This window comes from Bufo gargarizans, chromosome 1 (genome assembly GCF_014858855.1).
Source record: "Bufo gargarizans isolate SCDJY-AF-19 chromosome 1, ASM1485885v1, whole genome shotgun sequence".
Lineage (NCBI taxonomy): Eukaryota > Metazoa > Chordata > Amphibia > Anura > Bufonidae > Bufo > Bufo gargarizans.
Genome location: NC_058080.1, coordinates 677,243,130 through 677,346,976, shown reverse-complemented (window position 1 = coordinate 677,346,976; position 103,847 = coordinate 677,243,130). Strand labels below are relative to the sequence as shown.

At 43.0% G+C, this 103,847-nt stretch overlaps 2 protein-coding genes across 2 annotated transcripts; one reads left to right on the top strand and one right to left on the bottom strand.

Annotated features, from left to right (window-relative positions):
• Window positions 1-24,862: 24,862 nt before the first annotated feature.
• Window positions 24,863-86,133, bottom strand: CENPK (centromere protein K). Its single transcript, XM_044276155.1, has 11 exons — window positions 86,006-86,133; window positions 79,970-79,996; window positions 70,336-70,464; window positions 66,337-66,393; window positions 63,723-63,795; window positions 50,916-50,962; window positions 43,358-43,440; window positions 37,605-37,703; window positions 34,519-34,654; window positions 33,861-33,914; window positions 24,863-25,184 (listed from the first exon to the last, which is right to left on the bottom strand). Exons 1-11 carry the CDS (start codon window positions 86,027-86,029, stop codon window positions 25,026-25,028), a joined length of 888 nt encoding a protein of 295 aa, XP_044132090.1. The 5' UTR covers window positions 86,030-86,133; the 3' UTR covers window positions 24,863-25,025.
• Window positions 86,134-86,135: 2 nt separating this feature from the next.
• On the top strand, window positions 86,136-103,288 carry PPWD1 (peptidylprolyl isomerase domain and WD repeat containing 1). The gene is made up of 11 exons (XM_044276154.1): window positions 86,136-86,373; window positions 86,730-86,832; window positions 88,299-88,399; window positions 90,125-90,245; window positions 93,756-94,203; window positions 98,190-98,380; window positions 98,842-99,031; window positions 99,466-99,647; window positions 99,857-99,938; window positions 101,158-101,340; window positions 103,039-103,288. The coding sequence occupies exons 1-11, from the start codon at window positions 86,169-86,171 to the stop codon at window positions 103,180-103,182; spliced, it is 1,950 nt and encodes a 649-aa protein (XP_044132089.1). The 5' UTR covers window positions 86,136-86,168; the 3' UTR covers window positions 103,183-103,288.
• The last annotated feature ends 559 nt before the right edge of the window (window positions 103,289-103,847 follow it).

Sequence of the window (103,847 nt, the reverse complement as noted above, 5' to 3'; positions counted from 1 at the left end):
CCTGTTTTCCACATACAGCATTCAGGTTCCAACACGCAAAGCTGAGGACACCACCACTTTCACATTCAGCAGTGTTCCATGATGTGCCGAATTGGACTCTTACTTTAGAAATATGCTCAGTAGCTGGATAACCCGTGAAGGAGTCTCCAGATCAAGATCATCAGAGGACTCTCTCCACTGGATGAAGAAATCCAGAAGAACACCAAAAATACCACCAAGATGTATTCAACATACTTAAATGTGGACTTCATCCACTCACTGATGCATTATTTTCTAGAAACATTTAGCAGTGTCTTCTTCCTCTCCCTCAATTTTCTACTTCAGCTAAATCTCCACTTGGTTACACAATTTATTATGTGCCGGCGCCGCCATTCTAGGTTGTAATGTATAACTTTGCATTTATGTATCTGCAAAATCCCTGTTAACAGGCCTATTAGGTGTAATTTATACATCCCACCACTAGATGGGGATAAAGTTCAGGTCCTATATATATATATATATATATATATATATATACACACACACACACACCTAGGTCAGGCCTAGTGGGAGAGATGAGAGGAGATGATGATCAGGATAGCTAGGAAAATGTAGTTCAGAAGAGAGCAGATCTGAGGTAGTCAGATCAAATTAGTGGGAGGAAAGATAGAGTGAAGACTTCGCAACACAGATTATTGAGTGGAGCCAACTTCGCTAGTAGGTGATACTCAGGAGTGAGGCGCAGAAGAGCGTTTTCCCTCTGTGACCGGACTATAGACTTGCATCCCTGACCAGTAGGAGAAGAGTTTGCCTCCCTGGAAAAGAAACAAGCATTCCTAGGAATTCATCAGTGATAAGAGCCATTATCGAGGGCCACAGACACCTTTGCATGGTGGAGGATTTATAGCTTCAGGCAACCTCACCAGAAGTTCCACTGACGTTGAAGTAACCCACTGCTCCAAACCCAAGAAACCTAAACAGCCTAAAACAGTGAATTTGCAGAATTAAGTCTGTACCATCTAGAGACTGCATAATTGTACTGCTGCAACCAAAAGACATCCAAAGTAAAAGTATTGAGTTGCATCTTACCACCGTCTACCTCATTATTATTACCTATGGTTGTACCACTATTAACGGTACTGGCGTCTCGACAAAAACCATCAAGGGACTCAGCCGCAACAAGCACCCTAAGCACCCCTAACATCAAGGGCACCTCAACCCCCATCTTGGCTGATGCTTCCCTACACAGAGCGTGCCCCGGAGGATTTCGTGCTGTCCACCTCAACACTGTGCTGCCAGCCCAGGGAGGCTATCTGCTAACCGTGAGTAAACTGATGAACTGTGTGTTATATTATTTGTCCCCTCATCGGTCCACCGTGCACCTCACATGTGGCCCCTGCGACTGGCTGGCTGCAGTAGTACCTACACAGGTTTTTTAGTTCATGTATTCATGTATGTTTTGTTTTTTAAGTGGCTATGGATATTCCCCCAGGATGCGGATTCAACCGTGACCTTGATCCTCTCATGGCCTCTGTAAGAACGACCACCTTCAACGTTCGGGGGTCTAAACACCCCCCCCCCCTCCAGAAAAAAAAGATCACAAGTACACACCCTCCTCAAGAAAGATAAGTGTGACATTTGTTTCTTACAATAGACTCACTTCAAGAGGGATAAGTTACATAGGCTACCCCAAATTAACTATACTCAATGGTTTAACTGCACGTATCAGAAAGCTTCTAGGGATGTCAGAATTGCTATCAGTAAGCACATCCCCTTCACTCATACATTACCCCAACAAGACCCAGAGGGGAGATTTCTCTTTGTTAAAGGGGAGATAGGACAAGTCATGGTATTGTCACCACCAGACATCTGAGAAGCTCTGACAGACATTTTTCAGAACCTCCTCCTTGATGTTCCTTTTGTTTTGCTTTCAGTTTCTCATCTCGTTAGCCTCTCTCAGCTGTCATGTAGGTGCACTGATTGCATCCCTTTAAATCCCTTCCCATACTGCATCACTTTGCGGTTTATACAACTTCCTGGAGTGTATGCATGCTGGATGCTACTACTGAGTCTTCTACAGATAAGATTTGTTCATTCATTTGTATTTTCCTGTTTGCTGGATCCCAGGTGACCCTGACTCCCTCCGTATCAAGTGTAGGGAGCCGGTGGTCATGTCCCCTCACTATTAGGGTGTTCAGGTGTTATACAGTCGAGGTACGAGGATATGCAATCATCTACCATTGAGATTTTTGCATAGGCTGAGCAGTTAGGGAGAGAGCCAGGTCTGTTGCAGGGCTATCCCTTTGGTCCCTTAGTTTTGGATCCAGTCAGTCGGATCTTCATTTTGGTCGTCTTCTAGTTTTCTGTACACATTCCGTGACATTATAAACCGCCAAAACCGTCTTAAGCATGAATCCGGTTTCAACCTTGATTGACCGCATGCAGGGTCTTTTTACTGGAGGTAGAAGATCTCCGGAAAACTGTCTCTCAGTTTGAGGTGACCGTTTCTGCTTGCGTTCATGGAATTTGTTCTGAGACTAAAATCTTGCTTCCGGATACGTTCTCCGGGGGTAGTGAGAATTTTGTTAGTTTTAGAGAGGCTTGCAAACTCCATTTTCGCCTACTTCCCCATTCCTCTGGTGATGAGGAGCGGAGGGTGGGGATCATCATCTCGCTGCTCAGGGATAACGCTCAGTCTTGGGCCTTTTTGCTGCCGGTGGGGGCACGGCCCCTCCGTTCAGTGGATGATTTTTTTTTAGCCCTGGGTCAGATATATGATGATCCGGATCGTATTGCTCTGGCTAGTCTAGACTACGTCTTTTATGTTAGGGTAAACAATCCGCAGAGATATACTGCTCAGAATTTCGGAGATGGGCAGCTGATACTGGTTGGAATGATGCTGCACTCCGAAGTCAATTTTGCCATGGTCTTTCATTTGCCTTTTATGAGAGACCTACCTCCTTGGACTCTGCCATGTCTCGGGCCGTTCGTATTGACAGGCGTCTTAGAGAGAGAGGAGAGATAACTCCTTCCTGTCATACTCAGTCCAAGGACAGTGCGGCGGTCTCATTCAGTGCACAGGGGTCTCAGTCGCTCTCAATCCCTTCTGAGCAGGGGCCCATGCAGCTGGGTTTGCTTGCCTCTGACAATAGAGGATTCCGCTCTCATAGGAAGGTTTGTTTCTGTTGTGGAGGTATAAATCATTTGGCAAATGTTTGTCCCTCTAGGAGATTCAGGCAGTTTTTTGAGAGTAATAAAGAAACAAAAAGAAAATAATCCTCTAAAAACGTTCCATCTGTTACTATTGGCAAGGTTGATGCGGAAATTGAAGGTTTTCCGTTTACTTGTAGTTCCTGTTTTGTCCTACCTGCCAGGGTGGCGCTAGAGAGCAAGAACATTTTTTGTGAGATTTTTGTAGATAGTGGTGCAGCTGTCAATCTCATTGATAGTCAATTTGCTATAACTCATGGTTTCCAGGTATGCACTTTGGGAAAGGATATACCTGTTTTTGCTATTGATTCCGTTCCACTTTCTCAGAAATCGTTAAAGGGCATAGTTCACAATATCCGTTTGATTGTGAGTGATACTCATGTTGAGGATGTGTCATGTTTCATCCTAAGCGGGTTGCCTACTCCTCTAGTGTTGGGGCTACCCTAGCTCACTAAACATAACCCCACCATTGATTGGCAAGCGAGGAAAATAAATGGTTGGAGTGACTTTTGCAGAGAGAATTGCCTCACGACATCTGTTTCTGAGGTTTCTACTAAGACTGTACCACCTTTTCTCTCTGAATTTTCGGATGTGTTTTCTGAGAGTGGTGTTCAGGACTTGTCCCCTCACAGGGAGTACGATTGCCCTATTAATCTCACCCCAGGCGCCAAGCTGCCTAAATCTCGTTTATACAATCTCTCCCTAACTGGTGGTCTCTGCTCTTTATCCTGAATTGGAGGCAGAGGTGCAGGTAGCCCAGTCAGAGGCTCCTGATCTTTGTCCTCCTGGGAGGTTGTTTGTGCCTCTCGCTTTAAGACACAAGATTTTTAAGGAGCACCACGATACTGTCCTTGCTAGGCACCCGGGGACAAGAGCCACAGTGGAGCTCATCGCTCGGAGATTCTGGTGGCCGGTGCTTCGTAAGTCGGTTGAGGGTTTTGTGGCAGCCTGCGAGACCTGCGCTCGTGCCAAAGTCCCTCATTCACGGCCATCAGGTCCTCTCCTTCCGTTACCCATTCCTTCCCGTCCTTGGACACATCTGTCCATGGACTTCATTACGGACCTGCCTCGTTCCTCGGGGAAGACTGTGATTCTGGTGGTGGTGGACCGTTTTAGCAAAATGGTGCATTTCATTCCTTTTCCTGGCTTGCCCAATGCTAAGACGCTGGCGCAGGCATTTTTGGATCACATTGTCAAATTGCATGGTATTCCTTCAGACATAGTCTCTTATAGGGGCACACAGTTTGTTTCCAGATTCTGGAAGGCTTTCTGTTCTCGCTTGGGGGTTCGGTTGTCATTCTCTTCTGCTTTCCACCCGCAGTCGAATGGCCAGACAGAGCGTGTCAATCAGAATCTGGAGACATATCTGCGCTGTTTTGTGGCGGAGAATCAGGAGGATTGGTGTTCTTTTTTGTCCCTTGCTGAGTTTGCTTTAAATAACCGTCGTCAGGAGTCCTCTGATAAGTCACAATTTTTTGGTGCATATGGGTTTCATCCGCAGTTTGGGACATTCTCTGGAGAGGGGTCTTCTGGTTTACCTGATGAGGACAGATTCTCCTCGTCTTTGTCATCTATTTGGCAAAAGATTCAGGATAATCTAAAGAGAGTGAGTGAGAGATAAGCGTGTGGCGGATAAGAGACGTGTGCCTGGTCCACGTCGGACTTGAATGTTGGTGATCTGGTGTGGTTGTCTACTAAGAATATCAAATTGAAGGCTCCCTCCTGGAAGTTGGGTCCTAAGTTTATTGGGCCTTACAAAATCTTGTCCGTCATCAATCCTGTTGTCTACCATCTTGATCTTCCTCAGACTTGGAAGATCTATAATGTTTTTCATAAGTCCTTATTAAAACCTTATGTCCAACCCATTGTACCCTCGTCTTTGCCTCCTCCTCTGATTGTGGTTGATGGTAATCTTGAATTTCAGGTCTCTAGGATTGTGGATTCTCGTGTTGTCCGCAGTTCTCTCCAGTACCTCGTTCATTGGGAGGGTTATGGTCCTGAGGAGAGGATGTGGGTCCCAGTGACGGACATTAAGGCCACTCGTCTCATCAGGGCTTTCCATAGGTCCCATCCTGAGAAGGTGGGCTCTGAGTGTCCGGAGTCCACTCGTAGAAGGAGGGGTACTGTCACCACCAGACATCTGAGAAGCTCTGACAGACATTTTTCAGAACCTCCTCCTTGAGGTTCCTTTTGTTTTGCTTTCAGTTTCTCATCTCGTTAGCCTCTCTCAGCTGTCATGTAGGTGCACTGATTGCATCCCTTTAAATCCCTTCCCATACTGCATCACTTTGCGGTTTATACAACTTCCTGGAGTGTATGCATGCTGGATGCTACTACTGAGTCTTCTACAGATAAGTTTTGTTCATTCATTTGTATTTTCCTGTTTGCTGGATCCCAGGTGACCCTGACTCCCTCCGTATCAAGTGTAGGGAGCCGGTGGTCGTGTCCCCTCACTATTATAGGGTGTTCAGGTGTTATACAGTCGAGGTATGAGGATATGCGATCATTTACCATTGAGATTTTTGCATAGGCTGAGCAGTTAGGGAGAGAGCCAGGTCTGTTGCAGGGCTATCCCTTTGGTTCCTTAGTTTTGGATCCAGTCAGTCGGATCTTCATTTTGTGTCTTCTAGTTTTCTGTACACCTTCCGTGACAGGTATCTTTAGCGAGTTTATATGCCCCAAATTCCCACTAACACAAATGGATAAAATCCACTCTCTCTAAATTTAATGATTTCTCTGAATGAATAAAAATTATAGATGGAGATCTAAATATAGCGTTACACCCGGCCCTGGACACCTCCACAGGCACCTCATCACAATCACTAAAATCACTAGGTAACATACAAAAAACCCTGCGGGACAACAGGCTAATTGACTCTTGGAGGACCCTAAACACTGAAGACAAGGACTACAAGTATTACTTGGCAGTACACCATTCCTATCAAAGAATAGACTTCATCTTGATTTCAAATCACACATAGGCATACTACATAAATCTCACATAGGCCCAATAACGGTCTCTGACCATGCCCCAGTAACTGCCACACTCTCTCGCTCTCTCTCTGACACGCAAAAGAATGGCAATGGCGTCTAAACAAAACTTTGCTGGACAAAAATCTGTCAGACATCCCAAGAAAATTATCCCAGTATTTTCTAGACAACAACCCAGCGGATACTTCCCAGACCATAGTCTGGCAAGCACACAAAGCCTATATAAGAGGCGTATTTATAGCCTTAGGAGCGAAACTTAAAAAAGAAAGGCAAAAGAAGCTAAATTACCTCCTTAGACAGATCTCAGTCATAGAAACCACCCAGAAAAAAATCCGTTCTCGTCTCAGCTCCGTCCGAACTCCTTTCTTTAAGAAGACGGCTCAGAGAGCTTTTAAACATCAAATGCGCCAAAAATTACCAATATACTATGTTCAAACAATATATGCATGGTGACAAGGGGAATAAATGAATGACACATTTAATCAAGAAGAGAAAGGATGCCCAACATATAGCAGCCATGAAAATGAGCTCTGGCTCGCTAGCCTGGTCCACAAAAATGATGGCGGATGAGTTCTGCTCTTACTATACTAACCTATATAATCTAGACGCTGACCAGCACTCCTCTTCCACAGAGTCACATGATCTCAAACAAATAGACCTCATAGATGCCTTTCTAAATAAACTCTCTCTCCTACAAATATTACTTGTACCTTGCTACAAGCACCCATATCTGTAGAAGAGGTATCCAGGGTCATTAAGTCCATGCCTTTAGGTAAAGCACCTGGACCAATAGGCCTTCCAGCTGGGTACTACAAGAAACTGCTCCCAGTGTTAATTCCGCAACTCACTAATTGGTGTCAAGCTTTAGCCAAAGGAGAAACTCTCCCTAGACAAATTCTGGAGGCAACCGTCTCTATTATTCACAAAGAGTGTAAAGACCCCACGGAATGCAGCAATTACAGACCGATTTCACTACTTAATTTAGACCTCAAAGTCTGAGCCAAGTTACTGGCTTTCCGCCTTAATTCCATCATCCCCAAAATAATTCACCCAGATCAAGCGGGGTTTGTGGTGGGCAGGGAAGGCAATCACCAATCTTGTAGGCTTATCAATGCTGTCACTTGGGCCAAAACAAAAGGAATACCTCTGGTCCTCCTTGGAACTGACACCGAAAAGGCATTTGATAGAGTTGATTGGTGATCTATGAAGCGAACACTGTCCAGATTTGGCCTCCCAGATGCAGTCATACAAGCTATCATGTCTTTGTACTATCGGCCTAGCGGTAGAGTGAGGGTGAACGGCATCCTGTCCGAACCTTTTAACATCACAAACAGGACGCTCCAGGGCTGCCCCTTATCCCCTACTCTATTCATACTAGTGATGGAAACATTACAAGTATTTAGATAAAACCGCCACATCAAGGGATTGACCATTAATAGGACAGAACACAAATGCTCTGCCTTTGCAGACTATCTCCTGCTGCTCACCACAAATCCTGCACAAGCCTTCCCGCATATCTTAGATCTATTCTCCACATTTAGCACGTTATCTAAATTCAAGATCAACTATTCTAAGTCAGAAGCCATGGGCATATTGTTACCTCCCAGAACAACTAACTCCCTCAAGATTGCTTACCCATTTAAATGGAACTCAAATTCCCTACCTTATCTGGGAATCTCCCTCACGTCAGACAAAAACTGTACAGTGCTAATTACACCCCACTATTTATTCATATTTGAGACATACCCTGGGTAAGGTTTATCAAATAGTTTATTTACAGATGCCTATACAGGCGTTGAACCTATCTTGTCCCAGGTGAAAATGTAATACTTCACTTTTATTATTATTTGGGTTAAAATACGTGCTTTATACCTTTATTTAATTTTACTTGATGAACCAAATAATAGAAAAAGATTAAAAATACAGTAAACACTCCACTGCGTGGTCAAATGATGCTCAGTGAGTCAGGAGGGAGAGCACATGCACTTTCTCACCCCTGTCACTTATAGGCAGTTGGCTGCCTTCATGTCGCTTGCAGTGACACCTTCATCTAGGCTAAGTTGTGGGAGCTGAACTCACTCTTCCCACTTCTAATACAGCACATGAATAATACCATATGTTAGCTGACCTCTGTCTATCCCTTTGGTGGTGCACACTGCGTACATAACATTCACGGTTTGAATACCGTATCACATTGCTAAACTACTCTAGCTTTAATAAGTAGGCCATTCGGACTACTGCTAACTAACTGACAGTGGAGTGGATCGCTGATTTAAAAGCTAAATCTGCCCCCCCCCCCCCCCCCCCAACATGTTTCATCAGATAACTGGCTTCTTCAGGGGATTTGGGCAGTGGAGTGTTTACTGTATTTTTAATCTTTTTCTATTATTTGGTTCATCAAGTAAAATTAAATAAAAGGTATAAAGCACGTATTTTAACCCAAATAATAATAAAAGTGAAGTATTACATTTTCATCTGGGACAAGATAGGTTCAACGCCTGTATAGGCATCTGTAAATAAACAATTACACCCCACTACTACAAAAAAATCAAAGACCAACTGCTCTCCTTAACTCTACCCTAGGTTTCATGGTTGGGTAGGAAAAACCTGCTCCAAACGTATGTAATGCCTAAACTACTGTACCTGTTACAGATGGTCCCCATCCCACTCTCAAACAGGTTCTTCAGACAGATCAGAACCATATTTATATCATTCCTATGGAAAAACAAACAAGAATTGCATATGACAGGCTGATTAAAAGCCGAAAACATGGAGGATTTGGTCTGCCTGACTTACCAACATATTACAAGGCTATTCAGCTAAAGAGATGGCTGCAACTCTGCACCCCGAACTATAAAACTATAAGCTCAAATATAGAGCTAGCCTTTATGTCTGACAGACAAACGACATCCCAACCGGCCTAGCGAGGGGACCCTTCTTAATCTTCAGCTCAATTCATACACAAACTCCCCTTTTGTCAGTCCCACCCAGATGCCTATCGGCAGATTATATCCCCTATATCCTGAACACAGCCACGCCCATGGCACCTCCCTTTTGGAAACTCCTTAAAGACGCGTCAATCCATTCGGCCCTGACAACGAAAGGATCCCAAGACTCGCCCATTTCAGCATGCTATCAAGCCACAGGGACAGGCAACTTCCTGGCTAAATCCGAACTTGAACGCACCTGCAAAGCATTAATCACTAAATTTACCCCAGCCCAAGATCCTACAAGGTTTGAAAGATTGGCACTGGGCCCAGCTACCCCCAAGCATCTTATCTCCACTCTCTATAAGACTTTAAATTCTCCATCAGAACAAAGTACTCCTGCTTATATTAGAGCTTGGGAGAGGGATTTGACAATTACTCTTTCAGCATCTGACGTAGCAAACATCCATAAGAAAATGCATGGCTTCTCTAGATGTGTAAAAGTCCAAGAGCATTCCTTTAAAACCATGACGCGTTGGTATAATGACCCCCAATAAACTTCATAGGATGGGACTGAGGAGTTCTAACCTATGTTGGAGATGTAAACAACACGAAGGGTCCCTGGGACACATAATGTGGTCTTGTCCCAACATCCGCCCCTTTTGGGACCAAATAGAACAAACAATTAATAAGATCTGTAAGTCCAGCATCCAGCTTGCACCATCATCAGTCCTATTGTGGCTGCCCTCCCCACCTGGAAACCGTCGATATCAGACCTACCAACAATATTGGTACAGACAGCAAGGCTACTGATTCCAATGTACTGGCTCCAAACAGAACCTCACCCCTTGGAGCAGTGGTTGTCTAAGGTTGACCAGATATGCCTGATTGAGGAATTGGCGAGCTGGGCAGATAGGTCATATTCTAAATATACCTCCTTGTGGCAACCTTGAAGACCAAGGCAACCAAAAACCATCATAAATGCAAATACACGCCAGATAACACTCCTGAACGTCATCTTGTTTCCGTCTTGCGACACCGGACATGAGGGGATCAAATGCAAAAAGGCCTCCATGCCAGAAACCGTTTGTTGTTCACTCTTTTTTCTATTTATCCTGGCAACCCTGGGAAATCCATCTTCATGCCACGAGTTTACCTAGTTGAGTGTTCCGATTGTTTAATCTCTGTACATTTTGCAGTGACGTGTTGCAGGGTCACTCGATACTCGCTGCCCCCCCCCACTCCCCTTTTCACCTCCCCATATCCCTCATTGTCTCCCCTCTCCTATTCCCCCCTCCCTCCCTCCCCAATTCCCACCTCTCCTCCCCAATTCCCACCTCTCCTCTTTCCCCCTCCTTTGTGAGGTTTAAAACTTTTGAGTTATTGAATGCTCATATCATTGTCGCTTATTTACCCTGTGAAAACTTTGTATTTTAATACAGTCTACTAAAAAACTCTTAATAAAAAGAGATTTGTTAAAAAAATAAAAAATAAAGTTATGGGAGTCAGAATATGGTGATGTCAAAAATAAAAATCTCAAAGTTTAAATTTGTTTTTACACTATTTACACATAAAAAAACTATACATATGGGGCATCATTGTAATCGTACTGATGCAGAGAATGAAGGGCATGGGTCAGTTTTGCCGTAAACAAAACGCCGTAGGAACAAAACCCGTAAAACGGTTAAGGGATTGCGTTTTTTTACCAATTCCACCCTATTTGGAATTTTTCACGCTTCCCACTACATTTTATTCCATAATTAATGGTGGCATTAGAAAGTATAACTTGGCCTGCAAGAAATAAGCCCTCATACAGCTATGTGACTGGAAATATAAAAAAGTTATGGCTCATGGAAAAGAGGGAAGAAAAATGAAAACGCAAAAAATGAAAAAATCTCTGGTAGCCAAAGGGTTAAAGGATGCTTTCAGCTGCCAAGCGCACATGTAACAGGTCAGCGAGTTTCATAGGTACAAATCTGCTGACAGATGCCCTTTAAGGTTTCTATCATCTCATCTTTTATGCATACAGCTCACACTCGTCATGCATTTATCATGTTGCTGTTCATCTATACATTTGCAGATTTGCAAATATGTATGGAAGCACTAAAGACCTACAGGAACACCTGGCGTTTTACACCTAGATTTTACAGTTTTCATATAGTCCTAGGAAAGATCTACAAAGACAACCTCATAGAAGAAATGTAGCTTTCTATGGACTACAGCTGATGCCAAATTTACAGCACATGCACGGAGAATGACGTGCCAGGAAGCAGCCAGGATCAGGTTACTTTTCACAGAATACATTTTGTTAAATACAGAAATATATATATATAATTTTATTTTTTTCATTGAAGAACAAAGATCTTTTGTGTCCATATGAATGATCATAATTATGAGACTTTGTACGTTTGTAAGATCCTTTGAAATATTCATTGTGTAACCTGGAAACAATTTGGGACGACTCATCGTATAAGTGCCTTTTGGAGGTACTCTATGCAATAAAATGATGTTTTTGTGCCATAATGACATGAATTTTACTCAAGGGATTTGGAACAAAAAAAATGTCTCTTCCTGGCTGAAAGAGGTTAAAGAGGAAAAAACGGGTTTCATAACGGAGGACCTTGCGCAGAAGAAAAAAATTATTAAATAAAAAATGTATCTACGTAGAGTGTTATACTGTACAGACATTGTGGGGTCATAGGGAGATCATAATGTAGCATCAGCACTGAAGCTGCTTGACACAACCGGCAGCCCAGCAACATCTATTTATCTCAGTGAATCCTACATCTCACTGTGTAGAAAAAGTTCTCCTTCTGAGTTGCAAAAAACATATTTTTCTTGGCTGAGTGAATGTATATGGTGTAACGGATCTCCTGGCACCCCGACCGGGTACCTCCGTCGATAAATGTTCCTAGTGCTTCCCGAGGACTCAAAGCACTCCACTTGACACTGTAAGCACTGCAGACCCCACGAACCGCCGAAGCTTGGTTGAGGTCTCGCCGTCTCCTTCCCACCCTGGACCTACGACAAGGCTCCAGTGGGTGAACCTCTCCTAAATCCAGAGAGCAGGAACAGCTCTTACAAGAGCTAGAAGTAATAGCCAGGGGAGTATACACGTATAGCAATCCCCACAGACATGAGACGAGGCTCTATGTTGAATGTAAAAACAGCAACCCTTTAATGGGTTATTTTTCAGCCTTTTATGAAGGTCTCCTAGCAAGGGACACTCCCCTTGGGGCCCTTGAAGAAGACTGTGATAGTTTATATTTTAGCCAATCACATGCATTTACAGAATTGAAACCTTCCTAGCAATTGTACACAGCCAATCACATGCAATTAACAAAATACAATGAGCATTGTCTTTGACGCAATTAACTAACACACTGGCATTGTCTGAGACGCAATTAACTAACACACTGGCATTGTCTGAGACGCAATCAACAAAATACAATTACCAATAACACAAAGGCTACAACCCACATAGAATCCTCCCCTCTGCCTGTGATAAAATCATGGTACCCCATGGTTAACATAATCATCACAGGCAGGAGAATACACAATGTCCTCTGTCCTGGAGACAACCGAGTTGTTATTCAATTATCTCTCAGGACAGAGGGCAATCGCAATACACACAGAGAGACAATGGAACAGACCTCACTACTCAACGTATACAATGTCCCACCCTTTACAATACACATAGACATTTAACATCCCATAATAGCACAAATTAGTTGTCAAAGTCTCTTGGACCTGGCTGTACTCATGGCTTTTCTGTCCAAAACAGTTCCACAGATTTAAGCTGTGCGGCCGGTCTGTCTTCTCCTTCAAAGTTAGTATGGGCCAAATTCCTGGGGCAAGAGGCTGGCAAACAGGCCCCTCCAAAACCCAGTGGCGAGGTTGGTTTCGCCACACAACTCCCCCTCCCAGGGAAGACTAACCAGATACCTGACCTCACGCCGGTCGGTACCTGAGTTAGTCTGGCAGTCCACCCACAACCAAATACTGGACCTGTTGAATTTTGGGGCCTGGCTCTGTTCTGTACGTCCCCAGCTGTTGAGTGGGCATCTGCTACTCCTTGCTTCATTGGTGTTCTCTAGCTTGGAGCTGTAGGTACTTCGTGGGCAGAGGCCGACTGCGCTCTGCCCAGATGCCAGCTCTTCCACTGGGGTAGCCAGTGGGGAGTCAGCCTCTGGACAAGAGGATAGGGGAGGGCAGAGGCCGACTGCGCTCTGCCCAGATGCCAGCTCTTCCGCTGGGGTAGCCTGTGAGGAGTTAACCTCTGGACAAGAGGATATGGGAGGGCAGAGGCCAACTGCGCTCTGCCCAGATGCCAGCTCTTTCGCTGGGATGGGGTCAGGGAATCCTGCCCCCAAGATCTTGTTGCGGATCAGCTGTGGAGAGGAGGGATCGCTTACCTCCTCCTCCTGGCATTCCTGCAGGGTTGGTGGGGGATCCGTACCGGCCGTCCAGCCTCCTGGTAGGCCTGGTGCAGAGACTGCAGTCCCATCTGCCCCATCGGAGTTAGGGGTCGGAGTTAGGGGTGCTGTCCCCCTGTGGTTGGGGAGAGAGACCGATTGTCTCCTCCCCCTTCAAGGTACACTACCGCTGGGGAGTGGAGACAATGCTCTCCTCTCCCTGCAAAACATACTGCCACTGGGGAGCAGGACCAACTGTCCCTACTCCCTGAAACTCCGGCTGCCGTTGGGGATCTGGGCCAACTGCCCAGCATCCCTGTAGGGCCGGTGGAGAGATCTCGGTCCCATCTCCACCTGCCATATGGGTTTCCCCCCAGGACCAGTCTATGAGGTCCCCTACCTCTGTAGCTGGTACTGAAGCAGGGGATACTTCAGTCAGGTCTTCCCAGCTGTAGGGTTGTAGGTCTGGGACGGCCACCCAGCTCTCTGGCAGTGTATCTTGGGACTGAATTGAGCTGAAGAAGTATTGGTAGTCCTGCTCCAGCTCCCACTCCTTTGCCACTAGAGATGCCAGGTCTTGTCTCACCTCTCTCGCTGTAGCCCAATCATGCATACTCTCCTTGTAGTCATAGATATTCCAGAACCGGGACTCTCCAGCATCTCCGAATTCCGAATCTGCGAAGGCCTCAAACAACAGGCCAGGGCCATCATAATCCTCACCCTCGGGTCTGTCGTGCTCAGCCATCCAGGGGGAGTGCCGAATCACATACCACCAGAGTGCTTGGTAGGCGTCGTCTAGCCAAAGCTCCTTCCATACCAGGCTCTCCAGTTCTGTCACCCCCTCATCCAGGAGCTGCTCTCCCAAGAGACCCATCCGCATCGCCACACGCTTCTGTAGCCGCCGCTCATAACTGGGGAGGCTCTCCCCTCCCCGCCGCTGGGCACTTTCCAGGGCATCATACCAGATTTCCTTTCTGTCTGCATCCCTGTAGTCCACGGCTGCCTCATCCTCCTCGTCATAGAACACTGTCCGAAGACTAGTTGATTCCATCCTGCTGTATCCAGGGGCGCTGTACGGATACTAGCGTTGCCCTCAATTTTGTAAATCCACGAACGGTGTCTCCGAGCTGCTTCTCCTCTTACTAGGACACCATCCCACTGCTTGCCACCAATGTAACGGATCTCCTGGCACCCCGACCGGGTACCTCCGTCGATAGATGCTCCTAGTGCTTCCCGAGGACTCCAAGCACTCCACTTGACACTGTAAGCGCTGCAGACACCACGAACCGCCGAAGCTTGGTTGAGGTCTCGTCGTCTCCTACCCATCCTGGACCTACGACAAGGCTCCAGGCTCCAGTGGGTGAACCTCTCCTGAATCCAGAGAGCAGGAACAGCTCTTACAAGAGCTAGAAGTAATAGCCAGGGGAGTATACACGTATAGCAATTCCCACACACATGAGACGAGGCTCTATGTTGAATATAAAAACAGCAACCCTTTAATGGGTTATTTTTCAGCCTTTTATGCAGGTCTCCTAGCAAGGGACACTCCCCTTGGGGCCCTTGTAGAAGACTGTGATAGTTTATATTATAGCCAATCACATGTATTTACAGAATTGAAACCTTCCCAGCAATTGTACACAAATCCCCCTTCCCTCCGTCTGTAACGCAATCAACAAAATACAATGAGCATTGTCTTTGACGCAATTAACTAACACACTGGCATTGTCTGAGACGCAATTAACTAACACACTGGCATTGTCTGAGACGCAATCAACAAAATACAATTACCAATAACACAAAGGCTACAACCCACATAGAATCCTCCCCTCTGCCTGTGATATAATCATGGTACACCATGGTTAACATAAGAATCACAGGCAGGAGAATACACAATGTCCTCTGTCCTGGAGACAACCGAGTTGTAATTCAATTATCTCTCAGGACAGAGGGCAATCGCCAATACACACAGAGAGACAATGGAACAGACCTCACTACTCAACGTATACAATGTCCCACCCTTTACAATACACATAGACATTTAACATCCCAACATAGCACGAATTAGTTGTCAAAGTCTCTTGGACCTGGCTGTACTCATGGCTTTTCTGTCCAAAACAGTTCTACAGATTTAAGCTGTGCAGCCGGTCTGTCTTCTCCTTCAAAGTTAGTATGGGCCATAATCCTGGGGCAAGAGGCTGGTTACCAGGCTTCTCCAAAACCCAGTGGCGAGGTTGGTTTCACCACATATGGCTTTTAAATTTTTATTTTATTTTATAAATGCCCTAACATGACACGTTCTCCCGATACATTATTCTACACTTCGAAATGTCCCTCTCTATGTGCTACAGAAGAAACCAGAAATTAAAGGCGGTTTTCAAGGATAAAATATTGATGATCTATACTCGGGATAGGTCATCAATATCTGACCCGTCGAGATCCAACACCCCTGCTGATTAGCTATGTAAAGAGGTTGTGATGCTTTGGTGAGTCACATGGCTTATGTGCAGCTCAGTCCCATTCAAGTGAATAGAGCTGAGCTGCAATACCAAGCGTAGCCGCTATACAATGTATAGCACTGTACTTGGTAAGCTGTGAGGAAGCCGCAGTGCTCACCAAAGCGCTGTCGTTTCTTCAAAAGCTCATTGGCGGCTTGCCGGGAGTCAGACTTCCACAGATCGGATATTGATTAACTATCTTGAAGATAAGCCATCAATATCGAATTGGGAAAAAACCTTTAGGCCACCTGCATGTTGCAGAATACGTGCATTTTTTCTGCACCAATTCCCATGCAGAAAAAACGCGGCGTAATACAGTTCTAGCAAAGTGTATGCGATAACACAAATCTCGTGTACACTTTGTGGATTGTTTCCGTGCAGAAATTAACCTGCTGTGTGGATTTCCTGATCTGCATTATGTCAATTATGTTTGTGGTTTTAGCTGCGTATTTCATCCTTCAATGGAACGGTAAGATCTGTGGCAAAACTGCATCTGATCCGCACCAAAAATCCTCCTCCTCATAGTTTACCAAGCACAGTGAACGCATATAAGAGCCTCACAAATTTCTTTGCAGACTTATGTGCGCTTGTGCAGCGTATATCATTTCTTATATAATTGCAGATTTTGGTGCGGATTAGATGCAGTTTTGCCGCGGATCTCATCCTTGCATAGAAGAGTGAAATCTGCAGCTAAAACCGCAAACATAATTGACAATGCTGCAGATTTGGAAATTCGCAATACAGGTCAATTTCTGCAAAGAAACAATCCGCAATGTGTACGTGAGATTTTTGTAATCTCATACAATTTGCTGGTACTGTACTACACTGCATGGAAAAAACAATGTATTCCTCAACGTGGGCAGGTGGCCTTAAAGGGAAAGTCAAATAAGCATTATTATTTATTTAAAAGCGCCATTAGTTCTATGGTGCTGTACATCAAGAGGGGGTTACACATACGTAATATAAAAATAGAAAAAAATAATTAACAGACTGGTACAGCACAGAGCTGTTAGTATACCATACATTATGCCACCCCACACCATACTCCCAGAAGGGATTATGAAGGCCTATACATTGCGTTGCCCACACTGGCTATCATTGCGTCCCTGAGAAAAGTGTGATGTGTTGAAGAGGATAGACCTCCATTCCGGCCTCCGTTACCATCTTTCTGAGCACCATGATAGCCTTGGATGGGCATCTGGCTCATAGCCAAATGTGGTGCAAATGCCTTCTGATGGTTTGCTTAGACACTGTTTGCTGCCTATTGGCTTGGGATTAGACATCCAATTCAATTTGGACATCATTGGCTTGGGTTGTGATGTCCAGTTTCACTTGCTGTACAGAATGGATCACTATGCGCCATTCTTCTAATCACACGATCCTTCCATGCAGAGGTTTGTCTTTGTGCATCTCTTGCTGTCATTCCAGCTTGTGGTTGTTCTCCTAACCATTAGGGCATGCAACGTTCTCAGTCTAGAAGCGTAGTGATCTTCTGGAATTATAAATCAAGATTCATGGAGTCTGTCCCTCTCAGTTTGGGTGATAACTGGCACATCGATGACAACAATAATCCCAGACAACTTGATCTGATTTTTAGGTTTCATGTAGCTAAAAGCTTTGTTTTCAATCTGGCTTTTATGCCCATGCCACATATTGGAGCTAGGTGCTTGAAAATTTGGTCATTTGCAGATCTTAGCAAGACCTGCTAAATCCTTAATTTGCATAACCCTATGGCTTTTCCTTCTTGGTGATGCAATTCCAATGTTGAAGAGTGTATTTAGAATCTTGAATGGACGGAGGAGAAAGTTATGGCTCCAAGAAGGCTGGGAGTAAAAAACTAAAATGCAAAAACATAAAATCGCCTGCATTGAAGGGATTAAAGATGCGATACCCTCTCTCCACATGCTTTCAGGACTGAGCTATATGAATAAGGGTTGTTCACATGTAGCAGACAGTTGTGAAATTCTAGTTTTACGGTACCAGCAAAGTGAATGAATTTTTAGCAATTCTCAACCGCACACTGTGGAGAAAAAAAATCTGCGGTGGAAATTGACCTGTAGTGCAAATTTAAATCTGCAGCACGCCAAATTATACTGTGTGTTTTGAATCTAATGCAAAGGGTGAAACCTGTGTGAAATTAGCAACCTTTCTGCAACAAAAGATGCACTTTTGGTGCATTTGTTCTACCATGATTTTCAGCAACAACTGCTAATTTCCGTCACATGTGAACATATCCTACACAACTCAAGTACAAATACATAATTTACCAGACTTATTACTTATGAGACATTCCCATATTATATGATTTTTTTTCATCATGAGGAAATTTATTAAGCATGTATTTCTATCATGTTATATCTCCATATGGATAGCACTGACACGGTGTAAGGCCAGGCAATGCTCCTCTGGAATTCCGGGAAGACTGTATGCAAATGAGCTTTTAGCAAGCTTTGCCTCTAATACCACCAGATGTAAGGCAGCTATCCTGTAAGTCAATGTTCGACCTTTTAAACAGGCCTTGAGACATGACTTTGATAATAAGTAAGCCAGCCACACCTGCCACTGGAAACACCCAGCAGTACCATTACAGTAGAATGCTGGCAATTTATTTGTAAACTTCTAGCAGGAATAATATAGGAATGGTACAACATTGAGTCATAAGAATAGATGCTCCAGAATTGTTATTACATGGGTAATGCAAGTAGTTACTAAACCAGACATAGTAACATAGTTTATAAGGCCGAAAAAAGACATCTGTCCATCCAGTTCGGCCTGTTATCCTGCAAGTTGATCCAGAGGAAGGCAAAAAAAACTTTAGGGGGAAAAAATTCCTTCCCGACTCCAATCAGGCAATCAGATAACTCCCTTGATCAACGATCTCTCTCTAGTAGCTATAGCCTGTAATATTATTATTACATTCCAGAAATACATCCGGGCCCCTCTTGAATTCCTTTATTGCACTCGCCATCACCACCTCCTCAGGCAGAGAGTTCCATAGTCTCACTGCTCTTACCGTAAAGAATCCTCTTCTATGTTTGTGTACAAACCTTCTTTCCTCCAGACGCAGAGGATGTCCCCTCGTCACAGTCACGGGGATAAATAGATGATGGGAGAGATCTCTGTACTGACCCCTGATATATTTATACATAGTTATTAGATCTCCCCTCAGTCGTCTTTTTTCTAAAGTGAATAACCCTAATTTTGATAATATTTCAGGGTACTGTAGTTGCCCCATTCCAGTTATTACTTTAGTTGCCCTCCTCTGGACCCTCTCCAGCTCTGCTGTCTGCCTTGTTCACAGGAGCCCAGAACTGTACACAGTACTCCATGTGTGGTCTAACTAGTGATTTGTAAAGTGATAGGACTATGTTCTCATCACAGGCATCTATGGCCCTTTTGATGCAACCCATTATCTTATTGGCCTTGGCAGCAGCTGCCTGATACTGTTTTTTACTGCTTAGTTTGCTGTTTATTAAAATTCCTAGATCCTTTTCCATGTCAGTGTTAACCAGTGTTTTACCATTTTGTATGTACGGGTGATTTGCATTATTCCTTACTATGTGCATAACTTTACATTTGTCAGTGTTAGGCTACTTTCACACCTGCGTTTAGGTGCGGATCCGTCTGGTACCTATAATGCAAACGCTTAGATACGTTCAGAACGGATCCTATTGCATTACCATGAACCAAAAAATATAATTTTTTTTTTTTTTTGTTCATGATAATGCAAACGGATCAGTTTTGACTTACATTGAAAGTCAATGGGGGACGGATCCGTTTGAAAATTGAGCCATATTGTGTCAACTTCAAACGGATCTGTCCCCATTGACTTACATTGTAAGTCTGGACGGATCCATTTGCCTCCGCGCGGCCTGGCGGACACCCGAACGCTGCAAGCAGCGTTCGGGTGTCCGCCTGCTGAGCGGAGCGGAGGACAAACGGTGCCAGACTGATGCATTCTGAGCGGATCCGCATCCACTCAGAATGCAATAGGGCTGGACGGAAGCGTTCGGGGCCGCTTGTGAGAGCCTTCAAACGGAACTCACAAGCGGAGCCACGAACGCTAGTGTGAAAATAGCCTTAAACCTTATCTGCCACTTCTCTGCCCAAGCCTCCAATCTATCTAGATCCCTCTGTAGCAGTATATTGTCCTCTTCAGTGTTAATTACTTTACACAGTTTAGTGTAATCTGCAAAAAATGATATTTTACTGTGCAAGCCTTCTACCAGATCATTAATAAATATATTGAAGAGAATAGGGCCCAATACTGACCCCCTGTGGTACTCCACTAGTGACAGTGACCCAATCTGAGTATGTACCATTAATAACCACCCTCTGTTTTCCATCACTGAGCCAGTTACTTACCCACTTACAGACGTTTTCTCCCAGTCCGAGCATTCTCATTTTATATACTAACCTTTTATGTGGTGCAGTGTCAAATGCTTTGGAGAAGTCCAGATGCACGACATCCATTGATTCACCGCTGTCAAGTGTAGAACTTACCTCCTCACAGAAAGTGATTAAATTAGTTTGACATGACCGATCCCTCATGAAGCCATGCTGATATGGCGTTATTTAATAGCTTTGCTTTCTCCTCTTCGCTCTCTGCAACTCCCCCCTCATTGCTCTGTAGAGAGCAGACACCTTCAGATTTATACTTTTTACCATTTATATAATTGAAGAACATTTTAGGGTTAGTTTTGCTCTCTTTGGCAATTTATCTCTCGGTCTCTAGTTTGGCGGCTTTTATTTGTTTTTTTACATATTCTATTTTTTTCCTTATAGTTTTTCAGTGCTTCCTCGCTACCCTCCTGTTTTAGTGATTTAAATGCTTTCTTTCTGTCATTTATTGCTTTCTTTACAGTTCTATTTATCTACATTGGTTTCTTCTTGTTCCTTAACCCTTTATTACTATAAAGGTATGTACCTCTCATAATTAGATTTTAGGATGCTTTCAAAAATATCCCATTTTGTGGTGGTATTTTTATTTTTGAAGACTTTCACCCAGTTAGTTAGGCCTATGGCCTTTCTTAGTTGGCAAAATTTAGCTTTTTTGAAGTTTGGTATTTTTGTTCCTCCCAGTATGGCCGTCCCTTTAGTCGGGTTCTGAACCAGTTGGGAAAGGTAATTGTCTTTGGTTATTGCCAAGAACCTGTTTCCTTTATGAGATATACAAGTTTCAGCTTCCCTATATCTGGGTAGTTGAAGTCCCCCATAATAACAACCTCATTATGATTTGCCACCTCGTCTATCTTGTTTAGTAGTAGATTTTTTGTGGACTCTGGTATATTAGGAGGTTTTTAATAAACTCCTATTAGTATTTTATTATTGGTTTTGCCTCCATGTAGTCTACCCACAGTGACGCCACATGTTCATGTCCCTCACTTATATCTTCTCAGACTGTGGGCTTTACATAAAGGCAGACCCCTCCCTCTCTCCGGTTTTGGCAATCCTTTCTAAACAGACTGTAACCCTGTACATTAACCGCCCAGTCATAGCTATCATCCAGCCATGTCTGTTATTCCCACTATGTCATAGCTATCATCCAGCCATGTCTCAGTTATTCCCACTATGTCATAGTTCTCCTCACACATCAGTAATTCCAGTTCCCCAGTTTTATTAGTCAGGCTTCTGGCATTAGTATACATACAAATAAGAGGTTTATGTATATTTTTTTTACCCTACACCTTTCCTTCTGAACTGTTTTAGTCACTCCTTCCATTCCTCCCCCAGTCCCACTACCTTGCCCCCAGTCTCTATCTTCCTATGCTATAACGTAATTACCCTCCCCCCAAGTCCCTAGTTTAAACACTCCTCCAACCTTCTAGCCATCTTTCCCCCCAACACAGCTGCCCCTTCCCTAATGAGGTGCAGCCCATCCCTACGATAGGGCCTGTAGCTGACAGAGAAATTGGCCCAGTTCTCCAGGAACCCAAAACCCTCCTTCCTACACCAGTTCTTGAGCCCTAATCTCCTGCTGCCTTTCTTGTGTGGCTCGTGGTACAGGCAGTATTTCGGAAAACACTACCTTTGAGGTCATTGCCCTAAGCTTTTGACCTAAATCCCTAAAATCATTTTGAAGGACTCTCCACGTTCCTCTAACTTTGTCATTGGTTCCGGTATGGACCATGACCGCTGGATCTTCTCCAGCCCCTCCCAGTAATCTGTCAACCCGATCCGCGATGTGTCAAACTCTAGCGCCAGGAAAACACACTGTTCGGCGATCACGGTCTTTGTGACAGATTGCCCTTTCTGTAGCCCTAATAAGAGAGTCTCCAACTACCAGCACCTGTCTGCCCTTCCCTCTTGCTTACTGGAGCTGACATTCCCCTGACTGGCAGAGGAAGTGTCTGGCTGCAGCAGTGTTGTCCCTGAACCAACATCCACCTTATCTGCCAACCGTGCAAACTTGTTGGGGTGTAACAGATCAGGGCTAGCCTCCCTGGCACTCTTCCCTCCACCCTGCTTTCTGTTACCCAGCTAGCTACCTCACATCCCTCAGACTCCTCGCTTTCACCCTCCCCCTCATCTACCCCATAGAGTGCTTGCTCAGTGAGAAGCAAACTCTTTCCCAAATTGTTAATGCCTCTCAGTGTTGAAACTCGCCTGTTTAGATACTCAATTTGCGATTCCAAACGGGTTATTTGCTCACATTTTGAACAATAATATACACCCTTGAACGGCTGTTCTAGGACTGCATACATCAGACAAGATGTGCACACGGAACACATACTAGATGGGGATTACACAACAAAAGCGAAAAATACAAGAGAATGCAGTAATAAGAAACTGATTTACTGCAGTTCACCACTGAAGTCCCTGGATCTGAAGTCACTTAACCTAAAGTCGCACACTTATACAAACACACACTTAAATCCAACATGCGGCGAGCAAACCTGCGTTATATGCCTGCTTATATAAATAAATGGAGCTCTCAAAACCAGCCTGTTTTGTTTCCTCTGGATTCAAAGGAGAGGACATGTCAGGAGAGGTGACACGTCCTCTTTGAGGCATGGGATCTCTACATGCAAGGCTGACCACTTACCTCCTGGCTACAGCCTTATCATATTGAGGACTATGGTTTTTCCATACTTAGAAACCTAACACATATTATTGGTTTGTTTATAATCATATATTGTGCTTGTGAATAAAGCAATAATATGTGTTAGATTTCTAAACATAGAAATTCACTCTTCTCATTATGGTAAGACTATAGTACATGATATGTGTATGTGATATGATATGTATATGCTAGAACACAACTCTGCCCTTAACATGCTGATGTTTAACCCTGTCAATCAAGGAGAGGGGGAGAGTGCAGAGTAAAGGGGGTTTTAAAAAAGCAGTGCTCCAAGGGATCAGCCCCATCCCCTGTTGCTCCAACTTGCTTATCTGCCTGGTTTAACAGGGTTGATCATGCTGACAGAACATCTTTAATGGTTCTGAAATTGGCAAGCATTCAGAATATAGGAACACCATTCTGCTGACATCCAGGGTATGAAAAATGTCCTCCAGTGGGGTTATCAGGTTATTGTGGAAAGAGGACAAGATGTCTCACAATCTGTAACATCTTTATGGAAAAATAAAAGGGATGAAGCTTGAAACCTATCTTGAATTATTATACAGTGCACTCGGAAAAAAGTCTTCAGACCCTGCCACTTTTTTCACATTTTGCTATGTGGTGGTCTTGTGCTAAAATCAAATATCAAGTTTTCTTCATCATTCTTCACTCAGTACTCCATAATGACAAAGTGGAATCAGAATGTTTGAAATATTTGACTTTTTATTAAAAAGGAAAAACTAAAATCCTCTACTTAAGTACTCAGTCCCTTTACTCGGTACTTAGTTGAAACACCTGTGTTGCCTTGTCTGTGTGCTTAGGGTTATTGTCTTGTTGGAAGGTGAACCTTTGGCCCAGTCTGAGGTCCAGAGCAGTCTGGATCAGGTTTTCATTAAGAACATCTCTGTACTTTGCTCCATAAACCTTTCCCTCAACCCTGACAAGTCTCTCTGTCGCATACTATGATACTGCCAGCATCATGCTTCACTGTAGGGATGGTTTGTGGGCAGGTGATGAGCAGTGCCTGGTTTCCTCAAAACATGATGCTTAGAACTGAGGCCAAAAAGTTCAATCTTGGTTTCATCAGACTAGAAAGTCTTGTTTCTCACCATCTGTGTCCTTTAGGTGCTTCTTTGCAAACTTTTATGTGTCTTTTACTGTGGAGATGCTTCTTTCTGCCCACTCTGCCATAAAGCCCACACTGATGGAGTTCTGCAGTCATGGTTGACCTTCTGGAAGTTTTTACCATTGGGTTCTTGGTCACCTCTCTTACTAGGCCCCTTCTCCCCCAATTACGTAGTTTGCTGGGGTAGACAGCTTTAGGCAGTGGCTTGGTTGTTCTAAACTTCTTCCACTCAAGAATTATGGCGGCTGTGCTCTTGGAAACTTCAGTGGAGCATAACTTTTTTGTACCCTTCTCCAGATCTGTGCCGCCACCCATCTGTCTCTGAGCTCAAATGCACCAGTATGCTGCACGATAAAATACTGTGCAATAAACCATAAACATTTTACAGCACTTCTGCAATGTGGTTTTTGGCTGCATGGCTTCTATAAGGGAAACAAGACCTGTTTCAATCATGGACAGAGAGTGCATGGACAAATCACCTCAGTCTTGTTTCCTTCGAAGGGGGTGCTGAATCTCGAGGCACATCATCAAGAGAGTCCCAAGTTGAATTTGTTGTAAACAACATTCACCGGTTCTGCACAGAGCGCAAAAATGAAATCATCACATCATGCTCTGGCCAGTCTCATACCTGTCTATTTCTTGTGAGATACAAGCCAAAATTTAAAAGGATGAGATTTATTTCAGAATTTAAAAAAATTGCGGTCGCAACTACAGGTTAAAATATTTCCGATAAAAAACATTTTCTACATAAAGTTGGTAGTAAAATATATAAATGAAGGCGCGCAGTGCATTTTTAAAAGAAAGTCTGTAAAATAATAATGTTCATTGGTGAAAAGCCTCCAGGCGTATTCGATTTGCATCTGCTGGATGTCTCAATGCAATTCCAAAGCGGAGCAACAACTCAATGTAAGGAGGCCAGTACTCGTCCTTAACTATAATATAGGGATCGTTGGGGGTGTTCGTGAGCTGGTTGATGAGAGTCTGAAATGTAAAAAGAGAGAAAAAAAAGCAATACGTTTTTTGCATTAAACAGTCCACATCTAGAAATATCCAGATGAAGGAGTTGATAAGTGGAAGAATAAAATGGAAAGAGAAGTGGATTTATTTGCGTTCTTAGGAAGGAAATATGTGCATGCTTGGTTTGGCCAAGCATGCTTGTGTTCTCAACGGGCAGAGGGGAATAAGCCGCTGCCAGACACTTCTGGCATCAGCTTAGTCTCCCATGAGAACAATGGATCAAGTATAATGAAATTCAACATGATGATTGTTCTGTCCCTACACACTCTCATTAACAAAAGATAGTTGGTTGGTCCCATCAAAATCGGCAGGTTCGAGCAACTTTGTTCTTAACTACTTCCCATCTGGGTAATTTGCCACCTTCCTGACCAGGCCTAATCAAATCTGACATATCTCACTTTATGTGGTAATAACTTTGGAACGCCTTTACTTATCCAAGTCATTCAGAGATTGTTTTCTCGTGACACATTGTACTTCATGCTAGTCATAAATTTGAGTCAATATATTTTACCTTTATGAAAAAATCCTAAATTTACCAAAAATTTTAAAAAATTCGCAATTTTCTAAATTTCAATTTCTCTGCTTTTAAAACAGAAAGTGATAACTCATAAAATATTTATTACTTAACATTCCCCATATGTCTACATTATGTTGGCATCATTTTGGAAATGTCATTTTATTTTTTTTAGGACGTTAGAAGGCTTAGAAGCAATTCTTAAAATTTTAAAGAAAATTGCCAAAACCCACTTTTTAAAAGGACCACTTCAGGTCTGAAGTCACTTTGAGGGGCCTACACAGTGAATACCCCCATAAATGACCCCATTGTAAAAACTACACCCCTCAAGTTACTTAAAACCGATTTTACAAACTTTGTTAACCCTTTAAGCGTTCCACAAGAATTAAAGGAAAATGGAGATGAAATTTATAAATTTAACTTTTTTGGCAGATTTTCCATTTTAATCCAATTTTTTCTTTAACACATCGATGGTTAACAGTCAAACAAAACTCAAAATTTATTCACCAGATTCTGCGGTTTACATAAACACCCCACATGTGGTCATAAACTGCTGTATAGGCACACGGCAGGGCGCAGAAGAAAAGGAACTTCACATGGTTTTTAGATGCCATGTCCCATTTGAAGCCCCCCTGATGCACCCTTACAGTAGAAACTCCCAAGAAGTGACCCCATTTTGGAAACTAGGGGATAAGATAAGGTGCCAGTTTTATTGGTACTATTTTTGGGTACATATGATTTTTTGATCATTCATTATAACACTTTATGGGGCAAGGTGACCAAAAAATTTGCTGTTTTAGCACAGTTTTTATTTATTTATTTTTACAGCGTTCGCCTGAGGGGTTCGGTCAGAGGACATTTTTATAGAGCAGATTGTTACGGACGTGGCGATACCCAATATGTATACTTTTTCTTATTTATTTAAGTTTTACACAATAATAGCATTTTTGAAACAAAAAAATTATGTTTTAATGTGTCCATGTTCTGAGAGCTATATTTTTTTTATTTTTTTGAGATTTTCTTATGTAGGGGCTAATTTTTTGCAAGATGAAGTGATGGTTTTACTGGTACCATTTTGTTGGACATACACCTTTTTGATCACTTGATGTTGCACTTTTTGTGATGTAAGGTGACAAAAATGGCTTTTTGTGACACAGCTTTTTTTTTATGGCGTTTATCGGACTGGGTCGAACATGTGATATATTTATAGAGCCGATCGTCACGGATGCGGCAATACCAAATATGTCTATTTTATTTTTTCTATTTTTTAATTTTTTTTTATTCCTTACATGGGTATTTTTTTTTTTACATGTGAAACCTTTTTTTAATTTTTTTTTTTTTAACACTTTATTTTTATTTTACACTTTTCGTCTCCCATAAGGTCATACAAGACCTCTGGGGGACATTTACTTAACTTTTTTCCTCACTGTTGATTTCTCCTGTAACTGGGGCTGACATAGTAGCCCCAGTTACAGGAGAAATGCACCCCCCAGAGAGGCTGTACAGCGCAATACAGCCTCAGTGCAGGGCTGATCGAGGTCTCTGAAAGACTTCACACAGCTCCTGCACTCTCCGATCCCGGCGGTCACATGACTGCCTGGCCGGAACAGAAGCGCATAGCTTCCTGCTCTGTATGCACAGCGCTCGGTGAGCGCTGTGTATACAGCGATCTAGAAGGCAGGGACACCTGGGCACTGTCCCTGCCTTCTCTAAGGGTTGCCCTGCTGTCACTGACAGCGGGCAACCTGATCAGCAGCTGCACGATTAGCGTGCAGCTGCGATGTCTGAATGGACGTTTTAAAACGTGCATTCAGACATAGAGATCCACCTCCCGGACGTTTATATGCAATGGGCGGACGGGAGGTGGTTAAAGGGGTTATTTGACTATTTTTAATGGATGATCTATCCACTGGATAGGCCAAGGAACACCAACCTTCGGCACTCCAGGTGCTGTGAAACTACAACTCCCAGCATGCAAACATGCTTGGCTTCTCTTTTAACGCCTATAGAAGTTAATGAAGCATTCTGGGAGTTGTAGTTTCTGAACAGCTGGAGTGCCGGAGGTTGCTGATCCCTGGGATAGGCCATCAGCTCTGATCGTTGGGGTCCGACACCTTGGACCCCCAACGATCAGCAGCTGGAGAAGGCCCAGCGCTCCTGTGAGTGCTGCAGCCTTCTCACTTCCTACTCTAGGCCAGTGATGTCACGTACATCAGTCACACGGCCTGGGTGCAGTTCAGCCCCATTGAAGTGAATGGTGCTGAGCTGTGATACCAAGCACATCCGCAATACAATCTACAATCTGCTAAGGGGCAAGAAAACCAGTGCCTTCTTAAACAGCTGATTGGTAGGGGTCCCAGGGGGCGGACCCCAAACGATCAGACACTGATGCCCTAAACAGAGTACAGGTCATCAGCTAGAAATAGTTGGATAACCCCTTTAACTCACTAATTAGGAGAGCCAAGGTTACACAGTAGCACCTGGGAAAGAATCTATATCATAATGGATTTTTAGCACGGCAAACAGTGTTTAACGCTCTCAGTCAGAACATCAATGTGACCAGAGACAGTTCCCATGTAGTGACTCAATTAGAACATCATACAATATTCTTCTTTGAGCATCTTTGTCTATGCCTATAGAGAACAAAAGAGCTTTCATACTGTTATCCTAATTCTACACCTACTATTATAATGATGTTTGCCCTTGCGATAACATCTTTCCCTCACAGCAGCAAACTGACCTATCATTTATGCCGACTGCTAGAGAAAGATAATAGTTTGCATTTAAAAGGATTTTCCAAAAATTTGATATTGATTGCCTATCCTCAGCATAGGTTATTATCAGATTGGTGGGGGATCCAACTGTCGCCACCCCCAACGATTAGCTGTTTGAAGAGGCCGCTGCGTTCACCAGAGCTCTGGTGAGCGCTGAGGTCTCTTTACAGTTTACCAATCACAGTGCTGTACATTCACTTGAATGGGACTGAGATGCGCGTAGGTCACATGACCGATATACGCTGGGTTGCACCAGGCATCGAGGTATCAATACTTTGATGCCCAGTTCCGTTCATTACTGACATTTTTTTCTATACTAAGCTGCGCTATTGTTCTCATCAGCGGCTGCATGTGGAGAAGGAAAGAGAGCGTCTCTCCCTTCCCACTGTGACATGGCTGGACACACGTTTGCAGCATGATGTAAGAGGCTTCAGGTTCTGTGTAATTCGAACTCCTGTAGCGCTCATCTGGTCCCGCATATTCAGTGCAGCTACTGTAGCACGAGAACAGCAGAACCTGCCTTGTGTCTATTTAATTGAAACTAGGATGACACAGGGCCACATGGATCCCAAAAAATACCAGTGCCTAGCTCCCAAACACCCCTCTCCATACCGGTAGTCGCTGGCAGGCAGGCAGCCATGATAAATAAGCTGATTTCACCAGCCCAAGTTAGTTAAGAGATTTTCAACCCCCGTCCAGCTGACAGGGCACTGAGACTAAATCAGTGCCTTGTGCAAGGCCTGCCATACCCAGGTTTATCAGTGCAGGCACTGGCCACAGTTCAACAGACAAGAAAGACATAGCTGGAGCACTAGAAATACATGGTTTTGGGTTTGTCCTAAAATAAATTCCAAAAGGAATTCTATGGGTAGTCCTCCTGGTCTTGTGGGACTACAACTCTCAAAATGCAGGGTCTATAAAGGCATGATGAACGCTGGCCTCATAGCCATGAACAGAAAGAGCTGGGATACCAGACTTGGCTTTGATAGTTGGGGTGGTGTGTCCCAGGTAGCGGCCATCATATGGAGAGGTTGTGGCCAAAGGCCCCTGATGCAAGCAGTTCGGCAATGAAATAAAGCGCTTTGTTAATCGTTGCAATTGACCTCCATCAAGCACCTTCTCACATAATGGGCAGCATGGAGTTAATGTAAGGGACATGATGAGGTTATTTACTATTAATATGAGGCACATAGAGGTCCAAATTGATAGAAAACGTGTTAATAGAAAGTAACCATCTTGTAACTCCACGCATTAACCCTATGTTGCCCACTGTGTCCATTACGTGAGGTACTTAATAGGGTTACTATTAATGTGAGGCATATGGTTTTATCAATTTGGACTTCCATGATGTGCTTTACATTAACCCCATCATGCACCACCTTGCACATTAACTGCATACACTGGTACATTTAAACAATAGGAGGGCTTTATATTTTTGCGCATTTTCCCCAACCCTTCCCACGTGGTATTGATTCAGTATCAAGTATTGCGATACCTTACTTAGTATCAAAAGTGAAGTTCAAATTCTGGTGACAGTAGACATCCGTCACTGGGCTAGGAAGAGGCCTAAGCACTTACAGAGCACCTCAGCCTCTTCAAATAGCTGATCGGCAGGCATAGGCCATCAATATCAAATGGAAAAAAAATCTAAGCAAAAATTCTACAATATTGCATTAAAAACCCCTTCTGTGTCCTTTTAGGGAAAATTGTCTCTAAAGCCAGGAAATCTAGTAGTAATGCACGATCTGGAATGCAAAGCTAAAAGTGACAGGGTAACTTTGCCGTTCTGAAAGGTTACCTGTGTATCAGCTGAAGATCTGAATTCTGGAAGCAATGAATACTTGATTCAGAATTACTGCATCATAAAGGTGCTCGGGGCATAAGAGGGTTCATTATAACACGGCTCTCATGTACTTTTATTAGTACACTTGTCACTCTTATCTGTCCATGTCACAGTGACCCAAAACATAGCGTCCATGAAGAAAATGATTCTGCATGATACACTTAAGATAAATGTCTGGCGTTTGTTTTTGTGTTCAACAGTAACTTTTTATTGGTTTAAGATATATTTTTAAGTTACATTCATTTCTTTTTATGTGGCTAATAGATATTAATAACCAAAACTTTTACAACAGATTATTTGGTTTTGTTGTTATTTTTAAATTTAATTTAAATTTGAATAATTAAGTTGTAAAATATTAATTAGTGAATTTTGGTTTTTATTTTTATATAAAGTAATTAATATATATATATATAATTTATATGAATATTAACCACAAATTATTATATAAGTCATTAACTATTCAGTTAGTATTTAGAAAGTGGCAATCAAAATGAGAGAACACATAATTTCCGTAATGTCAAGTTCATAGTGTAGTCCTATGTGAATATATCCTAACATGAGTAAAATAGCAGTATTTTGAGATTATTTCAGAAACTGTATTTATTCTAAAGCACAGAATAAAAATGTAAATGAGATAATTGAAAAAGAACACTGATCAAAATTAGAGAACACTTTCAGATACCTGCAAGTTATTGGTATTAATCTGGCAACTGGTGCTAATTTCCTTAATGATCTGACAAACCCTATTTAACTGGCAGCCTAACTTTCCAGTTTTCACTGACTTTGCCAAAATGGTGTGCCGTTCCAAAGTGACTGAAACCCTCCGTCAGCAGGTTGTCCAGATGAAGGTCAAAGGGGTGACCCTATCAGCCATTGCAAGAGAAGTTGGTCGTTCCAAGTCAGCTTTTTCTAGAATATTGCATCATTACAACATCACAAACTCATTCAAGTCCCCCAAGAAGGCTGGTTGTCCTCGAAAGACAAATGCAAGAGAGGACAAGATAATGCAGAGAATCTCTATGGGTAATCGTTTCAACACTGCAGCTGGAATTGCTCACCAGTTCAGCACTGAACAGGGTAAGGATCCGTCTCGTCATACAGGGTCTCGACATTTAAGAGCATTAGGACTGAAAGCCCACTCTGCAGTGACCAAACCTCTTATCATTAGCAGAAAGAATCAAAAGGCTAGACTCACCATTGCTGAGGAGCATGTTGTGTGGACAGAGGAGAAGTTGTCCAGAGTTCATTTTAGTGATGAAAGCACGTTTAATTTATTTGGGTCTGATGGGAAACATTATGTTCGTCAACAAACTGGGGAAAGACTGAACCCAAAGTGTGTAAAGAAGTCAGTGAAAGGTGGAGGAGGAGGTGTCAAGGTTTGGGGAATGTTTTCTGCAGAAGGAGTTGGACTTCTCATACAGCTACATGGCAGAGTGAATGCAAGTGTGTATCAGAACCTTCTTCAACAACACATGGTTCCTTCCTTGCGTTCATCACTCAATCAGCCAGTAATTCTCATTCAGGACAATGCCCCGTCACACAGCAAAACGGGTAAAGCAGTTCCTTGAAACTGAACACATTGAAACAATGAAATGGCCGGCCCAGAGTCCTGATCTAAACCCAATAGAAACCTCTGGAAAATCCTTGGTGACAAAGTTATGGTCAAGAAAATCACAACAGTCACAAAAATGTTGAAGAGACTGGAAGAAGAGTGGACCAAAATCCCACCAGAGCAGTGTGAGGGACTAGTGATGTCTTGTGGCCACAGATGTGCTGAAGTCATTCAAAGCAAGGGCCTGTGCACGTCTACTGATTGGTGACTGGTGTAACCTCCAGAAAATTTTGTTAGAATCTTTCTCTGTGCTACAGTCATTGCTGTTCTCTAATTATGATCATCAGGTTTTTTGAAAAATAAAAGGTTTTATGTTGGTACACTTTAGTTATTTTGAAAAACACTGTTCTAATGGCATGGTCTACCCCTTCAAATGATGATCAATGAAGATTACATTATTTCTGAAAAAAAATCACGTGTTCATAAATTGTTCTCCAATTTTGATCGCCAGTGTATACACACATAAAAATATATAATCATCTTTAATAATGAAGGGTTATTATACAGATATATAATTTAGATAAAATAATATGTGACTAAAAAACCAAAAAACGTCTGAAGTTCTATGTGACTATAATTCTCCGTCTGGAAGAAGAACATGTAACTAATGAAAACCCTTCTACTATACACAGTGCAATAAGGAACCATTCTCCACCTTCAGCACCTTAGTAATACATTTTTATTACAATTTGAATATGTGCTGTGGATAAGGAAACTACTATTATTGTATGGAACCCACCAAACGAGCACTGTGGATGGATCTGTTTTCCTACTATGTAGCTTTTCTTAAAGGGGTTTAGCGGGATTTTAATATTGATGACCTATCCCCAGGAAAGGTCATCAATATCAGATCAGCGGGTGTCTGACACTCGGTACCCCTGCCGATCAGCTGGTTGAAGGGAAGGCCGCACTCCATGCTAGCACAGCCTTTCCCTTCATTGTTCAGTGTCGATGGCGAGAAGGTGTAATTACAAGCCGTCCCATTCCCTTCAATGGGATGGCTCCTTCCTATTCAAGTGTATACTACAGAGTCATCCCATTGAAATTAATGGGACGGCTTGTAGGTTACACCTGCTCGTCAGTACGCTGTCCATTGTGTTTGCAAGGGAAGTCTGCGCTCACACGGAGCACGGCCTTCCCTTCAACCAGATGATCGGTGGAGGGCGCTGGGTGTCAGACCCCTGCCAATCTGATATTGATGACCTATCCTGAGGATACTAAAATCCCGGAAAAACCCCTTTAATTCTCTGAGTGCATAACTATGTACTGTTATAAATTTGGCTGTGGGTGTGAATTGAGTCCTGCAATGAATACATGATAAAATAATGCAGTCATACAACCGTGTAGTCACTCAGCATACCTTGGTCTTTAAATGGGTTTTCCAACACTTTTTATTCTTTGGATAGGTCATCAATATCTGATAGGTGGGAGTAAAAAACATAAGACCCCCACAGATCAGCACAAGGCACCAGCTCTTCTGTGAGCGCTGCGACCTTCTCGCTGCTTATTCTTGGCCATGTGTCGTCACATTCATTGGTTACATAGGCCTAGGCGCAGCTCAGCCCCACAGTTGCTATACAATGTATGACGCCGTGCTTGGAGAGCTGAGAGAAGGCAGTGGCGCTCAAGAGCACCAATGCCTTTGCAAACAGTGGATTGGCGGGAGTCCCGAGTGTCAGACCCCCACTGATCAGATACTGATGACCAGAGGATAGGACATCAGCTAAAAAAAAACACGTAGTGCAAATTTCTTGTAATATATGAGTAGCATCCTCCGTCAGTCCGTACGCCTAGAATGAAATCTATGACTTTTTCAGGACCAAAGGAATGATAAATCTCCCCCCATGTCTAATTGTAGTAGAAAGAAATGGTTACATAAGACACTACATGAATTTACCTCTAAAATAGCGTGTAGACGTATCCACTGCACCTCAGGCTCTGCAGAGATACCCTAAAAACGTTTCAAAGAGACAAAGCAAAGCATCAAAATATCATAATTCACTTATTCCTTCTAAGAAGATTGTATTTAGCAGCACACTGTAGGTTTTTTAAATGAATTTTCTTTTGCTTATCAGGAAATGGCATGAACAGCAATTCCTTGTCTGGTACGGTGTCCGTCACACACCTGAAGGTGGTAACAGATAAATGAACTTATGCACATATAAAACGTCATGATTTTCACAGGATAAGAACTTATGCACACAACTATATATGTTTTGCGGATCTGCAAAATACGAATGTGGTCAATGTGCCATCTGCATTTTTTTTTTTTTTGTGGACCCATTAACTTTAAATTCTATCTTTTGGTGAAATGGACATATGAATGCAGAAAATACACGGATGATCAGTATGTCCACATTCGTATGTCTGTACCACAATAGGATAGAGAATGTCCTATACTTGACTGCAAAATATGGACTACGGACCTATTGAAGTCAATGGGTCCGCAAAAAATACGGATGCAACACAGATGATATCCATATTTTGCGGACAGGAAAATACATATAGATGTGTGCATGAAGATGCTATGGAGCTGACCTTTTCCCCACCCATACCTTTTTCTTCTTGAGACTCCTTTCAAGCTCGTGAGGAACAGGAAAATGCTCTTCTAAGAAGTCTCCAAAAGCAGACAGCAGTTCTTCCCTGTAGGCTTTCACTTTCTGAAGTTTACTTTTGAGTTCCTGAAATGTTCTTAGAAAAAGACAAGAAAAATGTAGGATGATCTGCCATTCTTCCTAGCCTTCAATAAACATGAGAACAATGTGGACTTAGGTCTACATTACTGTACATATCACGTAAGTAGGGAACACTTACACCACATCTTCTGTCTGTCCTGTGTGGGGATTCGCTCTGGTAGTTAGGATAAGCGGGCGCAGCACAGAGGCAAATGACAAGTTCGTAATTCAAACTTCAGTGTTTATTCACACATGGTGCCAAAAACAAAATGTCACTTTTGCAGTGTTGGTGTTACTTCACACCCAATGGCAAGTTAATATAACAAAAAGTCACTTTGGTGGCAGTTCTGCCATAGAAAGTCCAAATACAGGCTTTAGATGGCCTGTTCCCCTGACACACGGGTCTCAGCTCTCCAGCCCAGCACAGGCCTCAGATCCCAGCACACAGACCTGGTTTCTGAGCCCAGCTGCCTATTTAAGGACAGCCATGTGCCAAAACCTGGATCGGCACTTAAAATCCGGTCCAGTATTTGACCTCACCTGGCTGTAAATCAGCCCAGCAGCACATGCTGGGAGGAAAATACCTGTTTTCCCAGACCAAACCTCTCGCTGTGTCACACCGGGCACCAGTTTTCTGCCCTAAAAAAATAAAATAAACTTTGATAAACCAAAGCCAAGCTTTATATCCTTTCCATTCACTGTGCAGTTAAAGGGGTTATGGCAAGTTTTGAAGTTATCCCCTATCCCCAAGATACAGGAAAACTAACTGATCGGTGGGTCTGACTGCTGGCATTCCCAGTGATCCCAAGAATGGTGGGCCCGATTCCCCCATCCTGATGGAGTGGCAGGCTGCACATGATCCCTGCTGCTCCATTTTTTTCTCTATTTGACTTTCAGAGATATTTCTAATCTAAAATTTCAGTTCCCATCCATGCTGCTTCAATTAAAAATGGTGAGAGCTACCTACCTTTCGGAAATCATTTTACTTCTAGGGCATCCATATTTACATAGCAGTTATAATGCCACATTAAAGGGGTTTTCTGAGTGTTTTATACTGATAACCTATCCTCAGGATAGGTCACCAGAATGTGATTGGTGGGGGTCCGACTCCCGGTACCCCCACCGATCAGATGTTTAAAGAGGCCTACACGCCGCTTACCAAGCACAGTACTGTACATTGTATAATGCCTGTACTTGGTACTGCAGCTCAACCCTATTCACTTGAATGGGACTGACCTGAGCCTAGGCCACGTGACTGATGAATGTGACGTCAACAGTCTAGGACAGGGGTGGCCAACCTGTGGATCTTGAGCCACATGCGGCTCTTTGCTTCTTCAAGTGAGGCTCTAGCTGCGAAGCCAGGAAGAGCAGATTTGAGCATGGGGGCAGATCTGAGCATGGGGGTCTTGTCTGAGCATGGGTTGGTCAGCTCTGAGCATGGGGGGGGGGGGGGGAGATCTGAGCACTGAGGGTCTGGCGCTGGGTGTCTGATTTGTGTTGTCTGATCCAAGCATTGGGGGTCCGATTTTGGGGGTTTGTTTTGGAAGTCTGATGAGGTTTGGAGATCTTATTGTAGGTCAGATAAGGATTGGGGATCTGATTTAGGAGTCTGATCTGAGGTCTGATGAAAAAAATATATATTTTTTTTTCTCTGCTAATGAATAATAAGAAAAAAATATTTTTAGCAGACCTCAGATCAGATGAAAAATTTATTTTTTTTATCTTATTTTTCCTTGTTAAAACCTAGGTGCATCTTGTAGGGCGAAAAATATGGTGACTGTGTGTAAATGTATAGCTTGTGGCTCCAGGTAGTCATACATTTTTTTTAGGCTCTTTGTGTATGTAAGGTTGGCCACCCCTGGTCTAGGAAGAGGCCGTTGCGCTCACCAGAGTGCTGATTGGCAGGGGTGCCATGAGTTGGAACGCGACTGATCAGATACTGATGACCTATTCTGAGGACAGGTCATAAGTATAAAACACTTGAAAAGCACTTTAATTACACATAATTACACAGGAGTTGCAGGGAAATCTGCATCAAATTGTGCAGATTTGCTTCCAGATTTCAATTGTGGGGGAAAAAATTATAATAAAAAAATACTCACCTCCCGTGACTCTTCCCTAGCTCCCTGCTGGTCTTTGTGCAACGTGACCTCCAACAGTGATGGCAAAGGTAGAGTCACATGAGGTGTATATAGTATTTTTTTTTGTTTTGTTTTTTTTTAAGTCCTTTTTTTCAATTTAACACTTTCAGATTTTGTTTCACATCCATGTCAATTCTGCTTCAAAACTTAATAATGTGGATTTGGTGCAGAAAATGAAGCCAATGGGGAATTTCTGTATGAAATCTGTTACAGATCTGCAATGTAAATTGACATGCTGCAGACTTTAAAATCTACACCACAGGTCAACTTATGCATGGGAATATTCCGCAGCATGAACATGAGATTTGGGAAATCTCATTGACTTTAAAGGGGTTCAGCTCTGAACCCAGACATATCCCCTTTTCCATCTAGACAGGCCCTCTGATATGAGCATCAGTTACATTTTTTGACTGCTAGGTGGAGGCTTCCGCCTAGCAGTGTTCCCAGTGGCGTTACTGGCACTGATGGGAAGGCTTTAGCCCGTTTTACAGGCCCGCCCATTAGTGCCGATGACGTCACATGTAAGGTGACATCATCGGCATGGAGTGTCCGTACGTCACCGGATCTCCCAAAAAAGCCTTTGCCCTGTGCGATTCATTAAATGCTCTGATGCTCATGTCGGAGGGCCTTAGTGGGGGAAGATAGGGATATGTCCGGGTTCAGCTCTGAACCCGGACTACCCCTTTATTACACTGTGTATTGGCAAGACAAAAATCTGTGCAACAAATCAGCACATAATACACAATGTGGGCATGTTGCCTTACAGTGCCTAATATAAAAAACACGCATGGATGCTCAAGATTATGTTACAATCAGCAAGTCTACCTTTTCTCAGAAATGTTTTCGGTGTGATTTTTTACTTCCTCCAGCTTTCCTTTCAGTGCTTCCAATACTTCCTCCTGTTCCGCCAACCAGCGTTGCTCTCTAGGGAAAACAGCAGGAACGTTTACTATAAAGAGTCAGTGTCATTTCACACAATTGCATTAGAATGGTGTAACTAGCAAGTTTCTAAATCACTTCATAAAAAAAATCTGCCTGCATCCAAAAAAGCTGTAAAGTCAAGGCCACTAGGGGTCTCACCTTCACCTAATTTGCAGTCCACAGCCCGTTGTCAGGTAAGATCTGTCCCTAGTAACAGAGACAAAGAAGATAGCAGAGAGGATGTGGGGGCCTGTCAGAGCTAGCGGAGATCCTGAGCCTGATTAAGGAACTTCTACAAAGCCTCTGAATGAACAGGAGCCCCCTGCCCTGTAAGTCTGATTCCCCCCCCCCCCCCTCCTTATCTGTTCTGTGAGCTCTGAAGCCGAAAACAAACATAGTGGGAAGTAAAGGATAGGACATCACAGCAGTACAGTGCTGGCAGATTCCACAGAAGGGTGACGCCCCCTGCTTCTGAGTGAAATGCATCTAGCTGTGCAGCTGAAGAGAGGAATAATATGGCTGGAATAGACTTTAGGGAAGCCGAAAAAGACAGATTCCTTCACAGTTATTATTGTACAAAGAAACACAGACATTATGGAAACGTTTTTTTTTTTTTTTTCAAACTCAGGTACAAAGTACCTGACTTTAAAATTATTTTATAGTCATACTTAAAGGGGTTGTCTCACTTTATAAAATGGCATTTTTTCATGTAGACAATGTTAATAGAAGGAACTTACTAATTTATTGTGATTGTCCATATTGCCTCCTTTGCTGGCTTAATTCCATTACACTATACACTGCTTGTATTCAGGAGTTATGACCACACTACAATCCAGCAGCGGTGGTCGCGCTTGCACACTATAGGAAATAGCTCAGGCCTCTCTGGTGGAGGGGACGGCAGGAGCATGTATAGGCACACATAAGCAGCAGCTCCAGTTCTAGCAACCTCATATCTGCGCTGCAGCACTTGTCATAACCCCTGCAAATGAGCAGTGTACAAGGTGATGGAGAAATTCATCCAGCCAGCAAAGGAGGCAATATGGACAATCACAATACATTAGTAAGTGCCTTGTAATAACTTTCTCTACATGATAAATGCTATTTGCTGCAGTGAGACAACCCCTTTAATACAGTTTCTGCACCTCCAATTGAAAAGTTCCTCCCGGTATGTCTCCTTTAGTAAATACTTGTGTTTACCATGATGCTGTAGCATCAAGTCTACAAACTCTGTGCCATGATGTCCCTCTGTAATCCCTCTGGGAAATTTATAAAAAGTGTGTGTTACCATTTTGTGTTCCAATACAATCTGCATGAATTAGAAAAATGTCAACATTTATGCACACACCCCAATGACAAGGGTAATGGTAACATCAATTTGGTATTTAGTTTATACAGTTCCAGGAAGGATAACAGAGGGACATCAAAATGCAGAGTTCCAAAAGGGAATGCATGTCAGGGGAGGTGACAGATACTATTTGACTAGTTGTAAGATGCTTTTGCGACCAAGTCTTCCTACTTAAAAAAAAAAAAGTTATTTCTTGTGGCCCCCCGATTGCATAGCATTTCAAAATTCTTCTTCAGCCCCCGTTCCCCCACAATCTGTGCAGGCATTTTCATTTTTAAATATGGTAATTAACAAATAGATGGATAAGTTGGCAGTTTCTATGGCACGCAGTGTCGAGCTGAGTTCACATCGCACATTCAGGTTTTCAAACATCAATTCTCCTCTTTTCTTTCAAATACACTTCTGGTTCTGACTTCTAAAACCTGCTCGTGTAGGAGTAAACCTGAGCTGCTGGGACACTGACCAATTCACTGAGTCTTAGACTGGCAGCATGCTTGCAGGAGACACCATCTCACAAGATCATGCTCTGTTCTGATAGCAGCCTGTACAATAGGCATTGAGGAGCCGACAACATGTAGCACCAGCCTTCACCAAGCGAAGCAGAGAAGATCTGGACACCACCGAGGCGAAGCAGAACCTTCATGCCCTGCATGTGGCTGGAGCTTGTGCTTCACCTTGGTGGCTTCTAGATCTCCTCTACTTCCAGTGGCTACTCAATCACCTTTGTGCAGTCTGCCGTCCAAAAAGTGTGATCTTCTGGAGCCGACGTCATTCGCTTTGAATATATGAATAAGTTATCTCCAAGGTTATCTAGAAGCCTACACTGCGACATTTTATGGATTCAATCATTACATAACAGTATAAATGTTCTACCTACTCATACGTATCATATAGTCTATTATATAGAGTACCAAGACAAAGTCAGAGACAAGCTGTTTCCTAAACCACCCATTTTCATAACACACAGCAAAAAAAAAAAAAAGCCTAATAAAATCTGAAAAAGAATAAACTCTAACATGGGTTTCCAAAAGAGGAGTTAAAAATGGTTAAATAAAGATATAAAATAAGGAGCAAATACGACTCCTTTCCATTAAGGCTACTTTCACACTTGCGGCAGAGTGATCCGGAACTAATACATTCCTATGGAAAAAATGCAGGATCCGGCATTCAGGCAAGTCTTCAGTTTTTTTCGCCAGAGATAAAACCGTAGCATGCTACAGTTTTCTCTTTTGCCTGATCAGACAAAATGACTAAACGGAAGACATCCTTATGCATCCTGAACGGATTACTCTCTATTCAGAATGCATGGGGTTAAAACTGATCAGTTCTTTTCCGGCACTGAGCCCTTTTGACAGAACTCAGTGCTGGAAAAGAAAAACGCTAGTGTAAAAGTACCCTAAGGCCTCATGCACACGACAGTTGTTTTTATCGGCCTCCATTCGTAAGGATGGGGACCCATTTATTTCAATGGGTCAGCAAAAAAAATGCAGATAGTTTATCCGTTTGTGTTCCGCGTCTGTTGTCCGCGTTTCCCTTCAGCAAAAAAAAAAATATAGTGCATGTCCTACTTTTTTCATATTTGCAGACAAGGATAGGCATTTATTACAAGGGATCTGTGGAAAAAAAATTAATCCTCCCAAAAAAACGGATGCCGCATAAGTTTTTTTTTAAGCGGATGCAAAAAACAACTGTCGTGTGCATGAGGCCTTAAACTGTGAAAACTAAATGGTCAGTGTGGGGATATAAAACTGCATTTGGATTTGGTGACAGGTTTTTGATTTAAAGGCTTATGTACACCTATGGTTTCAATTGGTCTTTATTACAAATTTGGATCCCTTTTCTCTGTCCAGGGCTGAGTTTCTCTAGTAGCAGGATCTGAATTTTCACTCTGTTTCGTCAGGCAGCTCCGCTGACTGTTCCTCATCTCTGACCTTATAAACACTCATTATAGCTCAATCGTTATCTTACTGATAAGAATGTGGCCTAAATAAGAGTTTAAAGAAAAAGGGGGACATTTATCAAAACTGGTGTAAAGGAAATGGCTCAGTTGTCCATAGCAACCAATCAGATTCCACCTTTACATAGCCTTTAAAGGGAACCTGTGTTGATGCTGAACTTACTGAAGACGGCATAAAGTAGTGACAAAAACGCTGATTTAAGCGGTGTGTCACTCCTGAGCTCAAAAAGTAAGTGGTTGCCGAGAACCAGCATCATAACATTGCAGCTCAGGCCTTTAAAACAGTCAACTGTACCAGAGAACAGTCAGAGTTATTCATAATCTCCTGCTCCCCCCCACCCCCACCCATCTGCTGAAGATTGACAGTTCTTTTCTAGGGAGAAAAGTAAGGAGAAGACTGTCAATCATCAGCAAATAGACAGGGGGAGAAGGAGCTTGGGAGCTAAATATATTGCTCTGTAAGCGGGAACTTGTACTCACCTAAATTCAACCTCAACCACCTGTGTTCCAAGATAACGAAGAACTTAGGCCTCTTTCACACTTGAGTTGTCCGGATCCGGCGTGTACTCCACTTGCCAGAATTACACGCCGGATCCGGAAAAACGCAAGTGTACTGAAAGCATTTGAAGACGGATCCGTCTTCAAAATGCGTTCAGTGTTACTATGGCACCCAGGACGCTATTAAAGTCCTGGTTGCCATAGTAGGAGCGGGGAGCGGTATACTTACAGTCCACGCGGCTCCCGGGGCGCTCCAGAGTGACGTCAGAGCGCCCCATGCGCATGGATGACGTGCCATGCGATCACGTCATCCATGCGCGTGGGGCGCCCTGACGTCACTCTGGAGCGCCCCGGGAGCCGCATGGACGGTAAGTATGCTGCTCCCCCGCTCCCCACTACACTTTACCATGGCTGCCAGGACTTTAGCGTCCCGGCAGCCATGGTAACCAGTGCCACTCTAAAAAAGCTAAACGTCGGATCCGGCAGTGCGCCGAAACAACGTTTAGCTTAAGGCCGGATCCGGATCAATGCCTTTCAATGGGCATTAATTCCGGATCCGGCCTTGCGGCAAGTGTTCAGGATTTTTGGCCGGAGCAAAAAGCGCAGCATGCTGCAGTATTTTCTCCGGCCAAAAAACGTTCCGTTCCAGAACTGAAGACATCCTGATGCATCCTGAACGGATTTCTCTCCATTCAGAATGCATTAGGATAAAACTGATCAGGATTCTTCCGACATAGAGCCCCGACGACGGAACTCTATGCCGGAAGAAAATAACGCAGGTGTGAAAGAGCCCTAAGCTGAAACAGTCAGAAATTAAACAAAAAAACTTATATATAAAAAAACAAACAAACACATCAATCTCTGCAACAACCAGTCAAACGAAGGACTGCATGAAATGGGCCACTAAAAGCCACTGTTGCAAAAGTCAACATTTCTGTGTCCAGGATTTTGAATTGCTAGCCTATCCCTACGATATGTAATCAATGTTTAATGGGGGGGCTGGGGTTCAGCTCCCCACAGATGATATTCTGATGGCCCACCCTAAGGACAGTAAATAAAAGCCCTTCAAAGGCTACGGACACCTTCGGGACAATTTTTATGATTGCATTTGACTCATTTTGGGTTAAAAAAAACCCCACATTTTGGTCTTTATTAAAACTGCTCAGCTGTTAGGAGTTCATTAGTTCATTCAATTGTAAAATGAAGAAGAAAAAAGTACTATGATGATTATATAATGACACTCTATACTTTGTGTGAATATACTTTGTAATATGATTGTCAATAAAAAAAATATATCTGATAAAAAAAAAAATTATACAAAAAATAAAATAAAAAAATCTGTCCCCTGATCTCAAAAACTCATTATAGCTAAAGTCTTATCTAACTGATAAGAGTATGGCTTACATGAGCGTTTATGAGGTCAGAAGATCAGAGGTAAGAGCTACACATGAGCCATCAGAAGAGGTACTCTGCAAGCAGATTTTTTTTTTTAACCCTTATATCTCCAAACTGGCTGTAGATTTTTAATAAAGACCAAGTGAAAAATATTTTTCGCCGAATATGGGTACAATGCAATCCTAAAAAATTGCCCCAAAGGTGTCCATAGCCTTTAACTTAAGTTCAGTGGTTACATATGGCTCATAAACTTCCCTTTCTGTGGATGAGGAACATCCACACGCTCCATGTTCAGAAGATGTTAATCATATGTCCACAGCATCTCACAGGAGAACCATTACATCATAGAAGGCTACTGGAATACAAAGAACTGTGGTTTTCTCAGGAGAACACTACTGCCAGAGCTACGTGGAAATACCAAAGAATTCTCCTTTTCTCAAGATAAGAATACAGAACTCGTACTTTTCCAAATCACTCTTCAGTTTCTTGTTCTCCGCCCGAACTGCCGAGAGCATCATCTCAACGTCCTGATCAACATTTTGCAACTGTAGATAGAGAAGACTGTAAAAATGATATACAATTATATTACACAATATTATAATATAGTTTAATATGTTTAACCCCTTAATGACAAGGAGATAGGACTAAGCCCCGGTGCCAGAACTTATGGAAACTACAGAGCAGACCAATGGGAATTATGGAAGCAGAGTAGATTGTTCCGCTACACCATTTATGTAGCTCCCATTCAATACGATGGGAGTTAGGAAAACTGCGGGCACTAATGAATTGTTTTTTTTTCAGACTTTTATAAATTTATTATATATATATATACATACACACACACACAATGGATATAAAAAGACTACACACCCCTGTTAAAATGTCAGGTTTCTGTGATGTAAAATGAGACAAAGATAAATCATTTCAGAACTTTTTCCACCTTTAATGTGACCTATAAACTGTACAACTCAATTGAAACACAAACTGAAATCTTTTAGGTGGAGGGAAGAAAAAATAAAATAAAAATAATGTGGTGTGCACACCCTCTTATAACTGGGGCTGTATCTGTGTTCAGAATTAAGCAATCACATTCAAAATCATGGTAAATAGGAGTCAGCATACACCTGCCATCATTTAAAGTGCCTCTGATTAACCCCAAATAAAGTTCAGCCTCTCTAGTTGGTCTTTCCTGAAATTTTCGTAGTCGCATCCCACAGCAAAAGCCATGGTCCACAGAGAGCTTCCAAAGCATCAGAGGGATCTCATTGTTAAAAGGTATCAGTCAGGAGAAGGGTACAAAAGAATTTTCAAGGCATTAGATATACCATTGAACACAGTGAAGACATCATCATCAAGTGGAGAAAATATGGCACAATAGTGACATTACCAAGAACTGGACGTCCCTCCAAAATTGAAAAGACAAGAAGAAAACTGGTCTGGGAGGCTACCAAGAGGCCTACAGCAACATTTAGGGTCCATTCACACGTCCTGTTTTTTTTATCCTGAAAAACGGTCCGTTTTTTGTGGATCCGTTGTTCCTGAAAATGTTTCCGTATGTCATCCGTTTTTTGCGGATCCGCAAAAAACGGAAGCATGTATACATTTCAATAATCAAATAAAGTTGTTTGGATTTCTTTGAAAAAAAATAAAAATAAAAATTTGTTATGTGTTTCCAGGAACGGAATCCGCAAAAAACGGATGACATACGGAATGACATCCGAATGTCATCCGTTTTTTGCGGATCCATTGACTTTGTATTGTACCAGGATCCGATTTTTCAGGACAAGAATAGGACATGTTTTATATTTAAACGGACATGCGGAACGGAACAACGGAAACGGACAGCACACATTGTGCTGTCCGATTTTTTCCAGGACCCATTGAAAATGAATGGGTCCAGATCTGGTCCAGATCTGTTCAGCAAAAAACGGAACAGATCAGGAAAGAAAAAACGGACGTGTGAATAGACCCTAAAGGAGCTGCAGGAATATCTGGCAAGTACTGGCTGTGTGGTACATGTGACAACAATTTCCCGTATTCTTCATATGTCTGGGCTATGGGGTAGAGTGGCAAGACGAAAGCCTTTTCTTACGAAGAAAAACATGCAAGCCAGGCTACATTTTGCAAAAACACATCTGAAGTCTCCCAAAAGCATGTGGGAAAAGGTGTTATGGTCTGATGAAACCAAGGTTGAACTTTTTGGCCATAATTCCAAAAGATATGTTTGGCGCAAAAACAATACTGTACATCACCAAAAGAACACCATACCCACAGTGAAGCATGGTGGTGGCAGCATCATGCCAAGGGGCTGGGGCCTTAGTTAAGCTAGAGGAAATTATGAACAGTTCCAAATACCAGTCAATATTGGCACAAAACCTTCAGGCTTCTGCTAGAAAGCTGAACATGAAGAGGGACTTCATCTTTCAGCATGACAACGACCCAAAGCATACATCCAAATCAACAAAGGAATGGCTTCACCAGAAGATGATTAAAGTTTTGGAATGGCCCAGCCAGAGCCCAGACCTGAATCCGATTGAAAATCTGTGGGGTGATCTGAAGAGGGCTGTGCACGGGAGACGCCCTCGCAATCTCACAGATTTGGAGTGTTTTTGCAAAGAAGAGTGGGCAAATCTTGCCAAGTCAATATGTGCCATGCTGATAGACTCATACCCAAAAAGGCAGAGTGCTGTAAAAAAATCAAAAGGTGCTTCAACAAAGTATTAGTTTATGGGTGTGCACACTTATGCAACCATATTATTTTATTTTTATATTTTTTCTTTAACAGGGGTGTGTAGACTTTTTATATCTACTGTATGTATATATGTATATATATATATATATATATATATATATATTTATTTTTATTGTTTTTACTTATTGTTAATGTATTACAATATTCCTGTAGGCTAATCTATTATGATCTGAATCACTATGACACCGGCTGCTGTTAGGGCAACGCTTAGGGCTGCTCAGACGACGGTGGCCCGTGGTGTCTGCCTCCCAGTCTAAAGTTGCAAGCACACCAAGAAGGGATATGTCCCTTCTTGGCATGGTGTCCTGACAGATGCAGCACCATTCAATGGAGATTAGACATGCGCCTTAGTGCACAGACAGGGATGGGTTTTTCCAATTCCCGTCCTGTTCAAAGGGGCAACTGCTTTGTTTCAAGCCATGGACACTCTTGTCTGCGGCAATTAAATTGTACCAGTAACTGGTCAGTTTTTGTAATGTGTAGGGGCAGCGATACTGACCATATTTGTAATATACTTTAATTACTGAAATCATACATTTCTTTTTTTAATAGTATCTTTTTATTGAATTTGTCAAAGAGCATACAACCACTTCAAGAACAATTAAATGTACATGTAAACCAGTACATTACGTCTCTTGTGTCTTAGGCTACATGCACACGAACGTTGTTTGTTTCCGTGTCAGTTCCTTTTTTTGCGGATATGATGCGGACCCATTCATTTCAATGGGTCTGCAAAAAATGCAGACAGCACACCGTGTGCTATCTGCATCAGTATGTCCGTTCCGTAGCCCCGCAAAATAAAATAGAACATGTCCTATTCTTGTCCGTTTTAGGCATTGTTACATGTGATCCGCCCAAAAAAAAATAAAAAAAATGGATGGCATACGGATGTCATCCGTTTTATTTGGGGGATCCGCAATTTGCGGACCGCAAAACACATACGGTCGTGTGCATGTAGCCTTATTGAAACAACTTCAATATTGCAGTACTGAATTGTGTTTGCAAGAGAAAGTATGAAACAAAGAAAACCATTCTGGATAAGCGACACTGAATCAGCATTATCTCGAAATACACCAGAGCACTCCATTCACAGACATACGCTCGCCCACCGGACCGAGACAAATATCTCTGTATCTTAAGGTAACACTGTTTGGGCGTTAATCCAAGGATCCCATATTTTCTGGAAACGGTCAGGGGTTCCTCTATGTTCGTATACAAACTTCTATAACTCCAGATTAGAATTAAAGGGGTTGTCCAGGTTCAGAGCTGAACCCGGACATACCCTTATTTTCACCCCGGCAGCCCCCCTGAGCCTAGCATCGGAGCATCTCATGCTCCGATGCGCTCCAGTGCCCTGCGCTAGATCGCGCAGGGCACAGGCTCTTGTGTTTTCAATAACACACTGCCGGGCGGTAACTTCCGCCCAGCAGTGTGTTCGGTGACGTCACCGGCTCTGAGGGGCGGGCTGTAGCTCTGCCCTAGCCGTTTTACTGGCTAGGGCAGAGCTAAATCCCACCCATCAGTGCCGGTGACGTCACCGGGGTTCCTGTCAGCCCCATAGAGAGCCCGGTACATCACCGGAACTCAGAAAAATGCCTTTGCCCTGTGCAATTTAGCGCAGGGCAAAGGAGAGCATCGGAGCATGAACTGCTCCGATGCTCATGTCAGAGGGGCTGCCTGGGTGAAAATGGAGGTATGTCCGGGTTCAGCTCTGAACCTGGACAACCCCTTTAACTATTTGTATCCACTGTTGCATCGTAGGATTCTTAGGGGGCATCCAATTCAGGATAGTTTTCCTTGCAATCTGTATAGTTGCCTACCAAATTTAGTGGGAATAACCTCATTAACTGTAACGCAGTACAAATATTAGGAAAGCATTGATGCAAAGTATGGATCTGAGTGCACTGAGGGTCGGGCAGTTTACACATCTTAGATAAAAAAAAATCATACATTTCTATTAAATAAATAGATCTAAAGTGGCCCATTTTGTGCCTTAGCAATGCTCCCTGTCTTCCGTTTACTTAACTGCTGCCATTCTAAGTAATGAAAGGTATTTGTGAATATATTTATTATAAAATAATATTTAAGTATTTAAAAAAAAATATTCCTGGAGAACCCCTTTAAGTTTAATGTGGCGAGACCCATTAGGGATGTCAGAACTCTTTGAGGTAATCACTCAAGACACTGGATTAAGTCCAGAGATCGGTCAAATCAAGGTCCAACCAGCCTCAAGCAATCCCAGCCCAGATGTATTAAAGCAGCAAACCACGGCAGAGAAGTCTTATTTTATCCCCAGCAGAATCTACGGTTAGTGTTCCAATTAAGGAGACATACTGTGCATTCAGAAAGTCTTTAGACCCTTTCAATGTTTTCACATTTTGGCCCTGTGCTAAAAGTTTTAAAAAATTAATTTTTCAACCCAATTTGCAAACATTTCTAAATATCTGTTTTCCCCTTGGGGTATTAAGTGCAGAACGATGAAGCCAATTTTTATTTTTTATTGTTTTATTTTAGGCCGCAACATAACAAAATGTGAAAAAAGTTAAAGGGTCCGAAGACTTTCAGAATGCATTGCATTTCCTTAAAATTTCATATACAAAATGTCAGCAATCTGGCAGCATGCCTGCTCTTGGCAGTTTTTGGCAGCAGGTACCGTTGTTTTCAGTGAGATCTGCTGCCGATGTAATATGGATGAGCTGCACGGACCCCCTTGCTTTTTCTCCTGCAGCGAGAAGAGAGAACGCGATATGTGAGAGCTTCTCTCTCCTCGTTCTAGAGATTGTTGGGGGGTGTCAGTACTTAGGCCCTCACAGATCAAAACTTTTAATTTATCTGTATTTATTTATTTGGCTCATTCATATAGCACTGACATATTCCGCAGCCCTTTACAGACATTATCATTATCTCTATGATATATAAAAACTTTCATTAAAACTCAGAGACCCTTTAAGTTACTGAGCTGAGCTGTAGATGACAAAACACCCATGTTAAGGGGTACTCCAGGATTTTATTACTGATGGCCTATTCTTAGCAAAGGACATTCATATCGAATCAGTGGGGGTCCGACACACTGCACCCCTCCCGCCAGATTTTTCAAATAATAATAATAGTAATAAGTCAGAGCAAGTGTGTTTTTAATTGAAGACATTTTGCTAGTCAATCGACTGTTTTTCTCAATTAGAATGACGTGTACGAGAATTCTCCTGCATTAAATACTGGTGGAGGTAAGGTGTTGATTCAGTTTGCATGACTGAAGCTATTGGGTGTGGTTAACCACCTAACAGTTTTGTCTGAGCTCTGGGGGGGGGGGGGCGCTACTTTAGCTGCTAATATCTCTAGATTGGTAGCAGCAGTATTATCTCCACTCTAACTGATCAGAAGATAGAGCTGTTAGAAATCGAGTAGGGAGTGAAAACGTGAAACCTGCTTTTTCTTTCACTTTCAGCCGCATTCTATTACTATCATAACGGCAAGAAGCAGTTCAGCAATTAGATTTCCAGTAGATTTCATTTGCATTTTATTGTCAGTGGTCAGAGACCTTAATGCTTCTTCTATGATGTCCATGTTCTGATGGTCGATGTATCTAGGAGCAAGGGGTGGTAAAAAAAAATAAAAATAAAAAAAAAAGGACATCATGGAGGAATGTCTCGAGGCTAAGGGGAATTTATTGATACAAATTCTCCATATAGACTTAGGGAGCTCCATTGGACCAAGGAGTTTTCTAGGAGAGGAAGGGCTACACTGCTGGATTTCTAACAGTAATATCTTCCAATGTAGTGGAGATAATTCTGTGATCCTAGTCTTGAATGAAAGCTTGGAATTCCAGCTTTCAAACAAGACCAATGTCTCTGGCTGCTACCAATCCAGAGATATGAGCAGCCAAAGCAGTCCCTTCCTCTGTAGTCTGAATGGGGGGGGGGGGGGGGGGGGGATTGGGGAGCTGAAAGCCTGCAAAAGGAAAGAAATATATATATATATATATATATATATATATAAATATCTATTGGCATTACCACAATTAGTTTTTTTTTATCTTTCCTCTAAAAATTGTTCCTAAAAACACTAATTTTTAGGAGAAAAAAGAAAAAAGTTTTTGACTGCTGGAACATAGAGGGGGTAAATGTTACTGGTACTTAAGGCTAAAATTATCTATGTCACTAAGGAGTTAAAAATGCAATTGTGTTCCCTGAGTTGCGCGCCAACCATATTTACTTCAGACATATATTAAAAATCTACAATAAAAAAAAAAAGTGACATTTATAGGAGGGTTTTTACAATTTTATTGTAACTGTTACACTACCTCAGGAGAGGTGTTGGAGCTGCATTGTAAGTGGCAGACAAAAATACAACGTCCAGTTACTCTGACTTATTACTACTGATAATCCTGGAATCCCTTTCACTTAAAACTGACCAATCAGTTCCCCCAAAATGTCTATTTTATTAAAATGTGAATTCCCCATGAAATGGCTACTCTGGAGCATCTTTCCTTAGAACTCTGTGTTCTGATGTTCTTTGTTTATTCCACCTGTAAACATATGAGCAAAATGAAAATCTAGTGTCATCGTTCACCTTATCACTGAATGCCTTCCATACCCCATCAGTGTGGACGTTGTAGGGACGTGCTATATTATGACAATGGGAATATTAACCCCAAGGTGTCAATTTATCCATATATTTCAAAGTGAAACCACAAGGGAATGGCACCATGTAGACTTGTACGGCAAGATGGCCCAGAATTGTTATTTCATGGAGAAATCGACTAAAGAACACATGTCAGAAGAGCTGGCAGCTCCTCTTTAAATGAAGTTTTGGGAAGCTGCCATGTCAAAATTCCTCAGCTTCTGTTTTACGTATAATACCCAGAGGCAGGAGCTTCTGAATGCCTCTGACTTTACCAGCCGCTATGCTGTGCCTTATGTGAAAGCATGATATCATAGCCTCCGACAGGTTCACGGGTCTCATCGGGTTATTTCCAGTGATAATAAAAGACCGTTCTAATTTTACGACCTGTGACATGAGCTCATGAACATACGGCATTAACCTGTCGTGCCCCATTGTTACGCCGTGGCCGGCTACAACCCTGACGGTATGTTTTCTGGTTCCTTTCCAGCTGGATCATTTCACCTTCTACTTATAGAAATGATCCCGTGGAAAAGACAAGCTAATCGATAAGTATTTTCACAGGAAAAAAAAAAAAGTTCCTATCCTTCCTAAGGCCGGGCTGCCAATAAAACAGGCTGCTTATGGGAAATCCGACGAGATGGTTACCTCTTCTTTTCCAGTGGCGAGCAGAACGTCCTGGTTGTTGGAGATTACTAAGAAACAGAGAATAAATAGCAGTTAATGTTTTGGCTTCCATAGAGACGCATTGACAGAAGACGACTTCTCAATTTCCGCCCTGTCTGTGAAGTCAGGGGCGGCGTGAGGGGCCAAGGATGACAGCACCGGCCACAAAGGTTGGACGTGACTGCGAAATTAAGGATTTCAGTCACCGGGGCCCTCTCCTCTGGTAGGTAGCTGGGACTTGCCAAACAGCGCTTTATGAGGAAGGAGGAAAAACTGATTAATGTGATTTTCATTTGCAATCACTTTGATGGAGGACGTTGATGGAATCCATGCCTCAATAAAAAAAAAAAAAAAAAAAAAAAAAACACATTACCGTCTCCAAATTTTAGGAATATGGCAAACAGGTTAAGACTGAGGTCATCGGGAGCTGTCCGTACTCAATGGAAACGCTGAAAAGAAGCCACTGACCCGCAGAGGAGAAAAACACACACGTAACCTAAGGAGGACCTGTCATCTCTCCTGACGTGTCCTAGTAAATTCCTGTATCCCTCAGAAGGTATCAATTCTTCTGCATTTGTTTTCTTAGAACTCTTTATTGTCCCAGCTGTTATTCCTCCTGTAAATTTAAGAGAAATGTGACATTTGTCTTGCCAGTAGTGTCCCTACACACCATCAGCTATGACTGGATATTGCCAGACTGTGAAGGGACTGGTAATGCCCAGTTGTCAATTCATTCATACTTTTTCCAGGAGGAATAACAGAGGGACAATGCGAACCAGTGTCCAATGAAAAGATTCTCTAGAATTAGTATGTCATGGAGAATATACAGTTAGGTCCATATACAGTTTACTAGTTTTTGTTCTGCACATTACCACAATGGATTTTGAACAAAACAATTCAGATGCAATTGAAGTTCAGACTTTCAGCTTTAATTCACTGGGTTGAACAAAATGATTGCATAAAAATGTGAGGAACTAAAGCATTTTTTAAACTCAATCCCTTCATTTCAGGGGCTCAAAAGTAATTGGACAAATTAAATAATTGGAAATAAAATGTTAATTTCTAATACTTGGTTAAAACCCCTTTGTTGGCAATGACTGCCTGAAGTCTTGAACTCATGGACATCACCAGACGCTGTGTTTCCTCATTTTTAATGCTCTGCCGGGCCTTTACTGCAGCGGTTTTCTGTTGCTGTTTGTTTGTGGGCCTTTCTGTCTAAAGTTTAGTCTTTAACAAGTGAAATACATGCTCTATTGCAGGGATGCCCAACCTGCGCCCCCTCCCCCAGATGTTGTAAAACTACAACTCCCACCATGTCCTGCTGTAGGCTGTCCGGGCATGCTGGGAGTTGTAGTTTTGCAACAGCTGGAGGGCTGCAGGTTTGAGCATCCCTACCCAGATCAGGTGACTGACTTGGCCATTTAAGAATATTCCACTGCTTCAACATAGTAACATAGTACATTAGGCTGAAAAAAGACATTTGTCCATCCAGTTCGACCTGTTATCCTGCAAGTTGATCCAGAGGAAGGCAAAAAACAACAACCCTGTGAGGTAGAAGCCAATTTTCCTCACTTTAGGGGAATAAAAAATTCCTTCCCGACTCCAATCAGATTAACTCCCTGGATCAACGACCCCTCTCTAGTAGCTATAGCCTGTAATATTATTACGCTCCAGAAATACATCCGGGCCCCTCTTGAATTCCTTTATTGTACTCACCATCACCACCTCCTCAGGCAGAGAGTTCCATAGTCTCACTGCTCTTACCGTAAAGAATCCTTTTCTATGTTTGTGTACAAACCTTCTTTCCTCCAGACGCAGAGGATGTCCCCTCGTCACAGTCCTGGGGATAAATAGCTGATGGGATAGATCTCTGTACTGACCCCTGATATATTTATACATATTAATTAGATCTCCCCTCAGTCGTCTTTTTCTAAAGTGAATAACCCTAATGTTGATAATCTTTCAGGGTACTGTAGTTGCCCCATTCCAGTTGTTATTTTAGTTGCCCTCCTCTGGACCCTCTCCAGCTCTGCTATGTCTGCCTTGTTCACAGGAGCCCAGAACTGTACACAGTACTCCATGTGTGGTCTGACTAGCGATTTGTAAAGTGGTAGGACTATGTTCTTATCACGGGCATCTATGCCCCTTCTGATGCAACCCATTATCTTGTTGGCCTTGGCAGCAGCTGCCTGACACAGTTTTTTACAGCTTAGTTTGCTGTTTATTAAAATTCCTAGATACTTTTCCATGTCAGTGTTACCGAGTGTTTTACCATTTAGTATGTATGGGTGACTTGCATTATTCCTTCCCATGTGCATAACCTTACATTTGTCACTGTTATACCTCATCTGCCACTTATCTGCCCAAACCTCTAATCTATCCAGATCGCTCTGTAGTAGTATACTGTCCTCTTCCGTGGTAATTACTTTACACAGTTTAGTGTCATCTGCGAAAATTGACACTTTACTATGCAAGCCTTCTACAGGATCATTAATAAATATATTAAAGAGAATAGGGCACAATACTGACCCCTGAGGTACCCCACTAGTGACCCAATCTGAGTGTGTACCGTTAATAACCACCCTCTGTTTTCTATCATTGAACCAGTTACTTACCCACATACAGACATTTTCTCCTAGTCCGAGCATTCTCATTTTATATACTAACCTTTTATGTGGTACAGTGTCAAATTCTTTGGAGAAGTCCAGATATACGACATCCATTGAGTCGCCGTTGTCAAGTCTAGAACTTACCTCCTTATAGAAACTGATTAAATTTGGCATGACCGATCCCTCATGAAGCCATGCTGATATGGCATTATTTGCTCATTTCCGTTGAGATGCTCTAAGATAGCATCTATCAGAAAACCTTCAAACAGTTTATCCACAACAGATGTTAAACTTACCGGCCTATAGTTTCCAGGCTCTGTTTTTGGACCCTTTTTGAATACTGGCCCCACATTTGCCATGCGCCATTCCTGTGGGACATTCGCCCCTCATTACTCTTTAAAGGCCCGACACCTTCAGATTTATACTTTTTAACATTTATATAATATTGCTTTAATAAACTCTTGGGTTGCTTTGGCTTTATGTTTTGGGTTGTTGTTAATCTGTATTATGAAACGCCGACCAATCAGTTTGGCTGGATTTGAGCATACAGTATGTCTCTGAAAACCCCAGAATTCATCCGGCTGCTTCTGTCCTGTGTCACATCATCAATAAACACTAGGGACCCAGTGCCACTGGCAGCCATGCATACCCAAGCCATCACACTGCCTCCACCATGTTTTACAGATAATGTGGCATGCTTTCGATCATGAGCTGTACCATGCCTTCGTCATACTTTTTTCTTTCCATCATTCTGGTAGAGGTTGATCTTGGTTTTATCTGTCCAAAGAATGTTCTTCCAGAAGTGTGCTGGTTTTTCAAAGATGTTTTTTAGCAAAGTCCAATCTAGCCTTCTTATTCTTGAGGTCTATGGGTGGCTTGCACCGTGCAGTGAACCCTCTGTATTTCCTTTCATGCAGTCTTCTCTATATGGAGAGTGTTGTTCACTTGGTTGGCTGTTGTAAAGGGGTTTCTCTTCACCATGGTAATTATTCTGCGATCATCCACCACTGTTGTCTTCTGTGGGCATCGAGGTCTTTTTTCATTGTTGAGGTCACCAGTGCTTGCTTTCTTTCTTTCTCAGGATGTACCAAACTGTAGATTTTGCCACTCCTAATAGTGTAGCAATTTCTCGGATTTTTTTTTTTCTGTTTTTGCAGCACCAGCAAAATCTTCAAAATGCAAGCACCACACCTCAAATCTACTCCAGGCCTTTTATGTGCTTAATTGATTATTAAATAATGAAGGAATTACCCACACCTGTCCATAAAACAGCCTTTGAGTCAATTGTCCAATTACTTTTGGTCCCTTTAAAAATAGGGTACCACATGTAAAGGAGCTGAAACTCCTAAACCCTTCATAAAATTTGTATGTGGATACCCTCAAATGAAAGCTAAAAGTCTGGACTTCATGTCCATTATATAACTATAACTTGAATATGTTTTAGTAAACAGGTATAAAAAAAACTAAATTTGTGTCAGTGTCCAAATATATATAGACCTAACTAAGTGTTCACTAAAACAGACATGTCCGGAGAGGTCCTTGTTAAGAGATGACCAGGAAGCAGCGTTGGCAGTGGGTCCTAATTCCTCTCTGCCACACTATGGCTATGGTCATATTATATACGCCAACTATTAAAGTGGATTTGTCACCTCTTCTGACATCATCTGTTTTAGTAAATAACTGTATATCACAAGAAAGGATCATTTTGCATCCTCTTGTCTGCTGCCTCTATGTTGTGCCATTCCTCTATTATTCCTATTACAAGTCTATGAATGAACTGCCAACTGGGTGTTACCAGCTGGGAGTGTGTCCCGACAATCTGACCCTATCTAGTCCGTACTGAAAGACTGCAAGAAAACATATCCAACTGGCGACACCCAGTTGGCTATTCACTCAAACGTCTAGTAGGGATAATAGAGGAATGTCATAACGTTATATGAAAAGATGCTCCAGAAGTGTTATTACATGGGGAATTCAACTATTTACTAAGACTTGTCAGGAGAGGGGACGGGTCCTCTTTAAAATTATTACGGTCATTTATCAAACTGCAACCAATCAGATTGCACCTTACATTTTTCACGGCTCCTTACAATCTGATTGGTTGCTATGGGTAACTAAGCCAGTTCCACTTTACACCAGTTTGATAAATTACCCCACATATCTATATATATTTTTTTTTAAAGAACTGAGGTCAGATCTATCAGTTGGATTAAATCTAGGTCTAGGGAGGTAGATATACGAATGCATGCGGCGGAGGAAGCCTTTACTCAGGTTCCGTCAATAGAAAATGGATAGGGATTGCGAGTTGTGCAGGAGGTGCTGAAATGTCATCTCCTTCAAGTAACGGAGAGGAAACGCCTCTTTTAAAAACAGAAGATCTTTGAAGAAGGGGAAAGAGTAGGGCACATGCTCTCTATGATATCCAAAGCACAGCAGGGTTCTACTTGTATTTTGGGGCTAATGGATTCATAAGGAAAGCTTAGACAAAGATACTAGCAGAAATCCTTGGTGGTTTTTATTCCTCTTTATATTCCTCAAAAACATCATGTTTGGATTCAGATATTAGAGAATTTTTGCAGGAATTAGATCTCCCAAGACTGTCAAATGAGTACTGTACGCTATTAGATGCCCCCTTAAGATTGGAGGAATTAGAGGAGGCAGTAAAATCCATGGCTAATGAGAAGACGGTGGATGGTCTAGTCTACCTGCCGAGATATATAAAACATTTTCGGACATATTGCTCCCTGAGCTGTTGAAAGTGTTCAATCATTCCCTGGAGATGGGCTATTTTCCTGACTCCATGCAAGAAGCGCTAATTGTGGTTATCTCCAAAACCGGGTAAGGGCCCAAAACCGCCAGATTCTTACAGGTCTGTCTCGATGTTGTCCATGAACGTCAAGATCCTAGGAAAGGCCTTGGCTATGTGCCTATCCAAAGTTATATTGTCTGTAATCAACCCAGACCAGACTGGATTCATGCCCCAAAAACACACTTCTATCAATATCTGTCGAGTCTTTACTAGTTTTCAGATACCAGCAGATAATGTGGGAGATGGGGCCATTTTCTCACTGGATGCAGCCAAGGCCTTTGATAGTGTCGAATGGCAGTTTTTGTGGTGTGCGCTTAATGGGATTTGGGCAAAAATTCATATCCTGGGTGAAAGTAATTTACTCAAACCAAAGGCGAGAATCAGGGCAAATGGGGGTATTACAACGGGGCACTCGGCAGGGATGCCCTCTGTCGCTGTTGTTGTTTGCTCTAGCGATAGAGCCATTGGCTGCTGCAGTGCGCAAGTCTCATTCTATACAGGAATTTTGGTATGGTACAGTACACAATAAGGTGGTGATGTATGCAGACTACACCCTGCTGTTTTTGGGTGACACATCTACACCACTAGTTGCTGTAATGTCTGTTATTGTTAGGTTTGGGCAGTTGTCTAGTTTAACACCTAACTGACATGAATCTGCACTAATGCTCATAGATGGTCAGCCAAGATCACCGGTGATACCCGACATAAATATCCCATGTGTAGAGACATTTAAATATTTAGGTATTAACAGGTCTCCTAAAATTAAGGATTTTGAGGAATTAAATCTTACTTCACTACTAACTAAATTTCCCAATAAAATTAAGGCCTGGTGTAAACTTTACTTGTCAGTGGTGGGGAGGACGAACCTTCTTAAGATGGTATTGATGCCACAGGTTTTATATGTTCTCCATAATGCCCCGGTCTGGCTGCCAAGGGACAGGTGTCACTGACGGTGTACAGGAAACAAGACAATGCAACATGCATATATGACTCACTGGATCCAAAGCTAAGGAACCAAAAGGGAGACCCCTGCACAAGACCTGGCACTTTCCCTGGCTGCTCAGCCTATGCAAAAATCCCAAAGGTGGATGGTTGCATATCCACGTACCTCGACTATATAACACCTGAACACCCTACAATAGTGAGGGGAGACGACCACCGGCTCCCTACACCAGACACGGAGGGAGTCAGGGTCACCTGGGATCCAGCAAACAGAAAATAACAGATAAATGTACAGCACTTAACTTAGTAGCAGACTGGGAAATAGGATCAGCATGCACACACACTCCAGGAAGAAGTATAAGCCGCCCAGTAATGCATTATGGGGAGGAATTAAAAGGGATGCAATCAGTCCAACTACATGACAGCTGAGAGAGGCTAACGAGATGAGGAACTGAACACCACAACAAAGAAAACTCAAGGAGGAGGTTCTGAAAGGCTTCTGTCAGAGCTTCTCAGCTGTCTGGTTGTGACAACAGGTTTAACAAAATGTACTCGATATTTAGAAATTTGATATGGAGCAAAGGACAAACTAGAATAAAATGTGAGACCTTTCAGTATTCTAAAACAGAGGGAGGCCTGGAAGTTCCCAATCTCCCAATCCATGGGTATACTTTCTGGTGGCCCAAAGTCAACACTTTAAAGGATGGATAGAGTTGGGGTCTATGGATATAACTAGACAGATTCTTAGACATCATCTGAAAGGCAGGGATCTAATGATGTTACTAGAGGGACTAGATGGGAGGTCAGAAATTCCCATACGATGTACATATGGTTTGGCGGAATATCAAACACTTGAGAGGGGTTTCTGGGATTACAGAATATGCCCCAATATGGCGTAACCCAGTTTTGTCTGAATTCGGATCGCCGACAGGGTTTCATGAATGGAAGGAGAGGGGAGTGACAAGAATGGGACACCTCCTGGAGGCTGGAGTGTTCAGAGCTGTTACCAGCTTCCAGGAAGTCTATGGCATTCCTAGACGTTTCTATCAATAGTCACAAATGTGACATGCTTATAACACTATGATCAAGAATGGTCTTATGGTGTCACAGCATTACACTTTATAGTTTTGGGAGGAGAGGGTTGATATCCATGGTATATAGGTTGTTGCTTGACAAATACCTAGAATCACACCCATTGACAAGGATGCAAAAATGGTAACAAGATGTAGATGCAATTTCGAAAAATCAATAGTCTGATATACTAGAAGTGGTACGTCTTTCCTCTTTGAGTGAAAGTGGGAAACTATGACAATTATTTATTATTCATAGAGTGTACAAGACACCGGTTTTCTTACATCGGATGGGCATCAGATCAGATGCTAAATGTCCTTGATGTTCTATGGAGTCTGCAGATCTGATGCACATGCTAGGGCAGTGTCCGGTAATACAGTTGTGTTCAAAATTATTCAACCCCCACTGAAATTGAGTGTTTTGGCCAGTTTGACATTGATTTTGATCATTTCAGTCATCTTGTTTACAATTAAATCAAAGAGGCACTTGCAAGTCAGATAAATATAAAATAACATTTATAATGAAATAACCACAAATGTCTTTTCTGTGCTCACATCATTATCAGTTTTATTCAACCCCCAAGTGACATTCAATCTTAGTACTTAGTACAACATCCTTTTCCAGTTATAACAGCTCTTAAACATGAAGCATAGCTTGACACAAGTGTCTTGCAGCGATCTACGGGTATCTTCGCCCATTCTTCATGGGCAAAAGCCTCCAGTTCAGTCACATTCTTAGGCTTGCACGCTGCAACAGCTTTCTTTAAGTCCCACCAGAGGTTCTCAATCGGATTTAAGTCTGGTGACTGCGATGGCCACTTTTTCCAGCCTTTAATCTGCAACCATGCTCTAGTGGACTTGGAGGTATGCTTGGGATCATTGTCCTGTTGAAAGGTCCAACGTCTCCCAAGCCTCAGGTTTGTGACGGACTGCATCACATTTTCATCCAATATCTCCTGGTACTGAAGAGAATGCATGGTACCTTGCACACGCTGAAGCTATCCTGTACCTGTAGAAACAAAACAGCCCCAAAGCATGATTGACCCCCCGCCATGCTTCACAGTAGGCAAGGTGTTCTTTTTTTCATAGGCCTTGTTCTTCCTCCTCCAAACATAGCGTTGATCCATGGGCCCAAACAGTTCTAATTTTGTTTCATCAGTCCACAGAACACTATCCCAAAACTTTTGTGGTTTGTCCACATGACTTTTGGCATACTGCAGTCGACTCTTCTTATTCTTTAGAGACAGCAAGGGGGTGCGCCTGGGAGTTCTGGCATGGAGGCCTTCATTACACAGTGTGCGCCTTATTGTCTGAGCTGAAACTTCAGTACCCACATCTGACAAATCTTTTTTCAGTTCCTCAGCAGAGACACAGGGACTTTTCTCCACTTTGCGCTTCAGGTAGCGCACAGCAGTCGAAGTCAGCATCTTCTTTCTGCCACGACCAGGTAGCGTTTCAACAGTGCCCTTTGCCTTGAATTTGCGAATGAGGCTTCCTATGGTGTCTCTTGGCATGTTTAACATCTTTGCAATCTTCTTATAGCCATTGCCCTTCCTGTGAAGAGAAATCACCTCTTCTCTTGTCTTCCTGGACCATTCTCTTGACTCATCATGTTTGTAAACACACCAGTAAATGTCTAGAAGGAGCTGAGTATCACAGTCCTTTTAAATCTGCCTAATTGGTGCTTATTATGCTTGATTGCTGCTCCTTGACATCCACAGGTGTTTTCAATACCTGATCGAAAACACTTGAATGAACCTCTGTTCTTAAGAGTGGTAGTCTTTAAGGGGTTGAATAATTGTGTCAATGAAGAAATCACAAAAAAAAAACATTTAATACTGTATTACAAAAACAATTGGTCATTTTAGTTGCATTTGGTTCTTTAAAAAGTTCTTGTAAGATTTCATTCTGAACACAGTTACAAATATACACTAAAATCCCTAAAACCCTTTACAGCATTGGGGGTTGAATAATTTTGAACACAACTGTAACTACTTTCTGGGATAAGGTGATTGATGTCATACAGAAAGCCTACACAGTACGAATACCATGGGACCCCAAGGTGTGCATCTTGGGTTGTGTGTCAGAATTGGGAACTGAAAACACGTTTAAGGTGGCTATAGGCCGCTTGCTATATGAGACGAGGAAATTGATAGCTCTACATTGGATTCAGGCTGACCCCCCGACACCCAGAGAATTTTAGTGTAAAATTAACAATATGCTTGTATACGAGAAAGACTTCTTTCAGAAAAGAGGTTGTCCCCTCAAATATGAGAACCTACGGGAGCCGTGGCTGGAATCTGTGCGAGTAAACAATATTACGGGATAAAGAGGCAGCTTATGCCGGAATAGGGGGATTGGTTGGGGGTTCTGAGTTCAAAGGAAAGAAATATTCATGTCATATACACTCACCTAAAGAATTATTAGGAACACAATAATAATACGGTGTTGGACCCCCTTTTGCCTTCAGAACTGATTTTATTCTACGTGGCATTGATTCAACAAGGTGCTGATAGCATTCTTTAGAAATGTTGGCCCATATTGATAGGATAGCATCTTGCAGTTGATGGAGATTTGAGGGATGAACATCCAGGGCACGAAGCTCCCGTTCCACCACATCCCAAAGATGCTATATTGGGTTGAGATCTGGTGACTGTGGGGGCCATTTTAGTACAATGAACTCATAGTCATGTTCAAGAAACCAATTTGAAATGATTCGAGCTTTGTGACATGGTGCATTATCATGCTGGAAGTAGCCATCAGAGGATGGGTACATGGTGGTCATGAAGGGATGGACATGGTCAGAAACAATGCTCAGGTAGCCCGTGGCATTTAAACGATGGCCAATTGTCACTAAGGGGCCTAAAGTGTGCCCAGAAAACATCCCCCACACCATTACACCACCACCACCAGCCTGCACAGTGGCAACAAGGCATGATGGATACATGTTCTCATTCTGTTTACGCCAAATTCGGACTCTACCATTTGAATGTCTCAACAGAAATCGAGACTCATCAGACCAGGCAACATTTTTCCAGTCTTCAACAGTCCAATTTTGGTGAGCTCAAGCAAATTGTAGCCTCTTTTTCCTATTTGTAGTGGAGATGAGTGGTACCCGGTGGGGTCTTCTGCTGTTGTAGCCCATCCGCCTCAAGGTTGTGCGTGTTGTGGCTTCACAAATGCTTTGCTGCATACCTCGGTTGTAACGAGTGGTTATTTCAGTCAATGTTGCTCTTCTATCAGCTTGAATCAGTCAGCCCATTCTCCTCTGACCTCTAGCATCAACAAGGCATTTTCGCCCACAGGACTGCCGCATACTGGATGTTTTTCCCTTTTCACACCATTCTTTGTAAACCCTAGAAATGGTTGTACGTGAAAATCCCAGTAAATGAGCAGATTGTGAAATACTCAGACCGGCCCGTCTGGCACCAACAACCATGCCACGCTCAAAATTGCTTAAATCACCTTTCTTTCCTATTCTGACATTCAGTTTGGAGTTCAGGAGATTCTCTTGACCAGGACCACAACCCTAAATGCATTGAAGCAACTGCCATGTGATTGGTTGACTAGATAATCGCATTAATGAGAAATAGAACAGGTGTTCCTAATAATTCTTTAGGTGAGTGTATGTATCTGTCACCATGCATGTACACTGTACAGTTGGGACTTACTCTATGACATATTTTAAATGCATGTTGTTTTTTATTATTTGTGACATAAATTAATAAAAACAATCAGATAAAAAAAATTAAAAAAAACGGAACTGTTCAAGGGAATGTGTCAGAAAATGAACATGATTGTTTAAATCACGTCTTTATATTTAAGGCTACTTTCACACTAGCGTTCGGGTTTCCGTTCGTGAGCTCCGTTTGAAGGAGCTCACGAGCGGACCCGAACGCAGCCGTCCAGCCCTGATGCAGTCTGAATGGAGGCGGATCCGCTCAGACTGCATCAGTCTGGCGGCGTTCAGCCTCCGCTCCGCTCGCCTCCGCACGGACAGGCGGACAGCTGAACGCTGCTTGCAGCGTTCGGGTGTCCGCCTGGCCGTTCGGAGGCGTGCGGATCCGTGCGGATCCGTCCAGACTTTCAATGTAAGTCAATGGGGACGGATCCGTTTGAAGATGCCACAATGTGGCTCAATCTTCAAGCGGATCCGTCCCCCATTGACTTTACATTGAAAGTCTGAACGGATCCGCGCAGGCTACTTTCGCACTTGCGCACTTGCGAATTTTTTTTAAAGTTATTAATGCAGACGGATCCGTACTGAACGGAGCCTCCGTCTGCATTAATATGAGCGGATCCGTTCAGAACGGATCCGCCCGAACGCTAGTGTGAAAGTAGCCTAACATGTTTTCAAGATTTTTTTGATGTTATTTTTAATTTTCCATATTAATATCTATATTTAAAAAAGCTAAAATCCTGCAGTTTTTGCACTCAGGCTAATGATAATCACCAGCAGTTATCTTATTATCACTACAGGTAGGATTAGAATAACAGATATAACCTCTATATATAGATAACACAGGGTCTACCATTCACAATAGGATCCAGACATGATGACATTTCACTGCCTGGGCCCATCAAAGTGCTGAGGGCGTGGCAGTTGCAGAGAGAGCGGAGCCTCTAGGTGTAATGGTGACGCCCCCGTTGCTCCTAGAGTCTCATTTGCATATTCTAAAACATAATTTTTAGCAGCAATGTGGGCACATGTGAACATGGGGCCAACACAGCTGCCTTCAGCTGCCAAGCGCACACGTCACAGGTCAGACAGTGTCATAGGTACAAATCTGCTGACAGATGTCCTTTAAGGTCAACGTGTAGCCGGTCAAGTGACATGAATCCTAGTATGTTTTACTGTACATATGATAAAAAAAACAACATTCAATATTGTGGCACTATTACATTGATTTGCTGTCTTACATAGAGCAGAAAGACACTGGGGATCACACATAGGTACTTGTATACCAATAGTTCTACCACTAAATACTGCTGTGCCCCCAGACATTGCTGAGCCCAATACAGTGTCACCGAATGTCAATCCTAGCAGTGTCACCACCCTGAAATGCCCTCCCAGGGGTCACTATTACCCACTGTAGCTCTAGTAGTCACTGTACCCAGATAGTGCCCCTTCTTCTGGGAAAAACCAGCAATGGTGGAAAGGCCTGGCCGCTTGGGATATTTCAAGTCTGGTCCCACAGGCAGTGGGTTTTCTCCAGGTCCAATTCAAGTATTTTCCAGATTTTTTGGGAATTAAAATGGATCACCATATAAAAACTTGCAGCTTTTAAACCCTTTCCCCATAATCTGCCCCTGCCGTTTTCTTCATGGTGCCCTGTAAGTTCCTCAGTGAAACACTTACTCTCGGGTGATGTCTCTTGCCACTGCTCGTACTCAACTGTGAGAGCCTTTGCTTTCATCATGAGAAGAAATAGCTAGAAACAAAAATACAAGTAATGAACAGAGCAAATAACATTAAAATGATACTAATCTGTGAAAATTTTACCTTACTCATGGGGATAACCCTTTAAAGGGAACCTGTCGTCAACGTTATGCTGTCCATACTAACGGCAGCATAAAGTAGAGACAGGTGAGTTGATTTTAGCGATCGGTCATTTATAAGTTACAAGTAAGTGGTTGCCGAGAACCAACATCACAATCCTTGCAGACTGGGCCTGGAAAAGAGTCCCGGCCACCTGAGAAGAGTCCTGGTTATTCATGGATTCCTGCTCTCCTGCCCTCCTGCTGATGACTGACCGTCTTCTACCTAGTTTTCTCCCTTTCTCTTTAGGAGAGATCAGCAGATGGGCGGGAGAGCAGGAGATTATGAATAACCATGACTTTTCTTAGGTAGATTTGACTCTTTTCAAGGCCTGGGCTGCAGTGATTATGATGCTGGTTCTCAGCAACCACTTACTTTTAGCTTACGAGTGACACACCGCTGAAATCAGCATTTCTGTCACTATTTTATGCTGCCCTCAGTGAGGTCAGCATAACGTCGATGACAGGTTCCCTTTAAATAAGTGTTTATGAGGACAGGAGATGAAAGATAAAGCTTCACATGAGCCCTCAGCTGATGGGACTAAAAAGTAATACTCTACAAACAGACTGATAGTTTAACCGCTGTATCTCAAAAATGGGGTAAAATGCAAATGCAAAAAAACTGCCCCGAAGGTGTTTGTAGCCTTTAAAGCGATTGTCCAACCATCACAAGCCATTTGTTTAAGTCATTAATGAACAATATTTGACCATTTACATGCTGTTAAATAATAATCCAGTAAAGAGTTATTCCATTAACTTATATAGTATTAGTGCCATCTGGTGTCTTCTGGTCGCAGTCTGTAAATTTCCAGAAGGACAGGGTCATGTGCACTGCTTTAGCCAATAACTGGCCTCCGTGATGATGTGTGTCCCTAAGCGGCATGTCACTGCTGGGACACATAGCACTTTGGGGACACATCACCGCTGAGGCCAATCATTGGCTGCAGCAGCACACGTGACCCTGTCCATCCAGAAGTTTGCAGACAGGGAGCAGGTAACTATACTTTTTATTTATTTTTTAACAGGTACAACAGGCGTGGCACCAAATTTAAAAACTAAATCCTGGAAAATCAATTAAAGGGCATTTAAGACAGAAGAATTCACTGCTGGGACCCCATAGATTGCCAGGACAGGGGTCCCTGGTCCCACATTCCCCCCTAGCTGTAAGACCGTGGCCATGAGGAGTTTAAAGAGAGTCTGTCACCAACTTTTCACACTCTACACTGCTTATATTGCCTTCTCGCACACACACATGAATATAACGGTACCTTTGTTGTTTTAGTCCAATTTTCTAAAGTTGCAAAAACAATGTTTTAATGGTATACAAATGAGAGCTCGCAAGTGCCCAGGGGCGATGTTCTGGCTGTAAGTGCCCAGGCCCCTCGGCGTTTTGTGCTCCTAACTCCTCCCAGCCTTGTCATCATCTTACATCATCCTCACCAGCTCCCAAGATCCCGGGCATGTGCACTGCAATAACCACATGCCCAGGAGCGGCGGTGAACTGTGCACGCGCAGGATCTCGGGAGCTGGAGAATATGACGGGAGATGATTACGGTACAGGGATGCCTATCCGAGGCTGGGCAGGAGTTAGGAGTGCAAAATACTGAGGGGCCTGGGCAGTAATTTGCTAAAAATCTATCAAAGTCTAACAGTTCTGTCTTGAGATGTTTCTCCACTTTCTAAGCCACCTCTTTACTGGAGTAAGATTGCAATCATTTTTGTGACTTAAAAAAGTTGCAGTTTATAAATTTGGCTTAAGTCAGCTGGACAGGCTACTCACAGCCACTTTTCAAAACTGGAGTGAGTAGTGCAAAAATGTAAAATGTTGCAAATTAAGTCCAAAAAGCTGCAAAATTCTGTAGTTCTGGGCATAATAACTTTCCTCCCCAAGTCTATGGCACCGACAGAGAGAGAGAAAAGCAACCAAATCCCCACCGATCTACCAATTATCACTCTGTTTACCTCTCCATCAACCCCAACCATATGCATTTTGCAGTCTGGATTATGCGGAACTACAAAATATGGATACCATCCGGGTTGCATCCGCATTTTTTGTGGAATCGTTGATTTCAGTGGGTCCGTGATCTTCATTTCGCGGCCAAGTATAGGACATGTTCTATCTTTTTGCAGGACGGACATACGGATGAGGAAAGTGCATGGATCATTCGTGTGCTTTCCGAATCTGTATGTCCGTTCCGCAAAAAGATAAAAAATGTGTGCAAAATGTGGACCGTGAAGCCATTGAAGTCAATGGGCTAGCGAGCAAAAAAAAAAAAGTAAACAGCACATGGACACAGTCCTGTTCATGATGAGGCCTAACTGACAAAGGGACATGATGAAGCAGCATGTCAGCTCTCGAGGTGGCTGTGGATGAAACTAACCAGTACTTAGTAGCCAGTTCGTGAGTAGTTCCCAGCAACAGAAATGTGTCTCACCTGCACATCAGAATCAGGCAAAGTTTCTGGTTCCATTACCATGAGCTGGTTCTGGCACTGTTAAAAAACACAAAACAGTCAGTTCTAGATAGGAAAAGTAAAATGCCGGGTATACAAATGAGAAGTTGTTTGTCCGTCTAAAATACAATCTTGTCACAATCAGAGCTGTGCTGCCTCCCCAACCACGAGATGCCATCATTTACCATAAGAAAGGAGAGCCGCAGTCCCTTCCTGGGCACCTGGCATAGCACCTTAGCCTTGCTCATGTGATTGGGCTGAGCTGCAGTACCAGACACAGCCACACTTGTATGAATGTCACTGTGGGGAATATTGCAGAGAATGGCCATGGTGCTCCAGCAGAACTGTTGATCAGCGGAGATCACAGGGGTCAGACCACCACTGATTAGAATATACACTGATGGCCAAAATAAGGCATAACTAAATTAACGTAAAATCCTGGAAAATCCCTTTAACTGACTGACTGTCTTCAGTAACATATACTTTACTTGGATTTTTTTTGTCACTTTAAATGGTAGAATGTATAAGAAGCAACCAGTATAAAGCTGTTCAGATTTAGTTAGGAACACCACTGATTTTATTACATGACATCATTTTTATAGTATTTGGCTCACAATTATTTTATTATACAAAAAAAAAAACTCCAGAAAGGAAATTGGACAGCAATGCCCTGGACATATACTCTGCATTAGAGCCAAAGCCCTTAACCTATTTCAGGCAGACGTCCAGAGTGATGACAAGTTTACAGTCTTATCAGGGCAGGTGTTTCTCTTCTCCTAGAATCGCATTTAAAGTTTTTTTTTTAATTAGAACAAAAAGGTGAATGAAATGAATAAAAAGGTGAAAAATGCACTGGACTGAGGAGGGACAAGTGGGGAGAAAAGTAATCGCTAAGATGAAGCGCTCCTAGCAGAGAGTCAGCAATAGGTAGGGAGTAGAGATGAGGCAATCGATTTGTCTCATGAAGCCGAGTCCTGCGCCTGCGCGTCCCTAAAGCGGAGGGTACTCCCCTTGGAAGTTCAGTGGCGCATACGCAATTGCTGCTCCAGTGACGGAAGCAGAGCCTGCTACGTGGAGCAGCGGCACCGACATGAGATTGTCAGGGATAGCTGAGTAGACTGGCCCTGTCAATCAGGCAGCAAGGAGGGGTGTCCTCAGATTCGGGGGTACCTCTTCACAGGTGCAGAACTCTAATGAGACAAATGGATTTGCTCATCCTGGGAGAGTTGTATGTATGCAAAATAGCAGTGCTCCAAGCAGGAAAACGGTTCCTCTACTGCCACCTATAGGTAGCTATCCTGTAAGTCATTGCCCCACCCTTCAGAGGAAGAATAAACACCAAAAGCTTGGGGAGAATGGATACAGTGGATGTTTGGAAGCGGTAGGAACAATGGAAAGGGGGGAGGGGCTTAGAGAGGACCTATGATGGGGGTGTCGCTATGCATTTTAGTTAAAAAAAAAAACAACCAAAAACACACTAGTCCTCAAAAACATTATCAAAAGTATAAAAAAGGGAAAAATAAAGTAAATGCTCCAACTCACCTCAGACGCCTGGTCTTAACTTCCTAAGGAGGAGAACCTGTCCTGTCCACAGCCTACAGTGTACAGCCATGAGATCTCTCACCTCTGCAGTATTGATATAGCAGTTATACACCGTCGAGTCACATTATTATGACCAGTGTAACTGCTGTGTGCTGATATGTGACTCGGTAAGGTCCTGGTAGGTGGTCACAGGTATCTGGAGCCGTGCTGACTGCAGTGCATCCCCACAGGGGCTGCAGGGTGCGTGGGGGAGGATCCATAAAGAAAACACAACGGTCGAGGTGGTCCAACAGATGCTCAATTGGGTTCAAGTCTGGGGAATTAGGGGGCCAGGGTAGCATTTGGAAGTCTTGGTCATGCTCTTCCAACCAATGTGGTACATTTCTAGCTGTGTGACATGTCGCATTGTATTGCTGGAAGATCCCATCCGCCCCAGGGAAGACAATCAGCATGTATGGGTGTACATGATCTTCAAGGATAGATTCATACCCAATTTGGTTGAGAGTGCCTTCCACATAGATGAGTGGTCCCAGAGAATGCCACAAAAATATTATTCAGACCGTAATGCAGCCACCGCCAGCGTGTGTTCTTCCAGTAATGGTTGCAGGGGGTTTGTTCTCTGATGTTTCTCGACTAACACCAACGTCCATCCGCTCCATGAAGCAGAAAAGGAGACTCGTTCGAGAAGACAACACTCTGCCAATCAGCGTAGATCCAATTCTGATACTGCTGTGAAACTGAAGTCATTTTCTGCTGATGCAACTATGTGTCATGTTACTAGGTAACGTGACGCATGGGTGACAAGTGACTGCTGTGGACAGTCACTGGATGCAGCAGTCACGTGACCCGCATCAAACAAATGCTGCCGTGGGGAGACTCGAGACCTGTGGCATCTGAGGAGGAGAGATGGAGCTGGAATCTAGTGGAGTGGATCAGTTAAGTGTGATTCATATTGAGGGTCCAGCTATGCTGTGGGGGCCTGCAGAAAAGTTCCCCCCTTTAAGTTAGGCCTCTTGCACACAAACGCATTTTCTTTCCGTGTCCATTCCATTTTTTTGGCGGACCGTATACAGAACCATTCATTTCAATGGGTCAGCAAAAAAAAAAGAAGGTACCTCTTGTGCATTCCGTTTCCGTATGTCCGTATTTCCGTTGCGCAAAAAAATAGAACATGTCCTATTATTGTCCACATTACGGACAAGGAAAGGACTGTTCTATGAAGGGCCAGCTGTTCCGTTCCGCAAAATACAGAATGCACACAGACTTCATCAGAATTTTTTGCGGACCGCAAAATACATACGATCGTGTGCATGAGGTCTTATACTGATAATTTGTTTTGAGGGATAATGATTTTTTTTTTTTAAATACACAGTCATACGTCCTATGATAGGTCCTCTTCTAAGGCTCAAGCACACCTCTGCACTGAAGTTAGTCTCCACCTCTGTCACTGTAGATTCTGCGAAGCTCCTGCACATAGCTGCCACTGCTACAGATTTCTCAGTATACTGCTCCTGGATGCTGTTGACTCCCTCTGCTCTCCCCCTCCCCTTCTATCAGTTTTGTAGATAGCAGCAAGAAGGAGGATGAGGCTAATCAGTGTCTGAAGATAGCAGGAAAGATACAAGTTTTCAGGGAGGGCAGATCACACAGGTTGTACAGTATCAGAGGGTAGACACATATAGCAGTCTGCAGGGGGACGGGCGAGAGGTCACTGTTTACCAGTGTAGAATGAGAGTAGGGTGTCATGTACATACTGTCCTAGCACATAACACCTGCTGCTTCCCGACTGCGTGCTGAGCCCGCCTGCTTCCCGACTGCGCGCTGAGCCCGCCTGCTTCCCGACTGCGCGCTGAGCCCGCCTGCTTCCCGACTGCGCGCTGAGCCCGCCTGCTTCCCGACTGCGCGCTGAGCCCGCCTGCTTCCCGACTGCGCGCTGAGCCCGCCTGCTTCCCGACTGCGCGCTGAGCCCGCCTGCTTCCCGACTGCGCGCTGAGCCCGCCTGCTTTCCGACTGCGCGCTGAGCCCGCCTGCTTCCCGACTGCGCGCTGAGCCCGCCTGCTTCCCGACTGCGCGCTGAGCCCGCCTGCTTCCCGACTGCGCGCTGAGCCCGGCTGCTTCCCAACTGCGCGCTGAGCCCGGCTGCTTCCCAACTGCGCGCTGAGCCCGGCTGCTTCCCAACTGCGCGCTGAGCCCGGCTGCTTCCCAACTGCACGCTGAGCCCGGCTGCTTCCCAACTGCACGCTGAGCCCGGCTGCTTCCCAACTGCGCGCTGAGCCCGTCTGCTTCCCAACTGCGCGCTGAGCCCGGCTGCTTCCCAACTGCGCGCTGAGCCTGGCTGCTCAACACTTAAAGCATTACTTCTGATGGAACCTAAACTCTGACCTGACAACTAAGCTTCCTGCCTGTAATAAAGTAAGGATTAGACATATAGTTACATACCTGCCCAATCTGTGCCCAAATTTCTTCACAATGTTGTAATAATTCCTCACTGCCTTGCATCCCAGTAGTCAGCAGGTCGGGGGCAACTTCATGCTGGTATGTAGACATGTGTCTTGCAAGATGTTCGGTCTAAAAAAGAAATTAAAATTCTCTAGCTTATTGTCAAATCATGCAAAGACAGCACAAAGAAGCAGAGGACAACATTCCAACAACGGTCCTAAGCGATAACTGTCACTGAGGAGCGTAAACCCTGGAGGTCCAAAGCTAGACCCTGAACCTTTACCTGCCGCAGGAGCCCCAAAATAACAAAAAGGGGCACGCCTTATTATAACATGAAACTTTCCCCATCACTCATGATCTTTAACACCTTAAGGGCCAAACAATGTTAGCATTAAAGGGGCTGTCTGAGATCATTAAAAATCTCAAACCCCTTCAATTATTAAAAAAATTAATAAAAATAATAATAATAATCCCCCGTTTACATTTAGCAGCGGTGACATGCCTCAATATGGCACATGACTGCTACAGTCAATCACGCTCCTTACTGGTCTATAGATGGGGACACTGATGGCTGTAGCGGTGACCTGTTAAGTAGGCATGTTACGGTGCAAGTCAGAGTCACACGCTTAAATTCAGTATTAATAAAAGCCCTATGTATCCCGGGAAAAAAAAATATATATTTGGGTAACAAATAAAGTTAGGGCCATTAAACACCATGGGGTAATTTATTAAGACCGGCCTCTACATGACTTCAGCAGATCTACCACCGCTTCTAAATGTAAGCCAGCTTCCTTGCTGTCTTACATTTAGACGATTTTCCATGCCTAAAACAGGCATAGAAAATGGTAACTGAGACTTTTCGGCAGGCCCCTTTCTTGCCCACGCACACTTTTTTAGACCTAGCGTGAGCAGGGAGAAGTCGCAAATTGCGGCGCAAAGGACCTTTTTGCCGCAATTTGCACTAGAAATACACCTTGCTTAGGCTTATTTGTTTAATAAATAACCCCCTATGTGTTTAAAATTGCAAAAGTGTTTGTCCAGGATTTTTAGATTATGGCTTATCCCCTGGACAGGTAATCAGTATCAGATCTGTGGGGGACCAACACCCCACACCCCGCCAACCAGCTGTTAACTTGTAGCTCACTTCAATGAGAGCAGTGCTGTAGTTACCAGGTCCATCCACTACACGATGGATGCAGACACTTATTTCTGGAGCTGACTTCCAGGGCTACAAGGTAACAGTTGATCAGCAGGACCCCCACCAATCAGATATTGACCACCAATATGCCTTTTTACTGACATAAACAAAGGGGGTTTAGGCTAGACCGCTTGTTTTAATTAATCATTACATGTACCCAAAATGGTGCATTAAAAACTATAACTTGTACAATAAAAAATTAATCCTCATACAGGTAAATTGATGAAAAAATTTAAAAGTTAGCTCTTGGAATGCGATTGTGAAAAAAAGGGTGTGGTCACTTAGGGTTTAATGGCCTATCCTAAGGTCAGGCCATTACTATTAATATCGCAACCAAGCCCTTTAAGTGGTTAACAGAGTGCCCTATATTGAAGAGCCTCTGTGGGCATGATCAACCCTATTAAACCAGGCATACTACCTGGTAGGGTGATGATTAAAACAACACATTTTCTTTTGTCTGTATGCTAAACAGCTGCAGAGATATCTGCATTTTATTAATATGCAGATTAGCAATTTGGAGCACCAGGGGTGGGGCTGAATCCTTGGAGCACTGCTTTTGTAACACACCTGTGCTCTACACACTCCCCCTCCCTTTGATTGACAGGGCTAGACATCATCATGTTGAGGGCAGAGCTGTGTCCTAGCATGTACATATTATATACACTACTAACTGTAGCCTTACCACAATGAGAAGAGTGGATTTCTATGCTTAAAAAGCTAATACATATTAATAATAATACATATTACTGATTTATTCACAGGCACAACATATGATTATAATGAAGCCAGTAATATTAGCCTTCTAAGTATAGAAAAACCACAGTCATCAATATGATTAGGCAGTAGCCTAGAGGTAAGTGGTTAGCCTTGCATGTAGAGATCCCAGGTTTGAATCTTGGGAGAGACTTTCAGATTTTTTTTTCTACTTCATTTAATCCATATTAAAAGTCTATAGCCTTATCATATTGAGAATAACGTTGTTATGCTTAGAAAGCTAATACATATTACTGGTTTCTTTATAATCATGTATAATGCCTATGAATAAAACAGTAATATGTTTTAGGTTTCTAAGCATATAAATCCACTCTTCTCATTATTTTAAGGCTATAGGAAGGTAGTGTATATAATATGTACATGCTAGGACACAGCTCAACCCTCAGCATGCTAATGTCTAGCCCTGTCAATCAAGGAGAGGCAATAGCACTGGAGGGTCGCTGGACCGTGAAAGTCAAGCAAATGTGTTGACAAAGGGTGCGACATCACAACCAGATGTCACATAGAGTTTAGTTTATCCAAAAACAACGTGTTTCGGGGTACATCGGACCCCTTTATCAAGTCTAAAAAGGAGATAGTTATAATATAAAGATTGATATATAGAAGTAAAAATTATGGCAATAAAACGCTCAATAAAATGGAGGAAGAAGAGATAATACATTTAAAATGCTTAGTGTAAACATTAGTATAAAATTGATCTTCAAAAAAAAAAAAAAAAAGAAAAGGGACACAAACACCATAAGTACAGTCAGTTCCATAAATATTGGGACATCGACACAAGTCTAACATTTTTGGCTCTATACACCACCACAATGGATTTGAAATGAAACAAACAAGGTGTGCTTTAATTGCAGACTGTCAGCTTTGAGGAGATTTACATCCAAATCAGGTGAACGATGTAGGAATTACAACAGTTTGCATATGTGCCTCCGACTTGTTAAGGGACCAAGAGTAATGGGACAATTGGCTTCCCACCTGTTCAATGGCCAGGTGTGTGTTATTCCCTCATTATCCCAATTACAATGAGCAGATAAAAGGTCCAGAGTTTATTTCAAGTGTGCTATTTGCATTTAGAATCAGTTGCTGTCAACTGTAAAGATGAGATCCAAAGAGCTGTCACTATCAGTGAAGCAAGCCATCATTAAGCTGGAAAAACAAAACAAGCCCATCAGAGAGATAGCAAAAACATTAGGCGTGACCAAAACAACTGTTTGGAACATTCTTAAAAAGAAGGAACGCACTGGTGAGCTCAGCAACACCAAAAGACCCCGAAGACCACGGAAAACAACTGTGGTGGATGACCGAAAAATTATTTCCCTGGTGAAGAAAACACCCTTCACAACAGTTGGCCAGATCAAGAACACTCTTGTGAATACAGAGGGTTCACCACAAGATGTAAACCATTGGTGAGCCTCAAAAACAGGAAGGCCAGATTAGAGTTTGCCAAACGACATCTAAAAAAGCCTTCACAGTTCTGGAACAACATCCTATGGACAGATGAGACCAAGATCAACTTGTACCAGAGTGATGGGAAGAGAAGAGTATGGAGAAGGAAAGGAACTGCTCATGATCCTAAGCATACCACCTCATCAGTGAAGCATGGTGGTGGTAGTGTCATGGCGTGGGCATGTATGGCTTCCAATGGAACTGGTTCTCTTGTATTTATTGATGATGTGACTGCTGACAAAAGCAGCAGGATGAATTCTGAAGTGTTTCGGGCAATATTATCTGCTCATATTCAGCCAAATGCTTCAGAACTCATTGGATGGCACTTCACAGTGCAGAAGGACAATGACCCAAAGCATACTGCAAAAGCAACCAAAGAGTTTTTTAAGGTAAAGAAGTGGAATGTTATGCAATGGCCAAGTCAATCACCGGACCTGAATCCGATTGAGCATGCATTTCACTTGCTGAAGACAAAACTGAAGGGAAAATGCCCCAAGAACAAGCAGGAACTGAAGACAGTTGCAGTAGAGGCCTGGCAGAGCATCACCAGGGATGAAACCCAGCGTCTGGTGATGTCTATGCGTTCCAGAATTCAGGATGTAATTGACTGCAAAGGATTTGCAACCAAGTATTAAAAAGTGAAAGTTTGATTTATGATTATTATTCTGTCCCATTACTTTTGGTCCCTTAACAAGTGGGAGGCACATATGCAAACTGTTGTAATTCCTACACCGTTCACCTGATTTGGATGTAAATACCCTCAATTAAAGCTGACAGTCTGCAGTTAAAGCACATCTTGTTTGTTTCATTTCAAATCCATTGTGGTGGTGTATAGAGCCAAAAATGTTAGAATTGTGTCGATGTCCCAAAATTAATGGACCTGACTGTATATATGTTAAGATATGTAGGGATCTAGACTGTGGTCATGAGGGACCAGGGGGAATGGTGCATGACACCAAGGGCTGGTCAGGAGCAATTCGAAAAGGGAACCGTCAAGTGGAGGGGAGTTAAGAAAACATTGTGGGAAGCATGTTCTAGTTGGACTACTAAATCAACTACCAGATGTGTTAAAAACATTTGTTCTCTAAGCTCTCATTCAAACCAGATGGTTCTAGAGTCTGTAGATTGAAAATCCAGAACATCTCCCACTTTTGTAGCGTTCTGAATCTATCAGAACAGGTATCTGTAATATGTTCAATGGGTGTGATTGACAGCTTAGAGGGATCCTTGTCATGGGTAGAAAGAAAGTGTCGGGATACACTATGCTTTAGGAACCCTCGCGTGATGTTCCACCAATGTTTATTCAGGCGCTCCCTGAGGGACTGGATTGTACGGCCCACGTACTGTAGACCGCATTCACATTCTATAAGGTAGATGATATATGAAGATGAGCAATTCACAAAGCTTTTGATCATGAATTCTTCTCCCGTTACATTGCTCCTGAAGGTTTTAATCCGATTGGAGATGCTGGTGCAACACTTACATTGGGTATGACTACATTTGTAGCTTCCCACATGATCAGGATAACATCTAGCAGTGATTGTGGATGTAGACACTTTATTTTTCAGTTTACTTGGTGCTAGTATGTTTTTCAGGGTCCTCGCCCTCCTGAAGGTAATCTGTGGTCTAGATGGAATGGTCTCCTTCAAATATGGATCATTTTTCAATATATGCCAATGTTTTGTTAAAATACTTCTCAGGATCTTGTGAATAGGATTATAGGTAGTGATAAATGAGGACTTGTATTTCTTGGTGTTCTCTGCTTCTTTGGATCTGTCATTGATCGCCAGGCACTCTTCCTGACTTTGACTGCTGGCCTGCAAGAAAGCCCCTTCGATGATCCCTCTAGGGTATTTTTTATTAAGAAATCTTGAACGTAAAAGTGGACTTTGTGAATTAAAAATCACTCACAGCAGTGCAGTTCCTTCTTGTTTGTTTAAATTGGCTAAAAGGAATATTATCTTTAAATTTTTGGTAGTGCGCACTTCTATAGTCCAAATAACTATTACCATCGATTTTTTTGAAAAACGTCTTGGTCATGATTATAAATATAGAATAAGATCCAAATATTCAGTGGATGAAGTTGAGCTATTGGCTGAAAACGTTAGATTCCACGCATTAGTGTTAAGATGAGAACTGAAGGCCTGGGCCTCTTCGTTGCTGCCTCTCGAAATGAGGATCAGATCATCGATATAGCGTTTGTAAAAGACAATCTTGTCCTTCCAGTGGTGTTCACTGTAGACAGTCTCAAGGTAATGGCATGCTGAACTAATTCCTGCCTCATGTTTAATATTGGAGTAAAGTGCAGCCACATCCAGCTGTATGACGGTTCCCAGTTGATGTCGTTCAATAGTGTGATTAAATGTGAAAAATCTCTTAGAAAGACAGGAGATTGTTGACTTATTTTTGTAAAAAAAAAAGGTCCACCTAATGAGAGATTACTGGTTAGTGAATTTATGACTGAAATAATGGTTCTTCCCGATGGGTTATTAGCATCTTTATGGACTTTTGGTAAATGGTAAAAGAGTGCAGTGTTCGGATGATCTATCGTTATGTATTCTCTCTCTTTTTTTTGTTAGGACGTGGTCCTCTTCAGCTTGTTTCAGCATGATAGTGAGACACTTCCTGTCTTCTACAAGTGGGTTGGAGGGGAGCGGTTCATAATACGATGGATCTTCTAGGATTCTATTTGCTTCTTTTATATCGTCTCCTTTGTTTTGTAGTACTATTTCTCCACCCTTGTCTGCATTTCTAATGACGAGAAGATCGTTATTGTTTAGCTCAGTCAATGCGTCTTTTTCCTTCATGGTTAGATTATCCTCGATTTTGAAGTTTTTATTGATATTTCTGACGTCTTTGAATACCAATGAAAAAAAAAAAGGTATTAATGCGATTCCCTTTGTGATAAATGGGATTAAACGTTGATCTTGGTTTTAAATCAGTATGGGTGGTGGTTGGAGAGGTAATGCATCCTGTGTCATTCTTTTTTGTACCAATAATGGGTTGTCTGGTACCTATGGCAAAATGCCTTTAAAGTGTAATGTTTCTGATGAAGGTGTTAAGATCAACAAAAAGCTCAAATTCAAAAATTTCTCAGCGGGACAAAATGACAAGCCTCTCCGGAGAACTGATGTTTGAGCCGAGGTGAGGCTAAATCCTGAGAGATTAAGTATTTTTACTGTTGAGTGATTCTGTTCCTCCTGGGGCTGTGGAGGTTCTGCGTGGCCCCCCTTCTTATATCCTGTTTCTTTTGGCGCTCCGGTTTGCCCTCTTCGGCATTTTTTCTTTTTACTCCTTTCTGTGTTTGTCCTATAGTGGGTTTGAAGAAAACCTGTGATCTTTGTTGTGGTGCCTAAAGGGTGTCTTAAAGCATACGTTGCTTGCAGGGTCAAAGCCCCCGGAAGTGGTCAAAAAGACACCGAATTGTTAATAGTGGTTGGGGAATGTTTGTCGTCTTCCAGAGTGCTTGTGTTATGGATTGTAAGCAAAGAATCCTCAAGAGTGGAAGAGTTAATCCTGGTGGGATTCAGGGCCGATGGTATTGAAGGAAAAGAGGTCCGGGGTATGAGGGGACAACCTTGGGGGAGATTAAGGGGGGACGTCAGACGGAAAATGAGGGATTTGGGATATGGAAGGTGGAGTAAACCATATTGGAGTGCCTGTTTGAGGCATAGCTTGGATAGAGAAAAGACGTGGCAGAGGCCTCAGTTCCATGGTTAGAAGGAGGGTAAATAAGCAGAGTGGTAGGCGTGGTGGATGGCCTACTACTAGTGGTCTGGATCGGTCTCTGCCTGGCTGGAACATGAGGAGAATGAGGATGGGGACGAGATGTGGTGGACTGGACCGTGTGATGTTGGCACTGTTCTGGTCCATGATTGGAGTGGTTACTACGGAGTATGGTAAACGTAAGGGGGTTGTGGGCAGAAGGTCTAATGCGGGACCTGGACGTGCTGGGGCCCACTACATCAGAGGGAATGTGGGGTAGGTGGTTAAAAGGGGGATTTGTTTGAGGGCCTTTTCTCAGCCAGAACTTGACATTATCATTCTAAAAATCAGATCTGTCTCTAGAAAGTTTGGAGGATTTGGACTATAGAAGTGCGCACTACAAAAAAATGGAAAGCTAATATTCCTTTTAGCCAATTTAAACGAATAAGAAGGAACTGCACCTCTGAGTGATTTTAATTCATAAAGTCAACTTTTACGTTTAAGATTTCTTAATAAAAAATACCCTAGAGGGATCATCGAAGGAGCTTTCTTGCGAGCCAGCAGTCAAAGTCGGGAAGAGTGCCTGGCGATCAAGGACAAATCCAAAGAAGCAGAGAACACCAAGAAATACAAGTCCTCATTTATCACTACCTATAATCCTATTCACGAGATCCTGAGAAGTATTTTAACAAAACATTGGCATATATTGAAAAATGATCCATATTTGAAGGAGACAATTTCATCTAGACCACAGATTGCCTTCAGGAGGGTGAGGACCCTGAAAAACATACTAGCACCAAGTAAACTGAAAAATAAAGTGTCTACATCCACAATCACTGCCAGATGTTATCCTGATCATGTGGGAAGCTACAAATGTAGTCATACCCAATGAAAGTGTTGCACCTGCATCTCCAATCGGATTAAAACCTTCAGGAGCAATGTAACGGGAGAAGAATTCCCGATCAAAAGCTTTGTGAATTGCTCATCTTCATATATCATCTACCTTATAGAATGTGAATTTCTACGCATGAAAAGGATCCCTCTAAGCTGTCAATCACACCTATTGAACATATTACAAAAAAGATTCAGAACACTACAAAGTGGGAGATGTTCTGGATTTTCAAGCTACAGACTCTAGAAACATCTGGTTTAAATGAAAGCTTAGAGCACAAAGGTTTTTAACACATTTGGTAGTTGATTTAGTAGTTCGAATAGAACATGTTTCCCACAATGTTTTCTTAACTCCCCTCCACTTGACGGTTCCCTTTTCGAATTGGTCCTTGGTGTCATGCACCATTCCCCCTGGTCCCTTATCAACACCGTATAGATCCCTACATTGCCTTCTTCCATACCCCCTTTTTTCCCCCCTGCCTTCACTTGCATTTATGATGTCCAATATTTTCCCTCACAAATAGACATTACCTCCTACAACAAGCGCGCGCTATTTGAACGACCCACGTGCTGACAAGCAGCGGCCGTGCTTCTGAACAGCTGTAGCCATCCAGGTACCTTCTTCTCCCTACAGGTTATCCATCCCCGTGTTTCCCCTTGTGTTCATTTAGATGGGCCCCCTTAGTTGGGACACAATATTATTTACAATCCCTTTCATCACATATGTTTATTCTATATAAGTGCCCCAAACCTAGATACCTATACCAGCCATTTTATCCTCACACATATGAATTGATAGCACACGCACCCTGACTATATCTTAATATATATATACTTATGGGGTTTGTGTCACTTTATTATTATTATTTTTTTTTTAAGATCAATTGAATACTAATGTTTACACTGAGCATTTTAAATGTATTGTCTCTTCTTCCCCCATTTTATTGAGTGTTTTATTGCCATTATTTTTTACTTATATGTATATCAATCTTTATACCGAAACGCGTTGTCTTTGAATAAACCAAACTCTATGTGACATCTGGTTGTGATCTCGCACCCTTTATTGTCCACACGTTTGCTCGACTTTCACGGTCCAGCGACCCTCCAGTACTATTGTCTATCCAACCAGCGGTATGGCTCCCGCCCAAGGCTATCGGACAAGTTTGGCTGCACCAACCAGTAACCTTTTACATCTTGCCTTCACTGTGGTTGCGCCCATTTTGGTGCCACCCAAATAGGCGAGCAAACCATCCCTCCCTGTTTGAGGACATTTGTATTTGACTTACTCACCCTATGAGCGCCTCTCTCTTTTTGTTGCCATTACTTGCAATCAAGGAGAGGGGGAGTGTGCAGAGCGCAGGGGTGTTACAGAAGCAGTGCTCCAAGGATTTAGCCACACCCCTAGTGCTCTGGATCGCTAATTTGCATATGAATAAAACACAGACCTCTCTGCGGCTGTTTAGCATACAGACAAAAGAAAGGCATTCTTTAAATCAGCATGATGAGCCCTACCAGGAATTATCCTTGGTTTAATAGGGTTGATCATGCTGAGAGAGCTTCTCTAAATGTGGTAAATTACTAAAACTGAGTATGTTTGTATTGTAGCACTATTATTTTTACCTCTTTCAGCAGCTCATCCAGGTTGTCCTGCAAAAAAAAGAACAAAATAAATAAAATCAGTGCAGGAAAAATAACTCCAGTCCTTTCATTCTGCATCTTACAGCTCCTATGCTGATCTCTATGGTAATAGACTACAAACAAATCCAGTGTAGTCAGATCCTTCATTCACACCTCGTTCCATCTGTCCCCTACTTCTTACCAGGGTAGTTTTGGGAGGTTACCCAAGATTTTTTTGCAAACACACTTTATTTTAGGTGTAATGGAACCCTAATTAAATAAATATAAAAATGGATGCAAAAGAATACATGGCCACAAGAGTGACAGTGGGAGAGAGATGACAGCACTATAGTCTGGAGGAGTTACTGACACAGCCGCGGACGACTCTCTGCCGCTTCCCAGTTCTTGTTGAGGACCAGTTTGACAGGTGGGAGCAAGGGCCCCTCTAAGCGTCATTTGTCAGAATACCCCTTAACCAAGCATGATGTACCCGTATGTTAATGGGTTGTATGGAGTGGGCTCATGTGCTGAGCTCACCCTATTAGTGGCGGGTGCTGGCTGTATAATACGGCGGGCACCCTCCGGCAGTTTAGGGATAGCTGTAATGGCATCTGTAGGGTTAGAAAGAGGGAGGTGGCTACTTCTGCTGTCGAACCAGATAACCACCGGAAAAAATGCTGGCTCCGATTGGTCGCTATGACTGCTTGGGGTCTTGTGAAGTCTCGCAGGCCAGTCACAGTGAGCTGCCCAGGGCCCAACAGGCAAACAATGAATATTCAAGGACTGCAGTAGTATTAAGCAGTGATTCTCCTCATAATTACAATAAAAAATTTAAAGTGAACTATATTTAAAGGGGTGTTACAGTTACTACAAGTTATCCTCTATTACCCCACTAATCCTGAGAATGAGGGTCCCTAGTCTTAAAGGACATCTGTCAGCAGTTTTGTACCTATGACACTGGCTGACCTGTTACATGTGCACTTGGCAGCTGAAGGCATCTGTGTGGGTTCCATGTCCATATATGCCCGCATTGCTGAGAAAAATGATGTTTTAATATATGCAAATGAGCCTCTAGGAGCAACGGGGGCGTTACCGTTACACCTAGAGGCTCTGGTCTCGCTGCACTCTGACAGGCACTGAAAATGTCATCATGTCTGTCCCTGTCAATCAAAGTTGCAGAGAGGGTGCCTAGGTGTGACGGCGACGTCCTCGTTGCTCCTAGAGCAGTGATGGTGAACCTTTTTAAGACCGAGTGCCCAAACTGTAACCCAAAACCCACGTATTTATCGTAAAGTGCCAACACGGCAATTTACCCTGAATACAACAGTCCAATATAGTATATCTTCCATGTACTTTATCATTTAGCTATAATAGCCTGCCTACATTTAATGCGCTGCCTGTGCCGTTCATAGTGCGCCCTGCACTGATGAATAGCAGGAAAAGTCTAAGACATATTGGTACACCATAGACTTTCTCCAGGGTGCGGGTGCCCACAGAGAGGGCTCTGAGTGCCAACTCTGGCACCCGTGCCATAGGTTCGCCAACACTGTCCTAGAGGCTCATTTGCATATATTAAACCTTCATTGCACATATGAACATGGGACCAACACAGATGCCTTCAGCTGCCAAGTGCACATGTAACAGGTCAGCCAGTGTCATAGGTCACAAATCTGCTGACAGATGCCCTTTAACCCTTTCTCTACCAGTGCCTTACATGTATGTCGCGGAAGCGATGTGTAAACATGCTGCCCGCTCGCACGTGCTGCGGGCGCCATGGCCGGCAGATCTCTGCAGTTTCAAATAGCAGAGACATGCGGCTAATTACAGTGACCGGCAATAATACTGATCGCGGTAATTAAATGCTTGCCGTGATCAAGGCATCTAAATGCGCAAGAACCCGGAAGCTCGAGCTTTTGGGCTTCCTACCGATGCCCCGTGCGGCCAATTGGGGCATCAGTAGTTGCGCTGAACACTTTCAGCCTCGTTGACAAGGCTGAAAATGTTCATGCTGCATTTCTTATTTTGGCCACCAGATGGCAGGCCAGGATAAGAAATGAGCAATAGTCAGTTTAAATAAATCGCATTTTAAAAATCCCTGAAAAGAAAAATAATAATAATAATTTATAGGCTCATATATGAGCCTCAAAATCATCACAAAAAATAAAAAATTAAATGTTAAAAATATATAAAAAATAAATAAAAAGTTTAAATCACCCCCTTTCCGTATAATTAAAAAATTAAAGCCTACATAATAATAAATATAAACATCATGGGTATCACTGACCGAAAACGCCCATACAAATAGAAAAAACATTTCCAATACGGCAAATGTCATATCGGAAAAAAGGGTCAAAATAGCAGATTTGCCATTTTTTCATTGCTTCTCTTACCCCAAAAAAATGAAATAAAATGTGATTATAAAGTCACGCACACTCCAAAATAGCATCAATAAAAACTATGGATTGTCCCACAAAAAAAAAAAAAGAGCCCCTAAACAGCTCAGTAGACATAAGTATAAAAAAAATTGTTATGGTGGTCAGAATATGGTGATATATGTTTTTTTTTTTAACCAAAGTTTAAAGGGATTCTGTCACCAGGATTTACCCTACAGAGATATTTATATGTGCCCATCAGTCTCCTTGTTTTGTATTAAATGCTCCCGCTCTTACCGTCTTTTATTCATCAAAAAAGCGATTTTATTGCTATGTAAATTACCTTGCTAAGGAGCCCAAGGGGTTGTCCCACGATCTGTTGGTGCCCGGCCGCGCCCATCGTTCCGGAGCCCAGCATCGCCTACCAGTTAATTTATTCACTGCACCTGCCCTGACGTCATTCCTTTCAACTGCCGTTATCTCGCGCAGGCGCAGTGTACCCAGTAGTCTGCCCCCGTGCGGACTACTGGCACAGGCTTCGTCGATCCAACTGCGCATGCTAGACATAAAAAAACCTAAACTTATAGGGTATCGTTATAATCGTACTGACCCAGATAATGAAGGGCATGGGTGAGTTTTGCCGCAAACGAAACGCAGTGGGAACAAAACCCGTAAAACTGCGGAGGAATTGCAGTTTTTTTTCCCTAATTCCACCCCATTTGGAATTTTTTTTACCGCTTCCTACTACATTTTATTCCACAATAATGGTGGCATTAGAAAGTACAACTTGTCCCGCACAAAAATAAGCCCTCATACAGCTATGTGAATGGAAATATAAAAAAGTTATGAAAACCAAACGTAAAAACGAAAAGGGGGGGAAAAAAAACTCTGATAGTGAAAGGGTTAATGGAGCAACATGTGGAGTATGCACCCTGCTGTTCCATTCATTCTCTACAGGGCTGCAGAAGATACAGAATTAAAGAGGTTGTCCTATCAACAACTTACGGGGCATACTAAAAGGAATGACAGAGTGGAATGCCCATAGAGAATAATGGAAATGTAATATTTGAATTAGAGACAAAACCATTCGACATAACTAATAATTATTTAGCAGGCTTACTCTCCAAATTCAGTGGGATTATTTAATGTTCAGATTAAGTGGAATTATCACTGTTTTCTGCAAAATGACACAATAGAATGCCCATAAACTATAACGGGAAGTAAACTATGAGCTCATTTGCAGGTAAATCTGTGTTATGTAGGAAATTAACCTCTACCGCATGTGTTACCTGGGTGGAGTAGCATATTGTAAAATTTAAATTACCTTGGATTAAAGCTGTTTTCTATAGAATGCAAAGGTGAATGACATAATGGAATGCCCATAGACTATAATGGGAAGCAAAATTTGATTTGGAGTCTGAACCATTTAACATATCAACTAAATCTTTAGCAGGCTTGCTCTTCAAGTTCAGTGGGATTATTTAAAATTGAGAATAGGTGGGATTATCATTGGTTTCTATGAAATGACAAGGGGAATAACAATTGCATGCCCATAGACTATAATGGGAAGTAAACTATGAGCTCATTTGCAGGTAAATCTGTATTATGTAGGACATTAACCTTTACCGCAAGTGTTCCCTGGGTAAAGTAACATATTGTAAAATGAAAATTACCTCGGATTATAACCGTTTTCTATAGAATGCAAAGGTGAATGACATAATGGAATGCCCATAGACTAGAATAGGGAGTAAATTATGAACTCATTTGCAGGTAAATCTGTGTTATTTAGAAAATTAACCTTTACTGCAAGTGTTCCCTCAGTAGAGTGCAGTATTCAAAAATAGGAGGGAGGCAAAAACAATCACTAAATCTCAATTTTAATAATCCCACTGAACTTGAAAAGTAAGCCTGCTAAAGATTTACTTGATATATTAAATGGTTCAGACACCAAGTCACATTTTAGTTTCCATTATAGTCTATGGGCATTCCATTGTGTCACTCCCTTTGCATTCTATAGAAAACAGTTATAATCCAAGGTAATTTTCATTTTACAATATGCTACTCTACCCAGGGAACACTTGCGGTAAAGGTTAATTTCCTACATAACACAGATTTACCTGCAAATGAGCTCATAGTTTACTTCCCATTATAGCCTATAGGTATTCTATTGTGTCATTCCCCTTGTCATTTCATAGAAACCAATGATAATCCCACTTAATCTCAATTTTAAATATTCCCACTGAACTTGAAGAGTAAGCCTGCTAAAGATTTACTTGATATGTTAAACGGTTCAGTCTCCAAATCAAATTTTGCTTCCTATTATAGTCTATGGGCATTCCATTATGTCATTCACCTTTGCATTCTATAGAAAACGGTTATAATCCAAGGTCATTTTCATTTTATAATATGCTACTCTACCCAGGGAACACTTACGGTAGAGGTTTATTTCCTACATAACACAGATTTACCTGCAAATGAGCTAATAGTTTACTTCCCATTATAGTCTATAGCATTGCATTGTGTCATTCCCCTTGTCATTTCATAGAAACCAATGATAATCCCACTTATTCTCAATTTTAAATAATCCCACTGAACTTGAAGAGTATGTCTGCTAAATATTTGTTTGATATGTTGAATGGTTCAGACACCAAGTCACGTTTTACTTCCATTATAGTCTATGGGCATAATGTTGCTAAATAACATAGATTAACCTACAAATAAAATCATATTTTACTTCCCATTATAGTCTATGGGCATTCCGTTGTGTCATTCACACTTGTCATTCCATAGAAAATAATGATAATCCCACCTAATCTCAATTTAGATCAAGGCTACTGTGTTCGGATTTTATGCCTGCTAAAGATTTATTTGATGTGTCATATGGTTCTCGACTCCACGGCCCATCTTACTTCCCATTATACTCTATGGGCATTCCATTGTGCTATTCACCTGTCATTCCATAGAAAACAAGTAAAATCCAGTTATTTCAGGTGTAAAAGATGTTACTATACACGTGGAAGATCTGTGGTAAAGGATAAGTTGATATTTTTTCAGATTTGCCTACAAATTATCTGATACTTTGCTTCCCATTATACTCTATGAGCATTCTCTTCCCCTGTCAAAGTCTATGGGCATTCCATTCTGTCATTCCTTTTAGTATCCCCCCAACTTACGCCTATTCACAGGATAGGGATCAAGTGTCTGATCAGGGGTCTGACGCTGATCATGAGAATGGGGGTCAGGCAGAGAATGGTGGAGATAGCAGAGTACAAGTGCTAGCTACCTCCAGCATCCCCCCAGATGAATGGAGCTGATCAGCAGGGGCGCAGCCAGTGGTCGCTGATCAGACACTCATCTCCTATCCATTGTCTTAATGGCTCAACCCCTATAAGACAGGAGAATTGGACCCCCTTTCTGGGGATTGGTAGGGGTCCCAGGTCTCAGACCCCCTGCTGATCTGTTACTTCCTATCCAGTAGACAGGGTGGAAGCATATGAGCTGAGACAGGAGTGTGGCTGTGGATCAAACTGTCAGCAATGCCTGAGAGGCGCCAGTGCTGGGTCCTGGGCAGCCACCCAGAATGCCCACCCCTGTATGTGACCATAACAAGGCTCCCTCCTCTATCCTCAGCACACATTGACACACCCAGCCAGCCCGGTAATGTTACCATGGTAACAGCAGGTGCCGCCATCCCAGCCGCTGTCAGACCACGAACCGAACCACACAAGCCCGAATCAGGCGCGTCTGCTAGCTATTGGCAGCCGGAGTGACGTCATCAGAGAGCGCCGCAGAGGAGGCGTGTCGCGGGATAGTGACGTTCTACGGCAAGCATGGCGGACAGGAAGCGGCGAGCCAGGAGAAGCAGCAGCAGCAGTAGTACTAGTAGTAGCAGCAGCAGCTCTAGCTCCAGGTCTAGTAGGGAGGACGAGAAGCGGGTGAAGCATGAAGAGCCGCAGAAAAGAGAGGAGGAGGAAGACGATGGCGGCTGGGTGGGACCACTTCCAGCTGAGGCAACTCAGAGCAAGAAGCGGAAAGGTCGGTGATGGGTCTATGTGTTTATTTATAGTTATGTCCCCCCCACAGAACGACCCCATATATCCCCAGAAAGCTGGAGGGCTAGCCAGGCCCCCACTCCCACCCCCGAAGACCTGACCATCACGGGACAGCCTGCCGGGGGGGTGAACTGTGGAAGAGCAGTACGGTCATGTAGGCGTCCGTGCACACCAGACATTGCAAGAAACCTAGGCGTTTATTTAACCATTTGTTGTTAGCAGAGATATGGCCGTTCGGACGGTCTGGTGAAGTAGACAGAATACGTTTTCTAAATAATGACCTGCTTTCTGTTTATAGAAGAGAATTTAACAGAAATGTCTCTTTCTTTTTCCTCCTAGTTCTGGAGTTTGAGAGAGTGTACCTGGACAACCTCCCCAGCGCTTCAATGTACGAGCGCAGCTACATGCACCGCGACGTCATCTCCCACATCGTATGCACCAAGTGAGCTTTTTTCCTGAACAGTTCTGAGCCGCCACGTTTGTAGATGGAGCATGCATAAAGGAGGCCTTCAGCTCGGTCAGGGGCGTTCATGCTATTACACTATTGCAGCGTACAGGAGTCTCACACACATAATGAGAATTTGCGACTTTTCGCTTTTCTCACTACGTTTGAAAAGTGCCACTAAAAGTGGACAGGGCTTAACGGCAGGGACGGGACCTTCTCCAGACCCTCAGCTTTAGATACAGCCACTCATAGCTGGCTCATGGACTAACTGGAGATGCGCCAGATTTATTAAGCGATGCCTCTTAATAAATTTAACTACTAGTCAGGATACTTTCACACTTGCTGTAGAGGATTCCCGCAGGCAGTTCCGTCGCCGAAACTGCCTGCCGTCTCCGTCAAAACGTATGCAAACTGATGGCATTTGTCAGACTGATCAGGATCCTGATCCGGCTGACAAATGCATTGAAATGCCAGATCAGTCTCTCCGGTGTCATCCGGAAAAACGGATCCGGCATTTATTTTTTTCTAATTTTTTGCTGTCTGAGCATGCGCAGACCGCAAAAAAGTGTTCCGGAATCTTGGGCTGTAAAGGGACTGAACTGAAGACATCCTGATGCATCCTGAACGTATTTATCTCCATTCAGAATGCATTAGGATAAAACTGATCAGTTCTTTTCCGCTATTGAGCCCCTAGGAGGGAACTCAGTGCCGGAAAAGAATAACGCTAGTGTGAAAGTACCTTAATTCTGCACTAATGAACTTTATACTAAGACTAGCGTCTATAATGTATATCTGCCCCGCTATTGACATGGCAGTGTTTAGATCAGTATTCTTAACCAATTTATTTTAGCATCAGTATTATAAACCAGAGCCAGTAGTTGCAAATCTTCTGTTATGGATTTTCTGTGTTTTAGATGCAAATTACTGACAAATGTGCACAAGTGTGAATGAGGCTTTAATGGGATATTATGAGTCTTCCTTCAGTATAGTATATTCTCTATTGTTAGGTGGCTTGTAGTGCTCGATCCCTGATATTCAGTGGCCTTAGGGTCCCTGGAGGTTATCTGACGTCAGAAGCCAGCCCAGCGCTCAGCTGATCACTGTGGATCTGGCTTCTCTAATGCTTGAAGATCAGCCCTTAGCTCTGCACAAAGCTGGTCAATGAATGGTCAACAACGCATGGGCTAGGTGTGCCAGAGTGAGAGCTGTTCATAGTACATAGAAGCTGTCACTTTGGACCCAGTATGGGGACTGCCCCACTTTATGACAGCCATCTGAATTATTAGGGGATATGAAAAGGGGTTGTCCTTGTGAGATGACCTCTTTATAACGTCCATAAGGTTTGTAAGCAGATAGATTGTATATTTTTGAAGGCAGTGTTGAGTAGATTATAGGAAATAACTGGAATAATATGCTTTCTGGTTGTCATCAGTTCTGCTGGACTAATGCTTGTCTTACCACAGGACGGACTTTGTTATAACTGCTAGCCACGATGGGCATGTCAAGTTCTGGAAGAAAGTGGAAGAAGGAATTGAATTTGTGAAACATTTCCGCAGTCATTTGGGTAAGCACATTATGTTGCACTTAAAGGGGTATTCCATCTATGTAACGTTATCCCCTATCCGCAGGATTATTAGATCGGTGGTGGTCCTACCGCTGGGTCTCACAGGACCCTGTATCCCATCAAGCCCAGAGAAATGACTAGAGCGGCCTGTCAGGCATGTCAGCGGCTCCACTTATTTCATTGGAAGTTCTCCAAAACTCCCTAAGAACAACCTATCACCTCCCTGCCCCCATCTGCTTTATTGTAAAAACAGTTTATCCCCAGAAAATAAACCAATTTCTAAATTTGTCATTAATAATGTAAAAGTGCATGTTTTTTTTGTTTTCCCATGACTAATGTAAAAAATGAAAATCAGACATCATATAGTCCATGACAATCTCTTTCTAACCAAGCTATAACCAGCCCTGCACCTCACATGGATCCAGAGATCTCCACATTCATTGCTCTGATAGATTTATATCAAGCTGACAGCTCAGGGGGCGTGTCTTTTCTGCTGCAGCTTAGGGGGCGTATCCATGCTCTCCCTATCACATCTCAGGAGGCAGTCGAAAGATGAAACTGAGCATGTGCGACCTTCTCAGTGAGCAGGTCAAAGAAATAAGAAAAAAAAACAAACAGCAGGTGGCGCTATACAGATACATTTTATTGATTAACTCAAAAGTAATCAGATCCAGGTGCTGGTTTGAAAACTGTAAAATATTTTTCGTGGGACAACCCCTTTAACGACTGAGTCAGGTCGTGCGTACTTGACGCATATAAAGTGCTGTTTTTTTTTTTGTTTGTTTTTTTAGGTCCACTGTAAATTTAAAAGGTGGTGGTTGTGAAGTATTTTAAAGCAGTGTGCTGGGCATGTTGTTTTGTGTGAACTGACGGCAGAATATCTGGATATAGATTTTTCTTGTTGGAGTTGACAGCATTGAGCTCCTGGTCTTGTTCTTTTGTTTCAGACGTGGCCTCCTGCTTCTTTCTGACCTACTGTCTATCCTTGTGGTGCTGGGCACAGGCTTGATGTGATCCATTCACCCTCGCTCACACATAACATAGGAGCGGTACATGGCTCTCTCACCAAGACCTGCTTGAAGCACCACTGAAAGAGGTATTGTGCAAGGGAGAATGGAGCAGGTGACCACTGCTGGACCAGAGGAACCGGGTGGCAGGGCCAAGTAGACTGAAAAGTTACGGAGAACTGTAGTGGTTTTTGCTTCTGTGATGCTGTAGATGGAGTAATGATATAATATATATGTGTGGGAACGTGCTAGTGAGATTAGGGGCCCTTTTACACAAGCAAGTTCCACGCATTGGACTCGGCACACGTCCTGACCTCCCAGTACTGACTGGGTCAGGGTTGATTTATGATGCTATGTAACCCTTAAAGCTCTGGAATGGATTGGATAACACTGACTTAATGCTTTTAGTGTTATCCAATACATTCCAGAACTGTAAGTGTTGCATAGCGTCATAAATTGGTATACTATGCAACCCGGGGCAGTGCTGGGAGGTCAGGCCGGGTGCTCTTGCTGACACATGCTGCGAGTCCAATGCGTGGAACTTGATTGTGTGAAAGGGGCCTTATATGACATAGGAAACTACCAACAAAGATGATATTTGTTCAGTTGTAATTTAGCTTTCCAGATTTGTGGGAATGAGCATAATATGATAGGTGGCGGTAACCTTACAATGCTACTTCTCACAGTGGGATTCATCTTCTTTCTGTATCTGGTGCAGGCGTGATAGAGAGCATTGCGGCCAGCTCCGAAGGCTCACTTCTCTGCACTGTTGGAGATGACCAAGCGATGAAAGTCTTTGATGTCGTCAACTTTGATATGATCAACATGCTGAAGCTTGGGTAAGGTATCCCACCTGATAACCTGATTTATTCAGGAGAAAATCACTGGGTTTGATTGAGAATGAAATGGTATTAAATGACTGACATCAGAGAATAAAAAAACACAATGCAGCAGCACTCTGCAAACACAGATAAAGTGCAAAAATGCCATAGTTTTAGAAAATATTCTGGTGCTAATGCTAAGATTCTTGGCCAATAAATTTTGTATAAAATCAGGCTACTTTCACACTAGCGTTCGGCTGTCCGCTCGTGAGCTCCGTTTGAAGGGGCTCACGAGCGGACCCGAACGCTTCCGTCCAGCCCTGATGCAGTCTGAATGGATGCGGATCCGCTCAGACTGCATCAGTCTGGCGGCATTCAGCCTCCGCTCCGCTCAGCAGGCGGACACCTGAACTCTGCTTGCAGCGTTCGGGTGTCCGCCTGGCCGTGCGGATCCATCCAGACTTACAATGTAAGTCAATGGGGACGGATCCGTTTGAAGATGCCACAATATGGCTCAATCTTCAAGCGGATCCATCCCCCATTGACTTTTAATGTAAAAGTCTGGACGGATCCGCTCAGGCTAATTTCACACTTAGCTTTTTTTGCCAATTTAATGCAGACGGATCCGTTCTGAACGGAGCCTCCGTCTGCATTAATATGATCGGATCCGTTCAGAACGGATCCGATCGAACGCTAGTGTGAAAGTAGCCTCACTTGGGCCTGTCTGCCGGCGTTCTTCTTGCAGTTATTCTGGAGGTGTGATTGACTCCTGTTGGTCATCCACCCCTGACTGGCCTGTCTGTCCCATAGGCTGATTTTAATTAGTGTAAGTATAAAGCTGTAGCCTGCTCTCCCTGCATTCATTGCAGCAGGAGAAGTATAGAGTGGGCTCAGCATGCATGTTGGTACCTGCATTCCCTGGATTTAATGGAGGCCAATATGGCACAAAAAATGGTAAAAGGCAGAGAGGGCCCAGCATGCATGTAGAACCTGCATTCCCTGTATTTTATGGCTGCTATTTTGGCACATAGCAGGTAGTGTTTAATGTTGGGTTCCTGTCTTATAGAGATTGCCTTGATGCTGGCAGAAGGGCCCAAATAATTTCGTACAAAATGTATTTGCCAAGAATTCCCAAATTTACAAAAGCGTAGCATTAGCACCAGAATATTTTCTATAACTATGCCATTATTGTACTTTTTTGTGTTTTCAGAGTGCTGGTGCATTGTGTTTGTTTCTAGCCATGGCGGCGTGCACCTGCACATTGGGATGTGCTGACTGACCTCCTTTTTCTTGACATCAGAGAATGTTCTTGTCATTGCTTTACTTTTGCTTTCTGATTTAAAAAGAAAAATGACAAACTTTTCTGATGTGCTGTTCTAACACAAGGGACTCAAAGAGAAGGGCTGGTCATGGAGCAGGGAAGTTGGTGGCTGCCATATATGCGCTCATGCCCAACACCCTCTAGGGTCAATTCCATAGCAAGCCAGTTTACCTCTTAGTATATTTTCTAGAGTGTCTGAGGAAACCTAGAAGAAACATGTGGAGAACATACAAACTCCATGCAGATGTTCATATAGTAAAAAGCTGGCATTGCTGAGCTCACACTCCCCTGAGCTCTGGTAATAGCCCTTGACAAAGGGTGACAGCATGTGAAATGGCCATAGGCTGGATCCTTCACATCTTGTGACAATACCATAATAATGAAGTTTATTTCCACGTTGGTGAGTGCCACAACTTTCCTTTGGTTTGGATTCCGATCATTCCGTGTAGATCAGGGGTGCACAACCTTCTCTGGCCACATTGGTTCAATCTAACAATCTCATGGGCGAAAGTAAAACCTAAAGGGGTATTACAAACTGAAACCTGGCATATTGAATGTCTACATCATAAGTGTCTGATAGGTGCTGCTTACACTTCCAGGACTCCCATCTAATGGGAGAATACACAGGAAAAAACATCCGAGCAGCCATTAGACATAGACGAGCATGTCTGTGACAGGATGTTTGGGAACCGCACAGAAAGGTATCAAGGGCTGCATGTGGCCCCTGGGATGCAGGTTGTGCACCCCTGATGTAGATGTTGTTTCTGGTTGGATTTGAACATAGAACCACAGCACTGCAGGCAACAGTGCTAACATTAAAGGGGTTCTGCACTTTGTTTAAACTGATGATCTATCCTCTGGATAGATCATCAGCTTCTGATCGGCGGCTGTTTGAGAAGGTAGCGGCGCTCCAGCAGCGCTGCGGCCTTCTCACTGTTTACCGCTGGCCCAGTGTTGTCACGACTAGTATCAACGTGCTGGGCAGGGCTAAGCTCCAATCAAGTGAACAGAGCTTTGACGCTCCCAGGCCAGTGATACTAGTCGCAAAGTCATACTTTTTTTATTTCCATACCTTTTTCCACGTCACTGGTCAAGTGCCACTTCCATAGAGATTTCCTCAAACAGAGACACTTCTGTTTAACACCTTCGCTACCAGCGGTGTACATGTACGGTGCTGGAGCGATGGGAAAACATGTTGCCCGCTCGAACGTGCAGCGGGCGTCATGGCCGGCAAGTCTCTGCTCTTTCAAACAACCTGCCGCTAATTACAGTGATTGTCATTATTGCCTTTAGATGCCGTGATCAAGTGAGATCTTGGCATCTAAAGGGTGAAAAACACATAAGCTTGCACTTCCGGGCTTCTTACTGGCATCCTCTGCGGCCAATGAGGATGCCGGAAATTGATTTTAAAGGGTTTCTACCACCAGATTTTGAGATTTTTTTTTGCTGACTGACACTAGCGATCTGCTAGTGTCTGCACTACCTAACAGTGCTCTTGTATCCCCTTTTATCTGCTGCCGTTAAGCTTAAAAACATACTTTTATTGATATGCAAATGAGCCTCTAGGTGCTATGGGGGCATCTTTTCAGCACCTAGAGGCTCCGTCTTCTCACTATTTCTGCCGTCCACCGCGTCCCTCCAGCCCGCCCCGCTCCTCTTGTTTTACAGTCAACCTCGCTCCATCTCGAATTCCAGCACCTGCGCTTCTGTATTCGGCGCAGTGACTGTCGGACCGCAGTGAAGATGCCGGCGCAGGGAGCACCGAATACAGAAGCGCAGGTGCTGGAATTCGAGATGGAGCGAGGTTGGCTGTCAATCAAGAGGAGCAGGGAGGGCTGGAGGGACGCGGTGGGCGGCATAAATAGTATTACGTACACACACAAGGTCCAGTTTTATAAGATGCCACTTAACATGTCTGTGTGCTTTTAGAGTGTAGGAAGAAGCCAGTCAACATGTAAACACAGGGAGAACATACAAACTTCGTGCGGATAATGTCATTGGGGGCAGTAGGGTGAGGGGAATGGCATTTAGTGCAATGTAATCCGTTTCACTAATTTTTAATAAAACGGACATGATAACATTTCCTATGTCTCAGAAAGCTAGTGTTATAATCTACATGCAGACATTGCAACATGCAGCTCCTTCATAAGCATACAGATCTGAGTAATCCATTCCCTTTAATACAAGATGTGCTTTTTATATTCCAGCTATCATCCTGGTCAGTCGGAATGGATCTACTGTCCTGGGGACGCAATCTCGGCAGTGGCCTGTTCTGAGAAGAGCACAGGGAAGATTTTTGTGTATGACGGTCGCGGAGATAATAAACCAATGCACGTTTTTGTTAAGCTGCACTCTTCACCTTTAACTGCAATCCGGCTGAACCCTGTGTACAAAGCGGTGGTGTCGTCAGACAAGAACGGGATGATTGAGTACTGGACTGGGCCTCCCCGTGGCTACAAATTCCCCAATAACGTGCATTGGGAATTCAAAACAGACACAGACCTCTATGAGTTTGCCAAGTGTAAAACGTGTCTCACAGGCATTAATTTTTCCCCGGACGGTAAAAAAATGGCGACTATCGGAGCCGATAGGAAAGTTAGGATCTTCCGTTTTTTAACTGGGAAACTAATGAGAGTCTTTGATGAGTCGCTAAGTGTAAGTAAGAGTTCCAGACACTTGTGATAACTTTCTGGGTGTTTTTTCTTACAGCAGATATACAGCCCAAAACATTATTAGAATCCTCCTTTTATATGTTCTGTAATCTCCTTGGTTGTTTGGAAGAAAATGGTCGCAGACACGCACCGGCACTGGCTATGCTGTCTTTGGGTTGCTGTTCTGGCTCTGCTGTGGTTCCGCTTTGCTATGTTTCCTGGTCCTGGCTCTGCACGCAGAAAATGACTGCCAGTCTCTGGCCGCAGCAGTAACCAGTCTAATCTAGTGACAGGAAATGCTCTCTCAGCCAATGTGTCAGGCTACGACCAAGAAATAGCGTGCAGTAGGCACCAGAGCAGCATATGAACAGCGTTGGTGGTGGTCAGGTTAGTAATGCTTATTGATTTTTACCCCATTCTGACCAGTAAATTTATGCCGACATACAGTGTGCGACCCTGATGGAGGCCCAAAGGACGGTTGGTTTCTGTCAAGTGAACGGACGCCTATGGATATGTTTGCAGCGTTTGACTTCTGAGTTCCCCAAGGCTTATACAGTCAGGTCCATAAATATTGGGACATCCACACAATTCTAACATTATTGGCTCTATACACCACCACAATGGATTTAAAATGAAACAAACAAGATGTGATTTAACTGCAGACTGTCAGCTTTAATTTGAGGGTATTTACATCCAAATCAGGTGAACGGTGTAGGAATTACAATAGTTTGCATATGTGCCTCCCACTTGTTAAGGAACCAAAAGTAATGGGACGATTGGCTTCTCAGCTGTTCCATGGCCAGGTGTGTGCTATTCCCTCATTATCCCAATTACAATGAGCAGATAAAAGGTCTTGAGTTCATTTCAAGTGTGCTATTTGCATTTGAAATCTGTTGCTGTCAACTCTCAAGATGAGATCCCAAAAGCTCTCACTATCAGTGAAGCAAGCCATCATTAATCTGAAAAAACAAAACAAACCCATCAAAGAGATAGCAAAAACATTAGGCGTGGCCAAAACAACTGTTTGGAACATTCTTAAAAAGAAGGAACGCACCGGTGAGCTCAGCAACACCAAAAGACCCGGAAGACCACAGAAAACAACTGTGGTGGATGACCGAAGAATTCTTTCCCTGGTGAAGAAAACACCCTTCACAACAGTTGGCCAGATCAAGAACACTCTCCAGGAGGTAGGTGTATGTGTGTCAAAGTCAACAATCAAGAGAAGACTTCACCAGAGTGAATACAGAGGGTTCACCACAAGATGTAAACCATTGGTGAGCCTCAAAAACAGGAAGGCCAGATTACAGTTTGCCAAAAAGACATCTAAAAAAGCCTTCACAGTTCTAGAACAACATCCTATGGACAGATGAGACCAAGATCAACTTGTACCAGAGTGATGGGAAGAGAAGAGTATGGAGAAGGAAAGGAACTGCTCATGATCCTAAGCATACCACCTCATTAGTGAAGCATGGTGGTGGTAGTGTCATGGCGTGGGCATGTATGGCTGCCAATGGAACTGGTTCTCTTGTATTTATTGATGATGTGACTGCTGACAAAAGCAGCAGGATGAATTCTGAACTGTTTTGGGCAATATTATCTGCTCCTATTCAGCCAAATGCTTCTGAACTCATTGGACGGCGCTTCACAGTGCAGATGGACAATGACCCAAAGGATACTGCAAAAGCAACCAAAGAGTTTTTTAAGGGAAAGAAGAGGAATGTTATGCAATGGCCAAGTCCATCACCTGACCTGAATCTGATTGAGCATGCATTTCACTTGCTGAAGACAAAACTGAAGGGAAAATGCCCCAAGAACAAGCAGGAACTGAAGACAGTTGCAGTAGAGGCCTGGCAGAGCATCACCAGGGATGAAACCTAGCATCTGGTGATGTCTATGCGTTCCAGACTTCAGGCTGTAATTGACTGCAAAGGATTTGCAACCAAGTATTAAAAAGTGAAAGTTTGATTTATGATTATTCTGTCCCATTACTTTTGGTCCCTTAACAAGTGGGAGGCACATATGCAAACTGTTGTAATTCCTACACCGTTCACCTGATTTGGATGTAAATACCTTCAAATTAAAGCTGGCAGTCTGCAGTTAAAGCACATCTTGTTCGCTTCATTTCAAATCCATTGTGGTGGTGTATAGAGCCAAAAATGTTAGAATTGTGTGGATGTCCCAATATTTATGGACCTGACTGTATATATTTGCTCTAGTTTTCATACGTGAAGCTTTTATGGGTTAATGTAGCTTCGATGCCTGGACTATGGATATTGCAGCAATGCTGGGATCTGTTTTCTCTCTGCTAGAGGTGGTCTCATTGCCCTGGCGTCTCCCTGCTCCTAAGCCGTGGTTACGTGTTCATGCTAAGGAATCCCATATGATGTGGTTTGCACACAAGTCTGTCAGACACAGATCTCTATAACATGTAACAAAGTCGGTCATAAGAATCATTTCAGCTTTTACCTTGTACACAATATAGAAGGGGCAGGAGGTCAGCAGAGAGGCCGCCCTTTCATGTTCTGCAGTTTGATAGCTGTTCGCTCGTGAGAATTTGTGGTCTTCAGACGACTGCCAGATGTCTGACCGTTCCTGGTATGGTTAGGGTTTTCTTTTTTGTTAACAAATTCAACATGTTCTCTCTTACAATATTTATTCAGCCCCATTAGTTTGTGGAGGACGAGACAAACCGCAGGAGTCGGGTATCCAGTGCGCCTAGAACTGGCCACTGACACCAAATTTTCTGTGCTTCTTGTTGGCGTCTATGGAAGTTTTCAGTCCTTGGCCAATGCAAAGTCATTCTGTTCTCCAGTATTCTCTCTGCCTGGCACTAGGTGGCAGCAGGTGTCTGCGCACGCTTTATACAAAACTGATAATTCATTGTATGCATGTTCTACTAAAATGATTGGCTCTTCCAAGTAGAGTGTCAGTGTCGGCTTGTGTGCATGTATCTGAAGCTTTGCCTATAAATTATATATGTAAGAGAAGGCTGGTTTTTCAAATACATTGCAATGGATGCTCCTTTTCAAGGGGTTGTCTAATTTCCTGACAGGGCATATGTGTGGTCTCTGCCAGATGGTAGAGTCCCTAACAAAGACCTGCTTTGACAGATTTGGCCGGGACATGTATCACTTGGTCTCCCTTTTGTTTGATTGGCCATATCTCCTCCTTTAGATGGTGTTTCAGAAACCAGACCCACCACTATCCTCTGTATTTGTGTGAAAAAGGATCTCCAGGATCATGTAATGAAAGGGTTGTCTACTTTAGACCATATATTTTTTTATTAGAAGGGTCAATAAGATGTTCACAGGAAGTCCCAGTGCTGAGACACCCAGCGATCAGCTGTAAACTGTGTAAGAACTTGGCTGCAGGTGTTCAGTTCCGCTGCAGTGCCCCCGCGGGTGAAATGAAGTATTACAAAGTTCTTATTCATATCAGTGAAGAAAAGCTCTTCAGATTGAGGTGCTTTTCACAGCCTGCTCTGGCTAATAAACGATCCATATTGATGGGAGTTGGGGGGGGCATACGTTTAATTGCTTATTTATACCACAGAAGTATAATCGATGCCCGTTAATAAGTCATTATAATTATTGCACCTTTAGGGATTTTAAAAGGCTTTTCTGAGATGAAAAAATAATCAACTAACGAGGGGAAAGGCTATTTATTGTTTTTATAGCAATTACTTTTCTGAAAAATCCCCTGCGGCGCTACTGCTGACCTCCAATCATTGCTTACCGTGGCAGACCACTGAGGCCAGTGATTCAGGTGCGGAGACAGACACGCCATTGCTGCAGCAAAGTAAACCATGAATGTGGGAGCAGGGGATTTATCAGGCAAGTAATGGTTCTTTAATGTCTTTATCAGATTTTGTCCCTCATCATAGAAAACCCCTGGTGAGCAGTTTCTTCCCTCCAAATTGCAGAGAATTTTGTTACTTAAGATCTTGTGTCTTGAAGTTCATATAAGTTATTTTTTGGTGTGTCTTGACAGATGTTCACTGAGTTACAGCAGATGAGGCAGCAGCTTCCAGACATGGAGTTTGGGAGGCGCATGGCCGTGGAGCGAGAGCTGGAGAAGGTGGATGCCCTTAAACTAATAAACATCATTTTCGATGAGACCGGCCACTTTGTGCTGTATGGGACAATGCTCGGCATCAAAGTTATTAATGTAGAAACAAATAGGTAAGTTTGATGTTTGACAGATATGTCACTTTTATATCTATTGTGTACCTGGTCAGCCCCTGACGGCTGTATGCCTCGCCTCTACACCACAAGATCAGAGGTGTCTGGTGTCACACGTATAAAAGTGTGCATATAAACTCCCAACAGGCACTGACTAGTACTGGTTGGTTGTAATACGGATTTTCAGCAGAATTAAGACAAGTGTCTGCGATGATCAGTGTGGTACCTCATTGCTCCCTCCACTTTATAGCATTGTACACTGTCTGCATCCAGGGACATAGTTCTGATTAGACAGACAGTGCCAGTCAGTGTGTAGGGACGCATCTTTTGGACAAGGAGATTGAGATTAGGAGATTTTCAAACATTTCCAGGAAGAATTATACAATGCAGAGTCCTGAGAAAAAGACAGGGGACCTCACATTAGGGATGTCATCTTAAATGGTCTGTATATATTCTGACAGGTGTGTGCGTTTCCTGGGCAAGCAGGAAAACATCAGGGCAATGCAGCTGGCTTTGTTCCAAGGTGTGCCCAAAAAGCACCGCGCTGCCTCCACAGTGGAGATGAAGGCATCAGATAACCCCGTCCTCTTGAGCGCCCAGCCTGACCCCACCATCGTGTGCACCTCCTTCAAGAAGAATCGTTTTTACATGGTTGGTATAGTTCACACATGCATGTAACCCAGTAGTTCCATCAAACCTCTTACTGCATTGGTCTAAGCAAGTATTATCTCTGCTGTATAGACAAAGCTAACATATTAACAAGGTATTTTATAGTGGTGGCATGTCGTTAGTACAGGGGAACGGCAGAGCAACTCCATACAAGTGAATTTTTCTGTTAGCCATGTCAGACCGTGTTCGCATCACTCTTGTAGATTCCGGCAAAAATTTGGAACAGAATAGCATAGCCTGGTTGCATGACGGAAATCCGACAGTCAATGTGTCTGATCCGGTACTTCTGTTATTTTTTTACTGTTCTGCTCCTATAATGGAGCAGAACAATGGAAATAAAGAACACCGATGTGAACACAGCCTCACAATTGTGTCTATGAGAAGTATCCTAAATTATGGAAATATTCCGATTGTAGTTTACCAAACGTGAACCAGAAGACACGAAGAGCGCAGACTCTGACAGAGATATCTTCAACGAGAAACCATCTAAAGAAGAAGTGATGGCAGCCACCCAGGCCGAAGGACCGAAACGCGTTTCTGACAGCGCCATTATTCACACCAGTATGGGTGATATACACATTAAGCTCTTTCCTGTTGAGTAAGTGTCCTGCATGTGCAGTCGTTCCCCCCCCCCCCCCCCCCCCCCATTTTGAACAAGTTTTGTTGTAATAGCTGGTGTTCCTGAGCCACCATCTCCGTGTCCTCTGATTCATTAGCAGAATTGTTATGCGAGATATACTGGCAGTCTGGCACAAACGTTTGGTTTACTGCACAAGTTAATTAAGAACATGATCCTTTTTAATACAGATGTCCTAAGACAGTGGAGAACTTTTGTGTGCACAGCCGTAATGCATATTACAACAGCCACGTATTTCACCGGATCATAAAGGTATGTGCAATCTGATGGCGTTATTCTGTATTAATCAACCATGGCTACGGCCAGTGTAACGAACTGAGGCGGTTCTTAAAATTTGGCAGACCTGGATGATTCTTGGTTGGTTATATGAGCCAACTCCAAACACTATGAGCCAGCAACGACACACTGTAGGACAATGTCCAAACTGCTGCTGGCAAGATGGGAGCTCTCGCCTTACCAGGGCCCCACTTCCTCAACCGGCAGCCGCAGTGCAATATTATATTTAGCCGATAAAAAAAAAAATGGGCTGTCTTTTCCATAGTTTCCTGTATCATTATGACCACAGGCAGAATTACAATCACAGATAACACCTCTGTATAGATAACACAGAATCCACCCTTCACAAGAGGCAATATCAAAGCTTATCTGCTCCCTTCTGACCTCTGCACAGGCGCATGCCTAGAAAACTCTATAGAAGTCAATGACGTCCCTGTCCATGGTGTCTATAGCCCATGTATAGTCTCTCAAAAGACAGGATGTCTTAAAAATATTTTAAACAAAGGTCATTTTCTGGTGATACGTACCTTTTATGTGGACGTTGGCGCCCCCTACAGAGCAGGTGCCATAGCCGCTGGATTTCTGCTGTTTTACACAGCAAATACCTTGGCTAATGTCCGTGATCGGCGATCACGCTGACTGCAGACATTTAACCCCTCAGATGCAGTGGTCAATTGTGGCCACGGCATCTGAGGTGGCTAACCCCAGGATCTTTGGTGGTGATAGGCTGAAACTTGCTGGAGGCTACCCAGCCAATCACAGGTATATTCTTATGGAAGCCTGCTGGTGGCAGTGCTCTATAAGAATATACTGCATGTCCCTTACACTATTGTATTAAATCATTGTAGTGTATGGGAGAAGCTATTTAAAGATCGGGGGGGGGGGGGGGGGGATGGGTTGGCTGGCGCAGAGGTTAATCACGTTGTACATACATTCTCAGTCCTGCACAGAACAGACCTATTTACTCTACTCAAGATTGGAATTTGGGGGTGGTTGGCTGGAAAAGGTTAAATACTTTTTGTAAAAAAAAAAAAAATTATAAATCCATCTATGCAAAGAAAATAGGTAACTGTATGCTCACGTGCACTTAAGTGGGAACTTAACAGTATAATTGCTTTTGACTGATATACATGTTTGCCTGAGAAAAACAAATATATACAGTATGTGTTTTTAATAACTGTCTTTTTTGTTTTAGGGGTTTATGATTCAAACTGGAGACCCTACGGGGACAGGAATGGGTGGAGAAAGTATCTGGGGTGGAGAGTTTGAGGATGAATTCCATGCCACACTAAGGCATGACCGCCCCTACACACTCAGTATGGCAAATGCTGGTGCCGGTACCAACGGCTCCCAGTTCTTCATAACTGTAGTACCAACTGTAAGTATACATTTCAACTGACCATATGCCCCCTGACCCACCTGCAGGATATGGACAAATACAGCACTTGCCTTCAGGGACCATTATAGTTTCGCAAGTGCGGATGCGGTGCGATTTTCACGCACTGTTGCTAGGAGACGATCGTTATTATTTTCACTTATAACATGGTTATAAGGGAAAATAATAGCATTCTGAATACAGAATGCATAGTACAATAGCGCTGGAGGGGTTAAAAAAAATTTAAAAAAAAATTAATTTTTTTTTTAACTCTCCTTAATCCACTTGCTCGCGCAGCCGGCATCTCTTCTGTCTTCTTTTTGCTGTGTGCAGGAAAAGAACCTGTGGTGACGTCACTCCGGTCATCACATGGTCCGTCACATGATCTTTTAACATGGTGATGGATCGTGTGAATGACCATGTGATGACCGGAGTGACGTCACCACAGGTCCTTTTCCTGCACACAGCAAAAAAGAAGACAGAAGAAATGCCGGTGAGTTAAATTAATTTTTTATTTTTTTTAACCCCTCCAGCGCTATTGTACTATGCATTCTGTATTAAGAATGCTATTATTTTCCATTATAACAGAAAATAATACAATCTACCCAGCACCTAACCCAAACCTGAACTTCTGTGAAGAAGTTTGGGTACCAAACATGCAGATTTTTCTCACGCGAGTGCAAAACTCATTACAATGTTTTGCACTCTCGCTGAAAAATCACACATTTTCCTGCAACGCACCCGCCTCTTATCCAGGCAAAAAACATGACGCCCGTGTGAAAGAGGCTTAAGGCTTTGTGTCGGATTGCAAGCTGCAGGCTAATCTGGGCTCACCTTTTTGTAAAAGGAGTCTGTTGCATCATTTTTTTTTATTTATTTACTAATATAACAGCATTGCCCTAGAAAAGATAGCAACTTTGTGTCTTTATTTCATGTCCAGGAAAAGCACTTTATTCCGCTGAAAAGCGGCTCCCATGTGCCAGGCTGGACAGGGTTTGCTGTTTCAGGTGCCCAAAGCAAAGCCTGCCCAACTGGGAACTTAGAAGCAGTTTTTCAGGAGAAAAAAATAAATAAATTATAAATGTATATCTCCAGCAATCTGCTCAGGTCCTCCTGCTCTATAGAGCCTTACAGAAGGTCTTTTTGTCTTAATTATGCACATCGTTCACATAAGTAATTCCTACCTGCCTGTCAGGAAATGATGTGCAAACATCATCTGAATCTGGCCAGCAATAATGGAGTAATATGTTATTACGGCTTCCCAGTATTGTACCTAATGTGTTGTCTGAGTAAGGCCTCATGCACACGACCATGTCTGTATTGCGGCCCGCAAAATACTGACACCTTCCTTGTGCAGTCTGCATTTTCTCACTCCCATTACTAGAAATTGTTATCCTTGTCCCTATTGCACATGTTCTATAATTTGTGGAACAGACACACAGATGTTATAATTGTCTCATCGCCCAAGGCACAAGCTCTCTTGTGTAAGGCTAGGGCTACACAACAACATTTGTCGCTCGACAATTTCTATAATGATAGTCTATGGTGTCGCACTGCGACACGACAGTCGCCAAATAAGATTTCTGTGACGCCATAGACTATCATTATAAAAGATGTTGCAGTGTAGTTGTGCCCTATGTGTTGCGTGACTTATTGTCATCATGTAGCCCTAGCCTAATAGTCTCATCTGTTCTCTTCCAGCCTTGGCTAGACAACAAGCACACCGTATTCGGGCGGGTGACCAAAGGAATGGAAGTAGTCCAGAGGATCTCCAACAGCAAGGTTAACCCTAAGACGGATAAGCCCTATGAAGATATTACCATTATTAGCATCACTGTTAAATAGAATTTGTCTTTTATACCAGTTGTACAAACATTTCCGATTGTCTTTTTATAAAAATTTTAAAAAAAGTTAATAAAATGTAAATGTGATTTTGTGAGAGAAAAGACAAACTCACAAATTGCTGGTAATTGGATAATATTAATATGCGTTATGTTACAAAACTGCAGACCTATGCAGTCTATTCTGGAGAGATGTACGGCGACACCAGTACCCTAAAATGAAAAGACCACAGCCCCATCGGCTTTGAGAAACTGCAACACCCATTCAGGGGATGTAGTTTACATGCCATCAGTTCTATTGATGGACAAAACCTCAGAAGTCTCCCTACCATTTATATATGACATGCTTGGATGGCATGTAACGTGCATTTTTTAAAGTTCTAGAACGAATCCTATGGAGAAATGCCATACCGAGAGCATGATGTGTTTTGAGACGCTATGCTCCTGTAAGTGCGGCTCCAGCAGTGCGATCTTGTGAGCCTTTTAGTACTTGGTGTTCATGCTCTGGAAGCCTCTCTGACGCTGTCTACATTGACAGAGTGGCTCAGGTTCATGTGCTTTTGAAACTACGCTATGGAGACCAGTTAGTTGTCAATGTATTAATTAGCATATTAGGCATCAAACATAACAATGATATATTGTAAAAAGGGGGTTTCCATAGGAAAAAAA

Excerpts from the sequence above, each read along its gene's own strand:
- CENPK (XM_044276155.1), bottom strand. The coding sequence starts at position 86,029 with ATGGCGGCACCTGCTGTTACCATG. Across the intron at positions 70,465-79,969 it reads TGGATGAGCTGCTGAAAGAG|ACCGAACATCTTGCAAGACA; the intron begins GTAAAAATAATA and ends TTTCTTTTTTAG. Across the intron at positions 43,441-50,915 it reads TCGCCACTGGAAAAGAAGAG|TTGCAAAATGTTGATCAGGA; the intron begins GTAACCATCTCG and ends CTCTATCTACAG.
- PPWD1 (XM_044276154.1), top strand. The coding sequence starts at position 86,169 with ATGGCGGACAGGAAGCGGCGAGCCAGGAGAAGCAGCAGCAGCAGTAGT. Across the intron at positions 86,374-86,729 it reads TCAGAGCAAGAAGCGGAAAG|TTCTGGAGTTTGAGAGAGTG; the intron begins GTCGGTGATGGG and ends TTTTCCTCCTAG. Across the intron at positions 98,381-98,841 it reads ATTAATGTAGAAACAAATAG|GTGTGTGCGTTTCCTGGGCA; the intron begins GTAAGTTTGATG and ends ATATTCTGACAG.